The sequence below is a fragment of the Chiloscyllium punctatum genome, chromosome 15 (assembly GCF_047496795.1).
Source record: "Chiloscyllium punctatum isolate Juve2018m chromosome 15, sChiPun1.3, whole genome shotgun sequence".
NCBI lineage: Eukaryota > Metazoa > Chordata > Chondrichthyes > Orectolobiformes > Hemiscylliidae > Chiloscyllium > Chiloscyllium punctatum.
The window spans coordinates 85,131,266-85,267,946 of NC_092753.1; the positions used below are offsets into that span (position 1 = coordinate 85,131,266).

General features: G+C 42.6%; 3 protein-coding genes across 4 annotated transcripts; 2 read left to right on the forward strand and 1 right to left on the reverse strand.

Annotated features, from left to right (window-relative positions):
• Positions 1-2,766: 2,766 nt before the first annotated feature.
• Positions 2,767-15,746, forward strand: LOC140485867 (protein FAM3B-like). The gene is made up of 6 exons (XM_072584319.1): positions 2,767-2,915; positions 4,852-4,910; positions 7,798-7,848; positions 11,035-11,122; positions 14,289-14,421; positions 15,651-15,746. The coding sequence occupies exons 1-6, from the start codon at positions 2,767-2,769 to the stop codon at positions 15,744-15,746; spliced, it is 576 nt and encodes a 191-aa protein (XP_072440420.1).
• Positions 15,747-18,112: 2,366 nt separating this feature from the next.
• Positions 18,113-68,100, reverse strand: LOC140486479 (interferon-induced GTP-binding protein Mx3-like). 2 transcript variants are annotated; one of them, XM_072585698.1, is made up of 13 exons: positions 67,770-68,100; positions 60,472-60,664; positions 55,525-55,662; positions 52,678-52,829; positions 46,576-46,714; positions 44,668-44,866; positions 42,275-42,353; positions 34,959-35,081; positions 32,888-33,032; positions 31,504-31,662; positions 29,726-29,802; positions 28,658-28,876; positions 18,113-26,230 (listed from the first exon to the last, which is right to left on the reverse strand). In XM_072585698.1, exons 2-13 carry the CDS (start codon positions 60,659-60,661, stop codon positions 26,006-26,008), a joined length of 1,845 nt encoding a protein of 614 aa, XP_072441799.1. In that variant the 5' UTR covers positions 60,662-60,664; positions 67,770-68,100; the 3' UTR covers positions 18,113-26,005. The 2 variants fall into 2 exon arrangements, with proteins under 2 accessions (XP_072441799.1, XP_072441800.1); XM_072585699.1 differs by lacking the exon at positions 31,504-31,662.
• Positions 68,101-91,202: 23,102 nt separating this feature from the next.
• Positions 91,203-126,670, forward strand: LOC140486482 (interferon-induced GTP-binding protein Mx-like). Its single transcript, XM_072585704.1, has 12 exons — positions 91,203-91,389; positions 96,702-96,839; positions 98,238-98,389; positions 102,682-102,820; positions 104,754-104,952; positions 109,448-109,526; positions 110,498-110,620; positions 114,390-114,534; positions 120,608-120,766; positions 122,574-122,650; positions 124,441-124,662; positions 126,446-126,670. The coding sequence occupies exons 1-12, from the start codon at positions 91,203-91,205 to the stop codon at positions 126,668-126,670; spliced, it is 1,845 nt and encodes a 614-aa protein (XP_072441805.1).
• Positions 126,671-136,681: the final 10,011 nt, after the last annotated feature.

The window sequence follows — 136,681 nt, forward strand, 5'->3', positions numbered from 1 at the left end:
AAACAGGAAAGAAAAGGTCACCCTGTTGGGAGATTTCTATAGGCCTCTGAATAGTTCCAGAGATGTAGCGGAAAGGATAGCAAAGATGATTCTTGATAGGAGTGAGAGAGACAGGGTAGGTGTCGTGGGGCAATTCAACTTTGCAAATATTGACTGGGAACACTATAGTATGAGTGCTATAGATGGGTCAGTTTTTGTCCAGTGTGTGCAGGAGGGCTTCCTGACACAGTATGTAGACAGGCCAACAAGGTGCAAAGCCACATTAGATTTGGTACTGGGTAATGAGCCCGGCCAGGTGTTAGACTTGGAAGTAGGTGAGCACTTTGGTGATAGCGATCACAATTCTGTTATGTTTACTTCAGTGATAGAAAGGGATAAGTGTATACCACTGGGCAGGAGTTACAGCTGGGGGAAAGGCAATTATGATGCGATTAGGCAAGATTTATGAAGCATAGGATGGGGAAGGAAACTGCAGGGGATGGACAAATTAGAAATATGTAGGTTATTCAAGGAAAAGCTCCTGAGTGTCCTAGATAAGTATGTACCTGTCAGGCAGGGAGGAAGCTGTAGAGCGCAGGAGCCATGGTTTACAAAGGAAGTGGAATCTCTGGTCAAGAGGAAGAAGAAGGCTTTTGTTAGGATGAGATGTGAAGGCTCCGTTAGGGCGCTTGAGGGTTACAAGGTAGCCAGGAAAGACCTAATGAAAAAGCTCAGAACAGCCAGAAGGAGACATGAGAAGTTGTTGGTGGATGGGATCAGGGTAAGCCCTAAGGCTTTCTATAGGTATTTAAGCAATTAAAGAATGACGAGAGTAAGATTAGGGCCAATCAAGGATAGTAGAGGGAAGTTGTGTGTGGAGTCAGAGAAGATATGGGAAGCACTAAATGAATATTTTTCAACTGTATTCACACTAGAAAATGACAATGTTGTCGAGGAGATTACTGAGATATAGGCTACTAGACTAGGTGTGATTGCGTTTCACAAGGAGGAGGTATTAGAAATCCTGCAGAAGTGTGAAAATAGATAAGTCCCCTGGGCCGGATGGGATTTATCCTAGGATCCTCTGGGAAGCTAGGGAGGAGATTGCCGAGCCTTTGGCATTGGTCTTTAAATTGTCATTGTCTACAGGAATAGTGCCAGAAAACTGGAGGATAGCAAATGTGGTTCCCCTGTTCAAGAAGGGGAGTAGAGACAACCCTGGTAATTATAGACCAGTGAGCCTTACTTCAGTTGTTGGTAAAGTGTTGGAAAAGGTTATAAGAGATAGGATTTATAATCATCTAGAAAAGAATAATTTGATTAGGGATAGTGAGCACGGTTTTCTGAAGGGTAGGTAGTGCCTCACAAACCTTATTGAGTTCTTTGAGAAGGTGACCAAACAGGTAGATGAGAGTAAACCAGTTGATGAGGTGTATATGGATTTCAGCAAGGCTTTCAATAAGGTTCCCCACAGTAGGCTATTGTACAAACTGCGAAGGAATGGGATTCTGGGAGATATAGCAGTTTGGATCAGTAATTGGCTTGCTGAAAGAAGACAGAGTGGTGGTTGATGGGAAATGTTCATCCTGGAGTCCAGTTACCAGTGGTGTACCGCAAGGGTCAGTTTTGGGTCCTCTGCTGTTCGTCATTTTTATAAACGACCTGGATGAGAGCGTAGAAGGGTGGGTTAGTAAATTTGCAGACGACACTAAGGTCGGTGGAGTTGTGGATTGTGACAAAGGATGTAGTGGGTTACAGAGAGACATAGATAAGCTGCAGAGCTGGGCTGAGAAGTGGCAAATGGAGTTTAATGCAGACAAGTGTAAGGTGATTCACTTTGGTTGGAGTAACTGGAATGCAAAGTACTGAGCTAATGGTGAGATTCTTGGTAGTGTAGATGAGCAGAGAGATCTCGGTGTCCATGTACACAGATCCTTGAAAGTTGCCACCCAGGTTGACAGGGTTGTTAAGAAGGCAAACAGTGTTTTAGCTTTTATTAGTAGAGGGATCGAGTTCCAGAGCCATGAGGTTATGCTGCAGCTGTACAAAACTCTGGTGCGGCCGCACTTGGAGTATTGTGTACAGTTCTGGTCACCACATTATAAGAAGGATGTGGAAGCTTTGGAAAGAGTCAGAGGAGATTTACTAGGATGTTGCCTGGTATGGAGGGAAGGTCTGATGAGGAAAGGCTTTTCTTAAAGAGAAGAAGGTTGAGAGGTGACTTAATAGAGACATATAAGATAATCAGAGGGTTAGATAGGGTGGACAGGGAGAGTCTTTTTGCAAGAATGGTGACAGCGAGCACGAGTGGGCATAGCTTTAAATTGAGGGGTGATAGATCTAGGACAGATGTCAGAGGTAGTTTCTTTACTCAGAGTAGTAAGGGTATGGAATGCTTTGCCTGCAACGGTAGTAGATTCGCCAACTTTAAGTACGTTTAAGTCGTCATTGGACAAGCATATGGACGTACATGGAATAGTGTAGGTTAAATGGGCTTCAGATTGGTATGACAGGTCGGCGCAACATCGAGGGCCGAAGGACCTGTACTGCACTGTAATGTTCTATGTTCCATGTTCTATGTTCTAAATTGAATCTCAGGATCAGAGGCCTGGCACAAAAGAATGACATCACAGATAAACCATAAGGTCATTGGTTGATGATAGTTGCTAACTTGACCATATTATAAATTACGTTCAGATTGTCGATAAATAGGGGGAATAGGTTACAAACTAAAGGACCATAGGAAATTTTAAAAATCAAATTAAGAACTTGGTAATTAAAATAAAGATGTCGAGCCAGGTGATGTGTGGTACCTGCATAATGTGGGAGTTGATGGACCCCATTGTGGTTCATAGTGACCACATCTGTAGCAAGTGTTCGTCGCTTGAGGAACTCTGGCTCAAAGTTGATGAGCTGGAATCTGAGCTCCAAACACTGTGACACAAAGGAGGGGGAGAGTTACCTGGAACTATCTTGAATTCAGTGAGGGACTGGAGGGTATGACTATGAGTGAGGCAGGTAATGGGATCCAGGAGATAGTGCTGAAGGAACATCAGTCCTTGAGCTTGTCTAACAGGTTTGAGATTCGTGCTCCCTGTGCGGATGAGAGTGGAGTCTGTAAGGAGGATGAGCAAACTGACCATAGCACCATGGTACAAGGAGCCATTCATGAGGGAGAAGAAAAGAGAAATGTAGTTGTGATCAGGGATAGTACAATCAGGGGAATACACACTGTTCTCTTTAGGAACCCTTTCCTGAAGAAGGGCTCATGCCCGAAATGTCGATCCTCCTGCACCTTGGATGTTGCCTGACCTGCTGCGCTTTTCCAGCAACACATTTTCAACACTGTTCTCTATAGCCAGAATCAAGAGTCCCGAAGGCTATATTGCCTGCCTGGTGCCCAAGTTCAGGATATCTCATTTGGGCTGCAGAGGAACTTGGAGTGGGAGGGAGAAGATCCAGGTGTTGTGGTCCATGTCGATACCAACGATATAAGTAGAAAGAGGAATGAGGTTCTGCTGAAGGAACACGAGCAGCTAGGAGCTAATGAAAAAGCAGAACCAAAAAGATAGTGATCTTAGTTGCATAGAATATTATGGAAAAAGTTAAAGTAGCAGGAGGGCTCAGCAGAAGTTATTAGAATTCCCAGAACAAGTTATAGAGTACAGAATGTGGTAAAGCTCAGGAATCTAACTTCAGGCACAGCAGACAAGGGATGCTATGAGAAGAGGGGCAGTCAACGCAAGACTGAGGGTATTGTACTTAAATACACACAGCATATGAAACAAGATAAATGAGCTTGTAGCACAGATGAAATTGGCCTGTACGATGTTGTGCTTATCACAGAGATGTGGGTCCAAGGGGATCAGGGTTGGGAACTAAATATCCAAGGATATGTGCCCTATGGAAAGGACTAGTAAGAAATGAAGTGAAATTGATAAGGTCCAGAAGAATGATCCTGGTGAAGGGTTTATCATATAAAGAGTGTTTGAGAACTCTGGATCCGTACTGGATGAAGTTGAGGAGGTGAGGGGCAATCTGATTGAAACTTAGAGAATACTGAGAGGCCTGAATAGAGTGGGTGTGGAGAAGATATTTTCACTAGTAGGAGAGATTAGGACCCAAGGGCACTGCCTCAGATGAAGGTCTGATCATTTAGAACTGAATTGAGGAGAAATGCCTCCAGCCAGAAGGTGGTGATTCTTGGAACTCATTGTGGGAGATGACTATGGAAGCCAGGTCATTGAATGTATTTAAGACAGAGATAGATAGGTTCTTGATTGGCAAGGGGATTCAGGGTTAAGCAGAGAAAGCAGGAGAACAGGGTTGAGCAACATATCAACCATGATCAATTGGCAGAGAGGACTCAATGGGCTGAATGGCCTAATTTTGCTCTTATAGTCTTAGAGTCTGATGCCTCAACATGTGGTCATTTGATCACTGCAGCCACGTTAGGTCCATATTTCATTCTTTTTCAAACAATGTGAGTCTATGAATGTTGCAGGTATTAAAAATAGATGTTGAGAGTTGAAAATCAAGAGTCATGACAATATCAGCAATCTTTTAGGGAGGAAGTTTCAGATTTCCACTAATATTTCCATAAGAAGTATTTGTTGACATGATTTCTGATGGCCAAGTTTTTATTTTGTTATACTCTATGATTCAGAACTACCTCCTCACAGGAAATGGTTTCTATATACTTGTGGATTGTTTCAATCGCTGAATTCTCTATCTTCTTTGTATTGTAAGATTAATCAATACAACTTGCGCACAATCTGACTTTATAGTCATTCTACTGAAAGACTGATAACTTAAAATGGCAATTTTAGTTAATAACGTCAATTAATTTGTTAAATATATATTTTAAACAAGACTCCTGAGTGATGTGAAGAATAACTTTGGCAGAGGTATGAACATTGCCATCGTGGAAGGTAAGTTTTCATTTAAAATGGATGAGATGAATTAACCGAAAACGTCAGTGTGAGGTATCTGCCGATGTATAGTCAAGGGACATTAGCACTAGTATATTGAACAATTGTTTATGTTAGCTCCAGTTACCAGCTTTGTGAATGCTCTGGTACAAAAACAGTCTGCCTCCCAATAATGCAACTCAGTCTCACTCAGTGATAACTGCTGAATGGAATGTTCATTTCCCACATTCTTAATTGTCAAGAGATTGTGAGAGTAGAACCTTCTCCTGCTGCTGTCCTATGGCACAATGTGCCCACCGTGGTGATAGGCAAGGCAATTTGACACAGAGAAAGAAATTATGGTTGTATTTTTACTGTCCTCAGCATCTGTGAAGTTACAAGTGGTGCTGGACATTGTGCAGTCATCAGCAAATATCCACACTTCTGACCTCACGATGGCAGGAAGTTCATCAATAAAGCAGTGGATGGTGTCATCAAGCTGAGATGATTGATTGATTTATTGGCACATGTACAGAAGTACAGTGAAAAGCTTTGTTTACGAGTGCTACAGGCAGATCACAGTAAGCAGGGATGTACAGATCAAAACACATTACACAGGGCATGCACTAGGCAAGATCAATGTTAGCAAGATCAGCATAATTTGAGGTTAGAAAGTCCATTCATCATCTAATAACAGCCAGGAAGAAGCTGTTCCTGAACCTGCTGGTGCATGTGTTCAGGCTTCTGTATCTTCTACCTGATGGAAAAGGTTGTGGGAGATCAATTAATCTTCAATAATCTCAATAATTTTTGTTTATGGTAAGTATGACTCCAAACAATGGAGAGATTTCCCTGATTCCCATTGACTTTAGTTTTGCTCAGACTCCTTGATGTCATACTTAGTTGTGGACTTGATGGCAAGGGTTGTCACTCTCAGCTGACTTCTACAATTTATCTCCCCTGTCCAGGCTTGTAATGAGGTCAGGAACTGAGTGGCTCTGGCAGACCCCAGACTGAGCATTAGTGAGCAGTTTGTCGCTAACCAAATATTGCTTAATGCTTTTCCTTGTGATTAAAGTAGACTCAGGGGTTGACCACTTAGATTTGTCCTACATTTTGTGCACAAAGACATAACTAGACAATTTTCCACATTGTTGGGTAGATGCCAGTGTTGAAGCTATACCAGAATGGTTTGGTTAGATGTGCAGCAGGTTCTGGGACCCAAGCCTTTACAGTTTACAGTGCCTTCAGCTACCATTTGGAGCAAATTAAATTGTCTGAAGGATGATATCCTGAGAAATTAACCAGCGAATAGCTGTTACCTTTTCTGTTCAATTAAAACAGATACAAAGTGTGTACATGATCTTTCTGTCTACAAAGTGCAGGGCCCTATGTATTCATATATTGCTTCTAGTACATCCATAGAATCTCTGCAGTATGGAAAAAGGCTATTCAACCCAATGAGTCCAAACTGACCCTCTGAAGAACATCCCATTCAGAGCCATACACCTACCCTATCCCTGTAATTCTGCATTTCTCATGGCTACTGCACCTAACCTACACATCCCTGAATACTATAGCCAACCCACCTAACTTGCATATCTTTGAATACATGCGACAATGCCACACTACAATTCCCACTGACAATCCTAAATTGGTTGCCAGTACCATTTCTGCACATTCGGGATTATCCAACAAATGTTGTCCAATTATAGGATCACATCTAATGTTAGACACTATACTGCGGATTTTGTAAACATGGTTGGGGAGAATCAGTAGTATGCTTGTAGTGACCAGCTGAAGGCTATTCCATCCTAAAGACTGGAGGATTGTTTTTTTTTTAAATAATTTTTTTTCTTTTTCTTTTTTTCTTTTTTTTAAAAACCCCTACACTACCTCCTTACTGCGGTAGTGCTTATTCGACTGGAGGATTGTATCAAACTTCGTGTCCCTTCGATTGGTCACTGGTTAATTTCTCAGGGCAGTGCCCTGACCAACCAGAGCCAACCTGCCTGGTTTAAAATTTAAATACAAAGCCTGGCTGTTACCTGCCAATCAGCAATAACTGGTACACTCTCCATAGTGTCATTTGGGTAGTGCGTTGGAAATCAAGCTCCGCTATTCTGTGAATCATCACAAATGAGAAAATAATTATCCAAACTATCCAAAGTCCCCAAGATACCTGACTGACAAACTTGGGTTAAACAATTTACTTACTAACCAATCTGCACTCTTCCCTCATGCAGTTGGTTTTCTCCTTTAATTTGTATTCTTGTAAAATATACTGATGATGCAACAAAACAAAATTTAACAAATGTATCTTTTTTGAAGTAATACTACAAGTAATATTAAGTAACATATAATGGGGGACAAAGTAGGAGATTGGCACTCGGTAATGATGCTCATTTGAATAGCTGGTGCAGACATGATGGGCCAAATAGCTGCCTTCTATGCCATAACACTTGTGTCATTCTGAGATATTATAAAAGTTATATTTTAAAGTGTCTGAACTATTACATAGACATTCCCAGAAACATCTCCCAAATAAGAACACTTTGTCCTTGATGTGTCTTATTCAGAAGTGGAGGTGAGGAGGGAGGGTTTATATTTCCTTCATCATCAGTCAAACATGATATTAATGTTTTGAGGAGGGAAATAAAGTTGCTTACTGTTTTGTAAAAGCCAGACAGTTCTTTAAACTAACAATGGTTTTGGAAAATCCATCTGGTGCAAATTAGGTCTCTCCAGGTTCCTATGTACAGACATGAAAGAGCTATACTTAACAAGGTCAAAGAATAGGGGTAATCGATTCACGTCCAATCTCTTTGCTTTCTCTTACAAATAGCAATATTTGAAAATGACATTCTTCATCATATAAATCAGATTTTGTTTTACTACTTCTTTATAGCCAAGACAGGAAAACATGTAAATATCGGATCTTTTGATCTATGGGGAGGAGGTAAGAAAGACATTTTAGGGGAGTACCTTTCCCTGTTCTCTTTGCTGAAACCTACAGTATTCACCCCTGTACCGTTCGATGCCATTATGACTTGTACACCAGGGCTGAATCTCCAATAAGGATTATCCCACAGGTCTGCAGCAACTTTTATATTGGAGTCAGGTAAATGGCAATGAAATTGCAGAAGCAGCACTTAAACCACTTGTCAGGAACTCTGCGAGTTTGTTTTCTGAAATTGTGGAATTTTCTGAATATAGTATGCTTCTGAATATAGAAAGCAGAGCAAGACTGTCTTGAACCCTCTGACTGTCACCTTCATAAATGTTGGAAGGATAATGATAGGAAGGTGAAAGGTTGGCAAGTATCCAGAGATGAGAATGGACAGCTAGGAATGCTATTGGATCATCTTCTCAAGACAGAAAGAAAGTTTTGAGGATGGTGTTGTGGAGAAAATATGGAGAACCACCAGGAGACACAGAGAGTTCTTCAAGAAGTAGGTCTTTTATTTGCAAACAAAAAGTCTTGACACTGAGAAAGCAGATTCTCGAATGCCCACAAACCTCAGGGTCCGTGGATTTTTTTTAATCATGTTTCTGTTAGCTTATCAGCGTGCCCAATTATATTAATTAAAGTACCTCACTCTAGCTACACAATAAACCAGTGATGTTAGTTCCCATTATCTCTTTAGTTGTACATTCTACTTAATGTTATTCTCATGTCACGGTTAGATATTTATTGCTAATTCTGATACAGTGATCTTTCATTCCAGACCCTACTTAATATTTTCCTAATGTCATGATTAGATATTTATTGCTAATTCTGCTACAGTGATCTTCCATTGCAGACTAACCTAACATGATAGATATTTAGCTATTCCATCTATTACAATAGTCTCCTGTCACAGGCTGACTCTACTAACTATTAATTAGATATTTTAATGTCATGTCCCAAATATTTACGGTCCCAATCCTGTCATAATAACACTTAACAGAGAAACTTGCTTTATTACTTGTTATCTCATCATGCCATAGTGACCTTTCAGCCTTAACCTTACTCAGCTAATTGGTGTAAGAATGTTCCACTATGGTTATCCCATCCTGCCTTCCACAGAACACAGATTGCCAGTGGTCTTCATGCTTTAACCCTTCCCATGCTTTCATGCTCTTTATTTTCCATAATGGCTATTATATTTTAAAGGCCTAAGCATTCTCTTTGTCATAAGGTGGGACACCTCAGTGCTGTCGGAAAAACAAAAGAGAAGTGAGACTAAATAATTCTTTCCAAGTGCCAGCACAGACATGTAGGACTTTGTGACTCACTTTTGTATAACTCTCTGATTCACCAGAGAGGGAGTGGTGATGAGCTAGTGGTATTATCACTGGACTGTTAATCCAAAGACCCAGGCAATGTTCTGGAGGCCCGGGTTTGAATTTCACCATGGCAGATGGTGGAATTTTGATTTAATTTTTAAAAGTTCTGGAATTAGGCAGGTAATGATGATCATGAATCCATTATCAATTTTGGAAAAACACATCTGGGTCACTCATGCCTTTTAGGGAAGGAACTGCTACCCTAACCTGGTCTGGCCTGCATCTGACTCCAGACTCACTGCAACGTGATTGTCGCAAAACCTCCCCCCTGAGCCATTAGGGATATGCAATAAATACTGTCCTGGCCAGTGATGCCCTCATCTAATCAAATTAATAAAGAAGTTTTTGCAACTGTATGCACTGATAGGTCACAATCACATTGGACTATTAAAATGAGGCACACGTTGAACCAACCAGCTTTTCAGCCCTGAAGTGTATTGAAGAGCTTCAATCTTTTACACTCTATTAGCAGTCATGGTTGTTTTGATCTGTTCTTAATCCGTACGTAATGATCTGTGAACTCTGACCTTTGTATGTGCTGAGCTGAGATAGGAAGGGAAAAGCTGGAACCTGAGATCTCTTCAGTGAGACCCAGTTTCCATAATCATTACACTGCTATTATAAAATGTATGGCAACCTAATTCTGCACCGCTTGCATCTCTGACTGCTCTTCAGTAGATGATTTTTCTTAGTTCTAACAACTTGCAGTAGATTGAAATACAGACGAATGAATTAGGAGCAGGTGTAGGTTATCTGATCAGTTGAGCTTGCTCCATAACTTGATCAGATCGTGACTCATCTGTCTGTAGCCACACCTCCACTTCTCTGTCTATCCACTCTACCTGTTGACTTGCATGTCAAACAAGATCTGACCTAATTCAGCTGAGGCTGCTTCCAGCGCACTCTGCAGAAGGGAATTCTACAATTAAAATTAGGTAACATAACACCTTCAACACAGCAGAACACCCAGAAACATTTCACAGGTGCTTTATCAATCAACATTTGATGCTCAGCCACCTAAAACAATATTAGAACAGTCACCAAAGAGCTTTCTCAAAGAGGCAAGCTTAAGGAATTTATTTTATAGGAAGAGGAATTATTTACTGTAGGATAAGGGAAATGAATGTACTGTTGCCAAGTTAGTGGATGACACAAAAATAGATGGGGATACAAGTGATGAGGATGACAAGAGTTTGCAGATGGATATAGACAGGTTAGGTGAATGGGCAAGAAATTTGTCAGGTGGAATTTAATATGGAAAAATTAAAGTATATTCAGGAAGTGTCAAAGGAAGAAGCCAAATATTAGTTAAATGGAGAAAGACTATAGAAAGCTACGGCACACAGATTTGGGAGTCTAGTATCCATTTTCGGCATGTAATCAGGAAGGCAAATGGAATGTTGGCCTTTATTTCAAAGAGAATGAAGTATAAAAATAAGGAATTTTACTGTAACTGTAAGAGGCACTAATCAGACTACAAGTGAATGCTGTGATGAATTTTGAGCTCCTGACTTCGGGAAGATATACTGACATTGGAGGAATCCAGAAAGGTTCATTCGGCTGATCATATATGAAGGATTGTCTTTTGAGAAGAGGTGAGCGGGAATTGCAGGAGGTTATTAAGATCGGGAGGAGTAAAGACTTCAGGGAAATTGGAAAACCATGGTGATAATTTCATTCCCTTAATTTCTTCCTTGCTTGTTCAGTGTCCCAAACACCCTGTGCCTCATCCAACAGCTTTTAATTGCACCTCTCAAATGCTAATGAAGTGTATTTGTTATTTATATACTTATGGCATCTTTAAATTTATCGACAAATAATTCAGGACAAATGATTGAATTTATTAAAAAAGCACCAGATGGCTCCCTCATCTTGATGGCAACATTTGATAATCGTTCTACCAGGTGAGTAGAAAATAACCTCCTGGTCATGTTAACATCAGGTGGAGGGAACAAATAAAGAGAGGAAAGATGTAGCAGTGTGCCACAATAATTGAATCAGCCACACTCTGCTTTGTGAATACCCCAGTTATACTGCAACGATTGATGAATACGGTGGTTAACGCAGTGAAGCGTGATGTTCAAAAGCAGTTTTTAGCCAATTGAGTAATAAAACATGGACCTACCTTTCTCTGAGTGGAAAATCAACAGGGTTTCAGTTTGGGATTTAGACGAGACAAAATTGGTTTCTACCAAGAAGACTGAAGCGCAGTAATCCCACTTTGATCCCATTTGAGTCTACACTACTCCATGGCACTGTCAATGATTGAGCACACATTTGGTCATTAATAGAACCTGCAGACCTGTTCAGCAAGGCAGCTATTGATTCCAATGAACTCCAGATAATCTCTCATGTCAAAAGCCTTGTGGCTAGATTGACGTTGCCTGGATAAACCCTGTACCAATACTTTTACACGCACTTTAGGGTTTCTATACCTTGCTTTTTGCTAACTGGCATCTAAGTTCTTTGGTTTTGGGAAAGAGAGTAGGCTATGGCACGGGCAAACAGAAGTTCCACCATGTGTATTTCTCAGCAGTTTGACTTTGCGGAAGAATGTGAAATTGGAGAGCCACAGGGGGTGTAGGAGAATTGGGGGGGAAGTGGGAGGAAGTGGAGGAGGGAGGGGATTTCTTGTAGTGTGCAAGCCAGTGTTTCACCTTCATACAAAATCACAAATAAACAAATCATCGGACTACTCATCTCTCGCTCTATTTTCAGGGAGTTGGGTGTGCAGGTTGATTGCTGATCTTGCCAACGCCAAACAATGACTGCACTTTAAAATGTTACATTAGTTAGGAGGTTCCTTCCAGCTTCCTGCACATATTACAACTTCATGTAAATGTGAACTTTCTCTCTTTTCATTTTTTGCTGGCATTTGTAACTAAACAAATAAACCGCTCCTCATTGTAACTTTCAGGAGCAAGTGTTCCCATACCAAGTTAAAGATGGAACAAAGTTCCTTTTATTGTCTCTGAACAACAAGCTACAGACACAACCTGACACAACCATGGCCTTCATTTCAAAGGGAATGAAGACTAAAAGAAAGGAACTTTTTGCTAAAACCATATAAGGCAGACTAGTCAGACCAGAGACAGAATACTGCGATCAGGTATAAGGGCATTGGAGACAAAAGGCAAGTAATATCATTGCAAGACTATTAATCCAAGGATTGAGGTAATGTTCTCAGGACTGAGGTTTGAGTCGTGCTATAAGAAATGTGTGGTATGTGAATTCAATAAAAATCTGGTCGTGAGAGTTTAATGATGACTGTGAAGCTGTTGTCAATTGTCAGGTAAAACCCAATTGCTTCACTAATGTCCTTTTGTGTGAGAAAGTGCTAAGTACAACTCGCCCTCTGTACAAGAACTGCCCTCTGTACAATTAGGAAAGGGTAATAAATGCTGGCCTGACACCCACATCCAGTGAATGACCATTTTTTTTCAAAAGGCCAGAAGAGGTTCTTTAAGCTGATTCTAGGAATGGCAGTCTGTCTTACCTGGAGAGGTTATTTGACTGGATTCTACTCAATGCAGTTTAGAAGAATGAGAGGCAACCTCATTGGAAGGTTGCCTCAATGAGAGGCAACCTCATTGAAACACACAACATTCTTCAGAGACTCAACAGGGCCGATGTGGAAAGGTTGCAGGAGAGAGGACCAGAGAGCATCATCTCAGAATACACTTTGCTTGGGTTCCTTGATGCCACATTTGGTCAAAAGTTGCCTTGATTTCAAGGGCAGACTGTCTCACCACATCTCTTGAAATTCAGCTTTTTTGTCAATGCTTGAATAAAGGCTGTAGTGAAATCTGGTGCTGACAATCTAATCTGGGCTTTGGTGAGAAGGTAACTGATGAATAAAAGTCCCTTATGCTGTGGATGACTCTTTCCAACGACATGGTGGTTCAGTGGTTAGCACTGCTGCCTCACAGCACCAGGGTCCCAGGTTCAATTCCAACCTCGGGTGACTGTCTGTATGGAGTTTGCATATTCTCCCCGTGTCTGTGTGCGTTTCCTCCCACAATCCAAAGATGTGCAGGTTAGGTGAATTGACCATGCTAAATTGCCTATAGTGTTAGGTGCATTAGTCAGAGGGGAATGGGTCTAGGTGGGTTACTCTTCGGAGGGCCAGTGTGGACTTGTTGGGCTGAAGGGCCTGTTTCCACATTGTAGGGAATCTAATCTAGTCAACACTCTTCTGACAATCAAGAGTATACTTATAGGGTGGTAACTGGCCATATTAGGTTTGGCCTGCTTTTCTGCAAGATCAATTTTCCACATTGTAAATTGGATGCCAGTATTGTGCATGCACTAGAATAATTTGACTAGAGAGGCAGCTATTTCTGGAGCACAAACCAACTCACAGTTGTTTTTATTTTGGAGGGGAATTTCACTGCAGTCTGTCGCAGTTCTCCAACTTAGTGTTCCATGGGCACACTCCGCCAGGGTGAACACCATATCCACATATTTAAGCAGGTTTAGCTGACATGAGGAGGAATGTTTCATTTCTGTCCCAGAATCGCAGTGCTCTTGACATTTACCTGGGGGCGACGGGGATGCTAGACACTCTGCACTGTCTTATAGCCATTCCATCTCCACCTAAAAGCAAGATCAAGTGTTACCTTTGATGGACACTTAAACACAAAATGTATCTCTGAAGGGGTTCCTAAACAATGAAAGAAAGGTTCACCAGAAACTTCAGATTAATCAGAAACAAAGGTTTAGCATCAGATCTGAGTGGGATCACCTGTCATGTTCTAATCTATTAGAAGGAAGTGAGGACTGCAGATGCTGGAGATTAGAGTCAAGATTAGAGTGGTGCTGGAAAAGCACAGCAGGTCAGGCAGCATCCAAGGAGCAGGAAAATCAATGTTTCAGGCAAAAGCCCTTCATCAGGAATGCACCATTCCTGATGAAAGGCTTTTGCCTGAAACGTCGATTTTCCTGCTCCTAGGATGCTGCCTGACCTGCTGTGCTTTTCCAGCACCACTCTAATCTTGACCCATGTTCTAATCTGTAGCAATCCTCACTATTTGATATATGTGTGTAATCGGCATTTCTGATTACTCCAAGGCTGAACGAAGAAGCCAAGAAATACATTGAGGAATTGGGCAGCAAGCTGATACGGAAGTTGCACTTCCGAGGAAACTGGGTCTTTCTTGGCACGAAAGGATTCACCCTACCAGAGAACTTTCAGAGGGAGAAGGTTGGTGAACTGAACATTTTTGCATTACTTAGTTGAAAATTCTTACGTTCTCTACCTGCTAACAGCCAGGAGCAGCTGGTGTTAAACAAAGTGATGGTGGGAGTGGGTGTAAGGAAATTCTGATACAAATTTCAAAGTTAGTTATGGCTTAACACCGGCTGATTATTAAGTCCCAGTCACATAGCAATGTAAGTGCAAATTTCTTGCACAGCTTACACTCCCCCGCGCCCCCCCCCCCCCCCCCCCATGAATTCTCCTACATATAGCGTTATGATTTCAGCTGATGTATTACTGGAAAAGCCACATCCCAGACTGTGATTATGAAACTGAGTTTTTTGTTTCTTTTAGTTTCACTAATTGCTTGCTAATACCAAACCTAACCACACTAATAGGAGACTGGAAGTTGAAGGTTTTCAACTTCGATGCATCATAAAGAGAATGCCAAGAAACCCACATGAAAAAGGGATATCATTTTAACAGCATGGGAAGAGTGTATTGATTGGTTGGGCCATCATTGACATGGAGATGCAGCAAGAACAGTTAACTGTCAGGCAGGTGTATTCCAATTGGTCAGGGTGTTGCCATGAGGATGTAGCAGAAATTAGCTGCCTCTATGATGTCCTTTTTTCATAAAAGTGCATTGTATACACTAATTTCTGTTTCCTACATAAAACAGGGTCTTATGAATTTATACATGTAGCTTCTAGCATTCAAATACATCAAAATGTGATCCCAGCTGATGATCTTAAATTGGTCTCTGGAGTAACTCTTAGCATACTCGGGATTATTTAATGAATGATTTCCAATAGCAGAATTATTTTGAATGGTGGTTATACACACTGGGGTTTGAAAACATGGGCTGGTTGAGCCAGAGCAGCCTGATATGAATGATCACAGGACAGGTTATTTGAAATAGTCTGCCAATCATTGGGATGTACAGCCTACATATAAGGCATCACACAGCCACTAAAATTCATATATCACATTTCTCATTTGTAGATAGGCAAACTATGTTTTGACTTGATAGCAACATCTAGTTAGTGGAGAAAACAACTCACGGATACACTAGTTATTTGAGTGAGCAGAGTTAGATGGCTCTGGTTTGAGTTTTTGAGATTAACAAAATGGACTGCAGAATCCATTTTAATTCCTCTTCCTATTTCATAGAGGGGAAATGAAGACTTGAATCTCTATAGAAACAATATTAGGCTTTTTCATTTTTATAACAGATTATCAACAATGAGGGTACAAGTAATCGATATGGGAGCTGGCCAAGAGAGATCCAGATTGATGGCTGTTTCTCACCAAAGACAGATTACCTGTAACAAGCAATCATGGCCACCTCTCTGTGTCATTCACAACCCCACTTCCCTGTTCTTGGGAAAGATTTCCAAAGATGAGTCATTGGTCTCGAAATACTAACTATTTCTCTCTTCATTGATGCTGCCAGTCTTGCTGAGTTTCTCCAGCCCTTTTAATTCAGATCTTCAACATCTGCCAGTTCACTTTTATTCACTGCCTCATTACATGGGTCAGATTGACTACTGACGGTCATGTGAGTAGGCTGAAAACTGTCACTGGTAATGGCATCAAATTAACTGAAAAAAACTTCTCACACTTGGTCGGATCAAGAGAGGCTTTCAAGAACACAAACATAAAAGGTGTAATTTTAACTCAATTTGTCATGTGGGCGAAAGATGGAACCCTGGCTTCTCACCCAGCCCCACATCACTGTCCATTCAGCCATTGCATAAATCGGATTATATACTTGACCTGGCCAGTGTGCCGACAGGAGAACACATCTTAACGTTTCCACCACAGTTACCCAGCTGCTTGAATCGAGTGAACCACCTGTATTCCAGCAGCCTTCTCCACTGGGAAACTGCCCTGCTGCCAACTGAGCCGAATTAGTGATCACTTTATCACTACCTCTGGGACGAACTCCAACTCAGGTTGGCCTCTTGTTTTGAGTGTGCACGATAGGTAAACTGATGTGGGTTGCTTGTCACTATTGTGGGAGGCAACCTTCAATTAAAGACAACCAATTCCTGATCCAGGGACTGAACTGCAAACCAATGAGAGTTCACTTCGTTATTGCTTCTGATTATTTCCCCCTCCCCACCCCCATGTATCCTTCTCCCCCACCCTCTACACAAACGTACATACATTATTTATCTGGGCCCTGAGACCCCAGTCCTCGGTGATCCTGGGATGATCCTGATATCCTTCCTGCTGCAGTCACAACCTCTTAAGTAGAGACAGATGCTGGAACCCAAAGTGAACAAGCAGGAAACTGGAAGAACACAGCAAGCCAAGCAGCATTCTGAAGAAGGGTTACACCTGAAACGTTGACTTCCTCACCTCCTAATAGTGCCTGGCATACTGTGTTCTTCCAGCCTCCTGCTTGTCTCCAACCTCTTAACTGGCACCGTTGAGCAGAGATGTTGTTGGCCTCTGATTGGCAAGTTGCTCCCATGGTGCAAGAGCTCTGTCCTCAAGGTCTCATTGCCAGGGCCAGGCTGGTGACTGGCCTCAGTGCTACCTGATGCATGAGCAGTAAGCCATCCCTATAGAATAAGAGTGGGTCTTCTCTGATTCCCCAGCCAGCAGGCAAGACCCCTGATACCACAACAAGACTCCAGCCATTAACCTTGTTTCTCTGTCTCCACTGATACTGCTAGACCTGCTGAATATCTCCAGCAATCTTGTTGTTTTAAGTCTAATGTTCTTTCTGTTAGAGTTGAATAATGGAAATTATATCTAATCCAAGCCAGTACATCATTTCTGTTGAAATATAAAGAATGTATTAATGTGAACATCCTGTCTGACTGATAATCTTCCTGGTATTTGTAGACTGCAACAGTCTGGGTCAGCAAATTTAACCCACTTTTCGGGAGAAGTTTGACTAAACAGCACAGAAGCAACCGAGCACAATCCTATGGTTGGTGTTCTTGATTAATGTTCTCCTTTGATTTTTCAGAGCATTAAGGTTTTTGTTTTTGGAAATTACTGGGATATTTTGAAGTACATTAACAGAGTTAAACTGGAGCTTAGCAATGCTCATTGGTGGGAAAATGAGAATGGATCTATATCTAAAAATGCATTAGTACCAACTTCTAATAGGGTAAAATTCACATGGTACACCCAACGGGATGAGTCTGCTAGGTTGTAACATCAGAGTGCAGACACTGTAATTCTGGAATATTCAAATATATCAGTGCTCGGGTTGATATTTTTCTACATTATGTTACTGCCTCTGGCTCATTTGGCTGGGTTTAAGTTCCACACCAGAATGTTAGTGGTTCAGGCTGACGTTTTGAGTCAGTGTTGAGGGTGTTTTACTGCCTGAAAGAAGAGTGGGATAAGACCTTCCACAAACACTAGTTCTGTCATTTGCCCTTTGCTGTCTTGCCCAGATCTGTACAAAGTTTCAGGACAGCTCCAAATCGCAAAGTTCAGCAGAAATTGTACGTTGCGGTTTTGTTTTAAATTAATGTTTCTTTTATGCATACACCACAAATTAGTGTTAGAAACACAGCAGAAAGCAAGCTTTTCATTCATTGTTTTCATATTGCCTCACTGGAAACAGCCATGAAATTAGTCCCACGAACTTCTTATGGTTTTGAGTATTACTCCTTTCCAAGAAAGGGATTTTATTTTCCAAGAAAATGTTTTGATTTTCAGGAGCTGTTTTTCTTTTGGAGGCTGTTTTCATTCTCATTATCCTCTTTATTAGATGATACAGTCATATGATCATGTTACTTTCTGGAGTTGTACTGATGTACAGAGCATTTGGCCCCTTACAGAAGTAGAGTTAAAATAATTCATCAATATTTTCAATGATTATTACCACTCCCTTCAACATAAAGCCACAACACTCAAAGAAAAAAATAATTTCCTAGATTCCACAGAATTTAAGCTCGAGACAAAACGTTTCTCCTATGTGGGTGGCACGGTGGCACAGTGGTTATTGCCTCACAGTGCCAGAGACCTGGGTTCAATTCCTGCCTCAGGCAACTGTCTGTGTGAAGTTTGCACATTCTCCCTATGTCTGGGTGCTCCAGTTTCCTCCCACATTCCAAAGATGTGCAGGTCAGGTGAATTGGCTGTGCTAAATTGCTCGTCGTTTTAGGTACATTAGTCAGAGGGAAATGGGTCTGGGTGGGTTGCTCTTCGGAGGGTCGGTGTGGACTTGTTGGGCCGAAGGGCCTGTTTCCACACTGTAAGTAATCTAAAAAACGCATGACACATACCTCCATATACGAAAAGCCATCAGTCGAAATACACTTTCTGCAAACTAGTGAAATTTTTAAATGGTTGGATGCTTGTCATTGTAAGGGGTACATACATTCTATTTAAAAATATAAGCTGGGAACAATAGAAATTGGGACTAAACAACAAAGGAAGAAAAATTACAGCTTAGGAACAGGCCCTGTGGCACTCCAAGTCTGAGCTGATCCAAATCCACTGTCTAAACCTATCACCCAATTCCTAAGCATCTGAATCCCTCTGTTCCCCACCTACTCCTGCATCTGTCCAGACACACCTTAAATGAGTCTACAGTGCCTGCCTCTACCACTTCTGCTAGCAACGCATTCCAGGCACCTCTGTATAAAGTACTTGCCGCATATATCCCCCTTAAACTTTTCACCTCTTACCTTGAATGTATAACCTCTCGTTATTGAATCCCTCACCCTGGGAAAAAGCATATCTCTATCTACCCTGTCTATATCTTCATGATTTTGTAGACCTCAATCAGGTCCCCCATTAATCTCCTTTTTCTAATGAAAACAATCCTAACCTACTCAACCTCTCTTCATAGCTAGCCTTCCATACCAGGCAACATCCTCGTAAACCTCTGCACCTTTTCCAAAGTGTCCACATCCTTTTGATAATGTGGAACCGAAATTAGAATATACAGTATTCTAAATGCGGCTGAACCAAAGTCTTGTACAATTTTAACATGACCTGCAGCTCTTGTACTCAATACCCTGTCCAAAGAAGGCAAGCATACTATATGCCTTCTTGACCACGCTATCCACCTGTGCAACCATCTTCAGGGTACAACGGACCTGCAATCCCAGATCTCTCTGCTCATCAACATTTCCCAAGGCTCTTCTGTTTACAGTATAGTGTGCATATAGACTGCTTTGTTACAGACAATATGTTTATTTTGTATAATCCAAAGCAAAGTGGAACTGTCATCAACTTAATGATTATAAAAGAACATATAATTTTGCTGGAACTGGATTGAATTCTTTGCACTAGCATTAGGTGTCTTTGAAAAAAAGCAACAGGGTTTGGATTGGTTTATGTATAGTTCATCACAGACCTGAGGAGCAAAAGGGTCACAGATCTCCAAAACGTATGGCATGCCAGATCCTTCCCTCTCTCTTTAACTGGATAAGTAATAACACTCAAAGACTTTGCAAAAGAAAACTGCTGATTCAAGCCAAGACCAGGTCCAAGTGACCGGTTATCAAATTGAAGATTGCTACAGTCGCCAAAAACCAGAAAAGAACTGAGAAAAGTCATCTCATTTCCATTTTAGGTTGAACTCTGATCAACAAGGACTTTGATCCTCTTTGCCTAGATTTTCCATGCACAGTATTCCTAAAACTGTTTACGTTGTCTGTCAATCCCACGGTCTTAGAGTCTATGCATGAATAAATGTGCATGTGTGTTTGGATTTAGAAGTTTAAAAGTTTAAATATGCATTGGTAATTAAGTAATCCACATGGAACCCTGGAAAATGAAGTCACTGAGGTGATGAATACCTTGAAAGTGAGTGTGGAGCCTTACCAAGAGTCTACTGTATCAGGAGCTCCGACATGGAGCAAAATCTATTGGTTGTTACTGTAATGAATGCTGTGTCAATTGGATAATTTAAAACCAATAGATTGATTTCTTAAAGATTTGTATTTATTGTCATCACATCTCAAAACAGTTTACGTAATTAATTGAGGTGCAGTGGGTGTTAAGAGTTTATCACAGCCCTGGTTGGAATAGTGGTGAGAATTAAGACTCTGCTTTCATCACATTTTATAGGGTACATTTGTTATATTTAATAAGCTTCTCATGTATTGTTGAAATCTGATGTATGCAAGTTTTATCTTAGATAGTGGTCACAATTAGGTGGTAACATCCTGGAGATGAAATTGATCACATTTCACACTTAGCACCCATGGGAAATTGGGGCTTAATTTCCACCAATATCCATCAAGGTTGTGATGATCTCTAACACTTGCTGCTCCTCAATTAATGATGTAAACTGTATTGATGATGCATAAATACATATCTTTAAGAAATAAATCTGTTGGTGTTAACACCAATTGATTCAATACAATGGCAACTAATAGTCTTTGCTCGATATATGAGCTCCTGATATGGTACAGTCTTGAGATGGCTTCACACTTTCACTTGTAAGGAATTCATCACCTCAGTGATTTCATTTTCCAGAGTTCCAGTGTTGAAACAGTTAAACCTGCTCTCTCCCCGCTTTCTTTTTTGTAAACCTTCATTCCCCTCTGCAGCCTCACTTCGCACACTGCAGCTCTCCACCCTCATTTGCAGCTCCCCTTTCTGCTTTGAGGCCTCAGTTTCCCTCTGGTCTTGACCTCACTCACTTTGCAGAAACATGGTCTTGCAACCTCACTCCCCAGGCTAGGCTCTCAGCAGCCTTACTCCCTGGGAACGAGGCCTGTCCAGTCTGGCTTTCCATTATCCCCACAAATATCTACCTTCTTTAGCCTTTTGGGCCTTGCTGACAATCAACCTTTTCTCTGTTGCTTCAGTCACAGCTGCTCTTCTCCCTCATTTGCTGCTGATATGTTTATAATGAACAGGAGGCAAGAGTTGGAAAGAGTGTTTAACTAGGCAGGATGGTGATATACTCGATTCCCACCATGTTCTACCTGCTATGATTAACATAGAACATAGAACAGTACAGCACAGAACAAACCGTTCAGCCCACCATGTTGTGCCAACCACTGATCCTCATGTATGCACCCTCAAATTTCTGTGACCATATGCATGTCCAGTAGTCTCTTAAATGTCCCCACCTTGCTTCCACAACTGCTGCTGGCAACGCATTCCATGCTCTCACAACTCTCTGTGTAAAGAACCCGCCTCTGACATCCCCTCTATACTTTCCTCCAACCATCTTAAAACTATGACCCCTCGTGTTAGTCATTTCTGCCCTGGAAAATAGTCTCTGGCTATCGACTCTATCTATGCCTCTCATTATCTTGTATAACTCAATTAGGTCCCCTCTCCACCTCCTTTTCTCCAATGAAAAAAGTCCGAGCTCAGTCAACCTCTCTTCATAAGATAAGCCCTCAGTCCAGTCAGCATCCTGGTAAACTTTCTCTGAACCCTCTCCAAAGCATCCACATCTTTCCTATAATAGGGTGACCAGAACTGGATGCAGTATTCCAAGTGCGGTCTAACCAAAGTTTTATAGAGCTGCAACAAGATCTCACGACTCTTAAACTCAATCCCCCTGTTAATGAAAGCCAAAACACCATTTGCTTCTTAACAACCCTGTCCACTTGGGTGGCCATTTTAAGGGATCTATGTACCTGCACACCAAGATCCCTCTGTTCCTCCACACTGCCAAGAATCCTATTCTTAATCCTGTACTCAGCTTTCAAATTCGACCTTCCAAAATGCATCACCTCGCAATTATCCAGGTTGAACTCCATCTGCCACCTCTCAGCCCATCTCTGCATCCTGTCAATGCCCTGCTGCAGCCTACAACGACACCTCCAATCTTTGTGTCGTCTGCAAACTTGCTGCCCCATCCTTCAATCTCCTCATCCAAGTCATTAATAAAAATTACAAACAGTAGAGGCCCAAGGACAGAGCCCTGTGGAACACCACTCACCACAGACTTCCAGGCAGAATATTTTCCTTCTACTACCACTCGCTATCTTCTGTTGGCCAGCCAATTCTGTATCCAGACAGCTAAGTTCCCCTGTATCCCATTCCTCCTGACCTTCTGAATGAGCCTACCATGGGGAACCTTATCAAATGCCTTGCTGAAGTCCATATACACCTCATCCACAGCTCGACCCTCATCAACTTTTCTAGTCACATCCTCAAAGAACTCGATAAGGTTTGTGAGGCATGACCTGCCCCTCACAAAGCCGTGTTAACTGCATTTAATCAAGCCATGCTCTTCCAGATGGTCATAAATCCTATCCCTCAGAATCCTTTCTAACACCTTGCAGACGACAGACGTGAGACTTACTGGTCGGGGATTTCCCTATTTCCTTTCTTGAAGAGAGGAATTACATTTGCCTCTCTCCAGTCCTCAGGTACGACTCCAGTGGAGAGCGAGGATGCAAAGATCTTCGCAAGTGGCGAAGCAATTGCATTTCTCGATTAAGGGTATGCTATGCCTGACCTTCCCACACTGTCATCAATTGATGCTCCTAGATGGCCAATGAAGGACCCTTTGAGTGCCCCAGCCTACTGTTGTTGAGATTAACCCAGGTCCAAATAGACTTTTAACACGAGGCCTCAACGACAGCTTGTCAGCTGGGTAAAGGGTGTGTGCAGACATCAAGAGCAATTGGTTGGAAATTGAGAACATGGAGGGGTCGGTGTGGGACCCTTGCTGAGAGCCAACAGGCACTCTTGCTTCTGCCTTTCTCACCTCGTGTCTGTGGACCCAACAAATCATACACCTAGCTATTCAGGGTTGCTCTTCCAGAGCAGACATTCAACTCAGCTGTGTAGCCTCTGTTCAGCCAGCAGCTTATGCTGTGTAGGACCTCCATCCTCCAGGACCTCATTCCCATTCTGAACTGTCTGATTGGCAGAAGATTCAGTTTGTCTTCCATGGAAAAGGGGGGTGTCTCTCAGCCAGATCTCCAGCCCTCATGTGAGATCAACCGTGCCAACTGAAGATTCCACTCCATTGCTCTGCACTTACTTTTACCAAAACCGTTTACACATCTTGTTGGCTTGTTCTACTCTCACCTTAAAAATAAGGTGAGTAAAGCCAAGGTTCCACATGGTAGAATAAATAGTAAAGTCACATGAGATTCAGGGTAAGCTTGTCAACTGGATATAAAATTGGCTTTACACTGGGAGACAGAGTAATGATGGAGGTTTGTTTTTCAGACTGGAGACCTGTGGCCAGCAGTGTTCCACAGGGATCGATATTAGGTCCACTTTATCATTTATGAAAATGACTTGGAAATGAATATAAGAGGCATGGTTAGTATGTTTGCAGATGAAACCAAAATTGGTGGTATCGTGAACAATGAAGAAGGTTATCTAAGATTATGAAGAGATCTTGATAAATTAGGTCAGTGAGCTGAGGAATGGTAAATGGAGTTTAATTTGGATAAATGTAAGGTATTGCATTTGTGTATTGCACAAACAAGAACAGGACTTATACAATTAATGAGTAGTGCTGTAGAACAGAGAGCTGCCTAGGGGTTCAGTTACATAATTCTTTGAAGTTTGCCTCACAAATAGACAGAGTAGTTCAGACTGTATTTAACACACTTGCCTTCATTGCTCAGAGTATTGATTATATGAGTTGGGACATCATGTTGAGGTTATATAGGACATGGGTGAGGCCTCTTTTGCAGTACCGTGTGCAGTTTTGTTTGTCCTGTTGAAGAAAGAATATTATTAAAGTGGAGAGAATTCAGAAAAACTTTTCCAGGATGTTGCCAGAAATAGCGGATTTGAGATATAAATGTATACTGGAAAGAGTGGCACATTTTCACTGGAGCGTAGGAAGTTGAGGAGTAACCTTACAGAGGTTTATAAAATCGTGAAGGGCACAGGTAAGGTGAATAACAAGGGTTTTTTCCCTAGGATGGAGATTTCAAAAATAGGGGTCATATTTTTAAGGTGAGAGTAGAACAAGGGACATGGATTAGAGTGGTGCTGGAAAAGCACAGCAGTTCAGGCAGCATCCGAGAAGCAGGAAAATCGACGTTTCGGGCAAAAGCCCTTCATCAGGAATACAGGAATACAGCCTGCAGGGTGGAGAGAGTAGCTGAACAAACAGACTTTGAAGTGCAGGTTCATAGTTCCTTGAAATTGGAGTCCCAGGTAGACATGACAGCAAAGAAAGCATTTGGTATGGTTGCCTTTGTTGGTCACTGCATTGAATATAGGAGTTGGGAGGTCATGTTGAAGCTGACAGGTGAGGCCACTTTGGAATATTGTGTGAAATTCTGGTCTCCCTGCTATAGGAAGAATGTTGTGAAACTTGAAAGGGTTCTGAAAAGATTTACAAGGATGTCAGGGTTGGAGGGCTTGAGCTGTCGGGAGAGGCTGAATAGGCTGGCACTATTTTCCCTGGAGGGTCAGAGGCTGAGGGATGACCTTATCGAGGTTTATAAAATTATGAAGGGCATGAATTGGGTGACAAGGTCTTTTCACTGGGGTGGGGGAGTGAAAACTACAGGGCATAGGTTTGAAGTGAGAGGAGACACATTTAAAAGGGATCTAAGAGACAATCTTTTTCATGCAGAGGGTGTTGTGTGTTTGGAATGAGCTGCCAGAGGAAGTGGTGGAGGCTGGTACAATTGCAACATTTAAAATGCAACTAGATGGGTATAAGAGTAGGAAGGGTTTGGAGGGATATAGGCAAATGCTGGCAAATGGACAAGATTAATTTAGGAAATCTGGTCAGCACGAAGAAGTTGGATCAAAGGTCTGTTTCCGTGCTGTACGTCTCCATGACTCTATGACTATATGTGTGTGGAATGAACTGCTGGAGAAAGTGGTGGGTGCAGGTACAGTTACAACATTTAAAAGACTTTTGGATAAGTTCTTGAATAGGAAAGGTTTGGAGGGATACTGGCCAAGCACAAGCTGGTGGGACTAATTAATTTGGGAACATAGTCAGTGTGGATTGGTTGGTCCGAAGGGTGTGTTTCAGTACCATATGATTCTATACAAAAGTTTTAATAAAACACACTACTTTCTCATGATCTCCCACTCCTCCATCAATGCATTTGTCCTCAGTTTTCCCTCACAGGTATTCTCCTCCAGTACCCCAACACTTTTTGTCGTGGGGGAAGGGTGGGAGTACTTTTTAGCGAATGGATCATACCCAGGGCACTGCCAATATGACTCTTGGTGCCCACCGTGGTCACATTTTTTCCTTTTGCTTTCTTTTTGGTGGGTTAATATTCTGCCAGCCAATCAATGGGAGAGAGAAAAAAATGGTCTTGTTCATTCCCATCCAGCACAACTGAGATTCAGGAAGTTAGATGGCCTTCTGTCCCCTCACCTATTCCACTTACCAGATCCCGTTTGTGTTGCTACCTGAATCTACAGTCCAATATCACTTTTACCCTCCACTACACCACTCACACTTTCCGTGTTCATTGTGCAAAAATTAACAGGAGAAAGTGAGGACTGCAGATGCTGGAGATCAGAGTCGAGAGTGTGGTGCTGGAAAAACACAGCAGGTCAGGCATCGTCTGAGAAGCAGAAGAATGAGGTATTCCTGATAAAGGACTCTTGCCTGAAACATCGATTTTCCTGCTCCTCGGATGCTGCCTGACCTGCTGTGCTTTTCCAGCACCACACTCTCTGACTGAGAAAATTAATAGTTCATCAAAAGATTCCGTGCTTGGGTCAACCGATCCAGGTTGTTCTTCAATTCTCTTCGTTGTTCAGCTGTTTCGTCATTCTCCTGAATGAGAGCATCCACGTCCTTGCTGTGGAACAACAATTGAGCCAGCTCTACCTTCATATGTGCAGACAGTTCTTGAAGAAGGTAATATCTCAGCACCATGGGAACCATTTGGACCAATCGATCTATGGCAATCTGAGGATTTAAAACAAGGACGTGCTCAAATAATACCTTGTGCAGTTTAAAGTTTAACTGTCAGACTTTTAAGCGAAGATAATTTGAAATGTGGAAACTGGACATTCCCTCGTTGAGCTGGAGGCAGTTAAATGTTTGTTAATTATCAAATTAGCAATGGAATCAATTTGCCATTTGGCATCTATGTGCAGTTTGCTTCAGCTTGAATGATATGTTTCTGAGTGTGTGAATCTCTATGCAAGGAGAACTTAATGATAAAATACATCATGACGCTATTGTGTTCTGGTATTACTGCAGCTTTAAGACAGTTGTAGGACTGTCAGGCTAATTCACAGACTCCCCACAATGCAGATAGAGACCATTTGGCCCCTCGATACTCTGCCAACCCTCTGACGAGCATCCCACCCACACCCACCCAGTCCCAATAACCTCACATTTACCATGGCTAATCCACCAAGTCTGACCTCCCTGAACATTATGGGTAATTGAGCATGGCCATACACCTAACCTGCACACCTTTGGACTGTGGGAGAAAACCGGAGCAACCGGAGGAAACTCATGCAGACACGGAGAGAACGTGCAAACTCCACACAGGCAGTCACCCAAGGGTGGAATCATACCCGTGTCCCTGGCGCTGTGAGGCAGCAGTGCTAACCAGCCCAGTGCCACTGTCTTTCACTCATCCCCGTCCGATGGTACCTGACCTCACTATAACTATATTGTATCAGGCAGTTTCCTGTCATGACAGGCTGAGTAAATTGGGCATCTATCCTCCAGAGTATCAGGGTTGCCTTCTTGAACTGCTGTAGCCCTCTGTGAACAGTTAACACAACACAGTGGCACGGTGGCACAGTGGTTAGCACTGCTGCCTCACAGCGCCAGAGATCCGGGTTCAATTCCCGCCTCAGGCGACTGACTGTGTGGAGTTTGCACGTTCTCCCCGTGTCTGTGTGGGTTTCCTCCGGGTGCTCCGGTTTCCTCCCACAGTCCAAAGATGTGCAGGTCAGGTGGATTGGCCATGCTAAATTGCCGTAATGTTAAGTAAGGGGTATGGGTGGGTTGTGCTTCGGCGGGTCGGTGTGGACTTGTTGGGCCGAAGGGCCTTTCCACGCTGTAAGTAATCTAATCTAATGGCTAATGAAGCCAGTTCATAGGGAAGTGTCATCCACATTGGGTGTGGGCTGTCAGACATTAGTTCATATCTCATTAGGATAACAGGTCCCCTTGCCTAAAAGGAAGAGGGTGAGGCAGTCAGTTTTTTTTTAATTTACTGGAATTACGACTATTTTTACATGCCTTTAGTTAAATGATTTAAAAAAAACTGAATTAAAGTTGACAGATCATCTCAACACCATTTCTCGAGGAATTGAGAAAAGATCTCATTGAAAGATGCAAGATTTTGAAGTCTCTTATAGGACGGATACCACGAGATTGTTTCTGCTGGGCAGGAATTTAATAGCTGGTTCAAATCCCACTCCACAGTTTAATGGGTGGCACGGTGGCTCAGTGGTTAGCACTGCTGTCTCACAGAACCAGGGACCCAGGTTTGATTCCAGCCTCGGGTAACTGTCTTTGTGGTGTTTGCACATTCTCCCTGTGTCTGTGTGAGTTTTGTCCAGTTTCCTTCCACAATCCAAAGATGTGCAGGTGAATTGGCCATGCTGAATTGCCCATAGTATTAAGTGCATTAGTCAAAGGGAAATGGGTCTGGGGTGGGTTTCTCCTCTTCAGAGGGTCAGTGTGGACTTGTTGGGCCAAACAGCCTGTTTCCACACTGTGGGGAATCTTTTTAAAAAATGACAAGATGGGGTAATGGTCTCAAAAGAAAAGAGGCCAATCACTTCAGACTGAGATGAGGAGCAATCATTTCACTCAAAAGTTGTGAACCTTTGGAATTGTCTATAGCTGACAGAGTCATGGATGTTCCATCACTGAAGACCTTTAAGGCTGTGAACAACAGATTTTTCATCTCTTAGGGAATCAAGCGATACGTGGAGAGGGTAGATTCAACTATGATTGTACTGAATGGCAGGGCAGGCTCAACAGGTCACCTGGTCAGTTTTTGCTCCTATTTCTTGTGTTTGGTGTTTTTCTGGCTGTGTGGGTGACCTTGGTGGGTGCACAGTTGGTCAGACCTGTTTCCCTGTGTTACCATCTTAAACTGCTGTATTTCATTGGCTGTAAAACATTCTGAGACAGCTTGATGGCGGGTGCCATCTAAATGCAAGTCTTTCCCTTTCATGTGGTCAAATGTATAAATGGACCCAGCAATGATAGGCCTCATGGTCCTACAACACCATGGTCACACTTATATAGCAGAGGCTTGGTGGAGGTGTCCTGAGGTTTATGAAATGTTCTATCCACCCTAACCATATAATTTACAATCCCATCTCCTCAATGCATATAATGTTTTGAGTGCCATCTCACCTGATAATAGGTGTGTAAATGAATAACCATTGCCTGGGCATCAAAGTTTGAGCTTGCTACTGAGTTATTTCCCTTTTGCTGGCCGCGAGACTGGAATTCCATTAGTTTGTAGCTGTACATTTCATCTGGTGCATAAACCATCGCCTCCATCTTAAAGTTAATGTTGAGCATTTCCTCTGCTTTCCTTTCCATTTTGTGACAGACTTCAGCAATTTTAATCTGCGACAGAAAAAAAACACATAACTTATGTTGTTGAAAAATTTGGGCCAACAACAATTCGATCACACCCAACATCTAGCAGTAACAATAGGAATTTTGAGATTTCAATTTGCCTAATCTCAGTCGTCTAATCAGACAGGAAAGGGCAAATCAGTTGATGTTTAGTGCTAGTGTACCTGAATTTTTCATCGTTTATTGTATTGGGAATATGACTATGTTCATTTAGTTTTACCACGCTACAGATTTGGGAAATCTTGCAGAAGTAGCTCAATACACCATTGATGTTGCATCAACACTGTAAAGTCAAGACTTGTCTTTGGCAAGAGGATGTTTTGATGTGTATAAAAGTGCAATAAATCGGCTGTCATCATTTCCAAGTACAGATCCAGAAGGTGGCTAGGTTCAAACTTCTGCCAAAAGATAGGAAACCGCTGGTAACAGAACAACCTTCATACACCCCACACAAACCTCCCCCTCATTTACTTCCAATTGCACTTTTTCTGAATTTGACAGGTTTGAAAGAGTTATATGATGGAAGAGAGAATGAATTGGATAGGAGGCAATTTAGTGCTTGACCACACTTTTAATAATCCAACTAAGCATCCCATGAGTCCAGCTAACTAGCTAACCCAGGTAATAATAATTTTGTGCCACGAACTTCAGAACAAACTGACCATGAACCAAGCACTCTTCAAATTTTACTGACCAGGCCGCCAGCAGAAATCTTAACAAGAATTGAATTAGTCTCTGAAGCCCAAACCTTGGACAGATCAAGCAATGAATGAGCTGGGTTAACAAAGGTAAACAGTTAGCCAAGCATTAAAACGGGTCCAGATTAGTGTTACGTACCTGAATTTCACTCACTAAAAGTGGGAAACTACTAAAGTGTTGAAGTGCCAATGTGTTACACGCTGTCTCCACTTTAGCTGGAAGGAGAGAACATAGAATAGTTGGATTACACTTTGTTATGGAACTTGACAAACAGAACATGGAAGGCTGAAATTTTGGACCCCATGCAGCCGTTAAATTCTTAGAAAAGTTGCTAAGGCCAATTAAAGGATGACTGGTGGGATTTTCACTGTTAGGTACTTGAACCCAGCAACAGACTAAGACGAACAACAATGCACGTAGACTAATCTCTAGAGGAATTCCTCAACCCCAGCCCCTGCACAGTGGTGGCCTGGCTAGTGTCATCAACTCTGTAACTTAAGATAGAGGAATGTTGCGGAGAGGTTATCTCCACTTTGAAACAGTTATTTGAATCAAAAACAGAACATGCCGGGGAAATTCAGCAGCTCTGGCAGCAACTATAGAGAGAAAAACAGAGTTAAAGTTTTGAGTCCAGAGATCTGACCGAACAGCTCAAAGCAAACTATCTTCCACTGATGTGGAGCTGAAGGGAGTTAGGTTGTGCTGCGGGCAGTTGGAAGAGTGAAAACTTTGGGTTAGGAATACATAGAGTTTCACATACAGATAGTTGGAGGCAATAGTGAGACAAGAACACTGAGGGTTGTGAAGTAGATAATAGTTTGAAACTTCTGAATGATAAGAAGCCAATATAAATCAGCAAAGTAAGGGGTGAGAATGATTTAATGCAGCATGGATCATTGAAATAATGATTAAGATTCCCTTCATTATTTGCAAGGTTGCCACAGTGCCACAGTGATTCTGAGAAGGTGGACTGCTTTCTTGAACTGCTGTAGTCCCATGTGAACAGTTAGCACCATAATGGCTTATGAAGCCACTTCTAGATTAGATTACTTACAGTGTGGACACAGGCCCTTCGGCCCAACAAGTCCACACCGACCTGCCGAAGCGTAACCCACCCAGACCCATTCTCCTACATTTACCCCTTCACCTAACACTACGAGCAATTTAGCATGGCCAATTCACCTGACCTGCACATTTTTGGATTGTGGGAGGAAACCGGAGCACCCGGAGGAAACCCACATAGACACGGGGAGAACGTGCAAACTCCACACAAAGAGTCACCTGAGGCGGGAATTGAACCTGGGTCTCTGGCGCTGTGAGGCAGCAGTGCTGACCACTGTGCCACCGTGCCGCCCACTTCTTGGGGAAGTGTCACCCACATTGGTATGGGCTGCTGTCAGACATTGGCTTATATCTCATTAGGATAACAGGTCCCCTTCCCTAAAGAAACTGAGGGAGCTAGTTGTTTGTTCCTCTAATTAAATGGAAATACAGCCATTTTTAACCGCTATTAATTTATTAATTTTTTAAAAAACTGAATTAAAGTTCTCAAACACAATTTGAACTAACTTTCTACTGATAAACCAGGTGCTTGGATTACCAACCGTCTAACATAAGCACCACACTGCACTACTCACACAATGTGTAGCCTGGTCATGAATAATATGGGAGAGAGCAGAGCAAGGGAAGTGTTGACCTTGTCAAGCCTGGAGATGGTAGGGTCATTTATAAAGGTTTCACCAGCTCTCCCAATTCTCAATTATTGCTTTTCTAGGAAGAAGAGGAGCTTCAGACAAAAGGGTTACATATGTATATTTCCACAGCATTACCACATTGACCTTAAATTCAGCTATTTCCACAAAGCACTTACTACTCACTAACCACAAGAACTGTGGCTTCATGTAATGTAGTGTTACCTGAAAATTCATTTAACATTTCAAGTGAAGGCTCCAGTAACTCCTGAATTTGTTCTCTAATAATAGTTTCGAAAATTCTGTACTTGGTGAATCCGGGCAACTCTCTCCCTTTAGAGTTTTTTTCATGATGTTTGACCAAATTGATTGCTCCCTCGTTGACTGAAAGGACAAGATAGAAGAAACTTCCGGTTATCTATCCAGTTTATTCTGTAAATGTGTGAGGCATACAACGTGCCATGGAGAAGCAGTGAGAATTCCCTTTGTTACAACCATCGGAATAGCCAGCTGTTCACTGTGTTTTCACTGGAAGTGCAAAGGCAAAATCCATTTGTGTCATTTGCACTACACTCCACCAAGATTAACAGAAGTGGACTAGCTCCAGAGAAATTCCAGGCCCATGTGGAGTGACTTTGCACAGTCTGTGTGTGACGTTTTCCTGTACTTGCACTTCCTAATGAAATTACAAATGGTATCAGAGAAAGGGAATAGGGGGATGCCTTCTAAAGGGAGCGGAAGTAGTTCTTTACATGGGCTGAGATCACATCACCTAGATATTTTGGTAATGGAGATAAGGAGGAATTCCTTCTTTCAGAGGGTCAGCATTGTTTGGAATAGGTTCAAGGCCGAGCTAGACAAATTTTTGATCTTTGAGCGACTCCTTCAGGGAAATGGAGTTGAGTTCATATTCTGATCAGTCATAATCTCACTGTTAAGCCCAATGGCCTCTTCCTGTCTTTTCCAATGTTCCTGTAAGACTTAATTCACATGATCTCCTGATTTGGTTTCAATTTTATATTGTAACAGCCGTTTATTGTAGCAACCCCAGGGTCTACCACTGTCCCACAGCCATTACTTTCAAGTCCTCATTCTTTTATAGAAATCATTTCATAAACTCCCACTACACAGACAGTGATGTTTGCTTTTTAACTTTGCTTCTTAGTTTTCTGACCTATGGTCATACTGTGTATAGATGTAATGTATTTTATTTTCATTTCTCTATTCTGTAATTAAGGATTGTACCTTTGCAGCTAAGATGGTGCTGTAAGTGGTGGTTTATCAGCATTTCACTGAAGTATATGTGATAATAAAGCTCATTCATTCATTCATTCCTTCAACCACCTCAGGGTACTGATGCAAAACTTTCTGGATTTTCTTTTCGCCTCTCATTAATCTGTTTGTTTTGTCACTCCTTAGAGATTACCTGATTGAGGAGATAGGTGTGGAGGGTAGGTATTCACTATGGTCTGGGGCAGGTGTGATGGACTAACCGACCTTTGACCTCTTCCTTTCCACCAGATGCTGTCAGTGGGACACTCCAAAACAGTGACAAGAAACAAAATTGTTTCCAGGAGGCAAAGAGTGAGAATTCTGCTGGTATACTTACACCCTATTTTAACTCCATCCAACTTCTTATACCACTCTGCAAACTTATCTCTGGCAAAGTCATGTAACTTCATATCGATGGAATAATCTTTTTTGTACTCTCCCATCGCTAAAGTAATGATTTCATCACAGTAGCCTAGAATTCTCTACAATAAAATGAGCAAACATTAGTTTTTCTGTGATAGTTGTGTTGAAATATTATAAGTCAAAACTAAATGGCGGAGCTGCTTTTATCAAAACTTTCTTGTTGGAGAAATGGATGTTTTTGTGCTAAAAGCAATATAAAATACACCTCTTCAAGCAAGGTACTGTGTATCAATGTCAAGTATCAGTCGTCATTACGCTTTGGCTAAATACAAAGCAAAGACCGCTCTCTACAATCTCATGAGTGACTCTAGAAGAAAATAAAAGCAACTTTCATGATCTCAGGACATCCCAGGCACTTTACAATGGATGCAGTATTTTTGAAGTGTGGGTCATTGCTCCTATGTAGAAAACCCATCAGACACAGAATATAGTAGCCTTTCAGCTCATTGAGCCTGCCCGGAATTAACACACAACAAACTCCCACAAACAGCAATACACTCATGACCAGATAATTTGGGATAATGATAGAAGAATAAATATTGAACTAGGTGCCCAAGAAGAATTCCCAGCTCTCCTTCCAGGTAGAGCCACACCATCTTTGATCACTACCCAATAGAGCAGATAGAACCAAATTTTAGCATCCAACTAAAAGGAGACAGTCCCTCAGCAATAGAGTTTATGCCTTTACTCTGCAATGGGACTTGAACCCTCAACCAGTGGATTCAGTGGTGAGATGCTAGTAACTGAACCAAAGCTGTCACATGATGTGAGCATTCACAGCAGCTGGGTCTAATCTCCTCTGGGTGGAATACTCCAGTATAATGGAGACTGACCAACTCATTGAACTCCAACCTTACTGAAAGTAAACTTTCACCTTATCGTTGAGCCCTCACAGGGTTACATTTAGAAATTGTAATGGATGCTTTAACATGAGAAAAAATCCAGACAAAACCATCCAAGAGCACTTACTTCTTATGCCGATTTGCCCTTAAGAAAGGAGTGGTCACCTGCCTTCTTGTGGCTTGCCAGGCCAGATCAGAGGACAGTTAAGAGTCAGCCACTTTACAGTGGGTCTGGAATCACATCCAGACGAGACTGAGTAAGAAGGACAATTTTACTTTCCTAAATGAGATTAGTGAGCCAAATTAAATGAAAGGTCAGGTGCACCATGATTCTCTTACTGATACCAGTATCTTGCTGATGGCAAGTTTGAAAACAGGAAGGGCATCAATTAGAATGGATGGGGCATACCTGAGACTTGCCACCTTTCCACTTCCACCAGAATTAAGTTCTGTGTGCAAAGGTCCCAAGTGCTTATTCATTCACAGAATGTAAGTATTGCTGGCTACACCAGCAGTTATTGAGCACCCCTAATTGTCTAGAGGGCTGTTAACAGTCAACTACATTGCTGTGGGTCTGGAGCCACATGTAGTCCAAACCAGGTAAAGGATGGCAGTTCCCTTCCCCATTCGTGAACCAGATGGGTTTTTTTCCCAACAATCAACAGCATTTTAATTGTCATCCTTAGACTCCTAATTCCAGGTTTTTATTGAACTCAAACTTCACCATCTGGTGGGATTTGAATCCAAGTTCTAAGAACCTTACTATAGTCTCTGGGTTAACAGTCTATCTATAATATCACTAGGCCATTGCTTCCCCTACCACAGATTAAGTGGCCAATTAAGGGCAATTTAAAGGTTGCATTCCCTGGTGGTGGGATCAATGCAACTGCAGGGGGGCCTGTCACCATGTGCAGGTGGGGCAGCCAAGACCAGGCAGCCCTTTTGTCACCTTAGTGGGATGCAGAATGGCCTTCTTCTGTGCTGTAAAACCCTGTAGCTTTAGCACTGTTATTTTACTCATGCTGATACGTTTTTAATTTTCATGTTTTGTAATCTTCATGATACATTGGGAATGCTATTTTTGTGCAAAGATCATATTGCTTATTTAGACAAAGTTCCAACAAAATTGTTTCCTGAGCTTACCCTGGTCAGGTTGTGCACTCTTGTTGTAGGATCCTCTGGGATTGCCCCTCCCATTTTATCTAACTGCTTCACAATTTCATTTATTTTGCTTCCAATTTTCTCTTGCATAGCAGGTAGACATTTCTGTATGGAAAGAAAAATAAGCCAAAAGTCTATTAAATAAAGCCTGGATAACATTTCAAACCATCTGTCAAAATGAGCAAGATCACCAAGATTTTAATTCCACTGCTAAAATTCCCATTTAGATGCTCTTTTGGATTGTTCATATCTATATGATTTGGAGATGCCGGTGATGGACTAGGGTGTACAAAGTTAAAAATCACACAACACCAGGTTATAGTCCAACAGATTTAACTGGAAGCACTAGTTTTCGGAGACCGCTCCTTCATGAGGTGATTGTGGAGGGCACAATTGTAAGGCACAGAATTTATAGCAAAAATTTACAGTGTGATATAACTGAAATTATACATTGAAAAATACCTTGGTTGTCTGTTGAGTCTTCCATCTGTTTGAATACCATCATAGTTTCACTTCTTTTATGTGTAAATCACAAAACCTTTTTTGAAAAAGTTGCATTCTCAGGTTAATTGTAACAATTGGTGTTAGCTAGACAATATGTTTTACCTATATGTTGAAGGTGTTAGCCCCCTGTGTTCTCCGTCTATGCCATGATGCTTAGATTGATTCCAATCTAAAAAGTGAGATAACAGAGTTTTATATGAATTCATGCAGTTTTTGAGCAAAGTACAATGTAATTGTACAAATTCACCCCACAAAATATATGTGTGCATGTGGGTCTTTGTGTCTGTGTGTGTGTCTGTCTGGATTGGGGTTTGTGAGTGTGAGAGGGAGTGTATTTGTGTGTGTAGTGAGTGTAGAGTGTCTTAAATCTGTGAGGGGGTGCATGTGTGAGTGTGGGAGGCACTCCTATACACACACATACACATGGACACACACATACACAGACATGCACACAGACACTCACACACACCCTTATAGGCACACACACTCCCACACTCACACATGCATCCTCTCAGAGATTTAGACCACTCTACACTTATGCACACACATATACACTCTCTCTCACAGACACTCACAACCCCCACTCCAGACACACACACTCCCACACTCACACATGCACCCCCTCACAAAGATACTCTACACTCACTACACACACATATACACTCTCTCTCACACTCACAAACCCCGACCCAGTGTGGGAGTGTGTGTGTGTGTGTGTCTGGAGTGGGAGTTGTGAGTGTCTGTGAGAGAGAGTGTATATGTGTGTGCATGAGTGTAGAGTGGTCTATGTCTCTGAGAAGATACATGTGTGAGTGTGGGAGTGTGTGTGTCTGTAAGGGTGTGTGTGAGTGTGTGCATGTCTGTGTATGTGTGTGTCCGTGTGTGTGTGTATAGGAGTGCCTCCCACACTCACACATGCACCTCCTCACAGACTTAAGACACTCTACACTCACTACACACACAAATACACTCCCTCTCACACTCACAAACCCCAACCTTGACAGACAGACAGACAGACAAACAGACAGACACACACACACACACAAACACACACACACATATATTTTGTGGGGTGAATTTGTACTTGCAGAGTTACATTGTACTTTGCTCAAAAACTGCATAAATTCATGCTAAACTCTGTTATCTCACATTTTAGATTAGAATCAATTTAAACATCATGGCATAGACAGAGAACACAGGGGGCTAACACCTTCAACATATTGTCTAGCTATCACCATTGTTACAATTAACCTGAGAATGCAACATTTTCAAAAAATGTTTTGAGATTTACACATAAAAGAAGTGAAACTATGATGGTATTCGAACAGATAATAGACTCAACAGACAATCAAGGTATTTTTCAATGTATAATTTCAGTTACAACATACTGTAAATTTTTGCTATAAATTCTGTACCTTACAGTTGTGCCCTCCATAACCACCTGATGAAGGAGTAGTGCTCCGAAAGCTAGTGTGCTTCCAATTAAACCTGTTGGACTATAACCTGGTGTTGTGTGACTTTTAACTTCATATTTTTATGTTAATCAATGGATTTCAATATAGAAAACATGTACCTATCCATTTTGCTAGTTTGTCAATTTAAAGAAAATAATAGGATGTGGCCCTTGTGAATTTGTTAGATATTGTAAATTGTTTATCCTAATGATTACTGAAGTAAGGAAGGAGAATCATAAAAAAATCCATCACTCCCTCTGGGGTCGTCAGCATGTCCCATTTAAAACAGAGGGGAGGAAACTTTTTTCTCTCTCAGAAGGTTGAGAGTCAAGATGCAATAGGTGCAAAATCTGCATTTTTAAAATGGAGGGAGATAGATTCTTGCTTACCAAGGAGACAAATGGTTATTGGGCCTATGCAGAATGTAGAATTGAGGTTAAAATCAGATCAACCATTATCTTATTGAATGGGGAAGCAGACTTCAAGAGCCAAGTGGCCTACATTTGTTCTTTGTTCACACGTTCTTATCTAGAATCACATGGTGCGATTCGTAAGCTGAGCTTGAGGATGAGTGAGTTAGGATTCAATAAAGTTTGATTCATTCCAGTTTTAAACAAATAAGATGTATGGTTTATATGGAACATGTATTAGTTAACAGTAAATAAACCAGGGAGAAAAGGAAGGTGCTGGTGGCAGGTTATAGAAAGGAGAGTTGCTTAACATTGTTCTTTCGACTGGCTCCATTCAGAATCGTCAGCTGGTATTATTAGTTGAAATCTTTTTCCATCCACTCTGGCCAAAAAGATGTTGAGAATTGGTGAAAAGTCATTTGGCCTTTGGGACTGGGATGTGTTTGCCTGTTTGTCCCAGTTGGGCTTCAGCTAATGAGGTATAGGTTGGTGCAAAAACATATCTCGGGTTTCTATAGGGGCCCTGAAGAGGTACTCTTTAGCAAGCCATTCAATTATAATTGCATCTCAATGCTATCAGCTGAACCCAAAATGCACATGTTAGAGTTTTGGAATCATAATACAAAAGTGAGCCTTTGTCCCATTGAGAATCACTGATAAAACCACTCTAAATCTACACTCGTCCCACCTTCCAGCACTTGGCCTACAGCCTTGAATATTATGACACTACAAGTGTTCATCCAGGTACTTTTTAAAGATTATGAAGTTTCCTACTCCCAAGAAATGCATTCCAGATCCCTTCCAGGTGAAAAGATATTTTGCCAAATCTCTCTAAACCTCCTGCCTTTCACATTAAATTATATGCACCCTTGTTCTTGACCATCAAGTGTGGAGAAAACTGCTCTCTATCCATCCTGTCCATCCTCATAATCTTTTACATGTCTATCCAGACTCCCTCAGCCTTCTTTGCTCAACCCAAGCTTCTCCAGCCTCTCTTCATTGCTGAACTGCTCCATCCCAGGCAACATCCTCCTGCCATTTCCTTTGCACTCCTCCTTTCAGTGAAATCCTATCCCTCTGATGGTAGGTGACCAAAACTACAGGCTGTATTCCAGCTGTGGCCTCACCAAAGCTCTCAACAGCTTCAACATGACCTCCCTACTCCTATAATCTATAACATGCCTGAAAAAGGCAAGTCTCCCCTATACCTTCTTACCAACCATATTAACCTATCCTGTCACCTTCAGGGATCTGTGAACAAGTACCTCAAGATTCCTGTTTCTCTGAACTTCCTAGTGTCCTGCCATTCATGGACTACTCCCTTATCTTGTTAATTCTTCCAAAGTGCATCACCTCATTTTTCTTTTGTAAACCCACTGCTCAGGGTGTTCATAGGCCTGGCTTCAATCCTAGCACTGACTCTACCTGACTTCCACAATCAAATACACATGGGCATCTTCGACAAAATAAAACAAAAAAATTGCAGACGTTGTAAATCTGAAATATAATGGAAATTGCTGGAAGGCGTTCTGAAGAAGGGTCACTGGACTCAAAATATTGACTTTGCTTTCTTCCCACAGATGCTGCCAGACCTGATGAGTTTCTCTAGCAATTTCCACGTCTGAATGGGCATCTTCAGCTTCGTGTAGCCATACTTATACCAACTTCTTTGGGAAGTCCTTAACATTTGCTGCAGAAAGCAGCAAAAATTGCAGAAGAACAGATTCCCTCCCCCCACTCCATGAACCCACTTCTACAGCTATAAGTGATGGTTCTGAAGGGGTTAATATTTATTACATTGGTTCATCCACTGATATTACACATAGTCTGTGAATGGAGATGGGGAGTTCTACTCTAGATTTCAGATGTATGTGTACCAGCTCCCTAAGATCCAAGTAATTATACCTGACCAAATGTAGTTCGACTTCTTGTTATCACCCAACTACCCCACACCATATGAGAAAATGACATCAAACATTTTACCGGCACAGCAGACCTGTCAGGTAGTGTTAAAACCACTGTCATAATTAATGGTAATCATGTTATCATGTTAATTGTGTTAATTAACCTCAAAGAATTTCTCTTGACATGGTTAAGGACCAAGCTGGGAAGCTAGGGAGGAGGTGTTGGAGCCTTTGGCTTTGATCTTTGAGTCGTCATTGTCTACAGATTCAGTATCAGAAGACTGGAGGATTGCAAATGTTGTGCCTTTGTTCAAGAAGGGCAGTAGAGATGACCCAGATGATTATAGACCAGTGAGCCTTTCGTCTGTTGTAGGAACAGTTTTGGAAAGGATTATAAGAGATAGAATTTATAATAATGTAGCAAGCAACAATTTAATTGCAGATAGTCAACATGGTTTTGTCAAGGGCAGGTCATGTCTCACAAACTTCATTGAGTTTTTTGAGAAGGTGACCAAGCATGTAGATGAGGATAGGGCAGTTGACGTGGTGTACATGGACTTCAGTAAAGCCTTTGATAAGGTTCCACATGGTAGGCTGTTGGAGAAAATGCAAAGGCATAGGATTGAGGGTGATTCAGCAGGTTGCAGGGGGACTTGAATAAACTGCAGAATTGGGCTGAGACGTGGCAAATGGAGTTCAATGCAGATAAATGTGAGGTGCTTCACTTTGGGAAGAATAACAGGCAGGCAGAGTACTGGATCAATGGAAAGATTCTTGGTAGTGTGGATGTACAGAGGGATCTTGGAGTCCATGTACATAGATCCTTGAAAGTTGCCACCCAGGTTGATAGTGCCGTTAAGAAGGCATACAGTATGTTAGGTTTTATTGGTAGAGGGATTGAGTTCCGCAGCTGTAATGACATGCTGCAAGTAGACAAAATGCTGGTGCAGCCACACTTGGAATATTATGTACAGTTCTGGTCGCCCCATTACAGGAAGGATGTGGAAGCATTGGAAAAGGTGCAGAGGAGATTTACCAGGATATTGCCTGGTCTGGAGGGAAGGTCTTATGAGGAATGGCTGAGAGACTTGGGTCTGTTCTCATTGGAAAGAAGAAGGCTAAGAGGGGATTTGATAGAGACATACAAGATGATCAGAGGATGAGATAGGGTAGACAGTGAAAGTCTACCCTTTTTTCCTGGGATGATGATGTCAGCTCATACAAGGGGGCATAACTACCCATTGAGGGGTGATAGATTTAAGACAGATATCACAGGCAGGTTCTTTACTCAGACAGTGGTAAGGGTGTGGAATGCCCTGCCTGCCAATGTAGTTAACTCAGCCACATTAGGGAGATTTAAACACTCCTTGGATAAGCACATGAATGATGATGGGATAGTGTAGGAGGATGGGCTTAGATTAGTTCAGAAGTCGGCGCAACATCGAGGGCCAAAGGGCCTGTTCTAAGCTGTATTGTTCTATGTGCTAAACCTGATTTAAGTTGTCTACACCCAACAGTAAAGTCTGAATTATCCACAGTACAAGGAATCAGAGTAGGCCATTTGGCCCCTCTGCTACTCAATAAGATCATGGCTGATCTGTTTGTATTTTGAGTTCTACATTCCCATCAACCACGGATAATCTTTGATGCCCCTGTCTAATAAGAATCTATCTCACTCTGCAATAAAATATTCAATATCCTTGCCTCCACTGCCCCTTGAGACCAAGAATTTCAAAGCCACACTCTGACAGAAAATAAATCTTCTTCCCATCACCGTCCTACAACGGTGGCTCCTAATTATTAAACAGCATTCCCCAGTTTGGAATGCATTCACAATCAAATACATCTTTTCCACTTCGACCTTGTCAGCAGCATTCAGGATCTTATAAGCTTCAATCAAGTCCAGAGAAATCACCCCTGTCTATCCAGCCTTTCCTGATAAAGCAACCTGCTTATTCCAGGGAACAATCCAGTAAATCTCTCTAAACCAACACCATTAAATTTACATCCTTCCTTAAGTAAGAAGACCAAAGCTGCACTTAGTAATCCAAATGTGGTTTCACTGAAGCATAATATCCTTACTTTTATGTTCAATTTGTCATGTAATAAAGGATAGTGTACATTAGCCTTGTTAATTAATTGCTATACTTGCATGCTAACTGCATCTCGGCATTCTGTAGTCAGTCTCCAGTTCATTATTCCAGCCAAAGTGAATAACTTCACGTTTTTCTCCCCACACTATACTCCATCTGCCAGATTTTTCCAAGTCACTCAACCTATCCACATCCACCTGCCAGCTCCTTATGTCTTCTTTACAACATAATTTTCTATCTACTTTTGTGCCATTTACAAATTAAGATATCATGCCTTTGCTCCCCTTAACTAAGTCATTGATATAGAATGCAGGCAGTAGTGCACTATCTATCACTAAGTCGTCATGCTTTCGCATAGAATCCCAACAGTGTGGAAGCAGCCAATCAGTCCATTGATACCACACCAACTCTTCAAAGAGCATCCCACCCAGACCCACCCCCTCCCCCTTATAATTCTGCATTTCACACGGATTATCTACCTAACCTGTACATCTTTGGACTGTGGGAGGAAACCAGAGCACCCAGAGGAAACTCACGCAGATACGGAAAGAATGTCCAAATGCCACACTTGCCTGAAGCTGGAATTGAACCTGGGATCCTGGTGTTGTGAGGTAGCAGTGCTACAGGACCACTACCAGCTGCTACTTGCCCGCTACTTCTCATAACCACTGGAACGGGTGAATGGCTAATCATCTTCCTATTCCTACGGCAATTCCTGTTGGAAAGTGGAGATAAGGTCTGAGCCAAGGCTTAGGAAGCCTAATGGTTTATCCATGTTTGTGGATACTCCACCGCTCGTTACCTCTCTGAAATCTTACACTGATGACAAAAGCTTGGTGGAACTTCCTCGACCAGCGAAATGCTATGCTTTTCTCTTCCTATTTTGCATTCAGTGCCATAAACCAACCAATGATTAAAGTGAATTTAACCAACCCTGATTTGTAAAACAAGCTCATTGGTGAGTCTACTGGATAAATGTTGGAAGGATGCTATTTTCTTCTCCAGCAGTGGCCTATGGAGAGGGAAAAAGAGAGAGATTTAAAATACTTCAAAGAAGTTGGCACATGTAACAAAGAACAGTACAGCATAAGAACAAGCCCTTCGGTCCATCAAGACTGCACTGACACATGACATCTTTTCAAACTAAAAGACCCTTTGCCTCTACATGGTCTGTATCCCTCTATTCCCTATCTATTAATGTATCTATCAAGATGCCTCTTAAGAATTGCTCTCCTATCCACCTACACAACCTCCTCTGGCGGCACGTTCATACAGTCATCATCATAAAGATCTACAGCATGAAAACAGGCCTCTCAGCCCAACCTGTCGATGCCATTCACTGCACACAATGGAACAAAATGGGAGAGCACTAAAATTCTTCACTTTATCAGAACACAAAGCTCAAAGGGGAAACAGAAATGTGGGATAAGAATGAAGTAGGCTTGCTACACCCGCCCGAAAATGGACAGAAGTTGCCCTTCCCACACACAAGGAAGCTTGAACAAAGAATTTTTTTATCCATTTGGATCTGAATCAGGTAACAGAGGTGAAAGTTCACCATCTAAACCATAGTACCACCCAACTGACAATGTGAGAGGCCTTTCCAGGCACTTTTCATCCTTGGTGTGAAATATTTGTCTCTCACATCCCCTTTAAACTTACCCCTTCTTGCCTTAACCACATGCCCCCGAGTAATTGACATTTCTATGCTGGGAAAAAGACTCTGACTACCCATTCTATCCATGCCTCTCATAACTTTGCAAACGTTATCAGGTCACCCTTCATCCTCTGACATTCAAGTCATTCAATATCTTATGTTCCTCCCAATGAATCAATTCCAAACCTTTTTTTTAAAATTCAAATAGGAGAATAAATAACGGCATAGCATCCCTCAAACAGTGTAATAATGAATCTTTGGCATTATTCAAAGCTGAACAAGGAAGTACTTCCAATATCTGCCCAAATATTTCTGTTAACTTACTTCTTAAACAGTTGCTATGGTCACTTGTTTCACTGTTGCCTCTGAGACCATGCTTTGTGAAAACTGACCACATTTTTCAACATTACATTTTAAATTTAGTACTTTTTTGACTGTACAGTGCTTCACGAAATTCTGAAGTTGTAAAAGGGTCGGGGTAATTGCAAACTCCTTCCCAAGCTTCAAGCTAAACCATTGTGAAATGCACATGGGTGGAACTTGTTCACACCTTTCAGAGCCTGCACCTTTCTCCATAGGGAGACATCACCTACATTCAAAGCCAAAAAGCTAAGGCACTGGTTGCTATGAGTTAAGGTTTAAGAAGCACAAAGCATGTGTAAAAGTCTCACTCAGAGAACTAGCTGCAACTTATCCTGCCATTCACACCTTTGAAATTAGCTGGGGTTAACTGGGATGAAGCCATGTGACATTTGGGAGACAGTGGTGTAGAGGTGTTGTTGCTAGACCATTAATGACCCAACAGACTTGGATTCAGAATTGTGCCACGTCAGCCACTGGAATTTAAATGAATTTAATAATTCTGCTAGATAAAGCAGTCCTCATTAACAGTGACTGTGCAATGACAGTCATTAACAGTCCATCTGTTTCATTAATTTCCTTTCACCAACATGTCTCTCCAGTCACACAATAATGTGGCTGACTCTTAAATTCAGAGGAGGTGATGGCCAAATGGTGTTATCGCTGGACTGTTAATTCAGCGACCCAGGTAATGCTCCAGGGACCCAGGTTAGAATCCCACTGCAGTAGATGATGGAATTTGGAATCTAAAATTAAAACTCTAATGTTGACCTTGAATCCATTGTTGATGGCTGGGTCAAAACCAATTTGGTTGACTAATGTTCTTTAAGGAAGGAAGCTACCATCCTTTCCTACATGTGATTCCAGACCCAAAGCAATATGAGTTACCCTTAACCACCCTCTGGGCGATTAGCGATGAACAATAAATGGTGGCCTAACCAGTGGCACCCACATCCCGTGAATAAAGGAAACCAGTTTGCCCTCAAGTCATTTACTTCAAACTCAGTTATGTTGGGCAACACGTCTGGCCTTGCCAGTGATGCCCACATCCCATGAAAGAATACAATAATGGTCTTCATTGATGACCTCAGTGCTCAACCATCAAACATTCAAACAAGAGCTATAGATCCAGCAGCATGGAGCTTTAGCCTCAATCTTTCTGACAGACTGTAATCTTTAGAGTCAACATCCTATTGATCACCCATTAAGAAGGATGGCCTCTAGTTTGTCAATTTTATGTTAATTGTTCAAATGATGAAATAGAGATTGCGTTTCAACTGCTTTGTTTGGAAGAACAAAATGGGTTTACCTGAAATGAACATTGTCATTGAAAAATGCAATTTCCTTCTCCAGTGCATTAGCCAGGGATGTATTTGCGATTAAATCATGCTGCCCACGACACTTAATGAGCATGTAGCCTTTCCGAAGAGGAACCATCTGATTGTTGATGATTTTAAGAATGTCTTTCTCCGTGTCACGATCAATCAAGTCCGGTTTCGTAAGAACCCCTAACGAAAATAATACAACATTCAGTGATTGACCATTCATTCTTCGATTCATTATTGCTATTCTAATTGCCAGTCCCATCTGATGCTGTATTAACACGATAGCAGAAAGCAGGACTCTATTTTGAAGCGTATTAACAAACTACCTTTTGAGCAGAATCTCCTTGGAAATGAAGGGCTAAGGTTAGATCTTTGTTGTAATCCAACTGTCCGAGTGGGATGGAAATCCCTGTACCTGGTGACTGTGCAGGTCCCAAATGAAAAGATTGAGGTGCCTCAATAAAGTTTGCAGTTGTAAATACAACATTTCTTTTATCATACTCCAAGGCCAGGTGATCCTTTTCCCTATTTTGCATATTTCCATGGAATCCTGTCCTTCTTCCAACGTGCTATAACTATTTACGTGCCATCTGGTTTCCTTGTATGGTAATTAAGTATTTCATTGTATTCAGATGGTGGTGAATAGGGGATTCATTTCTGCCCCTATAATTGGGAAGAGACTGAAACTGTTTCTAAGATGCATATCTGCCTTTATAAATTTGAGCTTACAAATATATAAAAGTTTAGGTTCCAGGTTTGTTCCTTCCCAGTTCTTGGAATTGTAGCTATATTGATCCACCATTTCTTTATTATTTTGACCCATAGCTATCGTTCTTCCCTAAATCTCAGATCTTATATTTGTTATTTGGCCCTTCCCTCCCTCCTTCTTCTCCATCAAGCCCCCATTCCCACTCATAGCCTCTCTGGCCACTTCCTTATCCTTGCAGTTTGGAAACAGAAATGAATCGTTATCCAAATTAGGCAAAAGATTTTCTTCGGGAAAAGGCCTGTAAAAGACAGGGGGATGGTATTGAATGAGGTGTCTTAAAAGAAGCCAGTAAAAGCACAGTAGCTTGACTGGCCTTATTCTGGATGTAACCATCCTGAGATTCTAAAGTCTACCATTATTCGGTTATCTTTTGCTTTGCTGATTCTGATTGTACTCTTGTTTAATTTTTCGATGGCGCTGTTCATTATTCTACCATTCACATGTAGATTGAGCTTCTTTACTGATCCTGTTACTACCTCCTTTTTTGCTTCACACCGTGAAATCTAGCTTACACCTTTTCACAATCATTCCACTTTGGTCATTTTTCACCTTGCTACTTGCTCATAAAGATTGTTGAGTTGAAACATCAACTCTCTCCCGGAATCCCAGATTTACATATTAATGAATCGAAACCTGTAATCCATTCTAAAAGACGAAAGACTTAACACACAATCGAGGTTTGTTAAATATATCATTTTGTTTGCATGACACTGCAACATTTTTGCTATAAATTCTGTGTCTTATGGTCCTACTCAACAACCTCGTGATAAAGGAGCAGTGCTCTGAAAGCTAGTACTTCCAAATAAACCTGTTGGACTATAACCTGGTGTTGTGTGATTTTTTAAACTTTGCCCACTCCAGTCCACCACTGACCTCTCCACATACTGATTTAATGTCTTTCTTGAGCATCTTGTTAATGGTTGGTTTGGGAAATATTGTGGGAAATGCTTTTTTCCAGCTGTTGTTACAGTGAACTGTTGGAAAAGGGCAGGAAGAATTTGTGTCTAGTGCCCACACAGGAGGGAGAGAAAGTGATTCAAGCAATGACCTGGCTAAAAGCCGAGTGCACAGCATCATCCAAATAAAACCACATCTATTCAAACAATGTTGTATTTCGATTTACCCAGTGTCCTGTCTCCGTTCGGGTCAACTTCCTGAGCCATTTTCAATGCCTCTGTGGTCGCAATGTCCACATTACAGGCGATGACAACCAAGATGATTGTTTCTTCTTTTCCAATGTAGGTGTGGATCAGCTTTTTGATCTAGAAAATAAATTAAATCTAACCATTTATTTTCAACACTTGGAATGGGTGTGATGACATGTTTCTGCGAAGTAGTAGCAGATGTATTTTTCGCATTGCATTGCAGTGATTTATTGTCCAGCCCATCGTGGCCCTAAGGAAGGGGACAAATTTCTTCTTGAAGTGATTGCATTTGTGGCTGACTTGGTTGCACAGATAAGGACAGGAATTTTGTTTGACAGGAAGTTGGGTGCCTTTGGAGCTCTCTTCCTCAAAAGGCAGTCTTTGAACATTTCTAGGGCAGTGTAGATCGATTCCTGATAATCAAGGAGGCCAAAGGTTATTGGGGCATAAGTGGGTTGTAGATCATCCCAGATCATATTGAATGGTCAAGCAGGCTTGAGGGGCTGAGTGGCCTAGTTCTGTTCCTCGATTGTATGGTTGGGTTGTTTTCTCACTTTAAAGATACGTATTTATGCTTTATAACTACATATTTTCAGAGGGTATTTGGAGTCCAACTATATATTTAAAATTCTTGGAGAGTATAACTGGGGGCAAATGCTTTCCCAGTTACAGTACCCCTTCAATGTGGAAGGCCATTTAGCCCATCAAATCCACACCAACCCTCTAAAGAGCATCCCACCCACACCCCATCCCTGCAGCCCTCATGGCCAATTCACCCAACATGCACATCCCCGGATCCTCTGGGCAATTTACTATGGCCAATCCACCCAATCTGCACATCTGTGGACTGTGGGAGGAAACTGCAGCACATGGTGGAAACCCACACAGACACGAGGAGAACGTGCAAACTCCACACAGAGAGTCACCCAAACCTGGAATCGAACCCAGGTCCATAGTGCGAAAAGGCAGCAGTGCTGACTACTCAGCCACTGCGTTCAACAGCCCAGAACTTAAAACCTCAGGATAAGCCATTCTGGACTAAGAATGAGAAATTTCTTCAACCAGAGCATATCTTGAAGCTTTGGCATTCTCTGCCTCCCGAGAATTGTGGGCCTGCAGTCCTTGAATAGTTGCAATGCAAAGATTGATAGACTTCTGGATACTGAGGGAATGAAGAAATATACGGATAAATTGAGAAGGTCAAACTAAGATACAAGATCAGCCATGACCATATTTAATGGTGCAGTAGGCCCAAGGGATATAACCTATTCCAATCTCTTAGGTTCCCATGTTCTCAGCGGAGCAGGTAAGGGCTGTTTGGCAGTGGCTGCTTGAAGGCTCGGTGACGTTTGTTTAACGGTTTAAATTTGAAAGTTTTTTTTAAAAAAAGCACGGATTGGACCTGGAAGCTGGTGTAGCGCAAGCTTACCTGGATAGGTTTTTTCCTATAAAGGCGCGGAGGAGAGGAACCCGAGGCACTACAGGAGTAGTGCCTCCCAGCCGCCCTCCTCCTCTAACCTATTATTATTATAAGACCCGTTGTGGTAAGCAGGTAAGTGCTGTATTTTGCTTGTTCTATTGTTTAGACCTAGTTTTTTTTTAAAAGGTTACTTTTAGAGGGATGGCAGTGAAGGCAGTGCAATGTTCCTCTTGCAACATGTTTGAGGTGAGAGATGCCATGGTCGTCCCTGCTGATTACACTTGCAGGAAGTGCACCCATCTCCAGCTCCTCCAAGACCATGTTAGGGAACTGGAGCTGGAGTTGGATGAACTTGGGATCATTCGGGAGGCAGAGGGGGTCATAGATCGGAGCTTTAGGGAAGTAGTAACTCCAAAGATTGCAGACAGATGGGTGATAGTGAGGGGGACTGGGAGGAAGCAGCCAGTGCAGGGACCCCCTGCGGCCATTCCCCTCAAGAACAAGTATACCGTTTTGGATACTTGTGGGGGGGACGACTTACCAGGGGCAAGCAATGGGGTTCAGGCCTCTGGCACGGAGCCTGTCCCCGTTGCTCAGAAGGGAAGGGTGGAGAAGAGCAGAGCAATAGTTATTGGGGACTCGATAGTTCGGGGCACAGATAGGCGGTTTTGTGGGGGCGAGAGAGACTCACGTTTGGTATGTTGCCTCCCAGGTGCAAGGGTACATGATGTCTCTGACCGGGTCCTTAAGGGGGAGGGGGAGCAGCCCAAAGTCGTGGTCCACATTGGCACCAACGACATAGGTAGGAAGAGGGATGAGGATGTTAGGCAGGCTTTCAGGGAGCTAGGTTGGAAGCTCAGAGTTAGAACAAACAGAGTTGTTGTCTCTGATTTGTTACCTGTGCCATGTGATAGGGATTCGAGAAATAGGGAGAGAGAGCAGTTAAATGCGTGGCTACAGGGATGGTGCAGGAGGGAGGGATTCTGGTATCTGGATAACTGGGGTTCTTTCTGGGGAAGGTGGGACCTCTATAAACAGGATGGTCTACACCTGAACCTGAGGGGCACCAGTATCCTTGGGGGAAGGTTTGCTAGTGCTCTTTGGGGGGGTTTAAACTAACTCTGCAGGGGCATGGGAACCTAGACTGTAGCTTTAGGGTGCAGGATCTGGAGTGTAGGGAGGTTCGGAACATGGCATCAATCTCAAAGGAGGGTGCCTGTAAACAGGAAGGTGGCTTGAAGTGTGTTTACTTCAATGCGAGAAGTATACGAAATAAGGTAGGTGAACTTGCAGCATGGGTTGGTACCTGGGACTTCGATGTTGTGGCTATTACGGAGACATGGGTAGAACAGGGACAGGATTGGCTGTTGCAGGTTCCAGGGTTTAAGTGTTTTAGTAGGGTCAGAGGTGGGGGTAAAAGAGGGGGAGGTGTGGCATAGCTTGTCAAAGATAGTATTACAGCGGTGGAAAGGACGATGGATGAAGACTCGCCATCTGAGGTAATTTGGGCTGAGGTTAGAAATAGGAAAGGTGAGGTCACCCTGTTAGGAGTTTTCTACAGACCTCCTAATAGTCCTAGAGATGCAGGAGAAAGGATTGCGAGGATGATTCAGGAGAAGAGTGAAAGTAATAGGGTGGTTGCTATGGGGGACTTTAACTTTCCAGATATTGACTGGGAAAGCTATAGCTCGAGTACGTTAGATGGGTCAGTGTTTGTCCAATGTGTGCAGGAGGGTTTCCTGATACAATATGTAGACAGGCCAACAAGAGGTGAGGCCATACTGGATTTGGTTCTGGGTAACGAACCAGGCCAGGTGTTAGAATTGGAGGTAGGTGAGCACTTTGGGGACAGTGACCACAATTCGGTGACTTTTACTCTAGTGATGGAGAGGGATAAGTGTGCACTGCAGGGCAAGAGTTATAGCTGAGGGCAGGGAAATTATGATGCGATGAGGCATGATTTAGGATGCGTGGCTTGGAAAAGTAGGCTTCAAGGGAAGGGTGCAATCGATATGTGGAGCTTGTTCAAGGAGCAACTATTGAGTGTCCTTGATAAGTATGTACCTGTCAGGCAGGGAGGAAAGGGTCGTGTGAGGGAGCCGTGGTTTAATAAGGAATTGGAATCCCTTGTTAAAGGGAAGAGGGCGGCCTATGTAAAGATGAGGCGTGAAGGTTCAATTGGGGCAATTGAGAGTTATAAGGTAGCCAGGAAGGATCTAAAGAGAGAGCTAAGAGCAGCAAGGAGGGGACATGAAAAGTCCTTGGTTGGTAGGATTAGGGAAAACCCAAAGGCTTTCTATAGGTATGTCAGGAATAAAAGAATGACTAGGGTAGCAATAGGTCCAGTCAAGGATAGTAGTGGGAAGTTGCGTGAGGAGGCTGAAGAGATTGGGGAGACACTGAATAAATACTTTTCGTCAGTATTCACTCAGGAACAAGACATTGTTGCTGATGTGAATATTGAGTCACAATTAATTAGAATGGACGGCTTTGAGGTATGTAGGGAAGAGGTGTTGGAAATTCTGGAAAGGGTGAAAATAGATAAGCCCCCTGGGCCTGATGGCATTTATCCTAGGATTCTCTGGGAAGCAAGGGAGGAGATTGCAGAGCCATTGGCCTTGATTTTTTTGTCCTCGTTGTCTACAGGAATAGTGCCAGAAGACTGGAGGATAGCAAATCTGGTTCCCTTGTTCAAGAAGGGGAGTAGGGATAACCCTGTAACTATAGGCCAGTGAGTCTCACTTCTGTTATGGGCAAAGTCTTAGAGAGAATTGTAAGGGATAGGATTTATGAACATCTGGATAGGAATAATGTGATCAGGGATAGTCAGCATGGTTTTGTGAGGGGCAGGTCGTGCCTCACAAATCTTATTGAATTCTTTGAGAAGGTGACTAAGGAGGTGGACGAGAGCAAAGTGGTAGATGTGGTGTATATGGATTTTAGGAAGGCGTTTGATAAGGTTCCCCATGGTAGGCTACTGAAAAAAATACGGAGGTATGGCTTTGAGGGTGAGTTGGAGGTTTGGATTAGGAATTGGCTGGCTGGAAGAAGACAGAGGGTAGTAGTTGATGGTAAAGGTTCATCTTGGAGTGCAGTTACTAGCGGTGTTCCGCAAGGATCTGTTTTGGGACCATTGCTGTTTGTCATTTTTATAAATGACCTGGAGGAGGGGCTAGAAGGTTGGGTGAGCAAGTTTGCGGATGATACGAAAGTCGGTGGAGTTGTTGACAGTGAGGAAGGATGTGGCAGGTTACAGCGGAATATAGATAAGCTGCAGAGCTGGGCAGAAAGGTGGCCAATAGAGTTCAATGTAGGTAAGTGTGAAGTGATTCACTTTGGTAAGAGTAACAAGAAGATGGGGTACTGGGCTAATGGTCTGATACTTGGTAGTGTGGATGAGCAGAGGGATCTTGGTGTCCATGTACACAGATCTCTAAAAGTTGCCACCCAGGTAAATAGTGCTGTGAAGAAGGCATATGGCATACTGGCTTTTATTGGTCGAGGAATTGAATTCCGGAGTCCTGAGGTCATGTTGCAGTTGTATAAGACTCTGGTGCGGCCGCATCTGGAATATTATGTGCAGTTTTGGTCGCCATGCTATAGGAAGGATGTGGAGGCACTGGAACGGGTGCAGAGGAGGTTTACCAGGATGTTGCCTGCTATGGTAGGAAGATCGTATGAGGAAAGGCTGAGGCACTTGGGGTTGTTTTCATTGGAGAAAAGAAGGTTTAGGGGTGACTTGATAGAGGTGTACAAGATGATTAGGGGTTTAGATAGGGTTGACCATGAGAATCTTTTTCCACGTATGGAGTCAGCTATTGCGAGGGGGCATAGCTTTAAATTAAGGGGGGGTAGGTATAGGACAGATGTTAGGGGTAGATTCTTTACTCAGCGAGTCGTGAGTTCATGGAATGCCCTGCCAGTAGCAGTGGTGGACTCTCCCTCTTTATGGGCATTTAAACAGGCATTGGATAGACATATGGAGGATAGTGGGTTAGTAGGTTAGGTGGGCTTGGATCGGCGCAACATCGAGGGCCAAAGGGCCTGTACTCCGCTGTATTTTTCTATGTTCTATGTTCTATGAGTGAGTAGGTGGCACAAAGATAGCTTGATGAATGCGGTAACGAAGTACAGAAAGATGAAAATGAAAAATCTACGAGAATCAAAACTTCATGAGGAAATTAAGACCGAATTAACAATCTGAAGACAATTGGGTCTCAAGTTCAATTTCTGAAAAATAAAGTGAGCAACCTTTGCTATCGATGTAACGGGGGAAAGGGGAAGGGAAGCAGGGGACACATATTTGGAGACAGCAGTAAGAAACCGGGTTTGCCAATGACATCATTGGCTTGAGAAATAGGCGGTTGGAAGCTCAGGAGTATTTCCAGTGTCAATTGGATGGGCAGCTGTGAGGTTCTTGAAGTGGCTGAGTTGTCCATCTGAGACAGTCCAAGTGTGCTATTCTTGATTCTGGAAAGCAAAGGCGTAAGGTGCACAATTGTACTCTAGCTCCACGTACAGGGCCAGTGTCTGAAGGAGCTTCTGAAATCAAATACCTAACTGGAATTAAGGTTATGGTGAGACTACAGAGTGATAAGCTAAAGCACAATTGTGAAGAATTTATCCTTCTGTAGCACATGTTATCAGGAGGCAAGGTTACCATGTTTCCAATGTCCTGAGGCTGGTTCCCAATAGGGACCCTGATGATTCCAGGCAGGTCGATTAAGGTCAGGTTTGGAGCACAAGGTGATTCCACTTGGAGGCTGATCAGTTCTGAACTTATCCCAGTTTTTCCAGCTAAGTGTTTCTGGGCTGCATCAAAATAAAAATGTATATTTAGGATAGAACTGCAATATGAGATGGTATCATCCCTATGTTGTATACACATATGAGATTGTATGACATCCTGGTGGAAACACTGAACTCAGGGCCACCACTGACTGAAGATACAATGGCCATTGGATCTCGGATTTCCGTGCTGTGCTAATGGGCCAATTGGCCTTTTCCTTTACTATAGACTCTCTCTCAGTAGACACATAGACCTAGACTCAATACAAAGTTTGTGAGAAGATTTGTAGCTCGGGTGCTCGTTGTTGTGGTTCTGTTCTCCGAGCTGGGAATTTGTGTTGCAGACGTTTCGTCCCCTGTCTAGGTGACATCCTCGGTGCTTGGGAGCCTCCTGTGAAGCGCTTCTGTGATCCTTCCTCTGGCATTTATAGTGGTTTGAATCTGCCGCTTCCGGTTGTCAGTTCCAGCTGTCCGTTGCAGTGGCCGGTATATTGGGTCCAGGTCGATGTACTTATTGTTTGAATCTGTGGATGGGTGCCATGCCTCTAGGAATGCCCTGGCTGTTCTCTGTTTGGCTTATCCTATAATAGTAGTGTTGTCCCAGTCGAATTCATGTTGCTTGTCGTCCGCGTGTGTGGCTACTAAGGATAACTGGTCGTGTCGTTTCGTGGCTAGTTGGTGTTCATGGATGTGGATCGTTAGCTGTCTTCCTGTTTGTCCTATGTAGTGTTTTGTGCAGTCCTTGCATGGGATTTTGTACACTACATTGGTTTTGCTCATGCTGGGTATCGGGTCCTTCGTTCTGGTCAGTTGTTGTCTGAGAGTGGCTGTTGGTTTGTGTGCTGTTATGAGTCCTAGTGGTCGCAGTAGTCTGGCTGTCAGTTCGGAAATGCTCTTGATGTATGGTAGTGTGGCTAGTCCTTTGGGTTGCGGCATGTCCTCATTCCGTTGTCTTTCCCTTAGCTGGAACTGACAACCGGAAGCGGCAGATTCAAACCACTACAAATGCTGGAGGAAAAATCACAGAAGCGCTTCACAGGAGGCTCCCAAGCACTGAGGATGTCACCTAGACAGGGGACGAAACGTCTGCAACACAAATTCCCAGCTCGGCAAAGAAACCACAACTAGACTCAATACATCGGCCACTACAACGAACTACCAGAACTGGCAACTGGAAGCAGCAGGAATGGAACCAAATAAATTCCAGTAGACACAGTACAGCAGCACTTCAGAGGAGGATCCAAAGCACTGAATATGCTGCTGAGACAGGGGACTAAATCAACCTCTCAGCTCACTGAACATACCCACAACCACGGTACCATCGACTTCAATGACTATTGCACCATTTACCCGATAGCCCTGCTCTCACCAAAATACATGAGCTCTTGGTTGGGCAACATTACAATGTTCAAGTTTTAATTGAGGCGATCAAATCTTTTCACGGCCTCACCACTGTCTATTTCTGTTACTTGTTTCAGCTTTACACAGAATATAAATACAAAATACAGAATGCAGTAAACCTTGCATGTTTATTTATAAGTTTCCCTTGAATCCTGCATACTGCAACAGATAGTATTTATTCACTTGCTGAAATGTTCATAATTGTACAATCTTTGCATTATTTTACTCTGCTTTTATTTTAGTGATTGTCTATAGCTTTGTTTCAAAACATGATTTTTTTTTGATGGCATGATTTTTCAAGAAACCAGATATCTCTCTACATGTCTTTCTGTCTAAACCTTTTGGAATACCCACTGTCCTCAGATTCTAGCTCCTTAAGCATTCTGCTTTTTGGTGGTACCTATAGCTGCTTGGGCCCTGAGCTTTGGAGTTCTGTTTCAGAGCCTCTCCATGCTCTCTGTATCAATCTTCTCCTAGAAGTTGGTCTTTGAGTCTACCTCCTCAACTTAGGTTTCGATCAGCTCTTTATGTAGCTCAGAATACTGCAAAATACCTCAAGAGTTAGCACTGCTGCCTCACAGTGTCAGAGACCCGGGTTCAATTCCCGCCTCAGGCAACTGACTGTGTGGAGTTTGCACGTTCTCCCTGTGTCTGCGTGGGTTTCCTCTGGGTGCCCGGTTTCCTCCCACAGTCCAAAAATGTGCAGGTTAGGTGAATTGGCCATGTTTGGTAAAGGGGTAAAGGTAGGGGAATAGATCTGGGTGGGTTGCTCTTTGGAGGGTCGGTATGGACTTGTTGGGCCGAAGGGCCTGTTTCCACACTGTAAGTAATCTAACAAAAATGTTGAACCATGTTAAAGGTGCTAGTTGATGTTTGTTGAAAGGAATAAATGGTTGTCCTGTACGCTGCAGTGCAAGATCTCCCAGTGCATTGGCTTTAAAGACAGACTCGAGGAAATCTTGGATGAAGGTGCTGGAAAGATACATTCTTATTATGTTCCTCCAAGCACAGTACTTAAAGAACAACAATGGAATACAATGTGAAACCAATCCATGTCAGAATTTGGAGTGGTTTTCTTCTGATTCTCATGAAAGCACTCAACTGAGGTTACTCACAAGAATATCACATTGAACTCTTGCAACAGAACCTCCAATAGACCAGAAGGTTATATTTGAGTTCATGTCACTTAGGTGTGTAACTCACTGCATTATCTATTTCCGACCTCCCCTCCACAACACAATGCAGAATGCTTTCTCTCTCGTGTATTTCATCTGTTCAAATGAATTAAAAATGTGAATTACTCTTATACACTTTGTACCTTTCTTAATCTCTTCTTCAACATCTTGTGGGGTGTTCAGTGTTAGACTCACATCTCCATAAGTTAATTGTCCTTTCCATTGTGATGCCATTGTCCCATTCTTCATTTTCAACTCCAGCGGGCACCTGGTCACGATACCTGACATAAAACATTACAACGGGATTCATCCACTCAGTTAATTTCTCCAACATGACTGTACACTGGGCCACTGGGAGCAGTGCAAAAGCAGGGACGATGCAGAGGCCACAGACCGCAAGACGTCAATGGTTTGAATCTCAGATTGGCATTGCATCAGCAAATTGCGCCCTGGAAATCTAACGTAGGCCTCAGCACCTAGGGTGCCATATGACTGCGACTACATGTTTCTGTTGAGGAAGGTCACCAGCACGATGCCTTTCAGTCACCCCCATCACTATACTCCACCAGAATATCAAACAGCCCGTCATTACTCAGTATCAAGACCTACATATGAAACATTGCGTTGGGGTGCCAGGGAATTGGTGCTGAATACAGAAATCGTGCACAACAACCTGGACAAAAGCATATGGGGACTAAACCTTCGCTTCCATTGGGATGCAGTGGAGGCCATAGTAGATTGGCTGCCCATCAAACCTCCTATCCAATCACGGTTGAAGATAATTGAAATTTGCATGGGGTAGATGGCAGAGAGTCTGTTGTTTGTGTTCACATCGCGTGAAGTTGATTAGATTAGATTAGATTACTTACAGTGTGGAAACAGGCCCTTCGGCCCAACCAGTCCACACCGCCCCGCCGAAGCGTAACCCACCCATACCTCTACATCTACATCTACCCCTTACCTAACACTACCGGCAATTTAGCATGGCCAATTCACCTAACCTGCACATCTTTGGAGTGTGGGAGGAAACCGGAGCACCCGGAGGAAACCCACGCAGACACGGGGAGAATGTGCAAACTCCACACAGTCAGTCGCCTGAGGCGGGAATTGAACCCGGGTCTCTGGCGCTGTGAGGCAGCAGTGCTAACCACTATGCCACCGTGCCGCCCACTAAGGATTCATTATTTGATATAATCGTCTTTTATTATTAGATTAGATTACTTACAGTGTGGAAACAGGCCCTTTGGCCCCACATGTCCACCCCAACTCGCTGAACCCAGACCCATTCCCCTACATTTACCACTTCACCTAACACTACGGGGAGAACATGCAAACTCCACACAGAGTCACCTGAGGCGGGAATTGAACCCGGGTCTCTGGCGCTGTGAGGCAGCAGTGCTAACCACTGTGCCACCGTGCCGCCCAGGTGTGAATTTTATCCTAAGTGGGAAACAAAGGTCAATTGCGTAGTGGTAGAAATCGAACAGCGACATTACCGTTTCCACTTTCTGATGTGTCTACCTCTTTGCTTCCCCAAACAATATTCAATCAGAGTGCCACAAACTATATCCTCAACTACACCTTCATTTCTGTCTATTCCAAGCCACACTGCTTCCCCACGTCTCAGAAAATTGACGTTAATATCTTCATTTATTCTTCGAAATGCCTCACTCCACCTCAGTGCAGTAATCCCAGTGAGCTTCCTAGACTCCTCCCCTGATTCTGTTCCGATGGAAAGGTGAATAATGTCAGTTATTTATACGGCTGGCTTGGTCAACATTGATTGGCCAACCCTAATTGCACTTGAGAAGCTGGTGAGTCTGCCTTATTGAACTGCTGCAGCTGCTGGGTGGAAGGACATCCTCAATGTTCCTAGGAGGAAAGCTCCAGGGTATGACTCAATGATAATGACGGAATGGCGATACACTTCCGAGTCAGGATGGTGTGTGGATTACAGGGGAACTAGGAGGTGATGGGGTTCACATGTGATTACTGTGGTAAAGGTCGGTTTGGAATTTGCTGTCAAAGGAGCTTTAGTAAGTTACTGTAGTGGATGGTACACACTGCTGCTACTGTGGGTCAATGGTAAAAGGGGTTGATAAAGCATGGCGCTGGAAAAGCACAGCAGGGCAGCAACATCTGAGGAGCAGGACAGTCTACATTATTGGCAGGACTCTTCTTCAGGACTGGGGAGGGGGGGAAAGGGGACTGAAAGATAAATGGGGGGAAGGAAGGTGGAGCTAGGGGAAAGGTAGGAGATAGGTGGGCGAAGATAGCAGGTGATGTGACAGGCCAGTGGAAAGTGTGGAGCAAATAGGTGGGAAGGAAGATGGACAAGTAGGTCAGGTCAAGAGGGCGGAGCCAAGTCAGAAGGTCGGATCTGGGATGGGGTGGGGGAAGGGAGATTTGAAAACTGGTGAATTCAGTATTCATGCATTGTGGTTGTAGGTTCCTGAGGTGGAAGATGAGGTGTTCCTCCTCCAGTTTGTGGGTGGCCTTGTATAGGCGATGGAGGAGGTCCAGAATGGAGATGTCCCCAGGGGAGGGGGACTTGAAGTGGATGGACACAGCAAGGTGGGGTTGTTTAATGCGTATGGACCAGAGATTAGATTAGATTACTTACAGTGTGGAAACAGGCCCTTTGGCCCAACAAGTCCACACCAACTCTCCGAACAGCAACCCACCCAGACCCACCCCACATCTACCCCATGAACCATTCCATGAATTTGTATTTGGTGTCTCCAATGTAGAGGAGATGACATCGAGAGCACCAGATGCAATAGATGAGGTTGGAAGATGTGCAAGTAAATCTCTGCCGGATTTGAACTGATCCTTGGACGGATGTGAGGGTGGAGGTGTGGACACAGGCTTTGCACCTCATGCAGCAGCAAAAGAAGCTGTCAGGTGTCGGTGGGATGGGAAGGGAGTCACAGAGGGAACTGTCCCTGCAGAATACAGCTCAGGGTGGGGAGGGAAATATATGTTTGGTGGTGAAGTCTGGCTGAGAGTGGCAAAAGTGGCAGAGGATGATGCTCTGGATTTGGAGATTAGTGGGTGGAATGTGAGGACCGGGGGGATTCTACCCCCTTGTTGGAGTCGGGGGTGTGTACAAGGGCCGAAGTGTGGGAAATGGAGAAGACGTGATTGAGGGCACTGTTGGTCACTGGGGAGGGAAAAGTACGGTCCTTGAAGTAGGCAGACATCTGGGATGTCCTGGAATGGAATTGCTCATCCTGAGAGCAGAGGCATTGGAGGCGAAGGAATTGGGAATAGGGGATCGCGATTTTACAGGAGGAGGCGTAGTCAAGGTAGCTGTGGGAATCAGTGGGTTTGTAGTAGATATCGGTGTGTTATCAGTCACCAGAGATGGAGACAGAGAGGTCCAAGAAGGAAAGGGAGGTATCAGAGATGGTCCAGGTGAAGTTGAGGTCAGGATGGAAGGTGTTGGTGTGATGGATGAACTGTTCAAGCACCTCGTGGGAGCATGAGGCAGCACCAATACAGTCATTGATGTAGCGGAGAAAAAGGTGGAGGATGGTGCCGCTGTAGCTGTTGAAAAAGGACTGTTCCATATATCCTATGGAAAGGCAGGCATAGCTGGGACCCATGCAGGTATCCATAGGCACCCCCTCTGGTTTGAAGGAAGTGGGAGGATTGAAAGGAGAAGTTGTTGAGGGTAAGAGCCAGTTCTGCCAATCGGATGAGAGTGTGGTGGAGAGGGACTGGGTGGGTTGGCAGGAGAGGAAGAAACAAAGAGCTTTTAGGTCCTCCTTATGGGGGATGCAGGTGTACAGGGACTGGATGTCCTTGGTGAAGTTAAGATGTTGGGGGTTCAGGGAACTGTAAGTCATGGGAGAGGTAGTGAGGCAGCTGGTGGTGTCTCAAATGTATGTAGGAAGTTCCTGGACCAAGGGGGACAGGACAGAGTCGGGATAAGTGGAGATATGTTCAGTGGGGCAGGAGCAGGTGGAGACAATCTGTCAACTGGGGTACTTGGGTTTGTGGATTTGGGGAAAAGGTGGAACCGGGTGGTGTGGGATTGGGGTCTATGAGGTTGGAGGCTGTGGATGGGAGATCCCCAGAGATGATGAGGTTGTATTTGGTCTTGGAGATGATAGTTTGATGATGGGAGTGAAAGTTGACAGTGGTGGATATTAAGCCAATAAGCAGGCTGCTATGTCCTAGATAACATTGAGTTTCCCTCGATTCCTGACTTTAATGGCCTTCTCAGAAGCATTCCCTCCAACTGAACCCTCTGATGTTTCCCTTCTACCCTCTTCCCCAACTCGCAGCACTTTGTAAAACTTGTGTCGCAAATGGCACTTGCTTTCGATCTTGTGGACCAGATGAGATTCAATTTATACACTGGAACCCTGGCTGGGAGCATTCCCCAGACAGGCTCCTCGCTCTGCTGTGGTAACTTTCCCCAAATGTGTTGACAGTCTCCCATGAACTCCCCCCCACTCTTCAGTCAAAATTACAGGGTCCAACATGGTCTGTAGCTCTGCAGAAATGTGCTGCCTCACTCTCCAACACATTTCCTTGAGTTCTACAGCAGAAGGTGACACTCACATTGCCACAACCCCTACCATGGTCCCAAATCCACCATTCAACCCTCACACTGTGGCACTAATCTGATTCACCCCAGTGAACTGAGTGAACAAGGGGTCCTGCATGCATGTCTAGGCTTGATCTATGGATTGCGGTGGTAAACGTTCCAATTTTCTCATAGTTGACATCTCTCCCACTCTTAGCTCCTGCTCCCGTATTTTGGAAACACTCACAAGTTGACAATCAACCTGGATCAGCAGCAATATGAACATACCCTCTTTGGCCATCAACACATGGGGTTGGACATGAACTTGGAGCTTCTAGCTTAGAGACAGGGACACTACTCACTGCACCACAAGACCTCCTGTCTCCAACTCTACTAAGTTAAATAAATGCTTCCAATCATTGGGAAAGTGTCTCCACTAACGGAGCAGGGAGAATGGAATTTTAATGAGCACACTTCATACTTGAATACAACTGGCTAATTCCGTGGGGGGTAAAATCAAAGGCACAGAGAATAATCACAACACATTTCATACCAGTTCCCCGGGGAAGGGCCACCTCAGACAGCATCTCCAGCACTGAGCTTTTCCCTGAGCTCTGGTCTCCAATTACCACGATGGTGGGTAATGGTAAGTCCTTATTCAAGCCCAGTTTCCTCAGGGAATCAATTAGATCAATGTAAGGACGAACTTTCTCTTCATACTCCGCGTATAACAGGTTGGCCATTTCCTGAAAACAGAACAGTTCAATCAAGATTCCACAATTTGTCGTCTTCGAGCGGTTGGAAGGTGTTTATCATGTGTCTAGATTAGAGTGGTGCCGGAAAAGCACAGCACGTTAGGCGGCATCCGAGGAGCAGGAAAATCGACGTTTCGGGCAAAAGCTCTTCATCGGGAATAGAGCCTCTACTTCTGATGAAGGGCTTTTGCCTGAAACGTCGATTTTTCCTGCTCCTCGGATGCTGCCTCACCTGCTGTGCTTTTCCGGCACCACTCTAATGTAGACTCTGGTTTCCAGCATCGGCAGTCATTGTTTTAACTTAGGTGTTTATCAGGTGCATAGTTCCACTTCTTTATACTAAATAAAAACCAATAAAAACATAAGTTGCTGAAAAAAGGTCTGGCAGCGTCTGTGACGAGAGAAATCAAAGAAACTGATTTTCCAAGCTACCATTAGTTCTGAGGAAGGGTCACTGGAACCGAAATGTTAACTTAGTAATATCTCTGCACAGATGCAGCCAGACCTGCCAGAGCTTTTCCAGCAACTTCTGTTTTTGTTTCCACTTCTTCACATGGTGGTTCAGAAGGTAGTGCTCTCAGGTCTGAATCAGACAGTTATGGGCCCACAGTGACCTAGTCCCCACCCCTCCCCCATCCCTTCAATCAAAACCTGAGCACAAAATCTAGGTGGACACTCGGACTGCAGTGCTGAGGGTGTGCTGCACTGTCAGAGGGTCTGTCAGTCAGAAAGAGATATCAAAGCGCGGTGTTATCCCCATTGAGATCCCATGTCACTGGTTAAAGAAGAAGTTGGGCTTAATCCCTGGCTATTCTTAACCCTCGACTAACCCGAAAGTCAGCTCATCTGGTCTCTTCTGTAGTTGCTGTTTGTGGAATCTTACTGTGCACAGGTTGGATGTCAGGTTTCCTATTTTACCTCAGTGACCATTTTTGTTGGCTGCAGAAGCAATTCTGAAGTCCTCTCTCTAAGTTAAAAATTAAAACTAAATCCAAGGCAATAACTTTGGGTGAAAGAACCTCATATCCTTCAAATTAGTGATGTGGGATCTTTCACATTATCTTGAAGGTGGATGCTGCCTCAGTTTAACATGTTGTGAGAAAACCGTTCCAAATTTAAAGTAACGATGGCCAATGGGGAGACACAAGGCCATGTGGGGTAATCCAAGCCCCCCTGGTCTTGTCAGACTGCAAATATTGGGAAATATGTCTGAAAATATCTGGTCATCTGTTTGCTCTTCAGCGTTAGCTCTATCTCTCAGTTGATCCACAGATGTGACTGCTCTATTCCCTGAATTACAACAGCAATGTTCAGACTACGATAGCTAAGTGGTTGTGTTGCTGGACAAGTAATACAGCCGTTGGAACTAATGAGTTTGAGAGCTGAAGGATATAATTCAGTTGACTGAACAAGTCTGGATTTGAGCTAATCTCAACTACTGTGACCTTAAACCAAAAGAATGACTGCTCTTAAAACCCATCTCTAATTTTCCTTTCGGATGGGAAATCTGCCATAGGGTTTCTGGTCAGGCTTGATACATCCAACTCTCAATCCACAGCACCAGCACCTGCCTTCTGTAATGGCCTCACAACACTATAAGGCACTCAATTGTGTCAAACAGCTAGCTAGAAATTTAGAACAATGGTTCAAGAAGGCAAGCCACCTTATTGTGGGCAACTATGGGCCATCAAAATAGGCTGGTCTTTTCTCTTACATGAGTTTGAAACGATTGGCTGCACAGAGCTTTGTGATAGTCTGAGGCCTAGAAAGATGCTGTATAAAACAGAGTCGTTCACAGGATCCCTACTGTGTGGAAACAGGCCATTCAGCCTCAAATAGTGTCCCACCCACACCCATCCCATTCCATCCCATCCCCGTAACCCTGCATGCACCATGGCTAATCCACCTAACCTACACAGCCCTGGACAACTTATCATGGACATTCCACCTAACCAACACATCTTTGTTCTGTGGGAGGAAACCAGAGCACCCGGAGGCAACCCATGCAGGCATGGGGAGAATATGTAGCCTCTACACAGACAGAAGCCCGTGAATTGAACCCATTTCCCTGATGCTGTGAGGCAGCAGTGCCAACTGCTGAGCAACCATCCCACTCCTCCGACTGTGTTTACTCATATTTGGATGGACATATATATCCTCTCATTTTCGGCATAAAACCTCAGAAGCAATGCGAGAACGAAGGGTGCCTTTAGGATTGCCCACCTGACTCTCCTGGGTCACTGAAAGTAGTTGAGAGAATCTGGACTGAAATATTTGGCAATCCCCATCATAACCACTAGATGGGGGTGTAGCCCACTCTGGGGACATAACTCCAAATGGATGAAGAACAAATTGGCAATAAACCTTTGCTCAGAGCAGATATTGTGAGGTTAGAAGGGTCCAATTTACTTACCGCATTATTTCAAGCTTTCCTATCCCACCTAATAGTTTTTTTTTCGCTGTCCTCCACCTCTGAATGGGTGGAGTACTTTGCTGAATGTTTTTCCACAGGCACATGTGTGTTCGATTTGAGTTAAAAATCACACAACACCAGGTTATAGTCCAATGGGTTTACTTTGGAAGTACTAGCTTCCAGAGCGCTGCTCCTTCATCAGCTAGTACTTCCAAATAAAGCTGTTGGATGAGAACCTGGTGCTGTATGATTTTTAACCTTGTCCACCCTAAGGATAAAGATTAGATTAGATTCCCTTCAGTGTGGAAACAGGCCCTTCGGCTCAACCAGTCCACACTGACCCTCCGAAGAGTAACTCACCCAGACCCATTTCCCTCTGACTAATGCAGCTAACACTGCAGGCAATTTAGCACACCCAATTCACCTGATCTGCACATCTTTGTGCCACCGTGGGGCGGCACGGTGGCACAGTGGTTAGCACTGCTGCCTCACAGCGCCAGAGACCTGGGTTCAATTCCCGCCTCAGGCAACTGACTGTGTGGAGTTTGCACATTCTCCCCGTGTCTGCGTGGGTTTCCTCCGGGTGCTCCGGTTTCCTCCCACAGTCCAAAGATGTGCAGGTCAGGTGAATTGGCCATGCTAAATTGCCCGTAGTGTTAGGTAAGGGGTAGATGTAGGGGTATGGGTGGGCCGCGCTTCGGCGGGGCGGTGTGGACTTGTTGGGCCGAAGGGCCTGTTTCCACACTGTAAGTAATCTAATCTAATCTAATCTAATCTTTGGACTGTGGGAGGAAACCGGAGCACCCGGAGGAAACCCACACAGACACGGGGAGAATGTGCAAACTCCACACAGACAGTCATCCAAGGCTGGAATCGGACCTGAGACGCTGGTGCTGTGAAGCAGCAGTGTTAACCACTGAGCCACCGTGCCGTGGAAACTGCAGATGCTGGAGATCAGAGTTGAAACGTGTGGTGATGGAAAAGAACAGCAGGTCAGGCAGCATCCGGGGCGCAGGAGAATCGACGTTTCGAGCATAAATTCCTGATGATGAGCTTTATGCTCGAAACGTCAACTCTCCTGTTCCTCGGATGCTTCCTGACCGGCTGACTTTTCCAACACCACACTCTTCGACCACCCCTGTCCAACACCGGCACCTCCAAATCTTGATTTGAGTTGTCGCTGCTTATTCAGCTGGCTATTTGAGCATAGAGGCATCGCAGTATTTTAAGTCTTGTTCTCAGGATGTGAGGCTTACCATCGATGCTGGCAATCATTGACCATCCCAGTTTGCCTGAGAAGATGTTGGCAGATCTCCTTTGCCTTTGGAAGGGGTGTAATATTATTAACGTGGCAAGCCAGTCAACAGCAAGATTAGTTTGAGAAATCATACATTAGCCAGGCTACCTAATGATTGCAGGGTCCTTTCCATATAGTGAACTCCTGTAGCTGGGGTTTTACAGATGCTTTCTTTGGCCAGATCTACTTCTGCAGGATTTTAACTTTCTTTTCCAAGGGGCGTTCAAATCCAGAAATGGTTACGTGACCTTGGATTTCCCGTCTCTAAGCGAACCATAGTTAAGAATGAACCAAACCTCTCCTGAACCCGTGTGGACTTCAGGCCTGAAGCTATCCATCAGAAACCCTGCAGGTGACACTCTTAAGTAAACTGAAATGAGAAGTTCCGCCCTTTCCTAGAAACGAGAATTCGAGGGGTGTAGGCAAGTTTAGCAGGTGAAGTCTCGGCAGAGGGAATACAATGAGAGAAAATGTGAGGCAATACACTTTGACAGAAGGAGCTGAATATTACTTTGATAGAGAAACCTGCAGTACAGAGGATTTGATGGTTCTCATGTGTCAATCAGAAGAAGCTAACATAGTTCAGCGTTAGTAGGGATGACAATGGGATGTTGGAAGGATGTGAAAGCATTGGAAAGGGTGCAGAGGTGATTTACCAGGATGTTGCCTGGTATGGAGGGAATGTCTTATGAGGAAAAGCTGAGGGACTTGAGGCTGTTTTCATTGGAGAGAAGAAAGTTGAGAGGTGACTTAATAGAGACATACAAGATAATCAAAGGGTTAGATTGGGGTGGACAGTGTGAGCCTTTTTCCTCGGATGGTGATTGATAGCACAAAGGAACATACCTTTAAATTGAGGAGTGATAGATATAGGACAGATGTCAGAAGTAGGTTCTTTACTCAGACAGTACTAAGGGTGTGGAACGCCCTGCCTGCAACCGTAGTAGGTTAGAGTGATGTTGGAAAAGCACAGCAGGTCAGGCAGCATCAGATGAGCAAGAAAATCAAAGTTTCAGGCAAAAGCCTTCTTTCCACCCCGGATGCTCCCTGCCTTTATTCCTGATGAAGGGCTTTAGTCCCATCTGCCAGCACCTGGCCCATACCCCTCCAAACCCTTCCTAATCATACACCCATCCAGATGCCTTTTAAATGTTGCAATTGTACCAGCTTCCACCACTTCTTCTGTCAGCTCATTCCATACACGTACCACCCTGTGTGTGAAAAAGTTGTCCCTTAGGTGTCTTTTATATCTTTCCCCTCTCACCCTAAATCTATGCCCTCTAGTTCTGGACTCCCCCACCCCAGGGAAAAGACTCTGTCTATTTATCCTATTCATGCCCCTCAGGATTTTATAAACCTCTATGAGAACTCCCCTCAACCTCTGACGCTCCAAGGAAAACAGCCTGGGCCTATTCAGCCTCTCCCTGTAGCTCAAATCCTCCAACCCTGGTGACATCCTTGTAAATCTTTTCTGAACCCTTTCAAGTTTCACAACATCTGTCCGATAGGAAGAAGACCAGAATTGCATCCAATATTCCAAGTGGCCGAACTAACATCCTGTACAGCCACACCATGACCTCCCAACTCCTGTACTCAGTACTCTGACCAATAAAGGAAAGCATACCAAATGACTTCTTCACTATCCGAAGCTACTTGGATGCTGCCTGAACTGCTGTGCTCTTCCAGCACCACTAATCCAGAATTCTTCACCATCCTGTCTACTGCAACTCTCCTTTCAAGGAGGTATGTCCCTGCACTCCAAGTAGGAATTTCAAAGTAGGAATTTATAACATATTAAATGGATTAATGGTAAGGTCCTAGGGAGTGTTGCTGAACAAAGAGACCTTGGAGTGCAGGTTCCGATCTCCTTGAAAGTGGAGTCGCAGGTAGATAGGATTATGAAGAAGACGTTTGGTATGCTTTCCTTTATTGGTTAGAGTATTGAGTACAGGAGTTGGGAGGTCATGCTGCGGTTGTACAGGACATTGGTTAGGCCACTGTTGGAATATTGTGTGCAATTCTGGTCTCCTTCATATCGGAAAGATGTTGTAAAAAGATTTACAAGGTTGTTGCCTGGGTTAGAGGAGTTGAGCTATAGGGAGAGGCTGAACAGGCTGGGACTGTTTTCCCTGGAGCGTCGGAGGCTGACGGGTGACTTTATAGAGGTTTATAAAATCATGAGGAGCATGGATAGGGTAAATAGACAAAGACTTTTCTCTGGGGTGGGGGAGTCCAGAACCAGAGGACATAGGTTTAGGGTGGGAGGGGAAAGATATAAAAGAGACCTAAGGGACAACTTTTTCACGCAGAGGGTGGTGCGTGTATGGAATGAGCTGACAGAAGAAGTGGTGGAGGCTGGTACAATTGCAACATTTAAAAGGCATCTGGATGGGTGTATGATTAGGAAGGGTTTGGAGGGGTATGGGCCAGGTGCTGGCAGATGGGACTAGATTGGGTTGGGATATCTGGTCGGCGTGGAACAGTTGGCCCGAAGAGTCTGTTTCCGTGCTGCACATCTCTATGATTCTATAGTTACTGCCTGCAGATTGTGCGCTTTTTGAGCAAAATAGAATGTACCTGCAAATATAATTCTGCAAATACAAAGTCATTACCAAGCATGCACCCATGCAAACACTCTCTCTCATGTGCATTCACACTCACACACCCACAAGCACACCTCACACTCTCCCTCATACTGACAGACTCTCACCTCTTGCCTTTGATACATTGTCTGAGCTGATTCTGTGTTATGATCCTATTCCACAGCTTCTTGATGAACGAGCAGCGCTCTGAAAGCTAGTGCTTCCACATATACCTGTTGGACTACAACTTGGTGTTGTGTCATTTTTAACTTTGAATGGTGGAGCAGAATCGATGGATTATGTCCGCCCATACAATTTATGGATCTTAAAACAGTGTGAAAGCGGGGAGATTTCCTTTTTGATGGAATCAACTCAACAAAGAGGGCTGATTCCATTGTTAATTCTGTTGTATCCTGTGGTTTTATTTATCCCCTAGGTTTCTGGTCCATGGTCATTCAGTGACTCCAGGGATGGGTGGATTGGGGGTGGGGGGGTGGGGGGGTGATACCATTCCATTGTCACTGGCCACCCCCTATCCTGGCCCACCCCACAGGGTACAGGGAAAATCATGTGAACTGCCTTGTTTAAGTAAACCTCTGACAGCCTCTCACTTCCTGTGTCGTTAATTCCCAGTATGTCTGCTGCTTGCATTAATAACCAAATGAGTCAAGAGGGAAGGCGGGGGTGGGGGGAGTAAGGAGTGAGGGGGAGGGGAAGATGCAACATAAGTACTTATTTAACTCCGTATTTGAGAGTTACACAGGACTGATTGAGGGAAATCAAAATAGAAGATGGTAGACGTACCTGAGCAAATGGTAATCTCTCCACGCTTCAGGCTCACTGCCTTTATTCCTGATGAAGGGCTTTTGCCCGAAACGTCGATTTTGCTGCTCGTTGGATGCTGCCTGAACTCCTGTGCTCTTCCAGCACCACTAATCCAGTACCTGAGCAAATGGACCATCTAAAATGCTCTATCGCTTATTGATTCTGTTGAGAACAGCAAAATGCAAAGTGCTCTGATCTCAGTCACACTAGTTCCTTTCGCCTTTTTGCTCTTTTATTCCTGTTTCCCAAAGAACTGGATAAACACTTTGTAGGAGAGATTTCGGACTGGAGGTGACTTTCTGACTTTCACTTTCAATTTCACGGAAATTGAACAGAATGTTCCGTGCGTGACTCATTTCCTGTCAGCACCGGACTGCTAAGGGATTTGTTTAAAAGGCGAGAGAGAGACAGAGAGAAGAGGAACAGGGAAAGTTTAGAATGTAATGTTTTACTGAAGGGGGAACTGAATGCAAGAGTAGGGAGATTATGCTTCAGTAATGCAGACCATTAGTGAGACTGCATCTGGAGTATTGTGTACAGTCCAGGTACTGATCACCGTGTTTACAGAAGGATGTCATTGTGTTGGAGAAAGTTGACTAATACCTGAAATGATGGATTGCCCTCTAAATAAAGGCTAAACAGGCTAGACTTGTATCCTATGGAGATAAAAGATTCAGAGGTGACTAAATTGAAACAAAAAGGTCCTGAGGGGTCTTGACCAGTTGGATATGATAAGGACAATGAGACCATAAGGAACATGAGCAAGCCATTCTACACCTCAAGCCTTTTGTGCCTTTAATAACATCATGGCTGATTCATCATTCCTCACATCCACTTTCCTGCCACTTCTCCATAATCATTGATTTCCCCAACTGAACAACAATAAATCTGTCTCAGCCTTAAATACACACAAGGTCTCTTCCACCACTGCTGTCTGTGACAGGGAGTTCCAAAGAAAAAAATTTCCCCTTGTCTCAGTTTCAAATTGGTGTCCCTTTATTCTGAGACTATGTCCACTGGTCTGAGACTCTCCCATGACAGGAAACATCCTCTTGGGAATCTTGTATGTTTCAATGACATCATCTCTTATTCTTCTAAACTCCAGTGAATGGATCCCAACCTGTTTCCTCTTGTGGGGGAATCTAGAACAAGTGGTCTTAATTTAAAATATGAGGTAATCCATTTAAGATAGAGGTATCAAAATATGGTTTCCTCTGAGAGAGTTGTTAGTCTTGAAATTCCCTTCCTCAAAATGTAGTGGATGCAGAATCTTTAAATACTTTAAGGTAGTGGTCCGTGGACGTTTGATGCATGAAAGATGACCAGGGATATACAGAAGTGTAAAATTGAGGTTAAAATCATATCAGCCACAATCTTATTGAATCCCTTCAGCATGGAAGCAGGTCATTCGGCCCATCAAGTCCACACTGACCCTCTGAAGAGCATCTCACCCGGATCCACCTACTCTACCTGCAATTCCCATAGCTAGCCCACCCAGCTTGCAAATCCCTGGACACTATGGGTAATTTGGAGAATGTGAGGACTGCAGATGTTGGAGATCAGAGACAAAACGTGTGGTGCTAGAAAAGCACAGCCGGTCAGGCAGCATCCGAGGAGCAGGAGAGTCAATGTTTCAAGCATAAGCTCTTCATCAGGGATGTCATTGAAGAGCACAGGCAACAAGTTCTGCATTGGCTATCCGGGGAGTTATTACAGCATTTACATTCTGTACAACTCCCCAGTCCCTCGAATGTTCACACTCCTACATCATGTCCAGGGCTGGCTGGTAAGGAATGAAGAGTACACCTCCATAAGGCAGTCTGATAATGCACAATATGCAGACTGATACCAAACAGGGGTACATTGCATCACATGCATCCACTGGGGTGATCATTCACTGGACATTTGGTCTTCTGAAGAGACCTTGAAGTGCAGGTTCATAGTTCCTTGAAAGTAGGGTCGCAAGTTGAAAAGGTAGTGAAGAAGGCAGTTGGTACACTTGCCTCTATTGGTCAGTGCATTGACTATAGGAGTTGAGAGGTCATGACATGGCTGTGCAGGACATTGGTCAGGCCACTTTTAAAATATTGTGTGCAATTCTGGTCTCCCTCCTATAGGAAGGATGCTGTGAAACCTGAAAGGGTTCAGAAAAGATTTACAAGGATATTGCAAGGTTGAAGAATTTGAGGTACAGGGGGAAGTTGAATAGGCTAGGGCTATTTTCCCTGGAGCATTGGAGGTAGAGGGGTGATTTTGGAGAGGTTTATAAAATCAAGAAGGCCATAGATAGGGTGAATAGTCAAGGTCTTTTCACTAAGATAGGGGAATCCAAAACTAGAGGGCATTGGTTTCCTGGGAGTGGGGAAAGATTTAAAAGGGATCTAAGAAGCAACGATTTCTCATGGGATAGTGCATGTATGGAATGAGCTGCCAGAGGCTGGTATAACTGCAACATTTAAAAGGCACCTGGATGGGAATATGAATTGGAAAGATTTGGAGGGATGTGGCCAAAGGCTGACAAATGGGGCTAGATTTAATAACGATATTTAGTCAGCATTGACAAGTTGGACTGAAGGGTCTGTTTCCATGCTTTACATCTCTATGACTCCCTGACTTATGTCAGTTGCATGAGCCACTCCAGATACACACTGGACAGTATCTCCAGAAAGCCTTCTTGATTTTATAAGTCTATCAAAAATCACCCCTTAGTCTCCAATGCTCCAGGGAAAATAGCCCTGGCCTATTTAGCCTCTCCCTATACCTCAAACTCTCCAACATCGCTAATATCCTTGTAAATCTTTTCTGAGCCCATTCAAGTTTCACAACATCCTTCCTATAGGAGGGAGACCAGAATTGCTCACAATATTCCAAAAGTGGCATGATCAATATCCTGCACAGTTATGACATCCCAACTCTTATACTCAATGCACTGACCAATCGAGGCAAGTGTACCAACTATTTTCTTCACTATCTTTTCTACTTGTGACTCCACTTTCAAAGAACTATGAGCCTGCACTCCAAGGTCTCTTCAGAAGACCAACTGTCTGTTGAATGGTCTGTTGAATAGGATTAATTGTAGCGCTGTTTGGTATCGGTCTGCATATTGTGCATCATCAGACATGCTTTATGGAGGTGTATTCTTTATCACTCACCAGCCAGCCCTGGACATGTTGTAGGAGAGTGAACATTCAAGGAACCCGGGAGTTATACAGAATGTAAATGTTATGACAACATTCTGGATAGCGGGCGCAGAACTTGTTGCCTTCCTGATGAAGTGTTCATGCCCAAAACATTGATTCTCCTGATCCTCAGATGCTGCTTGACCGGCTGTGCTTTTCCAGCACCACACTCTCAACTCTGATCTCCAGCATCAGCAGTCCTCACTTTCTCCTAACTGAACTTGTACGTTAACCTTAAAAGAATCCTGAACTATGACCCCCAAGTCCCTTTCTGCTTCAACATTCCAAAGCCTTTTCCCACTTACAAAATAGTCTGCGCCTCTATTCTTCCCACCAAAGTGCATAACTTCATACTTTCCCACATTGTATTCCAACTTCTTTGCCCACTCTCCTAGTCTGCCTAAGTCCTTTTGCAGTTTCCCTGCTCCCTCAACATGACCTGTCCCTCTACCCATCTTTCTGTCATCTGCAAACATTGCAACAATGCCCTCAGTTCTTCTGAGCAGTTTGATTAAATTGTTCCCTAATCTTCTATATTCAAAGTTAAAAACCACACAACACCAGGTTATAGTTCAACAGGTTTATTTGGAAATGCTCACTTTCAGAGTGCTGCCCCTTCGTTCCAACCACCTGATAAAGGAGCAGGCGTTGTGTGATTTTGAACTTTGTCCATCCCAGTCCAACACCGGCACCTCCAAGTCACCTCTATATTCAAGTAAGTACAGCAAGATTAATCATGGCCAAGGTGACAGAGGAGCTTGAAGTTGGAGGTGAGGTTGAAGATGAAGTGGTAATAAAAGATTGGTAGAAACTGTGAAATTCCTGTGGAATGGTCACAGTGCAGTAGCAGGCTATTCAGCCCATCATGTCACTGCCAGCCCTCTGTAAGAGCAAGTTTCCTTTCCCCACCCTCTTGCCCTTTCCTTATTGCTTAACAATTCATTTTCTCTTCAGATAGTTATCTAATTCCCATTTGAAAACCATGATTCACTCTGTCTACATCTCAATCTAAAGGCAGTGAACTTCCAGATCCTAAACACATTCCATGTATTAAAAAAAACTACTTTTCCTTATGATGACCAGTTTCAGCATACCCCTGTGTCCTCCAGTTTGAAATCTTTCCAACAATGGGAACAGTTTATATCCTACCTCATCCTTATTTTCAAACAGGGGGAAGATGCCATGCCAACAACCTCCATGAAATTTGCCTTAAACCTCCCAGGTTAGGTCCAACCTGTTTTCAACCTTTTGACCAAGTTGCCACTGAACTTCTCAAGGAAATCAATTCAACCTTTCATAAGACATAGAAGCAGAATTAGGCATTTGGACCATTGTGTCTATTCCACCATTCAGTTATAGCTGATACATTTCTCAAATCCACTATCCTGCCCTGTTCCCATACCAATCTACAGCTCTTTGCAGCAATATATTTCACAGATTAACCAGATGCTGGTTGAAAAAATTCCTCCATATCTCAGTTCTGTAGGGTCGAATGGAATATACATCCTCACACCCTGCTTCCTGTCAGGAGTCCTTTCCATTCTCTCAGTTTCTCAGTTTCTGTTGCACCTATTCTGACAGTATCATTTTCAACAGGAAGACCTAAGACGTGTTCACCTTTTTTCTCAACTGAGGATTCCCCGGTACCAATGCCCTTAGCCCTGGCTGACCCACCTCCTGCGCTTCCGTCCTCACCCCTTCCCTTTCACAACAATGGTAGGATCCCCCTTGTACTCAGTTTCCGTCCCACCAATCTCTCCAACCATACGATCATAATCTGCCATTTGTGCCACTTCCTCCAGGATGCCAACACCAAACACATATTGCCCTCCCTTGTCAGTATTCCACAGGGATCATTCCCTCCAGGTCCACTCCTGCTCCACTCCTAATACCTGCCCACATCCCCATGGCAGCTTCCTACGCAATCGCAGAGATGCAACACTTGCCTGTTAACCTTCTCCCTCCTCACCATCCAAGGTCCCAGATAGACTGTTCAGTTGCATTCAATCTAACCCACTACTGCACATTCGCTGCTCATATGTGGTCTCCTGTACACTGGGGAGATGGCAGTCTGGCTGATTGCTTTATGGAACACTGCCAGCTCCTGTCATGAAACAGGTTGCTTTCAGTACAGCCAACCTATTTTCAACCACTCATTGTCCCTGTTATCACCTATCTAGATTATCTTCCTCCCCACCTTGTTATCCACAATCCCTTTGCTTGTCTATCCTTTTTCTTTCCTCTCCTTCTGCACTCTGGTTCCATCTATTCACTCACTCCATTTCCTCCCCATCTCTGTCACCAACGTAATTACCAACTTTTCCCAGTTTCTAGTTCTGAAGAAGAGTCACTAGACTTGAAACGTTGACTTTGTTTTCCCTCCACAGATGTTGCCAGAACTGCCGAGTTTCATCAGCGATTTGGTTGTTTCAGATCTGCAATATCCACTGGAGTTCAGAAGAGTGAGAGATGACTTGTTTGAAGTATATACAATTCTGAACAGTCATAAAGATGTACAGTGTGGAAACAGACCCTTCGGTCCCAAACTAATCTAATCCCATTTGCTAGCACTTGACCCATATCTCTCTAGACTTTCCTATTCATATACCCATCCAGGTGCCTTTTAGACGTTGCAATTGTACCAGCCTCCACCACTTCCGCTGGCAGCTCATTCCATAAATGCATCACCATCTGTGTGAAAAAGTTGTTCCTTAGGGCCCTTTTATATCTTTCTCCTCTCACCCTAAACCTATGCCCTCTAGTTCTCCCCCAGCCCAGCGAAAAAAAAACTTTGACTATTTATCCTGCCTTGACAAAATTGGATTTGGAAAAGGTAGTTCCACTTCTGGGTTGGTCCAGACTAGCGAGCACAGTTCTAAAACTAGGGGTCACCCTCTCAGGGCAGAGATGATTCTGCATATTCTGGCATTGTGAACTTTCAACCTCAGAAGGCAATGGAGAGAGGGTAAAGTACTCTTTTTAAGAGAGAAACTGATAGATTCCTCTTAGGCAGGATTCTCAATGGTTATTGGGGGTAGATGGGAATTTAAATTGCAAAACACAAAGCAGGTCAGCCATGATCTTATTGAATCACAGAGCAATTTTGAGGGATCGAATAGTCCACTGTTGCGATTTCAGGTGGTCATACGCAATCCTCATATACAAAACCAATGAAAAGTTTACATTTTTATTAATTTAAAGGGTGGCAGGGTTTCATTCCTACAACCTATTATGCTTTTACAATCTCCAGAGAGAATTCAAACAATATCAATTTGGTGTTAACAACATTCAGTGCTGTGAACTGTAACCAGTACCCAAGTACAGAAATATGGCAGCAATTCTTTAAAGCTATTTTGCTATTTGGATAACTAGATGGTGCAGATACTTATCATTCACTGTAATGGAAAGAACTGCAGAGGCTGGAAATGAAACAAAAACAAAAACAGAAATTGGTGGAAAAACTCAGCAGGTCTAGCAGTATCTGTGGAGACAATGTAAAAGTCGAAATTCTAAATTGGAGAAAGGCCAATTTTGATGATATTAGGCAAGAACTTTCGAAAGCTGATTAGAGGCAAATGTTCGCAGGTAAAAGGACGGCTGAAAAATGGGAAGCCTCAGAAACGAGATAACAAGAATCCAGAGAAAGTATATTCCTGTCAGGGTGAAAGGGAAGGCTGGTAAGTATAGGGAATGCTGGATGACTAAAGAAATTGAGGGTTTGGTTAAGAAAAAGAAGGAAGCATACGTCAGGTATAGACAGGATAGATTCAGTGAATCCTCAGAATAGTATAAAGAAAGTAGGAGTATACTTAAGAGGGAAATCAGGAGGGCAAAACGGGGACATGAGATAGCTTTGGCAAATAGAATTGAGGAGAATCCAAAGGGTTTTTACAAATATATTAAGGACAAAAGGGTAACAAGGGAGAGAATAGGGCCCCTCAAAGATCAGCAAGGCGGCCTTTGTGTGGAGCCACAGAAAATGGGGGAGATGCTAAATGAATATTTTGCATCAGTATTTACTGTGGAAAAGGATATGGAAGATATAGACTGTAGGGAAATAGATGGTGGCATCTTGCAAAATGTCCAGATTGCAGAGGCAGAAGTGCTGGATGTCTTGAAACGGTTAAAAGTGGATAAATCCCCAGGACCTGATCAGGTGTACCCGAGAACTCTTTGGGAAGCGAGAGAAGTGATTGCTGGGCCTCTTGCAGAGATATTTGTATCATCGATAGTCACAGGTGAGGTGCCGGAAGACTGGAGGTTGGCAAACGTGGTGCCACTGTTTAAGAAGGGTGGTAAAGACAAGCCAGGGAACTATAGACCGGTGAGCCTGACCTCGGTAGTGGGCAAGTTGTTCGAGGGAATCCTGAGGGGCAGGATGTACATGTATTTGGAAAGGCAAGGACTGATTAGGGATAGTCAACATGGCTTTGTGTATGGGAAATCATGTCTCACGAACTTGACTGAGGTCTTTGAAGAAGTAACAAAGAAGATTGATGAGGGCAGAGCAGTAGATCTATATGGACTTCAGTAAGGCATTCGACAAGATTCCCCATGGGAGACTGATTAGCAAGGTTAGATCTCATGGAACACAGGGAGAACTAGCCATTTGGATACAGAACTGGCTCAAAGGTAGAAGACATAGGGTGGTGGTGGAGGGTTGTTTTTCAGACTGGAGGCCTGTGACCAGTGGAGTGCCACAAGGATCGGTGCTGGGCCCTCTACTTTTTGTCATTTACATAAATGATTTGGATGCGAGCATAAGAGGTACAGTTAGTAAGTTTGCAGATGACACCAAAATTGGAGGTGTAGTGGACAGCGAAGAGGGTTACCTCAGATTACAACAGGATCTGGACCAGATGGACCAATGAGCTGAGAAGTGGCAGATGGAGTTTAATTCAGATAAATGCGAGGTGCTGCATTTTGGGAAAGCAAATCTTAGCAGGACTTATACACTTAATGATAAGGTCTATGGAGTGTTGCTGGACAAAGGGACCTTTGGAGTGCAGGTTCATAGCTCCTTGAAAGTGGAGTCGCAGGTAGATAGGATAGTGAAGAAGGCGTTTGGTATGCTTTCCTTTATCGGTCAGAGTATTGAGTACAGGAGTTGGGAGGTCATGTTGCGGCTGTACAGGACATTGGTTAGGCCACTGTTGGAATTTTGTGTGCAATTCTGGTCTCCTTCCTATCGGAAAGATGTTGTGAAACTTGAAAGGGTTCAGAAAAGATTTACAAGGATGTTGCCAGGGTTGGAGGATCTGAGCTACAGGGAGAGGCTGAACAGGCTGGGGCTGTTTTCCCTGGAAGATTGGAGGCTGAGGGGTGACCTTATAGAGATTTATAGAATCATGAGGGGCATGGATCAGGTAAACAGACAAAGTCTTTTCCCTGGGGTCGGGGAGTCCAGAACTAGAGGGCATAGGTTTATGGTGAGAGGGGAAAGGTATAAAAGAGACCTAAGGGGCAACTTTTTCACGCAGAGGGTGGTAAGTGTATGGAATGAGCTGCCAGAGGAAGTGGTGGAGGCTGGTACAATTGCAACATTTAAGAGGCATTGGATGGATATATGAATAGGAAGGGTTTGGAGGGATATGGGCCGGGTGCTGGCAGGTAGGACTAGATTGGGTTGGGATTTCTGGTCAGCATGGACGGGTTGGACTGAAGGGTCTGTTTCCGTGGTGTACATCTCTATGACTCTATGACTCTCCAATCTAGCCACATGAGCAAAGTCCCTCACCCCTGGAGCTATTCTTGAAAATCTTTTTTGTGTCCTCAACAGGGTTTTTCCTCCTTCCCTAAAATCTGCCTTACAAAACTACAGCATTAGCAGCAAGCACTTTTTCACCAACTGCCTTTTTATAAAAAGGAGAATGTCTGTTAGTCAGCAAATGGCCAGAGGGGCAAAAGGAAACTGTGATCCGGTGAGGTTTCAGGTATGGGTGAGAGGAAATTGGAAAAGAGAGAGAGGGTGTCATTCTTTCCAAGCTGATGAAATAACGATGGTATTGTCAACAGAAACCAGCAATTTAGAGGTTCAGTCTTTCTTGTAGTGATAATGAGGCAGCACCGATTTCACGCATGACAGTGGTCTCCACATGTTATTGAGGAATCAGTCCACTGCCAACATAGAACTTTCAACAAACTGCAAGAATATTTCTACATTTTCCACAACATCTTTTCAAAGTCTTCAAGATATTAACAAGACAACACAGGGTAGATTAACTATTCCCACTGGTTGGGATCTCCAGAATTAAGGCAATCTGTGGAGAATTAGGATCTGACTCTTCAGGTGAGATGTTCGGAAGTAGTTCTACATGTGAAGATAGATGTTTGGAACTCTCTTCCACAAATGGCTGTGGATGCTGGATCAGTTCTTAATTTTAGATCTGAAATAGATAAGCATTTGTTAAACAAATGCATTAAGGAATATGGGCCCAAGGCAGGTACGTTGAGTGAAGACACAGATCAGCCATGACCTCATTGAATGGTGAAAGAGGTTTGAGGGGTTGAATGGCCTCCTCCTGTTTCCTATGTTCCTACAAAGAGAGCCTGAAATACTTCTGTGAGTTATCGAGTCATAGAGCCGTACAGCACAGAAACAGACTTGTCCATGACAACCAGATATCCTAAATTAATTTAGTCTCATTTGTCAGCATTTGGCCTATATCCCTCTGAACCCTTCCTATCCATATACCCCATCCAGATGCCTTTTAAATGTTATAATTGTACCAGCTTCTACCACTTCCTCTGCAGGTTACACCACCCTTTGTGTGAAAATTAATTAGGTCATTAATCTTTCCCCTCTCGCCTTAAACCTATGCCCTCAACTTTTACACTGTCCTACCCTTGGTAAAAGACCCTTGTCTATTCACCCTGCCTATACCCCTCACGATTGTATAAATCTCTGTAAGGTCACCCCTCAGCCTCCAACGCTCCAGGGAAAATAGCTTCAGCCTATTCAGCTTCTCCATATGTCTCAAATCCTCCAATCTTGGCAACATCCTTATAAATGCTCTATAAACCCTTTCGAGTTTCACAGAATCTTTCTAATAGCAGGGAGACCAGAACTGAACTGACCATGCTCAAAATAACTTGAAGTGTGGTTGTTCTTATGGGATATCCCTCTGTTTATAAACATGACGTGACTGCCACACTCACTCATGGATGTTCCACTGACCTCATTTGAATGAGGTTGCTGAAGATCTCAGGAAACATTAAAGGGGGTCACTCATTTTTCTTGAGGATAATTCAGGTGCTGAACTTTGGTGGAAAATTATAGACAAGAAATTAATTTTTCTCCTAAGAACAGAAAAAATCAAGGGCATACTTAATCAAATAGCTCATTTTAAAAAAGAAGCCATTAACAGAATGTGGATATTACTGGCTTGGCCAGCATTTATTGCCCTTGAGAAAGTAGCAGTGAGCTGCCTTCTTGAATTGCTGCAGTTCATGTGCTGTAGGTAGACCCAAGGATGGAACTCCAACATTATGAGCCAATGTTCCCTCTGAACTACACAGTCATATGGTAGTGCACTCTGATCAATGGGCCATGTATGCTAATCAGTGTGTCAGTGCATTCACTTCCAGTTTTTCCAGCCACTGCTGTGTGCAATGGTAGAAAAGTGAGTGGCAATATAGATTTTGATTCAGCAACAGTGATGAAACAATGCTTCTTCAGCTTCCATCTTCAGCTGTTTCATCAATAGCCTTCCCTCCATCATAAGGTCAGAAGTGGGGATGTTCACTGATGATTGTACAATGGTCAGCACAATTTATGACTCCTCAGGCACTGAAACAGTCAGTGTCCAAATGTGGCATGATCTGGACAAGACCCAGGCTTGGTCTGATAAGTGGCAAGTAACATTCATGCCACACAAATGCCAGGCTATGACCATCACCAATAAGAGACAACATAACCACTGCCCCATGACATTCAAAGGTGTTATCATTGCCCAATCTCCCACTATCAACATTGATCAGAAAATTACCAACTCACACAGAAATGTGGTGGCTACAAGAACAAATGGGGGGCTAGAAACAAAAACAGAAGTTCTTGGAAAAGCTCTACAAGTCTGGCAGCATCTGTGAAGAGAAATAAAAGCTACCATTTCAGGTCCGGTGACCTACCGCAGAATGAAGAGTCTCGGGATAATATGGCGAGTAACTCACCTTCTGACTCCCGAAAGTCTGTCCACCATCCACAAGGCACAAGTCTGGAGCGTGATGGAATACTCCCCATTTGATTGGGTGAGTACAACCCCCAGGACACTCATGAAGCTTGACACCATCCAGGACAAAGCAGCCACTTGATTGGCACCACATCCACAATCAGAGACTCTCACCACCACCGGTAACGACAGTTTGTACTATTCACAACATTAGCTTGTTCTCTCTCCATGGATGCTGTCTAATCCATTGTGATCTCTAGCATTTATTGTTTTCAGTACATATTCCAGCATCTGCTGTAATTTGCTCCTGTACTATCTACAGGATACACTGCAGAAATTCACCAAAGATCCTCAGACAGCACCTTCCAAACCCACAGCCACTTCCATCCAGAAGAACAAGGGCAGCAGATAGTAAGAGCATGTGTTAAGTGGTTGTTCCTGACAACAACTAGTTACCTCAGCCTGTATTCAGGTTTCACGTCCTAAATGGCATTATGGGTCACGACAGTGGTTCAATAAGACAGCTCACCACTACCTTCTCAAGAGCAACTAGGTATGAGCAATAACTGCTGGCCAACCGCTGATGCTTACATTCCACAAAAGGAATAAAATAAGAGTGAGATATTTCCAAGTCAGGATGGTGAGTGACTTGGATGAGAATTTGCAGGAGGTGTATCTGCTCCATTTGTCCTTTTAATTGGTAATGGTTATGGGCTTGGAATCATCTGTCTAAATTGCCTTTGTGAGTGAGGGGATGTTGTGGTTGTAGTGCTAATCAAATGGGCTGCTTTGTCCTGGACGGCATCACTTGAGTGTGTTCAGAGCTGCACTCATCCAGGCAAGTCTGCAATATTCCATCACATTCCTGACATGTGCCTTGTAGAGGAAGGACAGGCTTGAGGGAATCAGAAGGTGAGTTACTCACGACAGTATTCCTAACCTCTGACCTGCTTTTGTACCCATAGTATTTGCATGTTGTGTTTCTGGTCAATCATAGTTCCACAAGTTGTTGGTAGTGGGGGCTTCAGTGATGGTAATGAAGTTTTCCTCCTCTCTCTACAAGAATCTCAGGGAGTCCCTCTCCCACTGCAATTCCCAGGTATGCTACTCTCTCCCCACCCCCACCCTCCTCTAGCTTATCTCTCCACGCTTCAGGCTCACTGCCTTTATTCCTGATGAAGGGCTTTTGCCCGAAACGTCAATTTCGAAGCTCCTTGGATGCTGCCTGAACTCCTGTGCTCTTCCAGCACCACTAATCCAGAATCTGGTTTCCAGCATCTGCAGTCATTGTTTTTACCTAGTTGACTTTAACCCTACTGCGAATCCTCTTGCAAGGATGCCTGCCTTGAAGAAGTTTTCCTCCTCTCTCAACAAGAATCTCAGGGAGTCCCTCTCCCACTGCAACTCCCAGGCATGCTACTCTCTCCCCACCCCCACCTTCCTCTAGCTTATCTCTCCACGCTTCAGGCTCACTGCCTTTATTCCTGATGAAGGGCTTTTGCGCGAAACGTCGATTTTGAAGCTACTTGGATGCTGCCTGAACTGCTGTGCTCTTCCAGCACCACTAATCCAGAATCTGGTTTCCAGCATCTGCAGTCATTGTTTTTACTACCTTAATGCCAGTAAATGTCAAGAGATGATGTCTAGACTCTCTCTTGTTGGAGATGGCCTTTGCCAGGCACTTCTGTTGCATGAATCTAGAAGGTGCAAGTGCATAGTTCCTTGAAAGTGGCGTAGACAGAGTGCTGAAGGCGGCATTTGGTACACTTGTCTTTATTGTTCCCAGTATTGACTATAAGAGTTGGGAGGTCATGTTGTGGTTGTACAGGAAATTGGTGAGGCCACATTTAGAAAATTGTTTTTAATACTGGTCACCCTCCAAGAGGAAAGATATTGTTAAACCTGAGAGAGTGCAGAAAGATTTATGAGGATGTTGCTCAGGTTGCAGTGTTTGAATTATGAGGAGAGGCTAAATAGGCTGAGGCTTTTTTCCCAGAGCGTTGGAGGCTGAGGGATTACCTTATAGAGATTTATAAAATCATGAGAGGCAGGGAGAGGGTGAACAGCCAAGGTTTGTTTTAAAAGGGTGTGGGAGTGGGTGTGGGAGTCCAAATAGAGAGGGCATAGATTGAAGGTGAAAGGGGAAAGATTTGAAAAGGACCTAAAAGGTAACATTTTCATGCAGAGGATATTGCTTGTATAGAACAAAATGCCAGAGGAAGCGGGGGAGATGAGAATAATTAAAGTATGTAAAAGCCATCTGGATGGGCAAATGAATAGGAACTGTTTAGAAGGATATGGGCCAAATGCTGGCAAATGGGATTAGTTCAGATTGGGATGTCTGGTCAGCCGTGGACAAGTTGGACCCAAGGATCTGTTTCCATGCGTTCTAACTCTATGACTCCAGGAGTGTTATTTCTCACTTGTCAGGCCAAACCTCATTTTGATAGGGTAAATAACATGAAAGCAGGACTTTAGAAAGGAGTTTGCTCCAATTGTGTGTAGGGTAGTGAAAGCAGCTAACATGAGGATGCACTTACAGATCTGTCAACAGATTGACCACCTGAGACAAGTTCTGGGTCTACAACCAGAGTCATTATGAATATATACAATTGCTTAGAAGCTTTCAAATGGTATTACTGGATTTTGTGGAACAATATCCAAGATGATTTCTGCCAATTATAACCAGAATAAAGGCTAAAATCTTTAGACCAGAGAGAAATGATCTTAAAACATATTACATCCTTATCTTTACTTCCTATTGAATCCATAATACATTTTCTCACGTAGGTCTTATGTCACAGTTTATAACTTCACCCTCTGTGAGTCAGACACTCCAGGTTCAAGACCCACCCCTGGATTAATGGCAAGCAACCTTCTGCTTACAGTGTGGCCAAATAGTTTGAGTGCTGACCTGCAATTCCTGCTAGCCTACACCAATGACAGGAGGCAAAAGTGGAAGAGGTTCCTACTGTGTCTTGTGGTGTAAGAAATCCTGGACCCTTTAACATCACTCTCCATAGCTCTAGGCTACACAGTGAATGTAAAAGTCCATGCAGCCACTGCAACTGGAGAGCATCACCACCATATCTTTTATTTCAGGACAGGATATAAGACACAGATATAGCTAGCAAGGAACTGGTTAATGTTCTGTGGTGAAGCTACTGCAGGATGTAGGTGGTGCTAAGGGGAAATTACCTGTTTTATTTTCAAAGGAACTCTAAGATGAAATTGCTTGCATGTATTTTCAATCTGTGAAAAGAGAAAGCCACGTGATTTTCAGTAAGTCACATGGAATAGACAATAGAAATCAATGAAGTTCAGAGTTTCCCCACCCCCTCTCTGGCCTATCGCCCTCACCTCCTTCCACCTATCATATTCCCAGCGCCCCCTCCCCCAAAATTGCCCCCCCCCCCACCTTTTATCTCAGCCCGCTTGGCACACCAGCCTCATTCCTGAAGAAGGGCTTATGCCCGAAACGTCAATTCTCCTGCTCCTTGGATGCTGCCTGACCTGCTGTGTTTTTCCACACCACACTTTTCAACTCTTAAAGAACAAGACCAATTGTGAATGCTTATTGACTGATCACGGAACAGAGAGAGACACCCCCACACCCCCGCCAACTCCCGGGGCCCATATCGTCACCATTAGGGAGGGAATTCCAGGACTTTTACCCAGCGACACTGAAGTTATGATGATATATTACATCTGATCACTGTTTATGATATTATCAAGTTTTATCCAATCCATAAACTTCTACATTATACTGCATAAACAATTCAGTCAGTTTTCAACAACAATCAATGGTCCTAAAATCAAACCTTCGGGGCACCTCATTCAGGGTATTCAAAAATTATTTTCTTTTAACAAATTAATACTTGGCTAATGTGAAAGCTGTCAGGAAAAATATTTCAAAAATCTGGAACAGCAAGAAAACAACAAAATGTCTCCTGTGCTCCAACCATTGAAGAGGAAGTTTCAGTTCAGATTTAAATCTCAGATATTCATGGGAAACAAATGCAGAATATATTAAAATACAAGGTATGGGAATGTAAGCCTCCCATATTCCACCAATAAGACAAAGATACACCACCCTAATCCCTGGGGCATTCCATTTCTTGCAGGTCATGAGAGCAAATTAATTCTTTAATATCACCGATGCAGTCATTGATGTAACAGTGGAAGAGTTAGGACACAATGCCTGTGTAGATGCTGAAGAGGGTCTGTTAGACATAGCCGACATAGACTCTGACTATCCATTCTTTCCATGCCTCTCATAATTTTCTAAACTTCTATCAGGTCGCCCCCTCATCCTTCGACGATCAAACCAAGTTTGTCCAATTTCTCCTCATAGCTAATAACCTCCAAACCAGACAACATCACGGTAAACCGTATCTGTATCCTCTCCAAAGCCTCCACATCATTCTGGTCCTGTGGCAAACAGAACTGTACACAATCTTCCGAATGTGGTCTAACTAAGCTTCTATATAGATGCAACATGACTTGCCAATTTTATACTCTAAGACCTGCCCAAAGAAGGCAAGCATGCAATCTGTCTTCTTGACCACCTTATCCATTTGAGTTGCCACTTTCAGGGAATTGGAGAACTGTATGCTTAGATCCCTGTGTATGTCAATGCTACTAAGGGCTCTGCCATTTACCGTACACTTATCCTTCTGCACTGGATTTTTCAAAATGCATCACTTCTCATTTGTCTGGATTAAACTCCATCTGCCATTCCTCCACCAGGTCTCCAGCCCATCGATATCAATATCGATGTTGTGTTATCCACAAACTTGCTAATCAGACCTACATTCTCCTCCAAGTTATTTATGTATAATATAAATAACAGGGGTCTCAGCACTGATCCCTGCAGTACACCACTGCTCACAGATCTCCAGTCAGAGAAACACTCTTCCACTATTACTCTCTGTCTTCCATGACAAAGCCAGTTCTATATCCAGTTTACCAGCTCACTGCACATCCCATATGAGTTCACCTTTTGTAACAGCTCTGCAACAAGGCAGCTTGTCACAGGCCTTGCTAGAGTTCATATCTCCAATATCTACTGCCCTGCCCTCATCAATCAAAAAGTGCTCGTGGAATTCTGACATTTTCCCCCTGAATCCAGCTAATTAAATACTTACAACCTAAATTTAAAAACTTCCCCAGATCCCTCTGCATAACAAAGCAAGGAATTAAACTTATTTTTCAACATGTCCAGCATTAGGTGAACCTTCCAAACTACACTCTCATCTTATCAATCATCAAAAATGTTAAACAATCATTTTTCTGATGATTGTTTTGGCTTCAGTTGTGTATATGCAAGATTACTTCCAATTACAAAAGCAAGTTGCAACTTGCAGTAATTGCACTCACCTGTTCGAATCCCTAATCTGATGCACATTCATAGCTAAAGTGCCGTGTAAGTGTCAAAAACATTGGTTGGAATTCTTTAATTGTTTAACAGCTCTGGGTTAGAGCACAGAATGCATCATGAGACCAGGGCATGTGTAAGAAGGAAAACACAACTTTATATTGGGCACACTACATTTGCACTAATAATGTAAAAGGTGAGTTTGTAAAATGTATATAAGGCAGTCTTCCAGATCAAGATGTTAAGAAATCAACCAGGAAACTGATTAATTTGAATCGATCGGGCTGAATTTTACCAAAATACATCAGCTCAGTATTAATGCTGGGGAGTTCCATGGAGGGCTTTTCTTCAGGAGCTCCAGAGATTCATCTCATGCAATTCTCCACAGCTCATCTCATTGTATAGGCACTGCACTTCTTTGATACCTGGTTCTTGGTATCGTGCACTCATCAACATCAGAAGTTAGCGTTACTGCAAAGATTTCCTGGGATTTCCAGATTCATTAATAAGAAGTAGCTGTGCATCAGGTCAAGGATTTGCAGATGTTTTCCATCCAACCTGCTCAGGGATGTTATTCCACAACTTTGGAGCAGGAGGAACTTGAGCCCCAGAGGCAACAGCGGTCCCACCCACACTTACACACTGAGTTTCCCCTCCTTAACAATTATTACTCTCTCTGCATCCCAGCATGATGTCTCCAATCTGAGAATAGACAATCTGAGAATCTGACTGATTCCAATTCATCTGCCATATGACTTCCCTTGAGTCCCTGGACTGGGGATGTATGGAGCCCCCACCCCTAATGACCATGTTCATGTCCCTGTATCAGATGATAGTGTGCCAGACCCTATCAACTGAGGACTATTCACCCAAGACGTTGAGACAGGACCATTTACAGTGTGTTAGCCATCTAAGTTGCTGGCCCATGGTGCTAACCATATGGCTTAGGAGGAGAACAGGCCATTCAGCCTATTAAGTCTGCACCACCATTCAATGGCTGCCCTCTGCAGTAAAGAGTTGTACAAATTCATTACCTACTGAAAGAAAAAAAATTCTCTTCATTTTTAGTCTTAATTGGGCGACTCCTTATTCTGAGCTGATGTCCTGTGGACTTGGATGCTCCCACAAGGGATGGCAATAAATGCTGGTCCAACCCTGTCAAGTCCCCTAAGAATTTTATATGCTTCAATAAGGTCGTCACTCATTTTTCTAACTCCAATGGGTCCAACCTACTCCATCTCTCTTCATAAGACCGTCCCTCCAAACGTGGGAGCAGCCTAGCAAACCTTCTCTGGACTGCTTTCAATGCAAGCAGGTCGTTCCTATGATAAGGAGCTCAAAACTGTTCTTATAAACTCACAACTGTTACCATGGCAGCAGATGTATGGGAACGCCAACAATTGCATGCTCCCCTTCAAGCCACTCACCATCCTGACTTGGAAACAATTCCTCCAATGTCACTGGGACAAAATCCTGGAACTTCCTACCTCCAGCAGTGGTCCAAGAAGGGAGGTCACCTCCACCTTCTCAAAGGCAACTAGGGATGGCAATAAATGCTGGTCCAACCAGTGATGCCCACACATTCCATGAATGAATAAAGATATAATAAGCTGATGATTACATTTCTGTCTTTTAACTTCCTGACTACAATCTTAGAGCTGAACCTTTGTTCTTTGCGTTGGTCTGATTCCAGTCAACATTAGGATTGCACATGTCAGATCTGGCTTGATAAGTCAGATTTATTTATTTTAGTTAACACTTGTGCGCATTCACTGAAACATTGTCACACAAGGCTGCAGAGTTTCTGTAACACCGAAACAGAAGTATTCTGTTCTCTCAAGCAAAATGGATCAGGTGACTCATTTGGCTGACACACAAATTTCACTGACAGGCAGAAATTTCTTATTGATGCCTAGCAACAATTGGCGATTCTTGATTGGATTTGTTATTTTATTTTACTCCCACCCCAACTACAAGAGCAGTACATAAAGAAGACCAATTAACAGATCGAGTGCCGTATACTGAACACAACCACGGGTTTCTTTTCTCACCAAGTACAGACAGAAAAAGTACAAGTGTCCCAGGAATTTTTCACTCTAAGAATCGGACAGTTGAAGGTTTGTTTGAAGATTGCATGTTTTACTTTTTTGTATTTATTCAAATAATGCTGGTATCATGACCAGCCCATTACTATTGCCCATCTCCACCAGCTGTTGGGAACTTACTGCTGAGCTGCCTTCTCGAACTGCTCCAGTGCATATTATTGTTTCTGGGGGCTTTTTCAGAGCCTTTGCTCTTATGAGAACAAACTTTGCAATAAATTAAGATATGTGATTACTGTATTGAGATAAAGTCAGAACAAACTTATAAATGTTTTTGGTAAAAAAACTAAGCAATGATTTTTGCCATGATTTAACTTGTGAATTTCCCTGGTTCTCTGAGCTCTGCTTCACTGTCTTTTTTTTCTCTCTCTCTTTACACTATCCTGTCTTGTTTTATTTTCTAGCTTTCTCCACTACATGTGCCTGTTTGGGATTTAGTTTTTGTATTCACTGTAGGATGTGGATGTCACTTGCTTGCCCTCAGCTTTTGTTGCCTGTCCATTGTTGTCCTCAGGAAGATGGTAGGTAGCCGCTTTCTTGAACCGCTGCAGTCCATGTGCTATATGCCATTAAGGAGGGGATTCTAGGATTTTCACCCAGTGACAACGAAGGATTAGCACTGTATTTCCAAGTCAGGATACTGAGTGGGCTGGAGGTTAACACACTTAATGGCGTTCTCATGCATCTTCTGCCCATCGCCTTCTCAATGGAAGTTGGTGTGTAAGGTGCTAAGGATCTTGACTGAATTTCTGTGTGTTTTAAACAGCACACACAATGCTGCTCCTGAATGTTGGTGGTGGAGGGAGTGGATATGTGTAGATTGGTGACAATCAAGTGGGCTGCTTTGACCTGGATGGTGTCAAGCTTCCTGAGTGTTGTTGGAGCTGCACTCATCCAGACTACATCCATCCCAGTCAATGTTTATTCTGGGTCTTATCCGAATAACCCCTCCATCTTCTGGATTAATTTCAGTGCCATAGTTATCATGCTTTATTACTACCAATCAGGAATACTTTGTGTGGTAGTTACTAGCCTTACATAGTTACTTAATGTGCTTTATATTTTCTACTCTATCTCAAGATGTTTGAATCCGATGACTTCTTAGCTTAAAGAGACAGCCAACTATATTCCATTCTCACATCAGTTTCTCCTAGACAAGCTCAACAACTCCGCTTTTACGACAATGATCAAAACGTGACATCATTTCCAAAATCCCTGCATCTTAGCATCAATTTGTATGGTGCCCCAGTTGTAAATTTTCCCTTTCTATGATATGCAAGTCCCTCGTAAAGTATGATTTTAATCATGAATGTTCTTGCTACAATGTAGGTACATTCAGTGTTGTTAGAAAGGAATTTTTAACTGTAGAACAGCTCTTGTTCTTCTAGGTCATGGGTTTGGAAAGTGCTGTTATGGGGAAAATCAACAGCCTCAGAGTCAGAGTCAGGGTTCAACGACAGATTTATTGCACAAGGAAGTACCAGAGCTCCAGGGAGAGAAAGACACCAACAGCACAGTGGTCAGCTGCGAGTCTTCTCTCGGCCCAGAGCACATGTCAAGATACTTTTATACATCTTGTGATACAATGGGTCAGGGATGAGATTATTATCTTTGTAACATGATTTATTTATGGCAATCATTGCAGAATTATTGATAGTTTCGATATAGTCATCGTCAGATCCAGCACAGCCTTTGTTAATTTCAGCGCAGTTGTTGTTTGTTTCAGTGCAGACATTGTCAGTTTCAAAGTCTGCACGGAAGTCCATTGCTGTAGTAATGGGCACTAATCACTCTTCCTGAGAAGGACAATTACTGCAGCCTTGGCTATTAGCACTTTGGATTGAGTCCATATCAAACTGTTAGCATTTCTATCAAAGGTGTTGGCTGGACCCTGACACTTCAGTGGGCAGTGTACCTTACTCATGTGTATTCTCTCCCGCACTCACCTTAAACTAATCAACTAGTTTGTGAGTGCATTGTGCTGGCATTGTGGTGGCCCCAGGCAGCGTCTGTGTTTACTCTGCTGTCTCTCTCCATATTGTGGTCCAGTGGCCATCTTATGTGTCAAGTGGCCAACTGATGGCTCAGCGGCCATCTTGTATGTCCGTGTGCCTAGTGTCACCCTGCCCTGTGCCATCTCACACTTCAGTGCTGTTGAAAGAGGCTTATGGACTCAATACAGTGCATCTTGTCAGTGAATCACATTGCAGGAAACAGGCGCCACCTGTGAAGAAACATTTAAAATAGTGAATAGGTACAGATCATGTGGATTACTTTGTCATGAATGATTTCAAGCTATTTCAATGTTGTTGGAGTCACACTTATTCAGACAAGTGGAGAATCACACTCCTGACTTGCCCTGCTCTTAAAGCCTTAATATTTATCTCACTGCTCTAGTTTAGCTTCTGATTAATTGTAAACACCGGGATTTTATTGGTAGATCAACCAGTGTGCTAATTGCATCAAAAATCAAAGAGATGCTTGCTGTTGGAGGCTGTCATGTGGCAAAAATATTGCTTTACACTAATTCATTGGTGATTACATGAACTATTGAATTGTCAAACATAGCCTTTGATCAAAACTAAAATACTGCAGACGCTGGAGATCTGAAATAAAACAGAAAATGTTGAAGAACGTCAGCAGGTCTGGCATCATCTGTGGATACTTAAACAAAGTTAATATTTGAAGAAAATATGGATAAAGCTAAAGCATAGTGTGGATTTCTTTAACTATCTATAATCCAAGTCCATCAATTGCTGAAATATCTAGGTTTATTCCAGAAAATGCTCACCATGTTGACTTGGGTATTGAGGGATTTTCTAATGAGGAGAGATTGAGTAGGTTGGTACTAACCGGAGTTTGAAGGGTGAGAAAACACCTTATTAAAACATCAAGATTCAGCTATGTCTGTTGCCTATTTGTCTTTGTGAGAGTGAGGACTCAAATGACAGAAGAATGGGTTCAAATCATAGACAGTATTAGATTACCAAAGCTCCTGTACTATTAATAAATTGTTAATTATTTTATTTCCGCAATAAACTTGGTGTCTAGTATTGGTTATTCTCAAAGTCTCGTACTGGTTATTTTAAAAGATCTGATTAGGAATCATTGGAACAACTTTGAGGTTTATTGAGTATTTTAATTTTACTGTGTTGTGAATACAGTGAAGGCTGATTTGATTCAGCTGTCCTCTCCGTATTGTAACAATGTCAGTACGTTATTTCCAAAATATTACTCATCTGATGTGATACTTTCAATTAATAATGTACTGATCCCATCCTTACTGTCAGAGTAACCCCACATCCTCTTCCTGTTTGTCTGTCCTTGTGAAATATCGAATATCCTAAAATATTTAGTTCCCAGTCTTGGTCACCACATAGCTGTTTCTGTGAAGGTGATTAGATAACTCTATTTATGTCTATTTGAGCCTTTAGATTAGCTAACTTCTTGTGAATGCTGCATAGTGCCCTTAACTATGCCCCCTCTGACAGAAACCATATCATCCTGACCTCTGTCTTAAATGTGCGGCCTTACTCTGAGATGATATGCTCTGGTCCTAGACTTTTCCACAAGGGGAAATTAATTCTCTGCACCTATCCTTTCAAGTGACCTAATAATCTGATACATTTCATCTCACCATCATGCCAGTACCAATGTTGCCATTCTCGTGCACTCACTTCATATACTGCAGGCATTCAGCTGTTTCAGGCACATCACTTAACCTTGGGTTTGCAGGATCACTAACATATTCTCTTAAGTACAACCTGGTGTACAATAGAAGGAAACAGATTATTACATCTTCTGAGCTAAGGCATGCTGCTCATGAATCAATATAACTGCAACATTAAATATATAATCTTTATTGGTTTGCTTGTGTATGCTGTGTCATTCGTCAACAGTGCTATGATTGAAGATCAGAGCTCAAGGAAAATCTTTCTATTGGAGATGCTTTTGGATATGGTCCTACCTAGGGGCACCGGTAAAAAGAGCTTTGTGCTTAATTTCACTCATTCTCATCTAATGGAGATTGGGGAAGCAGTAAGCCGGAATATTTTAAAGTCAGTAGAACGGTTTACTTGAAGAGAAACCTGAATCGTCTTCTCTCAGTCAAAGAAAGAGATTGGGATATTTGCCACCTCCAACATAGGTGGTACTGGGTAAGAGTTTTAAAGTTGCTCACTACCAGTAATGTTCCTTTCTTTTTCTTTGTCTTTGGTCTATTTAGTGATTAACAGTAAAAAGAAACTTCATTGCATGACAGCACTTTATTACATGATAATTCTTTGCCAGGAGCTTAGGGAGCTGATACTGTTCCCTTGGAAAGCTGGAGTAGAAATTCTTGTCACGAACCATTGACTGTGTGTGCCTTCTGTAGAATGGGTGGAACAACATGAACAGCAATCACTTCAGAACAATTGTCTTCTACAGCACAGAATGTCCCACTCAATGCAAAATATCTGATCTCCACATATTGAAAACAAAGGCCTTTGGGCAAGTCATAGTTGGTCTTCATTGTTTCAGAGAAATCAACATTGCAACCCCTAATAGAATAATCTGCTTTCTTTCCACAGTGCTTTCCTTCAAAAATGGCTGTATTTTCTAATGTGTTTGAGGAGAACATTCGTGATTATATTAACACTATTGATGAGTTGAGGTCAATGGGTATAGATAAAGACTTTGCTCTCCCCACCATTGCTGTGATTGGAGACCAGAGCTCAGGGAAAAGTTCTGTTCTGGAGATGCTGTCTGACGTGGCCCTTCCCCGAGGCAAAGGTAAGAAGAATTTTGTACATATTCATGTTTTCAAAATTAGTTGTAATGGGAGAAAGTGTCTCGAGGTGTAGAGTATCACCGATGCAGGAAGTGTTCAGCCACAAGAATTGGGATCTTCATTTCACTCTCTCCCCAGCCATGTCTCAATCAGAATGATTTGGAGATGCCGGTGTTGGATTGGAGTGGACAAAGTTAAAAATCACACAACACCAGGTTATAGTTCAACAGGTTTAATCGGAAGCACTAGCTTTCAGAGCGTTGCACCTTCATCAGGTGGTTGTCTGATGAAGGAGCAGCACTCCGAGAGCTAAAACTTCTAATTAAACCTGTTGGACTATAACCTAGAATTGTTTGATTTTTAACTCAATCAGAATGAGTTTAATTCCTGGCAAGAACTGAATCATGGAATTTTGAGACATGGAGAGACTACTGCATTGCAGCTACCACATGGTTCTGGCTGAACACGAAATTGTCCCACTCTTACTATTTACCATAGGCATTCCAAAAGGATTTGCAGATTAACAGTCAGGTCATAATGATCACATTATGAGACACTTGCTGTGTCCATTTGGTCCTCAGACTTGACTCTAGAACTTCTATTCCAGGCGTAGAGATCCAACACAATGTGCCACAAGATCTCCACGATCTTTAATTAGTTTAATACAGACTCTGAATGTACAAATGAACATATGAATTAGGAGAAGGAGTAGGCCATTCAGCCCTTCAAGCCAGTTCTGCCATTCAATAAGATCATGGCTGGTCTGAATGTAACTTCAAATCTGCATGCCTGCCCACAACTAAAACAAACCCTTTCACCCCCTTGCTTTCCAAGAATCCATCTACCGCTGCCTTAAAAATATTCCAGGACTCTGCTTCCACCAAGTTTTCGGGAAGAGAGTTCCAAAGACTCAAGACCCTCTGAGAGAATGTTTTTGCCTAATCTGTTTTAAATGGACAACTCCTGTTTTTTAAACAGTGATCTCAAATTCTAGATTCTCCCACACGAGGAAGCATTTGTTCCATGTCCAAGCTGTCAAGACACGTTGGTATCTTGTCCATTTGAAGTGGGTCCCTTCTTACTGTTTTAATTCTCAGCGGATACAAACCAAGTCTGCTCAACCTTACAATAGTGATAGCTTTGTACTGGCATTCTTAATTACTTGCTGTACTTGTACACCTACATTTTGTGATTCAAGCATGAAAGTACCCAGAATACTGTCTGCAATCACCCACCATTCAGATAATATACTTCTTTTATTTCTTACTACCAAAATGGAAAATTCTATATTTCCCCACGTAATATTCAATTTACCACTCCTTTCAATAAGGTTGCCTCTCATTCCTCTAAATTTCAATGAGTCCAGGTTTAAATTATTCTGCTTCTTCTCATAAAACAATCCCACCATATCCATTAGCAACCTCGTGAACTCTCTCTGGACTTCTACCAACCCCAATATATATTTTCTTGAATAAGGGGCACAAAAATGTTTAAAGTATTCTAGCTAGACAGGCAGGAGGCTGGAAGAATACAACAAGCCAGGCAGCATTAGGAGCTGGAGAAGTCGATGTCTTGGGTGTAACCCTTCTTCAGGACAGGAGCTGGGTGTGGAGGGAGCTGCAGATAAAGGTGGTGTGGTGAGGATAGGTGAAGACAGGCAAAGGGTACGACCTGGTTGGTCGACGAAAGAGTGCATCCAGTAGGAGGCTGGGAGGAGTGGAAGGGAGGGCGAGGGACTGGGAAGGGAGTCAGAGAAAGGAAGAGAGTCGGACGATGGGAAGAAAGATTATTTGAAATTGGAGAACTCAATGTTGAGTCCTCTGGGCTGTAGGCTGCCCAGAAAGAAGATGAGGTGTTGTTCCTCCAATTTGCAATTTGGTTCATTGTGGCAATGGAGGAGGCCAAGGAATGTCATGTTGGAGAGGGAGTGGAAAGGGGAATTAAAATGGGTGGTGACTGGGCGGTCAGGTCAGCCCCTGCAGGCGATGCTCGGTGAACCGTTCCCAAATTTATATTTGGTCTCCTTGATGTAGAGAAGACCACACCAGGAGCACCTGATGTGGTAAATTAGGTTGCAGGAGAGGCAGATGAACCTCTGTCTCACCTGGAGGGACTGTTTGGGGCCCTGGATGGAGGTGAGAGGGATGCTGTACTGGCAGGTTTTGCTTCTTTTCCGGTTGCAGGGAAAGGTACCGGAGGGGTTCAGGTAGGGAGGTGGGGGGGGTGGGGATTGGTGGGGATAGTAGCGCAAACCAAGGGCTGTCAGAGGGAACGGTCCTTGCAGAAGGCAGAGAGGGGTGGGATAAGGAAGATGTTCTTAGTGCTGGTGTCTAGTGGAGGTGACGGAAGTGTTTAAGGATGATGTGTTGGTTGCAGAGACTGGTGGGGTGATAGGTGAGGACATGGGGAACTTTATTGCGTTGAGGGGGGATTTAGAGCAATGGAATGGGGAATGGAGGTGGTGTGGTGGAGGGCTGTCTAGATGACAGAGGGTGGACATCTGGGATACTTGGGAGTGGAATGTTTCCTCATCTGAGCAGATGCGACGGACGTGGAGGAATTGGAAGAATGGTATGGAGTTATGCTGGATGCTGGTTGGGAGGAGTTGTAGGAGAAAGTGAGGACTGCAGATGCTGGAGTTCAGAGTCAAGAGTGTGGTGCTGGAAAAGCACAGCAGGTGAGGCAGCATCCAAGGAGCAGGAGAATGAATGATTAAGGGCTTATCCAGATAGTCGTGAGAGTCTGTGGGTTTGTAGTAAACGTCCGTCTGGAGACTGTCGCTGGAGATGGAAATGGACAGGTGAAGAAAGGGGAGGGAGGTATCTGAGATGGCCCAAGTGAATTTGAGGATGGGATGGAAGTTGTGGATGAACTGCTCCAGTTCATCTCAGGTACAGGACGCTGCACCAATGCAGTTGTTGATGTAACAGCAGAAGAGTTGGGGCACAGTGCCTGTGTGGGTGCTGAAGAGGGACTGTTCAACGTGGCCAACAAAGAGACAGGCATTAGCTGAGGCCCATCCTAGTGCCCATGGTCACCCCCTGGATTTGGAGGGAATAGGAGGAATTAAAGGAAAAGTTATGAAGGGTGAGGACCAGTTTGGTGAGGCAGAGGAGGGTATTGGTGGAGGGGGACTGGATGGGTCTGTTGGAGAGGAAGAAGTGGAGGACCTGGAGGCCTTACTTGTGGGGTATGGACATGTATAAGGACTGCACATCCATAGGGAAGATAAAGCTCCGGGGACCAGGAAACGGGAAGTTACTGAAAAGATGGAGGGCGTGATTGGTGTCACAGGTGTAGGTGGGAAGTGCCTAAACCAAGAGGGAGAGGATGGAGTCGAGGTAAGACGAGATGAGTTCGGTGGGGTAGGAGCGTGCCGAGTCGATGGGTCAACCAGGGTAGTTGGGCTTGTGGATCTTGGGGGAGCAAGTGGAACCGGACAGTGCAGGGCTGGGAGACTATGATCTGGAGATAGTGGAGGGGAGATCACCAGAGTCAATGAGGGCACAGACCATGCGAGTGAGTTTGGCCTGATGGGTCATGGGGGGGTCATGGGGAAATAGGAAGAGGTATCAAACACACTTGAGAATTGGTGAAAGTATTCTAGCAGCAGTCTGATGAGGAATTTTAACAAAACCTCTCAACTTTTGTACTTCATTCCCTTTGAAATAAAGGCTGAACTTTAATTTGCCTTATCTGTTAGATGTGGAACTTGGGTACCAGCTTTTGGTGAAGGGCTTTTGCCCGAAATATCGATTTTCCTGCTCTTCAGATGCTGCCTGACCTGCTGTGCTTTTCCAGCACCACTCTAATCTTGACTACCAGCTTTTTGTACAAGGCAGAGGTTTAAAATGAGAGGGGAAAGATTTTTAAAAAGACCAAAGGGGCAACATTTTCACACAGAGGGTGGTGCATGTATGGAACGAACTGCCAAAGGAAGTGGTGGAGGCTGGTAAAATGCAACATTTAAAAAGGCATCTGGATGGATACATGATTTGGAAGGGTTTAAATGGATATGGGTCAAATATTGGCAAATAGGACTAGATTAATTTAGGATATCTGGTCAGCATAGATGAGTTGGACTGAAGAGTCTGTTTCCGCGCTATACATCTCCATGGCTCTATGAGTCCCAAATCCTCTGTTCCATAGTTTTTTTGCAGTACTTCTCCATCAAAATAATATTCAGCTCCTCTATTGTTCCTGCTAAGGTGCAAAACCTCAACTTTTTCCACATTATATTTCTCCTGCTAAGTCTTTATTTAAACTGTCTATACCCCTCTCTACAAACTCTTTGTTCCATCCTCACCACTTGCATTTTCACCTACTTTTGTGTTATTTGAAAACTTGACTGTAGTCCATTCAATTTTCTTATCCAAATCATTAATATACATTACAAGTAATGATGCCCCAGCACTGATTCCCCTAAATTCCACTAGATAGAAGTTACCAGCCTGAAAATGCCACAATATCTCAACTCTTTGCATTGTATTTATTTGACAATCATCTATCCGTGCTGATATATTACCTCCAACACCATGTGTTTGAGTCTTATTAATAACATATTGTACAGTATGTTATCAAACACCTTCTGAAAATCTAAATATATTACATCCACTGTTTCTCCTTTATCTATCCTGCCTGTTGTGTCCTCAAAATCTCCTAGTAAACTCTAGGTATACGTTTGCTTCATCAAGCTGTGCAGACTCTGTATTATGTAATTTTAAATTCTCCACTGCATCCTTCTTAGGAATACCATTCATGAACTGTCCAGATGTAGAAACATTGGAAATAGAAGCAGGAGCTAAATAGCCTGCATAATCATTCAAATGGCTTGATCATCTACCTTGACAAAATTTTTTTCCACGACCTCCACTTCCATTGATACCTCTTACCTAACATGGGGTCAGTTTAGCTCAGCTGGCTGGAGGCTGATGCCCACAATATGGCTTCAATTCCTGCACTGGCTAAGGTTACCATGAAGGACTCCCCTGCTTTACCTCTCCCTCATCTTTTGTGTAGTGACCGTCAGATTAAACCACCACCAGTTATTCCCCTTTAATGAATGAGCAGGCCTGCTGTCCAGTGAGACAATGGTGACTTTACCTTTAGAACCAAATATCTAGCTTATATCATCTCTAAAAAAATGTACACACCTCACAGTGTACTGTTCTTAAGTTAATACAGTCTTGTCCTATGAAAAAACAACAGAAATTGCAGGTGAAACTGAGTAAGGCTGGCAGTGTATGTGGGATAAAGCAGAGTTAACATATGGACTAATTAATTTCTTAACTAATAATTGGCATTTTTATTTCAGGCATTGTGACAAGATGCCCTCTAGAGTTGAAGCTGAAGAAGGTTGCAGACGATAAACCTTGGAAAGGACAAATACGTTATAGAGAGTATGTCAAAACACTGGATCGTGCAAGTCAGGTGGAAGATGAAATTCTTCAAGGTACATTGAAGATAAACCAACAAATCATTTTTAGTGTAACTGGGCTGTTTGTAGGTGAGTGAGGATATCCATCAGTAAATTGCGTATACTGTGAGAGGGAGATCATATTCCACAAACAATCACTCGCTAGATTAAAGATTGCAGCAATGATTCCACAGCACTGTTTGTGCCTCTGAGGCCAAAGGTTTTGCGTTCAAGTCTCAGTTCAGAGTGTTGAACACAAACATCTACGTTGATACTGAGGGACAGCTGATTGTTGGAAGACCTGTCTTTTTGTTGAGATAGTGCCCCGTTTACCCTTTCAGGTTGGCACAAAAGATTCCATGGCACTATTTTGAAGGACAACTGATGTGTTCCCCCCAGTGTCCTGCCCAATGTCTATCCCTCAGTCAAAACCACAACAGAGATTCACTGATTATTATCACATCGCTGTCTGTGGGAACTTGTTGTCTTACAAAGTGACTTAAATGTTTCCTGTATCAGAATAGCGACTCCAACTCTCAAGCATTTTATTAGTTTAGAAATGTGTCAGAGTATCCAAAGATCACGAAAGACGTTTTCTAAATCTGAGTTCTTTTTTATGGGAGGAAGGTAAGAAGCAAATGCTGGTTTTCAAAAAGAAATGGCAATTTCAGTTGTCAGAATAGGATAGAACATAGAACATAGAACATGGAACTTACGACACAGAACATGGAACATGGAACATAGAACAGTCCAGCGCAGGAACAGGCCATTTGGCCCACAATGTTGTGTCAAACATGACGCTGAGTTAAACTAATCCCTTCTTCTTGCCCTTGCTCCATTGCTCCATTCATTGCTTATTCCTGTGTTTATCTAAAAGTCCTTTAAACAGCCCAATTGTATCTGCCTCCACTAATACTTCTACAATGCATTCCAGAGTCTTACCACTTTCTGTGTAAAACACTTACCCCTCACATCTCTTTTGAACTTGCCCCCTCTTACCTTAAACACATGCTTCCTGGTATTAGTCATTTTATCTCTGGGAAAAAGATTCTTACTGTCAACCCTATCAATGCTTCTCATAATTTTATAAATTTCTATCAGTCCTCCCCTCAGCCTCCAGAGAAAAGAACCCCAGTTTATCCAGCCCCTCCTGATAGCTCATGCCTTCTAATCTCGTAAACCTCTTCTGCACCTCTCCAAAGTCTCCACATCTTTCCTGTAATGTGGTGACCAGAATTACCCAGTCATTTCAATGAAGCACTGAAAGTATAGAAATAAAAACAGAGATTGGAGGAAAAGCTCAGCAGATCTAGTTGCATCTGTGAAGGGGGAAACAGGATGAATGTTTTGAGTTTGAAATGAATTTTCAGAACTCCAAAGGAAGCGTGTGATTTATTGATGAAATCAAGACCACCCATTTTGTTTTATCTACAGCCCAGGACATGCTGACTGAAAACACACCCATAAGTTCCGAACTCATCAGTTTAACAGTTGAATCGAACAATGCTCCGGATCTAACATTAATTGATTTGCCTGGAATTGCCAGGGTTCCTGTTGGGAATCAACCTCAAGATATTGGGAAAATGGTAATGTGAACTTGATAACAGAGCTCAAGTGTACCTTTTACAATGATTTGAGGCTTAGTACAGGAGAAGGGAGCTCTCACTTAATAATCAGGGACTGGTCTTACAGAGAATAGGAGCAGGTGTCTATGTGTCTCCTTTGCATGACTAGCTAGTTTTTTTGAGGAAAAGATCAATATTTGAGATGAAGATTTAGATTTTGCCTAAGACCATAAGACCATAAGACATAGGAGTGGAAGCAAGGCCATTCGGCCCATCGAGTCCACTCCGCCATTCAATCATGGCTGATGGTCACTTCAACTCCACTTACCCCCATTCTCCCCATAGCCCTTAATTCCCCGAGACAACAAGAATCTATCAATCTCTGCCTTGAAGACATTTAGCGTCCCGGCCTCCACTGCACTCTGCGGCAATGAATTCCACAGGCCCACCACTCTCTGGCTGAAGAAATGTCTCCGCATTTCTGTTCTGAATTTACCCCCTCTAATTCTAAGCCTGTGTCCACGGGTCCTAGTCTCCTCGCCTAACGGAAACAAATTCCAAGCATCCACCCTTTCCAAGCCATGTATTATCTTGTACGTCTCTATTAAGTCTCCCCTTAATCTTCTAAACTCCAATGAATACAATCCCAAGATCCTCAGCCGTTCCTCAAATGTTAGGCCTACCATTCCAGGGATCATCCGTGTGAATCTCCGCTGGACACGTTCCAGTACCAGTATGTCCTTCCTGAGGTGTGGGGACCAAAACTGGACACAGTACTCCAAATGGGGCCTAACCAGAGCTTTATAAAGTCTCAGTAGCACAATGATGTTTTTATATTCCAACCCTCTTGAGATAAGTGACAACATCGCATTCGATTTCTTAATCACAGACTCAACCTGCATGTTGACCTTTCGTGAATCCTCGACTAGCACTCCCAGATCCCTTTGTACTTTGGCTTTACGAATTTTCTCACCGTTTAGAAAGTAGTCTGTGCTTTTATTCTTTTTGCCAAAGTGCAAGACCTCGCATTTGTTCACGTTGAATTCCATCAGCCATTACCTGGACCACTCTCCCAAACTATCTAGATCCTCCTGCAGCCTCCCCACTTCCTCAGTACTACCTGCCTGTCCACCTATCTTCGTTTCATCGGCAAACTTCGCTAGAATGCCCCCAGTCCCTTCATCCAGATCATTAATATATAATGCGAACAGCTGTGGCCCCAACACTGAACCCTGCGGGACACCACTCGTCACCGGCTGCCATTCTGAAAAAGAACCTTTTATCCCAACTCTCTGCCTTCTGTCAGACAGCCAATCCTCAATCCATCCCAGTAGCTCACCTCGAACACCATGGGCACCTTGCTCAGCAGCCTCCCGTGTGGCACCTTATCAAATGCCTTTTGGAAGTCTAGATAGACCACATCCACTGGGTTTCCCTGGTCTAACCTACTTGTCACCTCTTCAAAGAATACCAGTAGGTTTGTCAGGCATGACCTCCCCTTACTAAATCCATGTTGACATGTTCTAATCAGACTCTGCTCTTCTAAGAATTTAGAAACCTCATCCTTCATGATGGATTCTAGAATTTTACCAACAACCGAGGTTAGGCTAATTGGCCTATAATTTTCCATCTTTTGCCTGTTTAGTAAGTTTCTGATGAAAGTTTTGAATTCAGTTTCATTTTCCGCAAAATGTTAAGCAAAGATGGAGAAATGTAACTGTGTTCAACAGAGGAGAACAAAAACTTTCTGTTAATTGGCTGCATTGACCTCGAGCTCAGGAAGTCACAAGATCATTGACAGATTAATTATGGAGACAGAGTCATAGAATCATACAGCACTGAAACAGACCTGTCGATCCACTTCATCCACGCTAACCAGATATGCTAAACTGAACTATTTCCATTTGATCATAAGACCATCAGACGTAGGAGCAGAAATTAGTCCATTCAGCCCATCAAGTCTGCTTTGCCATTCAATCACAGATGATAAGGTTCTGAACCCCATTCTCCTGCTTTCTCCCCGTAACCCTTGATTCCCTTGACAATCAAGAACCTATCTATCTCTGGCTTAAAAATAATCAATCACCTGGCCTCCACAATCTTCTGTGGCAGTGAATTTGGCTGCACTTGCCAAATATCCCTCTAAACCTTGCCTGTCCAAATATCCAAATGTCTTTTAGAAGTTGTAATTCTACCCACTTTTATCACTTCCTCTGGCAGCTCATTCTATACATGTGTGAAAATGTTGCCCCTCAGGTCCCTTTTAAATCTTTCCCCTCTCACCTTAAACCTATGTCCTCTACTTTTAAATTCCCCTACTTTTGGAAGAAGACCTTTCCTTTCACATTACCTATGCCAATCTTTATATTATATACCTCTAAAGGTCACCCCTCAGCATTATATGCTCCAAGGATAAAAAGTGCCAACCTACCCAGCCTTTCCTTATACTTCAAACACTTCAGTCCAGGTAACATACTTACAAATCATTTCTGCACTTTTTCCAGCTTAATGACATCTTTTCTATAGCAAGGCAGCCAGAATTGTATGCAGTATTCTAAGAGTGACCTCACCAATATCTTGTACAGCTGTAACATGATGTCCCAACTCCTACGCTCAATGGTCTGGCCAATGAAGGCAAACATGTCAAATGCCTTTTCCACCACCCTGTCTGCTTGCAACACCATTTCAAGAAACCACTGACCTCTGTAATCATATCTTCAGTTGAATGATTTAATTGATAGTTCTGTCAACACAAAGCTGTGTGGGAGGGTGAACTGTGAGGAGGATACAGAGATGCTTCAGTACAATTTGGACATGCTGAATGATTGGGCAAATGCATGACAGATGAAGTGCAATGGGGATAAATGTAATGTGTTCCAGTTTGGTAGCAAAAGCAAGAAGGCAGAATATAAAGTGAATTGTGATAGATTAAGAAAGGGAGAGGTGCAATGAGACCTGGGTGTCCTTGATCACCATTCGCTAAAAGTAAACATGCAGGTGCAACAGGCAGTGAAGTGATCAAATGGTATGTTTTTCTTTCACAGTGAGAGAATTTGAGTGCTGCAATTATACAGGCCATTGGTGAGATCACACCTGGAGGCCTATGTGCAGTTCTGGTGTCCTAAACTGAGAAAGGATGTTGTAGCTTTGGAGTGAATGCAACTAAAATTTATGAGACTGATTTCTATGAGAGTTGGACTGATGCATGAAGAGAGACTGGATCAGTAGGACTATACTCAGAGGCATTTAGAAGAATGAAGAAGTTCTTATAGAAGCCTATAAAATTCCAATTGGACTACACAAGGTAAATAAGATCACAAGACCATAGAACAGAGGAGCAGAAATTAGGCCATTCGGCCCACTGGGTTCACTCTGCCTTTGGATCAAGGCTGATGGGTTTCTCAACCCCATTTTCTCGCTTTCTCTCTGTAACTTTTGATCCTTTGACAATCAAGAACCTATCTATCTCAGTCTTAAGTACACTCAATGACCTGGCCTCCACAGCCTTCTGTGGCAATGAATTCCACAGATTCACCACTCTCTGGCTAAATAAGTTTCTCTTTATCTCCATAAGTGCAAAAAGGACCCCAGAACCAGGGTTCACAGTTTAGGGATACACAGTAGGCTACTTAGTATCAAACTGAGGAGAATGTTTTTCATGGAAGTGAGCCTATGGGATTTTCTTCCACAGGAAATTGTCGAGGCCAGCAATGAATATTTTCAAGGAGCAGTTAGGTATAGTTCCTAGAGCTAAAGTGATCAAAAGGTAGGGATGGAAAGCAAGAGCAGTGTACTGAGTTGGATAATCAGCAGTGATCATATTTAATGACAGAGCGGGCTTGAAGGGCTGAAAGTGCTCATCCTGTTCCTATTTCCTACGTTTCTATGTCGGCAGAGAATTCAGCAGTAATGCTCGCCAAATCTCCAGTGGTCACGGAGAACTATCAGAAATCTTGCACAGTCAGGGTTCTGAAAAATTTAAAATGTAGAAAACTGGTGCCAGGAAGCTTTTCTTCAAGTGAAGGTTGATTTATTTTCCTGCAAAATTATTCTTAAATTATCCATGAGACTCACTATGAAGGATCCTTTAGTACGTACATGAGGCATTTTTTGAGATACTGCATCAGCTCCAGTCCCCTATCCTCGTCCCCAGTGGAGCCTTACTAAATGGGACTGTGGGTCACATAATCTTACCATTACTGTTTAATCCCAGCTCTAAACTGTCGTCTTGGTTCATATTTTGTCCATACTGTTTGTCTCAATTAGCAAAATTTTGCCTATGACATGAATAGTAAACAGTATTTCTCTTCCAGACCAAAAAACTCATCAAAAGCTATATTCAAAGAAAGGAAACCATCGTTTTGGTTGTCATCCCTTGCAGCATGGACATTGTAACTACTGAAGCTTTGAAGATGGCACATGAGTTTGATCCAGAAGGAGAAAGGACACTGGGTAAATCAAATCAAAATTCAGAGGCACTGGGGAAAGCACAGCATACCATCATTCAGACATCGGAAATGTTCCCAGCTTAAGTATAAGCCAGGAATTGGCAGAGGCTATTGAATCTATTAAGCCTGTTCCTCGAGCACTCTTACTGACTCAGCCCAGCTCCCTTTCAAACCACCTCATTGATGTCAATTCCACTGAATTACTGGGTGGTGACAAGTGAAGGTTGAATTGACACTATAAGGTGATAGGAGAAAATAAGGACTGCAGATTAGAATCGAGAGTGTGGTGTTGGAAAAGCACAGCAGGTCAGGCAGCTTCTGAGGAGCAGGAGATTCAATGTTTTGAGCATAAGCTCTTCATTAGGAATCCTGATGAAGGGCTTATGCCCAAAATGCCAATCCTCCTGCTTCTCGGATGCTGCCTGACCTGCTGTGCTTTTCCAGCACCACACTCTCGACTATAAGTGATAGGACATTGAAAGTTTGAATTTTGTCTTTGTTTGGCATTTCGTCTAAACTCAGAGATCTATTTGTGGCAGCTGACCAGCACAAAGGCTCACAAACTGGGTCTGAGTTGCTGTGATCATCAACCTGCTAGCACCAGTCAAACCTCCTGGTGCAGTTTTGTGGATTGAAGCTGCTAAATGTCCGACCTCACTGGCAGCTACCTACTTGGAGTTCCTAGGGGTGTGTTGCAATGGCTGAGGTTGATCACCCCTAACCTTGCATTGGCAACCACAGTGGGTCCAGGAATGTCCTGAGTGTGGGTGAGGCATGCTGCCAGTGCAATATGGAGCCAAGGCCCAGTGAGGACTGAAAACGAGATGCCATCATGGTCTGCCGTAATGAACTTTTATTTCTGTAAAGCTGTAATTTTTATTTATGTACTGTCGAAAGAACCTGTGTCTAGGCACCACCCTCTCCTCCTTGACCTATCACCTTCATCCCCTCCCCCACTCATCCATTGTACTCTATGCTACTTTCTCCCCACCCCCACCCTCCTCTAGCTTATCTCTCCACACTTCAGGCTCACTGCCTTTATTCCTGATGAAGGGCTTTTGCCCGAAACGTCGATTTCGAAGCTACTTGGATGCTGCCTGAACTGCTGTGCTCTTCCAGCACCACTAATCCAGAATCTGGTTTCCAGCATCTGCAGTCATTGTTTTTACCCAGTTTTGTATGTAAGTCAGCATTGTAACTGGCGATGTATAAACTTTTCACTACATGCATTGAGTAGATGTGACCATAAAGTCTATTTGATTCTATTCTGTTTGGCCCATCGTATCAGATGAGCTCTTCAAAAGTAATCCAATTTCTCTGATTCTATCGGTTCCTCCCCAGAATTCTATTAACTTTCCTTATAAATATTGTATTGAGTTTCCCACTGTAACCTTTCAGACAGCACCTGAACAATTTTTAGCATGAAACAAATATTATACCCATCTCCACTTTAGTTATTGTGCTACTTAGTTTCAATCTATGTCTTCTGGTCACCAGCATTTGAACTTGTCGCTCCTGCTCTACTCTGTCAAAAACATTTACCATTTTGCATGTCTCTATTAAATCATCACCTAACCTTTTATATTCTGAGGAAAGCAATCGTAGCTTCACTGGTTTCTGCACATTATTTATTACTTCTACTTTGCTGAGTTGAAAGTAATGTTGTACAATTGATTCACATTAATTGCTTATCAAATTCATGCTGAGGGAGCTCACTTTACATAGGAAGTCAGAGCCAATGTGGGTCTATAATCCGTATAACAATCCAAAGGTTCATGCAAAATAATGCAGAAAAACATGAGAAACTAGCTCACATTGAAAAGTGTAGGTCAAGCACAACAACACTAAAATAGATAGGGCATTGGAGAGGATATTGATCAGGTTTAAAATCCACACCTTCTCCTTGAGTTGCTAAATTCTTGTGTTTAATTTTCCAGGTGTTTTAACAAAACCAGACTTGATTGACAAAGGTACAGAAGAAGATATTATCAAAATCCTTGAGAATAAAGTTGTCCCTCTGAAGAAGGGTTACATTCTTGTCAAGTGTCGTGGGCAGAATGAACTGAATGCAAATACAACAATGTCCGCTGCATTGGAGGAAGAAATCACATTTTTACAGAACAGCTCAACCTTCCGGTATTATTATCCATTAACAACAAATTTGTCTGTTGCTTACTCATTAAATTGAGCTTTGTTTCATCAATAGACTACTTTATGTTGTCAATGGTGCTAACTCTTGCTGATGCACAGATTTCCCATAACTGTAGCCTTCTAGGACGTGTCTGAAGTTTCAACATTGCCTGAAAAATGCAATCCATCATAGCCTCCTTGATACCCTATGCCTCTATTTCTACCACCTGGGATCATCTCGGCCTATTTAACCATTTTCCCAACCTGCCCGCCACCTTAAATTACCAAGTCAGAAGTCACATAACACACCAGGTTATAGTCCAACAAGTTTATTCAAAATCTCAAGCTTTTGGATCGCTGCTCCTTTGTCAGGTGATGTACACTGGCATCTCCACATCATGAGCTTAAATGATTTGTGCACATATATTCCTGGGTCTCTCTTTCATCTTCTTTCAAATTGTATTATTTATTTTATGTTGCCTTTCCTCTTTCATTTGACTAAAATAAATCATCTTTCCACATTAAATTTAATGTTCCACCTAATCCATCAGCCTGTCAACAACATCTTGAAGTCTTTCACTGTTCTTTTCACAGTTCACTGTATTTTCAAAATGTTTTCATCCACAAAACTTTCCTCGACTCTAAGTCCTTAGTATATACTAGGAAGCTCATGATCCTTGATACTGATTTCTGGGGAACCTCACTTGAGACCTTATTTCAGTGTGAAAGACCACCATTCACCAATATTCTCACTTGTCACTTGCCCAACTTCATATCCAGGGAGAATGTGAGGACTGCAGATGCTGGAGATCAGAGCTTAAAAATGTGTTGCTGGAAAAGCTCAGCAGGTCAGGCTGCATCAAAGGAACAGGAGAATCTACATTTCTGGCATAAGCTCTTCCTGAAGAAGGTCTTATGCCCGAAACATCGATTCTCCTGTTCCTTTGATGCTGCCTGACCTGCTGCGCTTTTCCAGCAACACATTTTTAAGCAACTTCATATCCACGTTGTCACCTTCTAATGTATTCCATCAGTTTCAACTTTCCTGACTAGCTTGTTATTTGGCACATTACCAAACACCCCTTGGAAGTCCATACAGATCACATACACTGCATTGCTCTCATCAATTCTCTTTATTAATTCATCAAAAGATTTAATCAAATTAGTTTGCCATAACACTCCTCCAAGTGACTATTACTTTGGTTCCTGGTTATCTGAAAGATTTGTCACCATTAATGTTAAACTAACTAGACTGTGGTTGCTGTGTTAGTCCTTAGACACTATTTTTGATCATCATGTAACATTTGCAATTATTCAGTCCTCTAATATCACCCCTGTATCTAAGGAGAACTAAAGGTTTGTAGCCAGTACCTCTACAATTTTCACCCTTTCGTTCCTCAGTACTCTCAGACGCATTCCATTTGGTTGAAGTCACTTGATTTAATTTATTATCATTGTCACGTGCACTAGGTACAGTAAAAGGTTTTGTTTTGCATGCAGTACAGGCAGATCATTTCATACAATGATCAAAGTGTGGTAGGACAGAGTGAGTAATACAAAGTTACAGCTGCAAAGAAGGTGCACAAAAAGCAAGATCAGCATTAGATTTGAAATTAGAGAGGTCCATTCGGCAGTCTAATAATGGCGGGGAAGAAGCTGTTCTTGAAACATGTTTTTAAGTTTTTGTGTCTTCTACCTGACTGAAGGGGTTAGAAGAGAATATAACTTGGGTGGGAGGGGTCTTTGACAATTTCCAAGGCAGCGAGAAGTATAAATGGAGTCAGTGGATGGAAGATTGGCTTGAATGATGGATTGGACTGTGTCACAACTCTCTGTAGTTTCATATGGCTCTGGGCAGAGCAGTTTCTGTACCAGGCCGTGATACATCCAGATAGAATGCTTTGTCTGGTGCATCTATAAAGGATGATGTCCTTGTGGACATGCCAAATTTCCTTTGTCTCCTGCGGAAGAAGAGGTGTTCTTGACTGCTGCATCAACGTCGCATCAGAATTATCAAGTTAAGCACAGTCAGCTCATCTACTGCTTCCATTTTATCAACTTTTAGTCCATCTTGTGTCTCAACTATTTCTTCATTTACCATAATGCCAACAGCATCTATATTGGTAAAGTCATATGTACGTCTTCACTTAGAACCTCAGTGATGTGGCTTGGCCTATCAGCCCTCCTCATCTTATATTTTTAGTATTAATGTCTCTCTCAAAGATTTTGGTTTATACTTAATGTGAGCTGTCAATGTCTTCTCAAATTGTCTCTTGGTTTCTCTTATTTTCTTTCTCATTTCCGATTTCATCTTTCTATACTCAGTTTTCACTTGTATTGTCAACTTGATATCTATTAAATGCATCCTTCCTCTGATTTATATTTCTCTATCTCTATTGTCATCCAGGAAGCTCGAGATTTGGACGGAGGAAAATCGGCGTTTTGGGCTGGAGCCCTTCATTAGGAATGGGCTCCTGCCCGAAACGTTGATTTTCCTGCTCCTCGGATGCTGCCTGACCAGCTGTCCTTTTCCAGCACCATTCTAATCTTGACTCTGATCTCCAGCATCTGCAGTCCTCACTTTTGCCTCTAGATTTGGATGTCCTACCTTTCACTATCATTGGTATGTACCCTGATTGTGCGAGTACAATTTCCTTTCCGCATTGTGATGAAACAATGCCAAACACCAGAATGATGCATTTCCAAACTATTTCATTAAAGACTAATACATCCATGAATTGTTAATTACATTGGAAGAGAAAATGATGAAATAATAGCTGGAAGGCATGCATGGACTACTTCTGTTTCTCCATTCTTTGTTTCAAATATTGAAATTGAAATGCTGACCTTGACACCTTTCCACTTCAATTTTAATCCTTGTCTAAATTTGGATTTGTTGGAGCCCTGTGTGGTAGATTCTAGTCCTCAGAGACATAAGGACATTGTTTTGCCTGCTAGGTTACTCAATGATGCATATTGTCAAATGTCAATCAAATAAATGTAGAAACATTTTCCTGTAAAATGGCAAACGTGATATCCTCACCTGTGATCTCAACTGTCTCTTGTTTACTTTCCAATTGGAACAAATTGGGGATTTCTTTGTCACTTATTCATAGAATGTCAGATGTGGGCAATGGCCCATTGTACATTATCGTTTGCTATAGACTTCTGCTAGTTATGCACCATTATCCAAAGTCCAAACTATCCATCACGATGTTTTTATGTTCCAGAACTAAACTATAGGATAATTTGTAGCAAATGAAAAACAAGGAAAACCTGAACAAAGGGTATATAAATGGTTTGAATATAGACATGGAAGGAATGGTTAATGAGTCTGTGATGACATCAAAATTGGTGGTGTAGTGGACAGTGAAGAAGGTTATATCAGAGTACTATGGGACCTTAATCAGGTGGACCAGTGGGCCAAGGAATGGCAGAGAGAATTTAATTTAGGTAAGTGAGATGTTGTATTTTCATAAGGCAAACCAGGGCAGAACTTATAGACTTAATAGTAGATGCCTGGGGTGTACTGCCAAACAAAGAGACCTTGGGGTGCAGATTCATATCTCCTTGAAGATGGAGTCACAAGTAAACAGGGTCATGAAGAAGGAATTTGATGCACTTGCCTCTATTGGTCAGTGCATTGAAGGTAGCAGTTGGGATGTCATGATACAGGTGTACGAGTCATTGGTTAGGCCAATTTTGGAATACTGTGTTCAACTCCGATCTCCCAGCTATATGAAAGATGTTGTTAATTTTGAAAGGGTTCAGAAAAGAGTTACAAGGATGGTCCTGGGATTGAGGGGTTTGAGGTATAGGGAGAGGCTGATTAGGTTGGAGCTATTTCTTCTGGAGCATCGAAAGCTGCAGGGTGACCTTATGGAAGTTAACAGTAGCCAAGGTCTTTTTCCCAAGAGATGGGAATACAAAACTAGAGCACATAGTTTAAGGTGAGAGGGGAAAGTTATAAAAGAGACTTAAGGGGCAACCTTTTCTTGCAGAGGATTGTGTGTATGCAATGAAGAAGTGATAGAGTCTAGTACAATTACATTTAAAAGGCATCTGGATGGGTAGATGAGTAGAAAGTGTTTAGAGGGCCAAATGTTGGCAAAGGGGACTGGATTAATTTAGGAGATCTGGTTTGCATGGAAAAGCTAGACTGAAGAATCTATTTCTATGCTGTATATCTCTATGACTCTATGAATCTGTTCTGTGGGTTCACATAATGCAACAGAATTTGTTTCCATGACTGTCTCTGTGCATTACATAATATTAATAAAACTTTGAAGGAAAGTTACCTCTCTTTTGGTTCTGCTCAGGTATGTTGCAATATCTTGCACTTTTGTAACATCCTTAGATGTGGTAAAATGCCTAAAGATGAGTTATCAGACCAAATTTGACAGGGAAATCTCATGAAGAACTGAGAACAGAAGTGAGGGAACAAAAGAAATGTTCCACTGTCTTTATAAATCAATGAGTATGTCCTCCTCTATCTCCATAGGCCACTGCTGGACAAAGGCATTGCATCCTTTGAACATCTGTCTGAAAAACTCACCAGTGAACTCATTCATAAAATCATGGTTAGTTGCGTTTACTTTGTACGGTGAAGCATTTCATTCAATACAATAGGGCCAAAGGAGACATGATTAAGATGTTTTGTATTAAAGTGCTGAGAGGCATGGATTATATAATCATATGTAATACTTTATAGCATATAACAAATAGGTGTTAGTTAATGTTGAAATTGATAAGTAAATGCAACATCATTAACAAAGAAATTATTTCCCCTTGTGGGGAGGTAGGAGATTTCAACATAAAGATGGAGCTAAGGCCTTACAGAAGTGAAACCAAGCAGTGTCTATGTTCTCCAGAGGATATAGGATAACTAGAACCCACACTCTCAAAAGGAATTGAGGTTTGGACAATTAGCATTTTTACAGCAGAAGACAAGGGACTTATTCTTTCGTCATGTGATTTTATACACACATCCATGAGTTTGGGTTCAAGGCAAACTGGTTGAGGAGGAGGCAAGGTCAAGAACAGGCTTAGATTTCTTTATGATGCTTACCATTCCATATCAAGACTAAACGCTACAATACATTGTATTTACAGATATAAAATGTTCTAAGCTTACATTATGAAAAGATGATTCTATAATGCTACTATCTAATAGTGGTTGGCCTGCGCCATGTGCTCTGTATACGGCTAGAGTTTAGACTTCTGCCTAGTTCTCAGTGTATTTCTTACCCCCTCATGAACCCCGCCCTCATTTTGATATTTCCATCTAGTGATGAGCAACTCCTTGACATCATCAGAAGGTTACAATGGTACCTTAAAGTCCTGGAGCAACACTTATCTTCTGGTAAATGCCAGTAAAGCCTTTGAAGCATATCCCTGAGAAGGAATGCCCATGAGAAAACATGAACAGTGAGAGAAGGGCAGCACAGACAGAACGTGTCAATAGCACAGAATGCTCTGAGTTTAATTATCAGTATTTATTTTCCAATATTTCCGTGTGCATAATCTGTTAAATTTGTTTTGCTTTGTAAAGATCTGGCTGCCAATCATGGAGGAAGCTCTTCGGAAGAAAGTCATTCAAGTCAAAGATAAATTACATGAACTCGGTGGCAGTATTCCACAGGAAGCCGGGGCAAGAAAATGTTTACTGAACAATGTAAGACAAGTCACCTTGTAGAATTTTATTGTCTGACAAAGACACAGGCCTTAATTTTAATGAACCTCGCTTAATAGAAATCTGATAATGGGAGCTGACATTTGGAGGGCGTGGTTACACTGGAGTAAAATAAAAAATGGTCTGTTCTCTTAATCCATAATATGTTGGAGCAGAAGTAGGCCATTCAGCCCATTAAACCTTCTCTGTCTTTCAATGAGCTCTTGTTGATCTAATAGTCCTCAACCCCATTTTTCTGTTTTATCTCTATAACCCTTGTTCCCCACTGATTCAAAATTTGTCCAACGCAGCCTTGACTATATTTAATGACCCAGCCTCAACAATCATTTTGTAAAGAATTCCATAGATTCACAACCATCTGAGAGAAGAAGTTCCTTCTTAACTCTGTTTAAAGGTGTGGCATCTTGTTCTGAGAGTATTCCTTCTGGTCATACACACTCCCACAAGGGAAACAACATCTCCGCATCTATCCTGTCATGTTCTCTAAAAATCTTGTGTGTTTCAGTAAGGTCACCTCTCATTCTTCTTTTTCCAGTTAGTGCAAGGTACTGATGCTCTCCTTGTAAGATAGTCCCTCATACATCTGATATCAGCCTAGTGAACCTTCTTTGGACTGCCTCAAATACTGGTATATCTTTCCTTAGATAAGGGACCCAAAAGTGTTCACAGTGTTCCAACTGTGATTCTTCAAAGACCGCAATTTCCCCCCAGACATGATCGACGATGCTCTCCACTGCATCTCCTCCACTTCCCGCTCCTCCACCCTTGAGCCCCGCCCCTCCAATCGCCACCAGGACAGAGCCCCACTGGTCCTCACCTACCACCCCACCAACCTTCATATACATCGTATCATCTTTCGTCATTTCCGCCACCTCCAAACAGACCCCACCACCACGGATATATTTCCCTCCCCTCCCCTATCAGCGTTCCGGAAAGACCACTCCCTCTGTGACTCCCTCGTCAGGTCTATACCCCCCACCAACCCAACCTCCACTCCCGGCACCTTCCCATGCAAACGCAAGAAATGCAAAACTTGCGCCCAGACCTCCCCCCTCACTTCCCTTCAAGGCCCCAAGGGATCCTTCCATATCCGCCACAAATTCACCTGCACCTCCACACACATCATTTACTGCATCCGCTGCACCCGATGTGGACTCCTCTATATTGGGGAGACAGGCCGCCTACTTGCGGAACGTTTCAGAGAACACCTCTGGGACACCCGGACCAACCAACCCAACCACCCCGTGGCTGAACACTTCAACTCCCCCCCCACTCCACCAAGGACATGCAGGTCCTTGGACTCCTCCATCCCCAGACCATAGCAACACGACGGCTGGAGGAAGAGCGCCTCATCTTCTGCCTAGGAACCCTCCAACCACAAGGGATGAACTCAGATTTCTCCAGTTTCCTCATTTCCCCTCCCCCCACCTTGTCTCAGTCCCAACCCTCGAACTCAACACCACCTTCCTAACCTGCAATCTTCTTCCTGATCTCTCCGCCCCCACCCCCACTCCAGCCTATCACCCTCACCTTAACCTCCTTCCACCTATCGCATTTCCAATGCCCCTCCCCCAAGTCCCTCCTCCCTACCTTTTATCTTAGCCTGCTGGACACACTTTCCTCATTCCTGAAGAAGGGCTCATGCCTGAAATGTCGATTTTCCTGCTCCTTGGATGCTGCCTGACCTGCTGCGCTTTTCCAGCAACACATTTTCAGCTCCAACCGTGATCTGACTAGTGCATTACACAGTTTTAGGAAACCCTCCCTACTTTTAAATTTCATTCCCTTTCAAATAAAGTCCAACAGTGCATTTTCTTCCCTATGACCCCTCAACTTGCTTTCTGCAATTCATGGACCAGGACTCACAAATCTCTCTGTTCTGCAGTTTTCTGCAGTCTTTCTCCTTTTAAGTAATATTAAGATCCTCTATTCTTCCTGCCAAAATACATAATCTCATATTTCCCCACTCGACCTGTCTATATCCCGCCTTGTATCATCCTCATCACTTGCATTCCCTCCAATGCTTGTGTAATCTATAAAATTTAGCGATAGCATAATCACTTTCCTCAGCCAAGTCAATAGCATATATTGTAAGAAATTGTGGTCCCAGCACTGATCCCAATGATACATCATTGGTTACAGTTGCCATTCTGAAAACTGCTCTCTTCATCTCACCTCTCTGTCGTCTAGTTAGGCAATCCTTTGCCCATGCTGATATATTCCTTCCAACAGCATGTGCTGTTCAGCAGCCAACTGTGTAGCACCACCCTGTCACAGTCTGTCAGAACGTTGTCAGTTACAAAGGTGTCATATTCTTCAAAGCTTGAGAGAATACCAACTTCGTTTCCTCAATCTCTCTCTCTCTCTTTCTTTCATAAAACAATCCCACCAACCTTGGGATTAAACGGGTGAACCAACCTTACACTCCCCCTCTGGCTAATCTATCCTTCCCTAGATAGGAACACCGAAAATGTACACTATATTCAAGGGGATGTTTCACCAAAGTTCAATACAACTGTAGCAAGACATCTTTACTTCTGGACTCAACTCCCCTTAGAATAAAAGCCAAATTACCACTTGCCTTTCTAATTGTTTGCTGCACCCCCAAAATAGCTTTTTGGTGAATCATGGACAAGGGTACCCAGGTCCATTTAGCCTTACACACATCCTAACCTCCCATTACTATGAAATATTCTGCCTTCCTGTTTTTTCAAAAAAAGTAAATAATCTCACATTTATCCACATTATGCTCTATCTGCCATATTATAGCTTTGTCCTGCCCAGGACATCTTGAAGCCTCCTTACATCTTCCTTATATTCTAATATTCCCAACCACTTTGGTGTCATCAATAAATTTGGAAATACTACAATTGGTCCTCAGATTCTAATCATTGGTACATACTGTGAAAAGTTATGGATCCAATACTGGCCAAATTATCTTCTAATTCCACATACTCCAATTTTTTTGTTATCTACCTATTCTTTCATGTCACATTATACATTGCATTTTCACAGCAAATAAAAATGCCGCTGGATATTTTGGTTCAATGACCCTTTCATTTTTACCTCATGTCTTGGAGATTAACCTTCATAGTCAGGCCTCTCCTGAGAAATCTGGGAGGTTGACTACCATGGGGAGTAGGCGATCCATGACATGTTGAGTCTTTACATAGATTCTGATGCTGCTCTTTCTACATCTTTTATGAACATCACCCATTTTTGAAACCGCTCAGATGCTGGTCATGAGACGATCTTATTCATCAGTCAGTTGTACTGTTCCTTTGTGAATGGTAGCTGTGGAATGACATATGGAAATTCAAAAAAGACAGTGGCATGTACTCAAGTAAAGAGTAGTTTAATTGTTACACAAAAATAGATTCATTAATTGCTGGATTCGTCTCTCCAAATGATCAAAGAACTAACAGGTGACATAAAAAGGAACTATACCTCGCACACTAAGGAAAATAATTTCCTCCTTTGTTTCAATATGGAGTCAAGAGAGCACTTTAAGGATTAGTGGTTAGACCATATACAAACCGATAATAATCCTGATCAGAAAGCCAATCAGTCGTTGGGATCAGATGTTGTGAAATAGCTGCTATTAGCATTTCCATACATCTGGTAAGTAAACATGGTCCATACGTCTGCACTAAGATGCTGTAAGTTAGACCTTGTCAGCTTGTGTATCCTTATCTTAACACGATATATGACTGCTGTCAAAATAACATACCATTTGCTAATTTAATTGCAGAAAATTCTGAGCTACTGTGAAGAAATCAATAATTTAATCATGGGAGATTACAAAAAGGACTATGACAATGAGAAGAAGATATGTGACTTTTCTCGCAGGGTATTTTCAGAGTGGTACAACAAGCTAGAGATTGAGAAAACTAAACGTATGTATTGTTTATGATATTTATTTGTTTCTTTGTTATTTGTTTCAAATGTTGCAGAACACTTCGATGAAACTTTATAACTTGTACTCATAGAATGAGTAGAATAGAATCCTCATGCCTGATGAAGGGCTTCAGCCCGAAACATTGATTTTCCTGCTCCTCGGATGCTACCTGACCTGCTGTGCTTTTCCAGCACCACACTCTCAACTAGAATAGAATCCCCACAGTGTGGAAAGAGGCCATTCGGCCCATTGCACCTGCACTGACACCTCCCAAAAGAGCATCACACCCTCTACCCTCTCCTCATAATTCTGCATTTCCCATGGCTAATCTACCAAGCCTGCACATCACTGGATATTATGGGCAATTTATCCTGGCCAATCTAGCTAACCTGCACATCTTTGAACTGTGGGAGGAACCCGGAGGAAACCCACACAGACAGAGGGGAATGTGCAAACTCCACATAGTCGAACTGGATCCCTGGCAATGTGAGGCAGTAGTGCTAATTCACAAGAATACCAATCAGGACAATTCACAAGAATACCAAAAAAAAGAAAACCAATGTTTATACTACAGAAGAATAGAACTTTCGTTGGTTGACAGCTAGACTCTCATTGATAGAGACATTGCTATGCACCAGTTAATGACGATTTAATGTTAACTGCCAGACTCTGTTTTGATTCCAATCCAGGCAGGTTGACATTGATTGGTTAGAGCAGTGCCCTGAGAAATCAGCCAGCTAATGCTGTCACCTATTTTGTTGAATCAAAACATGCACAGTGTGTGCACTTGTTCTTTCTGTCTATAAGATAAGGACACAATGCATTCATATATGTGATGTGGAGGATCCAGTGTTGGACTGGGGTGGACAAAGTAAAAAGTTACACAACACCAGGTTATAGTCCAACAGGTTTATTTGGAAGCACTAGCTTTCTGAGTGCTGCTTCTTCATCAGGTGGTTGTGGAAAATAAGACCATAAGACACAGAATTTGTAGCAAAAGATTACATTGTCGTGCAACATGATATATCAAACAAATTTGGATTGTTGTTAAGTCTTTCATCTTTCAGAATGGGTTGCAGGTTTTGGTTCATTAATATGCAAATCCCAGAACTTCTTTTAAGTCAATTTCTTGAGATAACTTAAGGTTTTATAACAAAAGGTGACATCTCAACTCAGACAATGCATTAAAGGTGTAAGGTTAGTCTGTATCCCAATCTTGAGACAGACCGGTTCAATTTTCAAAGTGAAATTTGCAAAATATTACCTGTATTGGCTGCCTGCATTACCTGCCTGCAGAATATGCATTTTCTTGAGCAAAAAAGAATCTATCTGCAAAATATAATTCTGCATATACCCCATATATGTGAGTTCATGCATGAGAGAGAGAATGAGAGGGTGAGTATGTGAATGTGAGTGTGTGCATGTGAGTGTGAGTGCATGTGAGATAGTATGTGTTTGCGTGTGTGAAAGCTTAGTAAAGAGTGTGTGGTAAGATATGCACCTGTGAGAGAATGTGCGTGTATGAGAGAAAGCATGTATATGAGAGAGGGTCTGTGTAAGTATGTAAGACCGTGTGTGTGTGTGTGGGAGAGAGAGTATAGTGTAGTGGGGTCACCTGTAGTGTGACATGAACCCAAGGTCCCAGTTGAGGTCATCCCCATGGGTACCAAACTTGGCTATCAGCCTCTGCTTGGCCACTCTGCATTGTTAGGTAAAAATAATGACAGCAGATGGTGGAAACCAGATTCTGGATTAGTGGTGCTGGTAGAGCACAGCAGTTCAGGCAGTATCCGAGGAGCGGTAAAATGCTCCTCGGATGGTGCCTGAACTGCTGTGCTCTTCCAGCACCACTATTCCAGAATCCACTCTGCACTGTTGCCTGTCCCAAAGTCCAGCTTGGAGGATTGACAACCAAAAGTCTGAGGCTGTATGTCCCTGACCGCTGAAGTGTTGCCCGACTGGGAGGGAACACCCTGTCTGGTGATTGCTGAGTGGAGTCCATTAATTCATTGCTGTAGCATCTGCTTGGTCTCACCAATGTGCCATGCCTCGGGGCATCCTTACCTGCAGCGTATGAGATAGACAATGTTAGCCAAGTCACATGAGTACCTGCTGCATTCATGGTGGGTCATGTCCCTATGGGTAATGGTGGTATCCGTATTGACACTCTGACACATCTTGCAGTGGTTGCCATGACGGATTTGTATTCGATATCCTAATGGCTGGGCAGTTTGCTGCGAACAATCATCTGTTTGAGGTTTGGTGGTTGTTTAAAGGCAAGAAGTGGAGGCAGAGGGAAGGTCTTGGCAAGATGCTCATCCTCATTGATAACATGTTGCAGGCTGTGAAGAACATGGCGTAGTTTTTCAGCTCCCGAGAAGTACTGGACAATGAACATTACCCAATTGGTTGCAACCCATGTCTGTCTCCTGATGAGGTCATTACAGTTTCTCGCTGTGGCACATCGGAACTGGCAATCAATGAGTTGAGGATTGTACCCCGTTCTTCTGAGGGCATCCTATGAGACAAATACTAAAAAGTGGTCCACGGTAAGTCTGATGGTGGGGTGAAACTCATTGATGTCACTGTGTAGTTGTTTCAGTGACTCCTCGCCATGGGTCCAGAGGAAGAAGTTGTCATCAGTCTACCTGGTGTATAGTGTTGGTTGGAGGCCCTGTGCAGCAAAGAACTCTTGTTTGAACTTGTGCATGAAAATGTTGGCAAATCAGGGTGAAGATTTGGTCCCCATGGCTGTTCCTTGTGTCTGGATGAAGATCTGTTTGTCAGAGGTGAAAACATTGTGGTAGAGGAGGAAGTGGATGAGTTGTAGGACGGTGTTCGGAGATTGGCAGTTGTTGGTGTTGAGTACAGAGGCTGTTGCCACGATGCCGTCATCATGGGGGATGCTAGTGTAGAGTGACAAAATGTCCATTGTGACGAGGAATGGTCCCAGTTCGACTTGTCCGTGGGTGCTGAGTTTCTGTAAGAAATTTGTAGTGTCATTACAGGGGCTGGGGGTCCCCTGTACAACAGGTTTCAAGATGCAATCAACATTGCCAGAGAGGTTCTCACACAGGGTCCCATTGCCTGATATGATGAGACATCCTGGTGTGTTGGCTTTGTGTATCTTCAGAAGGCAGTAGAAGTCCCCTACGTGAGAAGTACGTGGGATGAGACCGCTCAGGGTGCCGTGAAGGACAAGCCCTATGCATACACAGGATCTGTTCACATAAGGAGGAACGTGATGGATACCTGAAGGTGCTCAAGGATGCCCTCATTAGAATGAGGTATGATGCTCAACTCACCGACTGCCAGTTCCGACGTGCCACAGCGAGAAACTGTAATGACATCCTCAAGAGACAGATACGGGTTGCAACCGATAGGGTACCCTTCATTGTCCAGTACTTCCTGAGAGCTGAAAAACTACATTATGTTCTTTGCAGCCTTCAATACATTATCAATGAGGATGAGCACCTCGCTAAGACCTTCCCCATGCGTCTACTTCTCACCTTTATAAAACCACCAAACCTCAAACCGATCATTGTTCGCAGGAAACTGTCCAGTCTTCAGGACAACATCGGGCACAATACCATACAAACCTGTCATGTCAACCACTGGAAGATGTGTCAGAGTGTCAACATGGATACCACAATTACCCGGGGGTCACGACCCACCATGTATGCAGCAGGCACTCATGTGACTCGGCCAACATTGTCTATCTCATACACTACAGGCAATAATGCCCTGAGGTTATGGTACATTGGCGAGACAACGTAGATGCTATGACAAAGGATGAATGGACACCGCACAACAATCACCAGACAGGGCTGTTCCCTCCCAGTCGGGGAACACTTCAGTGGTCAGGGACATTCGGCCTCAGATCTTAGGGTGACCATCCTCCAAGGCTGATTCGGGACAGGCAAAAAAGTAAAGTGGCTGAGCAGAGGTTGAAAGCCAAGTTCAGTACCCATGAGGATGGCCTCAACTGGGACCTTGGGTTCATGTCACACTACAGGTGACTCCATTGCACTATACACTCTCTCTCTCACACACATACACAAGCACACATGCACACACACTCTTACATGCTCACACACTTACGCTGACCCTCTTTCATACACAAGCTCTCTCTCATACACACACACATCCTCTCACACGCTTATACTCTATCACACTCGCATTCACATTTTACTAAGCTTTCACACATGCAAACACAGACTCTCACACATGCAATCGCACTCACACACTCACAATCTCTCTCTCTTTCTTTCCCATGCACGCGCACACACACATAAGTCTATGGGGTGAATTTGTATTCGCAGATCTATATTTACAGGTACATTCTATTTAACTCAAAAATGCACAATCTGCAGGTAGTCAATGCAAGCAGTCAATCCATGTAATATTTTGTAAATTTCACTTTGGAAATAGAACCAGTCTGACTCAAGACTGGGATACAGACAGACTAACCTCAAATCTTTAATGCATTGTCGGAGCTGAAATGTCATCTTTTGTTATAAAACCTTAAGTTATCTCGAAAAGCCAACCTAAAAGAAGTTCTGGGATTTGCATATTTATGAACCGAAACCTGCAACCCATTCTGAAAGATGAAAAACTTAACAACAATCCAGGTCTGTACGATATACCATTCCAGTTGCATGACACTGTAATTTTTTGCTATAAATTCTATGTCTTATTCTCCACAGCCACCTGATGAAGGAGCAGCACTCCAAATTCTAGTGCTTCATCATAAACCTGTTGGATTATAACCTGGTGTGTGATTTTTAACTTCATATATGTAGCTTCCAATACACATGAGTGTACCATACCATGCCCACCTAGTAATCCTAAATTCTTACTTGCACCTGTTGATTCAAAAATACCAATTCAAATATATCTTCCAGATGTTTAAAATATACAGGGGATAGGGGTGTAGATGTCATTCCATTGAAGGCACCATTGATGTTCTGCCTCCTTTGTGAGTTTTGAATTTCAGTTCCAGTTTGATGCCGGTTATGTCAACCATCAGTCTGAAAAATTGGTGGATCATGGAAAGCAGCACCCCCCTTTGGCTGTTCACAAAATGCATGTCTTGAACCATTCCCAAACATCCTGCTCTTCAAACCCACAACACATTGCCCACCATTAGATGTGATTCTTCAATTGGACATTATTTACTGGATAATTCTAAGTCTGTGAAGGATAATGCTTGCCAACCAATCAGAAATCTCCTCCCCTCGTGTAAATGTTGGTTTTCCCCATATATTGGCATTCTTGCACATTGTCCAGATGATTGTAAATGAAAAGCTTCAACAAAATGGATTCTCCTTCAGCAATACTCAAGTTCTATATGACCAACAACTATTTGTTTAAGATACTTTTCACTCTGCTCTTTCAAGGAAATTTATTGGCTTGGTCATTTAGAGTCCGCTCCAAGCCCTCTATTCTGGAGCAAGAACTTACTTTGGGATTTTCCTTCAGGAACAATTGATAAAAATGTAATTAGAAGGTTCAGGCTCAATTCCCAAACAGTGTTGTGTTAACTGACTCCAGCATGACAGTTGGCCTCAACATTTTTAGAGAAGTGTTGGGAGTTTATTTAGCTGTCTTTGTACTCAGTAAGATAATCAGAGTTACGGTCAAACAAGGCTTTGACCATTGCTTGTTATTGACTTTATCAACGTTAAAATTTAGAATATTTTTGTCGACAGTAATTCATTCAAACTTCATAAGAAGTGCAATATGAAACCCAGAATGGGCAATTCTTCTGTTTCAGGAGACTAAAGGGTTAATAATCCATGTATATAGAACTTACACAAGATTTGAAACATCTGAGTAGTTTGCTAGATCACTTCACGGGGGAGTTAAGGGTAAACCACCTTGCTGTGGCCCTGGAGTTCCACGTAGGTCAGTCCATACAAAAAGGTAGATTTCCTTCCTTAAATGGCAATCATGAACCAAAGGAATTTTAGAACGATTGCATGATTTCAGTCCTTTGGTTACTGAAAGTAGTTATTCGCTCCTATATATACGAATTGAATTAATTATCTTATTATTTGTGTTGTTTTCAGTTAATGAAGAAGCTCTCTCAAAGGTCAGGTTCCATGATATAAACTCTCAAGGGAGAGAGTTGCCTGGATTCACAAAATACCGAGTATTTGAATCTGTTATTCGAGAACAGATCAGCAAGTTACTGGGGCCCTCTCTCCAAATGATGAAAGAACTGGCAGGTAAAACAGAAAAGGACAAATTTCCAGCTAAATCAGGAGTCTGTTGTGGCTGAGATCAGTGGCTGAAGGTTATTATGAAAAAAATAACTAAATTAGGTGAATCTGTAAATTCTGACACTCTCCTGTGTTAAAATGGACTTGAATTTATGTTGTCCAATGGCTTGCATTAACCAAGTACATTTGACCTACCTTTACCTTTACCCCTTCAACAAACAAAGTTGGAGTGCACAACGAGACGTATTAGTTATTGAAAACCAGCTCGATTCCATTCCAATGGTGACTTCAAAATTTTATAAATCCTATGTCAATGACAGGGAACCCTTTCCATGTCAGTGTTTTCCGTGAGGTTGCTTTGTATTGATTTGAACTGGGACTCTATTCTTTGGGTCCTCTTGCCTACAGGCGGATAACAGTTAAGAAGAGTCATGTTGCAAGTCCCAACAGTTTACAGACTGTCTGTGCTTGTTAGCAACAAGGGAATTACTTGAAGACAATTGGCCAAGACTCCTCTATTTCACTATCTACCCCCTTTCTGGTGGATGCAGGATACAATAATAATGGTTGAATAATATATTGAGACAAGTTCAAGAACAGCTTAAGGAAAATTCAAGTGACCCAGAGCTTTTGAAATCATAGTAATCATTTCTTATATGCTGAACTTGAGCCTCTCAACTTAATTTTCCATCTCCCAAATTTATCACTCCAGGCTGTTAGGTCCCTTCCCAAATTCCCAACTGCTGAGCCTCATTCCCAATTTGCAACTCTTTGAGCCCCTCACCACAGCTCCCCCTTTACTTCTCCCTCAGCTCCCAAGCCAATCCAATTGCTGAGACTCTCATAATTGCTGAGACCTGTCCTACAATATTCTCAAGCTCACCTGCCTGATCTCTTGCCTCACTGACTCTTGAGACCACTTTGACTGGAGACCACTTCAATCTTAGACCTCCCCTACCCGCATACCACTGCCTTCAGATGTAGACTATATGTCTGCCTGGGGACTGCATATTTCCTCTGCTCAAGCTCATCTCTTACCAGATTTAAGCACTTTCTGTGTTGTTCTTTGATATATTGACCAATGTTGAGTTTTATCAGAGGGTTTTTATGGAGTTAACAGTCCTCATTATTTTCCTTGAAGTGGCTTGTTTGCAGTATTGGGACTGGCACTGCAAAACTAAATGCTCAGATGCCTCACTGATCACCATGATTATATGTATTTTCTTCTGTATCTTCCAAATGTGTGGGTTCTTTAGGGGATTCCATGGTCTAGTGGTGTGCAAGATTGCTGTCTTATGCTTTAACAAGACGAGTGTTGTAGAATGTAGAAGGTGTAGTTTTTGCTTTTCTGTAACGATTTACAGAATTGTTTCTACATTATTACAAAGACCTGAGAGAATCTAATCTTAAATCTACCTGTCACAATATCCTACTTTACTCTCAGACCATGTTCTCATCGCTTCCTCACCGTGGGTGGTTCTTAATGCACTTTATCTGAAAGCAACCCTTTCAGACCCTTTCAACTCTATACACAACACCGGGACTGTGAAATGTGTGATGTAAATACACAACCCCCTTTACTTAGGAAAAACAATTTCCTTTTCACGAGACAAAGCAAACCACTCAGCAACATTTTGTTGGAAATTGAAGAGCTCTGGCCCATTATTATCATCCATTACAAACTTTCAGTGATTAATTCTTGCTGGAGCACTGTTGTTTGCTTGTTCATGTTCACAATTGTTCAGAACTGTTTATTATAATCATGTTTTTTGACAATATTATAATCGAATGACATCTTATGTTATTTTCACAGATAAAACCCAGCAAGTGTTTAACGCAATGGGAGTTGAACATTTTATGCTTTTTCCAAATCTAATACAAGCAACCAAGGTGTGTTTATCAATAACTTAATCAATAATAAGATCTGCGACATAAAAATTACATGGCACATACAGTAAAAGGAGACCATTCAGTCTGTCTAATCAATTACGCTCCACTCCATTCTACGCCCACCTTTTCCAATCTAATTCCAGCAGCATAATCATTTTACCACATTTCCTTAAAGTGCTTATCTTGCTTTCCCTTATATGTGATAATCAATCAGCCTCAAACACTTTCTGTGGTAACAGCTTCCACATTCTCATTACTCTCTGTGTAAAGCTGTTCCCTCTGATCACCTTTATTTGATTTCTTGTTGATAATCTTCAGTTGATCACTGCCAAAGTTATTCTTCTCCCTAATCTTGTCTACATTTAATGGTTTCTATTTGACCAAGCCTAAAGGTTCTATTTTCATGAGAAAAGAGATGTAGCCTGTTTATCATATCCTTAATATTCCATCCCAAGGATAGCAAACCGAGTCATTTGTCTAAATTATTTGACTCTTTTAGCCTTTTACTGGTGACCCTCTGCTGCATCCAATGGGAGGCAGTGGAATGATAATGTCATCACATCCCGGCACCATTTTGGATTACAAAATAAATTATGAATAAATTGTATAAATGACACACACACACACACACACACACACACACACACACATGCACACATTTGGGGAAATTATTTCATTCAAAGATTCTTTTCTGTCAAAAAGATAAAACTGACCTCAGCTCAAAACATAGACAGATTCAAAGCAGGATTTCACACCTAAAGTGCATTGTCTAACGTGAGATATTACCTCTTGTACATTGATAAAATCTTTAATTGTCTAGGGACAAAGACTTGAAAGGAATATGGATTTTGCATTTTAATCGGCAGTCTACTTCCTAACTAATTAAAGGATACAACAAGGGCAGCTAGTTTTAAAGTTTTTCTTATAACTACAATAACTACTATGTCTTATACTCTGTACCATACCACAGCTGAGGAAGGGGCAGAGCTCCAAAAGTTTGCAATTTCAAATAAACCTGTTGAACTATAACCTGGTGCTGTATGACTTTTGACCTTGTCCACACCAATGCAACACCAGCATCTCCATGTCATGGTAAAATATTAAAAGACCTAATATTAATCGATATTACTTTAACTGAAACAGCTTCAAAAGTCCATCTTGCCCTCTCGGTAGACTTCACCCTCTCTACTCCTCCAGTTACTGCTGTCCGAACTTGTCCCTGGGGGGCTGGCAATGTGCACCTTTTCCGCCGCCAATTATGCCATCTCTTCCACATCCCCCTCCTCTGAGCTAGAGACGGCCATGCTGTGTGGATCTAAGCTAGTGAGTCAGAGTCAATCTAAAGAGAGCTGGAGATCTGCGTTGAAATCCTTCCTTGGCAGCTGGTGAAATTGGAATTCACCAAAATAAAACATGGAATTGCAAAGCTTGTCTAATGATGACCATGTAACCAAAAGCAGTTGTTTATAAAAACTAATCTGGTTTGTAATGTCTTTTAGGGGAGGAAATCTGCCATCCGTACCTAGTCTGACCCACACGTGGTTGCAGACCCATAGTAATGTGGTCGATTCTTAACTGCCAGCTGAAAACAGCCCAACAAGTCACCAGTTCAAAGGTGACTAATGATGAATACTGACAAAACCAGTGATTCCCACATCCTGTGAATAAATAAAACAATGTTTCCTGAGGTGTGGTGTTCCAGATGTTGAGGAGAAGGAGGGACTATAGGGAGAGCATTAACTATTTTAGACTGTCAAATGCAGTACAAATATCTCTTTCCTTTTTCACAGGAGTTAATTGCTGAAATCCGACACAAACAGGAACAGGATGCAGAACAGATGTTGGGGATGTATTTCAACATGGAGGGCATGGTCTATGCACCAGATGCGATGTATTGCTCCAAACTGACAGAGATTCAATCAAGACCTGAGAAAGGCAGTCAGAGGGAGCTCAGCTCACCAACACATAATTCAAGCCATGAAATGGCAGCTCATTTACAAGCCTATTATCAAGTGAGTCACCAAAAGTAAATTTCCGAGTGAAATACTTCTGTTTTGTCATACTCACCACTGAGGGAATGTGACATGAATGGAGATCAGAAGGGGCATTAAACTGCAGTCTCCTTGGACCAGTACAGTGGCTCAGTGGTTAGCACTGCTGCCTCACAACACCAGGGATTGGGGTTCGATTTCAGTCTTGCATGAATATCTGTTTGGAGTTTGCACATTCTCCCTATATCTCCGTGGGTTTCATCCAGGGGCTCTGGGTTCCTCCCACTGTCCAAAGATTTGAAAGTTAGTGGATTGGCCATGCTAAATTGCCCTGTAGTGTGCAGGCTGGTGGGTTAAAATGGTAAGTAAATGTGGGGTTACAGGGATAGAGTGGAATGCTCTTTGGAGGGTCGGTACAGACAAAGGGCAATGTGTAGATGGGCCAATGTGCAGCTTAGGTGGAATGGCTAAGCTAAATTGCCTTGTAGGTGTCTAAGGATGTGGAGGCTGGGTGGGTTAGTCATGGTAAATGTGGAGATGTGGGCGGGGGTGGGATCCTCTTCAGAGAGTCAGTTCTGGTTCAATGAGCTGAATGGCCTCTTTCTGCACTCCAGGGATTCTATGATTCAAGCCATTCAATAGGATTATGGTTGCTCTACCATTCCTGACCTCCAGTCTCCTGCCCTTTCCCTACAATCATTGATTACCCAACTGATCAAGAATCTATCTATCTTATCCTTCAATATGCTCAAGGACTCTGCCTCCACAGCTCTCTGTGGTAAGGAGTTACAAAGAATCACAACTCTCTGAGCAATTCCTCCTCATCTCAATCTTAAATTGGCACCCCTTTGCACTGAGATCATGCCATCTGGTCCTAGACTCTCACAGGAGGGGAAACAACCTCTTGTTACCCTGTAAGTAGTTACCCTGTCAATCCCCTCACAAATCCTACATGTTTTGATGAGATGAACTCTCAATCTTCTAAACTTTGGTGAGTGGACACTCAACCTGTCTCGACTTTGCTCATTAGGCAATCCCTCCCTACCATCATAGTGAACCTTCTCAAAACTGCCTCCGATAAAATTGTACTCCAGATGTGACCTTGTACGGTTGTGGCAAGACTTTCCTACTGTTACACTCCAAATCCCTGGAAATAAAGGCCAATATCATATTAGCCTTCCTGATTAGCTTTCTGTGTTTCATGCACAAATAACCCCAAGACCCCTTCGCGTTGCAGCTTTCTGCAGTTTCCCTCCAACCCTCTGTTCTTTTGTTCCCCCTTTTAAAATTAACAACTTTACATTTTGCCACATTATACTCTATTTTCCAACTTCTTGCCCACTCACTTAACCTACCAGTATCGTTCTATAAACTGTATTTTCTCACAACTGGCCTTTCCAACTATTTTTGCATCATCTGCAAATTTGGCTACAGTATATTCCCTTTGTTTCTCCATGTTATTTATATTTACTGTAAACAGTTATTGTCCCAGCACTGATCCCTGTGGAACTCCACTGATCACAAGTTGCCAACCTGAAAAGGAACCCTTTATCCTCACTCTCTCTTTCCTGCTCATGAGCCAGTTCTCTATCAATGTCGATATGCTACGTCCAACACTGAGGCTCTTATGACTTAACCTTTTGTGAGGCACCTTGTTGAATATATTCTAGAAGTCCAAATAGAATGGGCTGCTTTGAGCTTGTTAAAGGTGCAAAATCTTTTTTATTTCTTCTCCTTAAAGGCTAACATTGAAACTGAATTCCAACCTAGAAACCATAATTATTTATTTCCTTAAATTATGCAGATTGCCATCGATCGATTGGTTCAAATGGTACCCTTGGTTTCCAGATATCATCTTTTGCAAGAATTTGCACAATGTCTCAAGCTGCAGATGACTCAAAAATTTCTCAATGAAGCAGATACTGAAGGCCTGCTGGTTGAGCGTCCCGAGATTGCAAACAAACGGAAAAGATTGACCAATTCCCTGAAGCAGCTGGACAAAGCAAGGGCTTTTTTGATGTCTAAATAAATCAACAAAATTCAGTTACATGGGAACCTCTTTTATCTTGAAAGTTTTCCTTATCTTTAACCCCTTTCCATTCTCACCACTGACTCCTCATTGGGTTCCACTTTACAAGCACCAATCATAGGCCCTTTCATAAATGATAGATTGACACTGAGTGGAAGGTGGATTCTGTGCAGGAGTGGGATGCCTTGATTTGCCTCCCGTACTGCTCGTGATGCTCGGGGCATTTGCGTCCACTGGCACACGCTGGTCAGTAAGTGCAATTCATCTGCAATTAAGCAAACTACACCAAAAGGTTATGGAACATTGAGCCCAAATTTCAGTCAATGTAAGTCATGTACCCATTACTTTTTCACTTGGTTAAAGAAACACAATTTTATAAACCAGCGCTGCCAACAGGGCTAGTGACTAATTAATCACAATTATGAGATTCCACCATTTGTTTTCATTTTCAGACCTTTAAGGAAACTCTTAACATTCAGTTGGTTTCTTTTTCTCGGTGAAGCAAGTTTAATGGCATGTTTTTTTTTAAAAATGACTTCCTTTTGCATTCACTGGTAAACTGAGTATTGAACACCAAAATAACAGCAAATTGTTTTGTAAGGTTTTCTCAAGTCAATTCAATGATTTTAAGTTTTTCTTTTTGTGATAATTAAACAGCACCACATTACTGCTATAAACGACACCAGGGGATAATTTTAAAACAATCTTTAAATGCTGCTGATTGTACTGCTTCAGGGCATGTTATATGTACAATGGGATACAAATGAGTTGGAAACTCATGAAGATCCTTTCCAAAGACCAGCACAGCTCTTTAGCCATCATTTCTGCCCAAAAAACTGATGACTGCACCCAAAGCTGAAACTTGAGTGTTCACATCCGTGTACTAAAGGATTAGAATAACAACTGTTATCATGGAATTGTAATACTATGCAGAAACCACTTCTGTCATGGTAATGACCTCCCTCCAGATTTATTGCTTTGATTTCAATCTTCACACAGACTAAGCTCCTGATAGTAAGGTGATGTATTATCCAATGCCATACCCCCTGCACAGCAGAGATTGAATTTCAAAAGTCCTTCATAGTCTATGAAATATTTTGGGACATTTGAGATCAAGAAGGTGCTGCATGAATGTAACCTTTCCTTTCTGGTTTTCTTTGTTTTTTGAGATTAGAATTTACCGAATTGACTTAGAATTGATTGGCAATTTGTGCAATGGATGAACTCATACCGATATAGGTTAAATGATCAATAGTTCAATTTAATAAAATTGGAAAGTTTACTTTAATGTAAGCAATATGTTGATGTAAAATTGAGAATCAATGATATATCAGCTTATAATTGTAATAGAATAACGAACAATGATGCAACTCGTGTCTACTTGAATTTTGTATTATTCATGAATCATTTCTAGTCACTGTATTCAGGATCATTGTAAGGAATAAGAGAAAACATTTGGACCTGGAGAGTTAGCTACCACCAACTGGGTTTAGTCAGTTCTTCAGACTTTGTGCAATGGTTAAGGTTATCACTTCCCCACAAGTCAAAAAAGCAGAAAACATGGCAACAAGGCTTGAGCTCTCACATCTGTTTTGGTGGCTTCAAAAATACATTCAGTTTTAGCAGCTAATGCACGTGCACAACACAGGAGGATGATGGAATTATTAGATTCCTTGTTTAAGAGTGAAACTTCTGTTGCAGAGTTTGCGTTTAAAAAATTATGTCCACTGCACAGAAATGCTGTTCTGTATAAGTGTTGGCAGCATAACCATCTTTTCCCATCTCCCTTCTATGTTTCATCTGGTTTTTCTTAAATGCATCACTCCTGAGTAAAGGAAGTTCTTCCAAATTCCCCACTTAACATTTTGTTGACTTACCTTAAATGGATGGCCACTAGTTTTGGTCAACTACAAATATCTTAATGTTTATTTTATTAGAGCTTTCCCTAATTTTAAAGGCCTCAGTGTTTTCAAGAAGCCAAGAGACCCAGTACATTTACCTTGTTCATATTACTCTCCCTCCCCTCCATGCCTCACCCCCCCCCCACCCCGTCCCCCCCATTTGTGGCACCAACCTACACAATTTATTGTTTCTAGTATGAAAGCAGTTATATGGGAAGGAACATAGGAAGAGGAGTAGGCTATTCAGCCCCTTAAGCCTGTTCTGCCAGTCAATGAGGTAATGGCTGATCTGTGGCCTAAGTCCATACATCTGCCTTTGTACAATGTCCTTTAATATCTTGACAAAGAAAAAAATCTATGTCAGGTTTAAAACTGATTGCTTTCCTGTTCTGGCACTTAGAATAAAACATGCATATCTCAGCAGAGACAAGCAACTTACCATTTGTTGGTCTGACTACTTTGGTTGGAAATAATCCTCAAGGTGTCACCCAATACATCCATAAAATGTAAAGTGTGCTGGGTATTCATAAACTAATCAGACAATACCTGACTTCCTGCAACCTACCAACCGCAATTGATACATAGGCAAATAAAATTATTTGTTTGATTTGCTCTGGCTTATTTTTTTTTCCTTGCTTGTATGACCCAGAGATTGAACTGTAATGGTTGGAAAATCCAGAACAACCTATATTTGTGTGCCCTGGAGATGGGAGCACCAAGGAGAATTGAAACTGAGATGTTTACAATTATGAAGGGAGTTGACAATCATTGCTGATCAAAATTTCTACCTGAAGGAGAACCTCATCAGAACTGGATGTAAAACAGGCTGGTAAATTACTGTTGGCTGACTTGCATCATCCCCACCTGCAGCATTTGTTAATTCTGCATTTACAACTGAAAACAATATGAAGCTCCTTTTGCAAGGACACATACCTCAAAACACATGACAGTGGAAGACGCTCACTTTTATTTCATTCACAGGAATATTGAAAAGGTTAACCCCGGAGTGTCCTTGATAACTGTTGATATGAATATATATCTTCCCCATCGGTCAATTGACTTGTACATTTTGGTGCTTTCTAAGTAATTGGATGAGCTGAGGTTTGATCACCGAAATGTGCCTAATACACTGGTTTCAACTGGGATACTAACACTGGTCCAAAGTCAGCAAGCTTGGGAGGATGGAGATGGGGTGAAAACAAGATCAATCCCATTCCTGGGATGACACCTCTTCAAACAATGTGTGGGCAGATGGGCATTACATTAACAAAAGGGTAGACCTATGTATCACATGCTTAATAGACTTGATCATGACAGGCGACCCTATTTCAAAAGAGGGTTGTGAATCTGTGGAATTCTATCACACTATTGAGGTTGGTTCATTAGGTTTCTTGATGGCTGAGATAGATTTTAAGATCAAATTTTTAAATCAGTCAGAGAATTGTGATGTTGGGAAAAAGTCAGGAAAGTGGACTTGAGGATTCTCAAGAACTAGAACCTCAACCTGAGCTACAAATCTTTTCAAAACTCGCTAACTTGAGGATTATCACATCAGCCACAATCTCATTGACTGGCAGAGCAGACTGGATGGGCTGAATGGCCTACTTCCACTACTACATCTTAACATCTCATTAAAAAAATACTGCATTGGCTGTAAAGCAATTCAACGTGTTGGGAGGTCATGAAGAGATAGAAATGCAAACCTTTTTCTTCTGAAAGATGCAGTGATAGCTCAGAGGGAATATTGTTGGTGAATAAAGATTTATCTCTAGTTTGAGGTCAGACATGTAGGAAAGGAGTGAAAATCCTGTTGATTTGACAAATGAGAATTTGAATAAATTATAGACACTGTTTAAATTGTCTCTTTATGGAACAGTCAGAGGTTCAGTACAGCATTCAACACAAGTCAGCTACAGAAAGTCTTTATTGTCACCAGTATGAAGCACCATCAGTACTCCTGTCTAGTCCAGTGTTATGCAGGGACCACAGTCTCACCCAAGATGTCAGCTGGATCTCTTAACAAATGATCACACTTTGAGAAAGAGCATTATTCTAACACAGAGTACAAGAACAGCACAATTCACACAGTGAATAGAAACTGTGCTCCAGTACATGAAATCCAGGTAACACTAACATTAATGGTAGGGTAGGTGATGGCCTATTAGTCTAGAGACCAACATAATCCTCGGGAAACCTAGGTGCAAATCCTAACATAGCAGATGATGGAATTTGAATTTAATAATAATCTGGAAAAAAAACAGTCTAATGAGTCTAGCTAGAACAAAGCAAAAATTTACCAAAAACAGAAGCTTTAGTATCTACTTGATGCATATCTTGGGCAAGAACCAAACTTGGTGGTACAAAGATGAACATGGTAAAGCACAAGATTTTTCTTCAAAAAACAAATTTTGAGGATGGGGTAAGCATTGTAGAGGGGAAAAGGATTGAGCAGTCTAAACATAATTAATATCTCACACCAGGGAGATAAGTTTAGTTGCCTGTGCTGCTCATATCTATGGGAAATTTAAGACCATATTAATCACGGTTTTCTGTCCCATCAAGAACTGTGCATACTTGAAATTCTTACCCATCGCCCACGTATACTGTAAATAATTATGTGTGATCTAATGGACGTGTTTAAGATGATTGAATAAAATTGACAAGATGGAAAGAAAGAAATAATTTCTTCTGTTGGGCAAATCCAGAACATGTGGCGGGGCAGGGGTGGGGGGGGGGGGGGGGGAGTGGATGGTGGCGTAATTAGATTAGAGACATGGAGAAACACGCTTCTTCATTCAAAGATTAGAAGAAATCAAAAACTTTCTTCCCACATCCATCAAAAATGTATAGAGGTTGAGAGTTTCAACAAATGGTCACTGGACGCGAAACGTTAACTCTGCTTTTTACTCCATAGATGCTGCCAGACCTGCTGAGTTTCTCTAGCATTTTGTGTTTCAGTCCAAGGTACAATTGTCTGGGCCAAACAGCTTCCTTCTGCACTGTAACAATTCCCTGATTCGATAATAATTCTAAACCTAATAACATGAGATGTTTATCTTGCAAGGATAGGTAGAGATACAGATGGAAATGGATGGATAAAGTTAAGACATTGATCCGCTATGATTTGACGAGCAGAACAGACACGAGGGGTTGAATAGCCTTAGCCTTCCATTCTCACTTATTTCACAGATGGGTGAATACAATGGGAAAAGACAAGAATTTTTTTTTCTCATGGGCATGTTTCCTCCAAAGAATTCCAAACGGAGATCACCAACTTTCAAACACTTTGTAGCTTGGTTAGAAAGTTTGCAAATGGCATCTAAATTGATGGTGTAGAGGACAGTGAAGCAAGTTACCTCAGAGTACAACAGAGCCTCAATCAGACGGGCCGAGGAGTGACAGATGGTGCTTAAATTAAATAAATATGAGGTGCTGCATTTTGGAAAGGCAAATCAGGGCAGGACTAATACACTTAATTGAAAGGTCCTGGGGAATGTTGCCAAACAAAGAGACCTTGGGGTACAAGTTCATAATTCCTTGAAGGTGGAGTCACAAGTAGACATGGGAGTGAAGAAGGCTTTTGGTACACTTCTTGTATTGGTCAATGTATTAAATATAGGAGTTAGGAGGTCACATTGCAGATGTACAGGACATTGGTTAGACAACTTTTGGAATATTGTGTGCAATTCTGGTCTCCCTGTTGTAGGAAAGATATTGTGAAACCTAAAAAGGTTCAGAAAAGATTTACAAGGATGTTTCCAGGGTTGGAGGGTTTAAACTATAGAGAGGGGTTGAATAGGCTGGGGCTGTTTTCCCTGGAGCATCAGAGGCTGAGGGGTGACCTTATAGATGTTTATAAAATCTTGAGGGGCCTGGATAAAGTGGAAATCCAAGGTCTTTTCCTGAGGGTAGGGGAGTCTAAATGTAGGGGGCATTGGTTTAAGGTGAGAGGTGAAAGATTTAAAAGGGACCTGAGGGTCAAATTTTTCCCAGCAGACTGTGGTGCATGTATGGAATGAGCTGCCAGGGGAAGTGGTGGAGGCTGGTACAATTACACCATTTAAAAGCCACTTGGATAGGTTCATGATAGGAAATGTTTACCGGGATATGGGACACATGCTGGAAAATGGGACTAGATTAGTTTGGGATATCTGGTTGGCATGGATGAATTGGACCAAAGGGTCTATTTCCATAATGTATAGATCTATGACTCTATATTGACTATGTATTAAATTTGTTGACGGATGGGTTGCTTTAACACATGGTCAAGATCTGGATTAGTGGTGCTGGAAGAGCACAGCAGTTCAGGCAGCATCCGAGGAGCAGTAAAATCGACTTTTCGGGCAATAAAGGCAGAGAGCCTGAAGGGTGGAGAGATAAGCTAGAGGAGGGTGGAGGTGGGGAGAAGGAGCATAGAGTACAATGGGTGAGTGGGGGAGGGGATGAAGGTGATGGGTCAGGGAGGAGAGGGTGGAGTGGATAGATGGAAAAGAAGATAGGCAGGTAGAACATGGTTGAAGAGCTTCAGGGCAGAGGAAATGACCTGGGAGTTGCAGTGGGAGGACTCCCTGAGATTCTTGTAGAGAGAGGAGGAAAACTTCTTCAAGGCAGGCATCCTTGCAAGAGGATTCACAGTAGGGTTAAAATCAACTAGATAAAAACAATGACTGCAGATGCTGGAAACCAGATTCTGGATTAGTGGTGCTGGAAGAGCACAGCAGTTCAGGCAGCATCTGACATGGTCAAGATCTGATGAGCTTTTCTCAACCTTTTCAAGCGACTGTTCAGAAACCTGCGCTTCTCAAAGATGTCTTCCTCTTCCCTCAGCAGCTCCTCCATCCGCTCCTGACCCTGCAGCAACTGCAGTAAGTTACGCTGCAGCTTGTTTGCATACTCCTACAGGAGGTAGTATCGAATGACCATGGGGACCAGGTCCGCCAGTCGGTTTGAAGCAATCTGAAACACAGAAGTAGATTCACACTTTTCTCCTCGGAGCCCTGTTGGCCTTGTTCTGTAAGTTCACACTGGATTATGTAGCACAGAGAAAAGGGCAATTTGACCCAGTCTGTGCTAGTGTTTATTCTCCACTTGGCTCTCCTCCCATCCTTTCTAATATAGATATACCATTGTAACACTCTATTCCCTTCTTCCCAATATACCGGTTAAACTTTCCCTTCAATACAGCCGTACCATACACTTCAATGTGACCACAAGTTCAATATTCTCACCACTTTTGGTGCAAGTTCCACGTGAATTGCTTTTGAATCTCTTGGTGACTTTCTTGCCATCATGGCCTCAAGTTATGCTTTTTCCCCATGAGGATAAAACTGTTATGAATGTCAATCTTTCTAAGTGGATACGTTTTAAACTGTCTCTTTTAATTTGAAGTGTCTCAGAATGTTTGGGAATGTGCTGGGACGAGGGGAGGAAATTGAGGGAAATCAATTGGAAATCTGCCCAGCAGCAAACCCATGAGATTTACTTACCCTGAGGTCAGAAGTTTACATTGAAACCAATTTTAAAATTTGATGTAAGTAATGGCAGCTGATTATTTTTGGTTACAAACCCTCAGAATCAGACAATAAGACCTGAAGGGGAAGACTAAAAAAAAATGATTGCTGGGTGAAGCAGTGGGAGAAACTGTTTCTTAATTGTCAGGAACAATGTTGATGGTAATGCATTTCCTGTTTGAAGAAATGGAACTCATTGTGGATTAAAGACCAAGGAAGTACACAAAGGTGCCTTGCTGCTGGAAGTCCATTAGACTGTCCTCTGGAGTCTGAGTGAAGGCACTTCCCACACAATTTGTTTCAGTGTATCACAAGAATAAACAAGTTGTACAATGTGAGAAATTTTAGACTTCAACTACAAGGCTTCATATAGAGTGATAGAGTCATAGAGTCCCACAGCATAGAGACAGGCCCTTCAGCCCAAACTGGTCCATGCCGACCAAAATGCCCATCAACGCTAACCCCATTTCCAGCACTTGGCCCTTATGCTTCTAAACCTTTCCTATCCATGTTTTTTCCAAATGCCTTTTAAATGTCGGTAATGTACCCGCCTCAACCACATCCACTGGCAGCTGATTCCATATGCATCCCACCCTATGTGTAAAAACGTTACCCCTCAGGTTCCCTTTTATTATTTCCCTCTAACCTTAAACTGATGCCCTCTAGTCCTCGATTCCCCAACCTTGGGAGAAAGACGAAGTGCATTCACCCTATCCATGCCCCTCATGATCTTACACACCTTTGTAAGGTTCCCCTCAGTCTCTTATGCTCTAAAGAAAAACTCCTATCTTGTCCAACGTCTCCCTATATAACTCAGACCCTTGAGTCCTGGCAACATGCTTGTAAATTTCTTCTGCACTCTTTCCAGTTTAACAACATCCTTCCTAAAACAAGGTGACCAAAACCGAACACAATACTCCAAGTGCAGCCTCACCAACATCCTGTACAACTGCAACATAATTTCCCAACTTCTATACTCAGTGCCCTGACTGATGAAGGTCAGCGCGCCGAAAGCCTTCTTTACTGCCTTGTCTACCTGTGACTCCACTTTCAGAGAATTGTGTACTTGAACTCCAAGGTCCTCTGTTCCGCTCCATGTCATAAGAACCTACCATTCACCATGAAACTCCTACCTTGATTTGACTTTCCAAAGTGCAAGACTTCACAGTTATCTGTATTAAACTCCATTTTCCATTTCTCAGCTGATCAAGATCCCACTGCAATTTCTGACAACATTCCCCACTGTCCAAGATATCTCCTATTTTAGTGTAATCTGCAAACTTACTAATCATGCCCTGTATATTGTCACAAAGCTGGTTCCTTTTTTCTAAAAGCTGTTCCTTTTCTCAAGGATACTATGTCCTTGGTTATTTCAGAGGGGTCGTAAACTTCTCCCGGTTCCAATTAGACTGGTTGGTACAGAGATTAAAGGATATTGAGAGGCATTTTTGTTTATACGTAAACAGATGAGACTTCAGGCCAAAGTGGTCATGTTTTAGAAGTGACCTGTATAATGAAAGGGGATTGGTAAGCTCTCTAGCTGAGCAGTTCAGTCCAGAATTAGTTGGGAGTTCAACAGTGAGCTGTGTGGAAACTCTCTCTCTTTCTGCCCTTCTAACTTCAACCTGTAAGCATCTCTTCCATTTTTTATCTGTGTTTTAAGGGGGTTTGCTTATTGGGACTGTTGTGTAAGCTCGGAACAGTATAATTGAGTCAAGTTTGGATAGACTGAGTTCTGTAGGGGTTCTCATTGTGTAATTTTGTGAATAAATTTCTGTCTGTTTTAAAACCTGGCAGTCAACCTAGCTAGCTTACTCCGGGTAGCTCTCACTGTACACACTTACCAAAACAAATTTCAAAGTTATGGTCTGGGTTGCCTGCTCAAGAATGTTTTGAGTGGTCTGGCCTAGTCCATAACAATATTCTCATCCAAGTCATTGATATACATAGCAAACAGCAATGGACCAAGCACCGAACACTCAGGCACTCCAATAGTCATAGGCCTCCAGTCTGACAAGCAGTCTTCCAGTATTACCTTTTGCTCAAGCCAATTGTGTATCTCGTTTGCCAGCTCCCCCTGGATTCCATGCAATCTAACCTTCCAGAGTAGCCTATCTTGTGGACCCTTATCAAAGGCCTTATTGAAATCCATATCGACTACATCTACCGCCCTGCACTTGTCAATCTTAATGGTCACTTCATCAAAGAACTCTAACAAATTTCTGAGGCATGATCTCCCATGGACAAAGCAAATGCTGACTATTCCTAATCAAATCCTCTCTTTCCGAAAGCATGTATCTTATCTTAGAATCATCTCAAGTAACTTACCTCCCATGGATGTTAGGCTTACTGGTCAATAGCTCCCAGGTGTTCTTTTCAACAATCTACTACAAGCTTTTTTTATACTTTAACAGGAGGAAGGCATCACTGGCTAAGCCAACATTTAATTGCCCAGATGGCAGCTAAGAGTCAACCAAGTTTCTGTGTGGGTGCAGTCACATAGAGGCCAGACCAAGTAAGGATGGCAGTTTCCTTTCCTAAAGGATATTAATGAACCAGGTTGTTTTACCCACAACACATTTGTGAACATCATTAGATTT

Coding starts and splice junctions, on each gene's coding strand:
- LOC140485867 (XM_072584319.1), top strand. CDS start 2,767: ATGTCGAGCCAGGTGATGTGTGGTACCTGCATAATGTGGGAGTTGATG. Junction 4,911..7,797: donor GAACATTGCCATCGTGGAAG/GTAAGTTTTCAT, acceptor ACTTCTTTATAG/CCAAGACAGGAAAACATGTA. Junction 11,123..14,288: donor TTTGATAATCGTTCTACCAG/GTGAGTAGAAAA, acceptor GATTACTCCAAG/GCTGAACGAAGAAGCCAAGA.
- LOC140486479 (XM_072585698.1), bottom strand. CDS start 60,661: ATGGCCAACCTGTTATACGCGGAGTATGAAGAGAAAGTTCGTCCTTAC. Junction 44,867..46,575: donor GAACGGAGACAGGACACTGG/GTAAATCGAAAT, acceptor TATTTTCGTTAG/GGGTTCTTACGAAACCGGAC. Junction 28,877..29,725: donor TTTTAGTGAGTGAAATTCAG/GTACGTAACACT, acceptor TTTCTGTCGCAG/ATTAAAATTGCTGAAGTCTG.
- LOC140486482 (XM_072585704.1), top strand. CDS start 91,203: ATGGCTGTATTTTCTAATGTGTTTGAGGAGAACATTCGTGATTATATT. Junction 104,953..109,447: donor CAGAACAGCTCAACCTTCCG/GTATTATTATCC, acceptor CTATCTCCATAG/GCCACTGCTGGACAAAGGCA. Junction 122,651..124,440: donor ATCTAATACAAGCAACCAAG/GTGTGTTTATCA, acceptor CCTTTTTCACAG/GAGTTAATTGCTGAAATCCG.